Here is a 144,179-nt window from a genome sequence, read left to right as displayed (position 1 = left end):
GAGAGGAAGAGGGGCTGACAGGAGACAGTACAAGAGATGCAGGGAGTTATTGTGATATTAGTGAATCCGCAGTCGCCAGTCCACAAATGGGCAATGCCAAACTGTGTAATGGGTCGTGAACGGCTTTCACACTAAAATCACAAAAGCGAGAAAGACATAAGAGAGTTAAAAAGAAGCACAGAGAGCAAAGAGGGAGGAAAGGAGACAGTACAAGAGATGCAGGGAGTTATGTGATATTAGTGAATCCGCAGTTGCCAGTCCACAAATGGGCAATGCCAAACTGTGTAATGGGTCCGTGAACGGCTTTCACACTAAAATCACAAAAGCGAGAAAGACATACAAGGGTTAAAAAGAGCTACAGAGAGGAAAGAGGGGCTGACAGGAGACAGTACAACAGATGCAGGGAGTTATTGTGATATTAGTGAATCCGCAGTCGCCAGTCCACAAATGGGCAATGCCAAACTGTGCAATGGGTCGTGAACGGCTTTCACACTAAAATCACAAAAGCGAGAAAGACATACAAGGGTTAAAAAGAGCTACAGAGAGGAAAGAGGGGCTGACAGGAGACAGTACAAGAGATGCAGGGAGTTATTGTGATATTAGTGAATCCGCAGTCGCCAGTCCACAAATGGGCAATGCCAAACTGTGTAATGGGTCGTGAACGGCTTTCACACTAAAATCACAAAAGCGATAAAGACATAAGAGAATTAAAAAAAAGCACAGAGAGCGAAGAGGGGCTGACAGGAGACATTACAAGAGATGCAGGGAGTTATTGTGATATTAGTGAATCCACAGTCGCCAGTCCACAAATGGGCAATGCCAAACTGTGTAATGGGTCGTGAACGGCTTTCACACTAAAATCACAAAAGCGAGAAAGACATAAGAGAGTTAAAAAAAAGCAAAGAGAGCGAGGAGGGGCTGACAGGAGACAGTACAAGAGATGCAGGGAGTTATTGTGATATTAGTGAATCCGCAGTTGCCAGTCCACAAATGGGCAATGCCAAACTGTGTAATGGGTCGTGAACGGCTTTCACACTAAAATCACAAAAGCGAGAAAGACATAAGAAAGTTAAAAAAAAGCAAAGAGAGCGAGGAGGGGCTGACAGGAGACAGTACAAGAGATGCAGGGAGTTATTGTGATATTAGTGAATCCGCAGTCGCCAGTCCACAAATGGGCAATGCCAAACTGTGTAATGGGTCGTGAACGGCTTTCACACTAAAATCACAAAAGCGAGAAAGACATACAAGGGTTAAAAAGAAGCAGAGAGAGTGAAGAGGGGCTGACAGGAGACAGTACAAGAGATGCAGGGAGTTATTGTGATATTAGTGAATCCGCAGTCGCCAGTCCACAAATGGGCAATGCCAAACTGTGTAGTGGGTCGTGAACGGCTTTCACACTAAAATCACAAAAGCGAAAAAGACATACAAGGGTTAAAAAGAGCTACAGAGAGGAAAGAGGGGCTGACAGGAGACAGTACAAGAGATGCAGGGAGTTATTGTGATATTAGTGAATCCGCAGTCGCCAGTCCACAAATGGGCAATGCCAAACTGTGTAGTGGGTCGTGAACGGCTTTCACACTAAAATCACAAAAGCGAAAAAGACATACAAGGGTTAAAAAGAGCTACAGAGAGGAAAGAGGGGCTGACAGGAGACAGTACAAGAGATGCAGGGAGTTATTGTGATATTAGTGAATCCGCAGTCGCCAGTCCACAAATGGGCAATGCCAAACTGTGTAATGGGTCGTGAACGGCTTTCACACTAAAATCACAAAAGCGAGAAAGACATAAGAGAGTTAAAAAGAAGCACAGAGAGCAAAGAGGGAGGAAAGGAGACAGTACAAGAGATGCAGGGAGTTATTGTGATATTAGTGAATCCGCAGTTGCCAGTCCACAAATGGGCAATGCCAAACTGTGTAATGGGTCGTGAACGGCTTTCACACTAAAATCCCAAAAGCAAGAAAGACATGAGAGTTAAAAACAAGCACAGAGAAAAAAGAGGGGCTGGCAGGAGACAGTACAAGAGATGCAGGGAATTATTGTGATATTAGTGAATCCGCAGTCGCCAGTCCAGAAATGGGCAATGCCAAACTGTGTAATGGGTCGTGAACGGCTTTCACACTAAAATCACAAAAGCGAGAAAGACATACAAGGGTTAAAAAGAGCTACAGAGAGGAAAGAGGGGCTGACAGGAGACAGTACAAGAGATGCAGGGAGTTATTGTGATATTAGTGAATCCGCAGTCGCCAGTCCACAAATGGGCAATGCCAAACTGTGTAATGGGTCGTGAACGGCTTTCACACTAAAATCACAAAAGCGAGAAAGACATAAGAGAGTTAAAAAAAAGCAAAGAGAGCGAGGACGGGCTGACAGGAGACAGTAGAAGAGATGCAGGGAGTTATTGTGATATTAGTGAATCCGCAGTCGCCAGTCCACAAATGGGCAATGCCAAACTGTGTAATGGGTCGTGAACGGCTTTCACATTAAAATCACAAAAGCGAGAAAGACATAAGAGAGTTAAAAAGAAGCACAGGGAGCAAAAAGGAAGGAAAGGAGACAGTATAAAAGATGCAGGGAGTTATTGTGATATTAGTTAATCCGCAGTCGCCAGTCCACAAATGGGCAATGCCAAACTGTGTAATGGGTCGTGAACGGCTTTCACACTAAAATCACAAAAGCGAGAAAGACATGAGAGTTAAAAAGAAGCACAGAGAGCAAAGTGGGGCGGACAGGAGACAGTACAAGAGATGCAGGGAGTTATTGTGATATTAGTGAATCCACAGTCGCCAGTCCACAAATGGGCAATGCCAAACTGTGTAATGGGTCGTGAACGGCTTTCACACTAAAATCACAAAAGCGAGAAAGACATAAGAGTGTTAAAAAGAAGCATAGAGAGCGAAGAGGGGCTGACAGGAGACAGTACAAGAGATGCAGGGAGTTATTGTGATATTAGTGAATCCGCAGTCGCCAGTCCACAAATGGGCAATGCCAAACTGTGTAATGGGTCGTGAACGGCTTTCACACTAAAATCACAAAAGCGAGAAAGACATAAGAGAGTGAAAAAAAAGCACAGAGAGCGAAGAGGGGCTGACAGGAGACAGTACAAGAGATGCAGGGAGTTATTGTGATACTAGTGAATCCGCAGTCGCCAGTCCACAAATGGGCAATGCCAAACTGTGTAATGGGTCGTGAATGGCTTTCACACTAAAATCACAAAAGCGAGAAAAACATAAGTGAGTTAAAAAAAAGCACAGAGAGCAAAGAGGGGCTGACAGGAGACAGTACAAGAGATGCAGGGAGTTATTGTGATACTAGTGAATCCGCAGTCGCCAGTCCACAAATGGGCAATGCCAAACTGTGTAATGGGTCGTGAACGGCTTTCACACTAAAATCACAAAAGCGAGAAAGACATAAGAGTGTTAAAAAGAAGCATAGAGAGCGAAGAGGGGCTGACAGGAGACAGTACAACAGATGCAGGGAGTTATTGTGATATTAGTGAATCCGCAGTCGCCAGTCCACAAATGGGCAATGCCAAACTGTGTAATGGGTCGTGAACGACTTTCACACTAAAATCACAAAAGCGAGAAAGACATAAGAGAGTTAAAAAAAAGCACAGAGAGCGAAGAGGGGCTGACAGGAGACAGTACAAGAGATGCAGGGAGTTATTGTGATATTAGTGAATCCGCAGTCGCCAGTCCACAAATGGGCAATGCCAAACTGTGTAATGGGTCGGGAACGGCTTTCACACTAAAATCACAAAAGCGAGACGACATAAGAGAGTTAAAAAAAAGCACAGAGAGCGAAGAGGGGCTGACAGGAGACAGTACAAGAGATGCAGGGAGTTATTGTGATATTAGTGAATCCGCAGTCGCCAGTCCACAAATAAGCAATGCCAAACTGTGTAGTGGGTCGTGAACGGCTTTCACACTAAAATCACAAAAGCGAAAAAGACATACAAGGGTTAAAAAGAGCTACAGAGAGGAAAGAGGGGCTGACAGGAGACAGTACAAGAGATGCAGGGAGTTATTGTGATATTAGTGAATCCGCAGTCGCCAGTCCACAAATGGGCAATGCCAAACTGTGTAATGGGTCGTGAACGGCTTTCACACTAAAATCACAAAAGCGAGAAAGACATAAGAGAGTTAAAAAGAAGCACAGAGAGCAAAGAGGGAGGAAAGGAGACAGTACAAGAGATGCAGGGAGTTATTGTGATATTAGTGAATCCGCAGTTGCCAGTCCACAAATGGGCAATGCCAAACTGTGTAATGGGTCGTGAACGGCTTTCACACTAAAATCACAAAAGCGAGAAAGACATACAAGGGTTAAAAAGAGCTACAGAGAGGAAAGAGGGGCTGACAGGAGACAGTACAACAGATGCAGGGAGTTATTGTGATATTAGTGAATCCGCAGTCGCCAGTCCACAAATGGGCAATGCCAAACTGTGCAATGGGTCGTGAACGGCTTTCACACTAAAATCACAAAAGCGAGAAAGACATACAAGGGTTAAAAAGAGCTACAGAGAGGAAAGAGGGGCTGACAGGAGACAGTACAAGAGATGCAGGGAGTTATTGTGATATTAGTGAATCCGCAGTCGCCAGTCCACAAATGGGCAATGCCAAACTGTGTAATGGGTCGTGAACGGCTTTCACACTAAAATCACAAAAGCGATAAAGACATAAGAGAATAAAAAAAAGCACAGAGAGCGAAGAGGGGCTGACAGGAGACATTACAAGAGATGCAGGGAGTTATTGTGATATTAGTGAATCCACAGTCGCCAGTCCACAAATGGGCAATGCCAAACTGTGTTATGGGTCGTGAACGGCTTTCACACTAAAATCACAAAAGCGAGAAAGACATAAGAGAGTTAAAAAAAAGCAAAGAGAGCGAGGAGGGGCTGACAGGAGACAGTACAAGAGATGCAGGGAGTTATTGTGATATTAGTGAATCCGCAGTTGCCAGTCCACAAATGGGCAATGCCAAACTGTGTAATGGGTCGTGAACGGCTTTCACACTAAAATCACAAAAGCGAGAAAGACATAAGAAAGTTAAAAAAAAGCAAAGAGAGCGAAGAGGGGCTGACAGGAGACAGTACAAGAGATGCAGGGAGTTATTGTGATATTAGTGAATCCGCAGTCGCCAGTCCACAAATGGGCAATGCCAAACTGTGTAATGGGTCGTGAACGGCTTTCACACTAAAATCACAAAAGCGAGAAAGACATACAAGGGTTAAAAAGAAGCAGAGAGAGTGAAGAGGGGCTGACAGGAGACAGTACAAGAGATGCAGGGAGTTATTGTGATATTAGTGAATCCGCAGTCGCCAGTCCACAAATGGGCAATGCCAAACTGTGTAGTGGGTCGTGAACGGCTTTCACACTAAAATCACAAAAGCGAAAAAGACATACAAGGGTTAAAAAGAGCTACAGAGAGGAAAGAGGGGCTGACAGGAGACAGTACAAGAGATGCAGGGAGTTATTGTGATATTAGTGAATCCGCAGTCGCCAGTCCACAAATGGGCAATGCCAAACTGTGTAGTGGGTCGTGAACGGCTTTCACACTAAAATCACAAAAGCGAAAAAGACATACAAGGGTTAAAAAGAGCTACAGAGAGGAAAGAGGGGCTGACAGGAGACAGTACAAGAGATGCAGGGAGTTATTGTGATATTAGTGAATCCGCGGTCGCCAGTCCACAAATGGGCAATGCCAAACTGTGTAATGGGTCGTGAACGGCTTTCACACTAAAATCACAAAAGCGATAAAGACATAAGAGAATTAAAAAAAAGCACAGAGAGCGAAGAGGGGCTGACAGGAGACAGTACAAGAGATGCAGGGAGTTATTGTGATATTAGTGAATCCGCAGTCGCCAGTCCACAAATGGGCAATGCCAAACTGTGTAATGGGTCGTGAACGGCTTTCACACTAAAATCACAAAAGCGATAAAGACATAAGAGAATTAAAAAAAAGCACAGAGAGCGAAGAGGGGCTGACAGGAGACATTACAAGAGATGCAGGGAGTTATTGTGATATTAGTGAATCCACAGTCGCCAGTCCACAAATGGGCAATGCCAAACTGTGTAATGGGTCGTGAACGGCTTTCACACTAAAATCACAAAAGCGAGAAAGACATAAGAGAGTTAAAAAAAAGCAAAGAGAGCGAGGAGGGGCTGACAGGAGACAGTACAAGAGATGCAGGGAGTTATTGTGATATTAGTGAATCCGCAGTTGCCAGTCCACAAATGGGCAATGCCAAACTGTGTAATGGGTCGTGAACGGCTTTCACACTAAAATCACAAAAGCGAGAAAGACATAAGAAAGTTAAAAAAAAGCAAAGAGAGCGAGGAGGGGCTGACAGGAGACATTACAAGAGATGCAGGGAGTTATTGTGATATTAGTGAATCCACAGTCGCCAGTCCACAAATGGGCAATGCCAAACTGTGTAATGGGTCGTGAACGGCTTTCACACTAAAATCACAAAAGCGATAAAGACATAAGAGAATTAAAAAAAAGCACAGAGAGCGAAGAGGGGCTGACAGGAGACATTACAAGAGATGCAGGGAGTTATTGTGATATTAGTGAATCCACAGTCGCCAGTCCACAAATGGGCAATGCCAAACTGTGTAATGGGTCGTGAACGGCTTTCACACTAAAATCACAAAAGCGATAAAGACATAAGAGAATTAAAAAAAAGCACAGAGAGCGAAGAGGGGCTGACAGGAGACAGTACAAGAGATGCAGGGAGTTATTGTGATATTAGTGAATCCGCAGTTGCCAGTCCACAAATGGGCAATGCCAAACTGTGTAATGGGTCGTGAACGGCTTTCACACTAAAATCACAAAAGCGAGAAAGACATACAAGGGTTAAAAAGAAGCAGAGAGAGTGAAGAGGGGCTGACAGGAGACAGTACAAGAGATGCAGGGAGTTATTGTGATATTAGTGAATCCGCAGTCGCCAGTCCACAAATGGGCAATGCCAAACTGTGTAGTGGGTCGTGAACGGCTTTCACACTAAAATCACAAAAGCGAAAAAGACATACAAGGGTTAAAAAGAGCTACAGAGAGGAAAGAGGGGCTGACAGGAGACAGTACAAGAGATGCAGGGAGTTATTGTGATATTAGTGAATCCGCAGTCGCCAGTCCACAAATGGGCAATGCCAAACTGTGTAGTGGGTCGTGAACGGCTTTCACACTAAAATCACAAAAGCGAAAAAGACATACAAGGGTTAAAAAGAGCTACAGAGAGGAAAGAGGGGCTGACAGGAGACAGTACAAGAGATGCAGGGAGTTATTGTGATATTAGTGAATCCGCGGTCGCCAGTCCACAAATGGGCAATGCCAAACTGTGTAATGGGTCGTGAACGGCTTTCACACTAAAATCACAAAAGCGATAAAGACATAAGAGAATTAAAAAAAAGCACAGAGAGCGAAGAGGGGCTGACAGAAGACATTACAAGAGATGCAGGGAGTTATTGTGATATTAGTGAATCCACAGTCGCCAGTCCACAAATGGGCAATGCCAAACTGTGTAATGGGTCGTGAACGGCTTTCACACTAAAATCACAAAAGCGAGAAAGACATAAGAGAGTTAAAAAAAAGCAAAGAGAGCGAGGAGGGGCTGACAGGAGACAGTACAAGAGATGCAGGGAGTTATTGTGATATTAGTGAATCCGCAGTTGCCAGTCCACAAATGGGCAATGCCAAACTGTGTAATGGGTCGTGAACGGCTTTCACACTAAAATCACAAAAGCGAGAAAGACATACAAGGGTTAAAAAGAAGCAGAGAGAGTGAAGAGGGGCTGACAGGAGACAGTACAAGAGATGCAGGGAGTTATTGTGATATTAGTGAATCCGCAGTCGCCAGTCCACAAATGGGCAATGCCGAACTATGTAATGGGTCGTGAACGGCTTTCACACTAAAATCACAAAAGCGAGAAAGACATGAGAGTTAAAAAGAAGCACAGAGAGCAAAGAGGGGCTGACAGAAGACAGTACAAGAGATGCAGGGAGTTATTGTGATATTAGTGAATCCGCAGTCGCCAGTCCACAAATGGGCAATGCCAAACTGTGTAATGGGTCGTGAACGGCTTTCACACTAAAATCACAAAAGCGAGAAAGACATGAGAGTTAATAAGAAGCACAGAGAGCAAAGAGGGGCTGACAGGAGACAGTACAAGAGATGCAGGGAGTTATTGTGATATTAGTGAATCCGCAGTCGCCAGTCCACAAATGGGCAATGCCAAACTGTGTAATGGGTCGTGAACGGCTTTCACACTAAAATCACAAAAGCGAGAAAGACATGAGAGTTAATAAGAAGCACAGAGAGCCAAGAGGGGCTGGCAGGAGACAGTACAAGAGATGCAGGGAGTTATTGTGATTGGCTTATCAATATATTTAGTACCAATAATTTTGATTACGAGCAATAAAATATTATTGAAAGTAACTTTCCAGTATGCATTCATTTAAACATTCAATAGATTAGATTATTAGAACATGTAATTGATAGTAAAAGCAATATATGTGTGACTGTTACAATCTCAGCGCTCCCAAACCAATAATAGCGGCTGATTAAAAGACCTAAAGAAAAAACGACTCCTGCTACACAGTTTGAAGAGTCAGAGCCAGTGAGCAGAAAGAGATAAAATACAGTTGTCAGCAGCAATCACATTTACAAATAAGCTTAAAACCATTTAAACATTCAAATGAATGTATTTTGTGAAGTGTATAATGAAAAAAACAAATAGTAAAAGACCCTTCTTATATGAATATTTGTAATTTTCGCTGGTACACTGTATTTATTTATATAGGAGTTCTTTCAGTTGTAGATATGTTAGGTCGGTATGGGCAGGAATTATCACTTTTTCCAGTATAGGTGGCTTTTTGGTACTGTAATACAATACAGGTAGGGGATCGGCTATCTGGGAACTTGTTATCCAGAAAACTCAGAATTACGGAAAAGCCATATCCCATAGAATCCATTTAAATGAAGTATTTTGTTTTTTTAAATTACTTGATCCCAGCTAAAATATAATTAAACCTCATTAATTGTGAAACAATCCCATTGAGTTAATTTAATGTTTAAATTCTTTTTTAGTAAACTTAATTATGGAAAGATCCCTTATCCAGACTACCCCAGGTCCAAACAAAGTCCTACTATGTATTCCTTATTACTATTATAACAATAGATAGTTTCTAGTTACTTTTATTTTTAAACTGAATATATTCTTTTTTTTCTTTATTTATAATTCTTATTTATAATTTTTATTCTTAATTTAGTATGGGTAGTATTTAGTTATTGTTATGTAATTATGGATTATTTTTCACACATATAGAGCTTTGGTTATAACTATTTTTCATATGACTTTGTGATTTTCAGATATCAAGGCATAGGAAGTGTAGTTATAGGTATCTTACACCTAAAGAAATGTACTCCTTTATAAGCATAGGTTTCTGCATTGGATAAGTGCATTTAAATTCCACCATAGCATTTGAGTAAATGGATAGGCAGCTTTGGTATATTTACATTTTCTTGCATCCCCCCCCTTCCCGTGAAACAAAATGCATGGCAAAATAATAATGTTGCTGTTTTTTTTTTTGCATGGTAAATTCTGATAATTACTGCGATTTTACAGGGTAAAAAAAAGACCCTGTATCTATATGGCAAAATAAATCACCTAAAATCTAAAAGTGGTCAACAAGTAAGAACCAATAGCAGGGATCCTATCCAACAACTGTAGTTAAAATCCGTGGTGCTTAAGAAATGTAAATGTTTCTGTCAAAATAAAATATATTCAAAACTGTTGCTAAAATATAGCTCCTGCGTTTTTTTGTTCAAAAAGATGTTAGAGAAGACTAATAGTTCAACAACCCCAGGTTAAATGCCATAAATGATCTGTGTGATAGCAGACTAGGGAACTAGGCTCTAAATCTCACCTTACCTTCATACCAATACATACCAAATTCCCTGTTTTGCTTCTCCTAGCGGGATCCAGCGCAGGGCAGATCTGTCTGTCAGGCTAGTCTGGGGCATCTGAGGCCAGAAGTGCTGTTACTGAGCTTTTACAGGCTGCTACCATTGTGACATCACCGCTAATAAACAGCTCCTAGCTGCTAGCATTGTGACATCACGGCTAATGTTTACTTTGTGCCTCTGAGGCCACAGACAGCTCTATAGGCTGCAACATTGTGACATCACCGCTAATGATGTTACTGTTATTTACTGTTGTTGGGATGCTGGCAGTTACATTTGAAAAGTAGGGTAAACATCCCTGATAAAAATTCTAAGTATATGAAACAGTACAATTAAAGATGAATAAAAAAAAAGTGTAAAACAATTTTACATACGTATTTCACTAATACATGAGATTTACAGTGCTTTGTTTTCATTTTAAAAATGCAGGTACTTTGTGGTTCTGGACTTTTCAGCATTTATTTTTGAAGTCCATTACATTGTAAATTGCAAATAGAAACTGGCTTTTAAAATGTAGGATTTTTAGCTTTCATTCCCAGCTGTAGTTCAGCCTCAGACAGAGGGACACAGACTTCTCTGACTACATGAAACCTTCCCTGCTTATCCCCCATGATATTATTCCTCTCTGCTCAGCACTATGGATTATATTGGCAGCTGTATACATTTTAGTAGATTACAATTTAGACTGTTGCCATTGTCATTCTTTACTTAGTGCCAACTTATACACAAGTTAAAACATATTAAACAACACATTTCGTGGTAAAGCTGCAGGTACTTTTTGGGGTCTGTTAGTAACTGACAATTGTCCGTTGGAAAACTGGGTCACTGTTTATCCCAAGGGATATGTAATCTGGAGCAGGTTTATTTTAAAGAGGAAAATGATTGACTGTTTAAAAACATAACATTAATTTCAGTTCCTGGTCAGTTTGGCCATATCAGATAAGCCATATTTACTGTAAGCAGAATGGGTGTGTATATCAGCACTAGAATTGCGCAGCTCAGTAAAAGGATGGCAGCATAATTGTCTGAGGCACTTGGGTGGCATCTTGTTTGCAAGGTATTTGGTTTAAATGCCAAGCAAATATACTACCATTTCTTTTTATAATGTTGCCACCGCAGCACCGTTTTAATGTAAACTAATGATGGGGTCAATTTTCCCAATACGAAAGTCTGAAAAGAATCACATAGTTAATATTTCAGGTTTAACAGCTTCACATGAATGGAAAGGGGATCAATGGCCCCTAATATCTCCTTTTTCTTCCCATAGAATCGCAGTGCTGGCCCACTGTTACTACCAAAATTGTATTGTTGTTGTATTTAAAATGAAAGAAGACATATAGAATTAGTGTATATCACCCCTCATGCTGTAGGCAATAAAGAATAATATATGATACTATACTTTGGGCTAAAAATTTAAATCTTTAAAAATGTCCCCTTTATTGGAGCTCCTTATAGATCTGCTACAATCCCTGTCTGTGTTTCAAATGGGAGGTATGTGTATTCTAATGGTCCCTGCCAGAAGTACAGTAGGAAGGGGCTAGCTAATCCCAGCTCTGCAGCCACACACGCAGAGGCAGGTTGCAGTTCCCTATCAGGTCCACTTAGCTGCTGGTTGCTTCCTACCCTACAGCAAAGTGTGCTGAGTGCTAAATTAGGTTGAAAAAAGACATACGTCCATCAAATTCAACCTTTACGCCTATATATAATCTGCCTTACCCCCATCTTTAGAAAAGTCTAAAAGTTTGGAGAAAATACCTGGAATAAGCAGGCTAATCTATATTGCATAAATAGGGGCAGATTCATTTTCTTCTAGTTTTCTATGGGGTCATGAAGGTGCCAGAGAATTGTTCTCTAAAGGTAAAGCAACTTAAAAATTATGCTAGAGAGATTAAATCTTACCATATATTTAAATATCAACTCATTTGGCAAAGTCATCAACAAGTGAATCTTATCTCAATATGCTCAACTCGGTACAGTGATGGGGATTCAGGCTAGGTAAATGATGGCATCAATGAGCCAATCACAGTCCAGATATCATTTGGGTAGGCCCATTTTGAGTGCCCCATACATTGGCAGAGAGTTGGGCCAACTCAGACTGAAGCAGTCAAATTGGCAAATAAAATCTGCCCATAAATGGCCACCATTACATTAAAAACATTTTTGATGTGCCTATTGGTTTGAATGGATCTTGCAGATAATAGCCCCTAAATTTGTGTGGCAATAAAATATGAGGAAAATATATAAATTTTAAAAAAAACGATTTTTTGTTTAAATCAAACTTAATTTTCCTCTCAGCACTTTTTAAATTTTTCCCATAGAATAAGGTAGTACATTTTTAAATTAGGACCATTCCTTACACATCCATTTACAAACTAGATATATTAATGTCAAAATCATAATAAGATGATTGTCCCATGATATGTTTTAGATCTAATTAAATTTCCACCCAAGAGAATTTCATCTGAATCCCCTACACAATTATAGAAAGGCCTGGATCCCGGGCGCAGTGTAGGAGGAAGGCCCACGATTGGTCAGTCTGGGCACGGGTAGCAAGGGTTAAAAAAGGGGGTGCAGAAGGAGGCGCCAAGCAGTTGTGCGAGAAGATAGCTGGAGATAGGATATGGCAGCAGCGGCGCGAATCCCCACCCACCCTCCCTATTGGTCAATGTCTTCGGCAGGGGGAAGCCTGGCAAGCTAGGGGATAGGGTTAGGGCCGGTAGGACCCCTAGCGGGACTCAACATAGGGAGGCTAGATGTACTACCCATGGTAGCGTCTTAGTCACAGCTTTGACGGGTCCCTTGCCAGTCTGCCGGGCATGATGGTGTGTTTGTTTGGACAATACTGGACCGTTGGGGCAACCCCTAAGGTGGGTACCCACGGTGGGGTTGAATATGTTCAGTTAATTTCCCCAGGGTTTGGTCCCTTGCGGGTTGTTTCTGTTTAACAGCTATGGTGTAGATATTACAACGCTAGGCAATCTCACTGAGCTAGGGACAAGCGGCTAGTGAGCATTGCTGGCATTTGGAAGGGCAGACTGGCAGAGGACTTTACCAAGGGCTACTGATTGTTACCAATAGTTACCAATTGCTGTCAATTATTATTATTACAAATCGTTACAAGTTTTGGATCTGGATCAACTAGTAGTTAGGCAGGTTATATATAGGCATTATGGTTGAACTTGATGGATGTATGTCTTTTTCCAACCCAACTTACTATGTTACTATGTTGTTAATGACGTTTTTTCGGCTATGTAAACAATAAAGTATTACTAAATGACTGTGTACAAATAAAAGCTGTGGCCATATCATCCAACAAAGGTGATGTCACGCGTGTTGGAGGGAGGAGTGAATAATGGGTCATGCCCCTAGTCAAGTCACAGTTCAGCATATTCATGTGTCTATAAGAGGCTCTGTAACCCTACAGAGCTGTGTAACTGCACTAATTGCAGCCATGTTTGGCATCAGCCATAAATTATAAACCCAAGTAAGATATTTATATATCTGGGGGAAACATTCTTTGCCTGGATTAAGGAATCTTAACAAAAGTAAATGCACTAAAACAACAATGACAATACTGGTAAGTAGAATATTGTTCCAAAAATTCCTTTGCCCAAAGGCCTTAGTTATAAATTGAAGTGTCCCAGGTTTATGATGAAATTTGCTGGTTTGTATTTTTTGCCCCCCATATTTATTTCCCCATAACTGAAAACATTTATAAAGGTGCAGAGCAAACATAACTACAATGTAGGTTTCATTTAATTTGGTTGCTTTTAGACAAGATGTACCTTTCTAAATAACATATTAGTCCCCACTAAATCTACTAAAAGACCTATTCCCCACCACATCTGCTACAAGACAATACCATATATTTAAAGACCTTTTTGTACAGAAATATTGCTTAGGTTGGATTTAAGTTTACTGTTGGGACCCTTGGGTTTTATACATCTTCTCAATACTTCCCTCCTTGAAATAACTGAATGTGATATTACAGGGCCTATTTATCATACTGTGTGAAACATCACAAAAAGGTGGGAAAATCTGTGTAAAATTACTGACAAATTTATCTGGATGTGTTTTATTTTACTGAATTCTGGATTTGATGCTGTTATTTTACACCGTTTCAGGCTCTAAGGTCTCTTATATCTCTCTTCTAAGCTCTACGTGTTAAAATCTTTAAGCCTTTACTGATATGATTTTTACTTAGAGCCCTATTTATCAAATATGGATAATTTGGATTTGTGTTTATGGATAATTTGGATTTGTGTAGTTTACAGGCCTAGGAAAGCAAAGCAGAACGTTGATTATCTTTCCCAACAAGGTTTGGAGGGTAGGCTAGAACAGTGGAAGCCATTGCCTTCTACAAACAGGGGAGGTATACAGCAGAGTATAGTGCTACAGACTGGCTGGTGGGGCCTATTTAGCCTTAGGGGCTAATCAAGAGCTCAGTGAGCCTGTGCACATTGCTGCCTAAGAAGTGGGCTGTAAATCTAAACTGGTATTGTGTATAGAAAACGGCTTTTGTTTGTCATCTACTGCTGCACGCTGAATTCCATTTTTTTAAAATAAACTTTTGCTGTCCTGATGATTGCTCTGTTCTGAACCTGCCACAACATGGTTGGAGTGACCCCTAAATTGACAGACATTTGTGGCACAAGAATGAATGCTACCTTACAATGCTGATACCATTCCCTAGACACCTGGCATGGTGTCCATTTAGACAAGAAAATAAGGTGCACACATTTAAAATTCAAAATGGTTTTTAGCCTGTTTATATATGGTCCCCAACATTTCATGGCATACGTTTGTGTCTCCAAGCATTTTATGATACCTGTTTGAATCTCCTGCCTGCCCAGTCCCCTGTGCAGCCAATCAGTAAGGGAGGAGGTGTGGTGGAGTGCGAGTGTGGGAGGAGTGAGTGTGCAAGGGTGTGAGTGCACAGGGGTGGTGAAGCGAGCGGCCTAGGGCCACACCATATGTAAATGTGGCTCTGCATTTCATATCACACAGTTGTGCCTCCAAAGCATTTCATGACACTATGGATCTTATGACAGAACCCCCCCCCCTAAATTTAATGACAGACATAGCAGTGCAGGGCTGGAACTAGGGGTAGGCAGAAGAGGCAGCTGCCTATGGTGCAACGATTGGGGGGGGGCAGGCAGGACCCTTTCTTGCCTACCCCTAGTCTGTGCTCCGTTTTCATTGCCCCTGCCACTTGTCATTACGCGGTGGGGGGCAATGAACTATCGCTTTGCATCGCAACCCCCTGTGCGCCAAAACACACGGGGGGGGAGGCAATGTGATAGCGTAGGTGCAGGGTGCTTGGCCCACCCATGCAGCAGTGCCCCCCTGTACCTGTGGGCACTTACGGCAAGGTGCCTGTGAATAAATCCCAGCAGGGGCATAACTATAGAGTAAGCAGACCCTGCGGTTGCAGGGGGGCCCTAGATGTGTAGGGGGCCCAGTAAGGCCCTAATTAGAGAACAATTCCAATATATCCTGGTAGAATAGGTCGACTTTGGGGACCCCAAACTGAATTTGCTGTGGGGGACAAGTAACATCTAGTTGCGATACTGAATCACTGAATTGCTCAGTATAAAGCTGAATAGGGTTGTGATTATTTGACAGCAAGAGGGCCACACACAGTTTTACTGTATGTAAAGTGGGGCATGTCGCACAGTACCTGTTACACATAGAAGACATGACAATAAAACTATTGGTAATTAAATATGAGAGACAATAATAGGGACACTATAAAACTTCACAGTCTGGTGGGGGGGGGGAAGCGCTGCAGCTTCACAAGCAGAACAATGTGACACAGTGAGGAGCAGAGTGAGAGAGACACACACAGTCACTGCTACTGCTGAGAAGGAGGGGTGGGACTTATGCAGGGCTTGGGCTGCTATTGCACAGTGCTGCTTGTCACTCACAGTTATTACCACTTCCTGTGGGAGAATGAAAGAACACGCCCATCCCTCATTTCAGCCCAGACACCGGGCAGAGGAGATCTGTCTGCAGCTCCAATATAATTACATTTTTAAGAGGTAAAAACCTAATTTAAACCATTTTTATTCTGGGGCACTATACATTCAAAGGAAGGGCTATATAACACAAGAAAAGGAGGATGACACAATATATCCCTACTAAACAGTTTGCAAATTTTCTTTATCTTCTTTGTTTGCAGAAACTGTTATTTGGTTGCTAGAGTCCCACCTACCCTAGCAACAAGGACATTGTTCGAATTCCAGGCTGGAAACTAACAGAGGACCTGAACAGAATTCTAAATAACTCCAATTTAGTCTCAGGATGATGGCTGTTATCAGTAACCAAGATACTATTTTAAATATAATGCTGAAGAGATAGACAGAAAGGCAAATAATCTAAATAAAACATATTCTTTTAACTTAGTTAAAAGAAAAAATATGCTCAATGCCATCCATTATTTGTGCAGGAAGTCTGTGCAAATATTTGCCTTTGCTCAAAGTTAATACAGGTATGGGACCTGTTATTCAGAATTCGTAGGACCTGGTTTTCTGAATACAGGATCATTCTGTAATATGGATCTCCATCTGCAAAAACTAATTTGAACCTAATTATTTGTTTTGCCACCAATATAGATTCATGCAGCTTAAATATCCTCAAGTTAAAGCTACTGTTTTATTAATACAATAAAAATGATTTGCTTACAATCGGAGATGGCCTTTCTGTAATTGAACTTTCTGGATAACAGGTTTCCGGGTAAGGGATCTTATACCTGCATGTTTTGCCATTGTTGCCAGTGCACAGTGTACGTAATAAAAAGGCTTCACTGAGGTATTTCTAGCATAAACTGTGTGGTGCAGGTTTTGTCTTGTATCTATGAATACTTTTCACTTAATCTTGAATATAATTGTACAGGTATGGGACCCATTATCCAGAATGCGCGGGACCTGGGGTTTTCCGAATAAGGGGTCTTTCTGTAATTCAGATCTCCTACCTTAAGTCTACTAAAAATAATTTAAACATTAAATAAACCCAATAGCATTGATTTGCATCCAATAAGGATTAATTATATCTTAGTTGGGATCAAGTACAGGTACTGTTTTATTATTACAGAGAAAAGGGAATCATTTAACCATGAAATAAACCCAATAGGGCTGTTCTGCCCCCAATAAGGGGTAATTATATCTTAGTTGGGATCAAGTACAGGTACTGTTTCATTATTACAGAGAAAAGGGAATCATTTAACCATGAAATAAACCCAATAGGGCTGTTCTGCCCCCAATAAGGGGTAATTATATCTCAGTTGGGATCAAGTACAGGTACTGTTTTATTATTACAGAGAAAAGGGAATCATTTAACCATGAAATAAACCCAATAGGGCTGTTCTGCCCCCAATAAGGGGTAATTATATCTTAGTTGGGATCAAGTACAGGTACTGTTTTATTATTACAGAGAAAAGGGAATCATTTAACCATGAAATAAACCCAATAGGGCTGTTCTGCCCCAATAAGGGGTAATTATATCTTAGTTGGGATCAAGTACAAGGTACTGTTTTATTATTACAGAGAAAAAGGAAATTTTAAAAAATGTGAATTATTTGATTAAAATGGAGTCTATGGGAGATGACCTTCCTGTGATTTGGCACTTTCTGCATAATAGGTTTCTGGATAAGGGGTCCTATACCTGTACCTGTATGTTCTACCATGGGGAGGTTGCATGGTCTGCTGTATGGTTCCACCTGGCACTGGCATTTTTGTTAGTTTTGCAGGTAAGTGGGATAGGGAGTGCACATAGAAGAGGTGGGCATGGTTGGTGGTGCCAGGCAAATTGCGCCACTGGATAAACATGTTGTTTGCAAGTACAAATAAATGTATAAATAATAATATCCATATATACATGCACAGTTACACAATTAAAAGAGGAGAAAAGGCAGAATGACTTGGGGTTGCCAAGTTGTTTGGCACCCCCCCAGATGCTATTTGTTTACAACATGCTACTTTTGATGCCATGACAAAGCTATGCCCATGAGCGAGTGAAATAGACCATTAAAACCCCATCAGCATGCTTACGCTTGTACCCCAATTCTAATCTATGCCTTGCTCTTACTGTGCTAGGTGCCAGCAGTATGAGTTTTATGAAGGCTGAAGATGATGAGCAAATCGATGAGGAAGACAAAGATGGTATGTTAGCATTACTGATGTATTTCTTTGGCATTTTTAGGCTTATGGCACATGGGGCAGACAGTGGTGTTCGTAAGATCCCCCGCCAGCTTGTCACTGCTCCTAATGTGTGACAGAAGGACTTCTGCGCAATCTAAAAATGGTTCATCTGTCACCACTCAGTTGGCATAAATGAGGGGCCTTTCCATTAAACAACATTAAAGGAGCAGTTCAGTTTAAAAATGAAATTGGGTAATATAGAATGTGCAAAATAAAAAATATTTGTAATATAGTTAGTTAGGCAAAATCTATAAAGGCTGAAGTTAACAGATGTCTAACATAATAGCCATACCACTACTTCCTCTTTTACAGCTCTCTAAGCTGTTCGCAGCAAGTAACCAGTGACTTGAGAGGGGCCATATGGCAGATAACTGTTTAGTTAGTTTGCTATTGAATCTGACCTGCATGCTCACAGACTAACTGAACAGTTGTGGCCCCCCTAAAGTCACCAACTAACTAACTAACTAACTAACCTCTTCTTAGAGGTTATAGAGCTAAGTAGAGTTCTGGCTATTATGTTAGTCATCTGCCCACTCCAGCCTTTATACATTTTTGCCTAACTAACTATATTGAAAACATTTTTTATTTTGTGCAGTCTGTCTATTTTACCCAGTTTTATTTTGACACTGAACTGTTCCTGAGTCTGAGCCTCAGAATTTTCATTGCTGACTGCCTCGGTATTTTTGCAGTATGGCAGTACCAGGCAACATGCCCTGAGTGCCATAGCCTAAAAATGCAATGATACTGTATACTTGTTACAGTACAGTTTATTGCTGGCTATTATTGACACTGTCTATAGATGTTGGCCTAGCACTTTGTCAAGGAAAAGCCACTTTACCATAGCATAATGAACATATACCAGTGCAACCAGTTACACCCTTAGCATTTCTCTGTGTTAAATCATATAAACTTTTCTCAGCTATTATTTATAATAAGAGATGAACGTTTCTATAAATGTTGAGGCATAAAAACACTGCTACAAATATATTACTTATGCTTTAGATATTATGTATACATTAGTAAGCTGTTTGGCATCTTATAAGTAGGTGCCGCTGTATCACTAGTTTATATAGGGATCATTTATGAGCTTGAATATTTAAGATACTTGCTTCTCAAGCCACTCCTTACTCTTTTTCAAAGTTGAGCCGAGCCCCATTAAGTAATTATTGACTCCCGGGGGAGTAAGATTTTCTATCCATAATAGAGGTCTAATATTGGCAATTTGTTTTGAGTGCCAATGCACACATGCAGCTTGCAAAAAATAAATTGCAGGAATGGAACCCAGAACCCAGCTTGGGCCCAGTGATAATTCCAAGGTTTCCTGAGTAAGTTTTGCCCTTGGATGCAAATGCTTTGCATTAAGTGAAAGAGACACTAATGACATCAATGGGGCTTATTTATAAAGAGTGGTTTCCCTGGGTTACTGCCCAGGTGCAAATTTGCCCATTCTTTATAAATGAGCCCTATTGTCTGGAATTCTGATATCACATATATGGTGCTAGTCCACTCTGTTACGCCCCCCCCCCCCCCCCCCGTCCTATAATATGTAACCATTCTTTAGGTCAGATTAAAATAAAATGGATAAAAATAGGAAGCTCAGGTCTCACTTTTCACATTTAATGCAGCTTTTTTGTTTAATAAAAAAAACGGTCTTTGAAGGAATCTTGGAACATGGAGAGCTTATCAGGTTTACAAAGTACTATTGGAAAAAAATTCTTAGTCACGCTAAAAATTTATGTAATGAATGCAGTGACCACTAGGAAGTGCAAAATGAATAGTGAAAGTAATTTCCTTCTATGATTGACAGCTGAGATTTGTCAATACCTTTATAACAGCTATGGATGTGTTAAAAAAATGGGGTTTCGTGTTTATTCTGAAAAGGACTTTTATCATACAGCTTTTTATGTGTGGATGACAGGTCCCCATTCACAGATACTTTTGACAATCATACACTAGATGGCAGTGTTAGGGTTGTGTTATGAAGCTGCTTTATATATGTGACTTACATTAGAGTGTCAGAACTAATTCTATTCCCTTGCGTAAGGGTTTGCTTCAGTCTTACAAATGTGCAATCATAATACTTCCAATATTAAGTGGTTATTTGACTTTATGCTTTATTACAAGCTGATTTGGATGGTCATCTATGTAACCCACATTCTTCATACTATCTTTATCACTGTATTGTTTAATATAGGGTGCAAGAAATGCCTTACTTTTCTGTCATTCATAGACTAAACCATCCTGCTTAATTATTCAGGTGACTGCATCATTGTGAAGGAAGGTGAGACAAAGAGAGGGATAAAAACAGAAGAAAACACTGATATTGGGAACAAACTGAGAGATCCCTCCCCTGGAAAATCCTGTACAGGGGCAAACCTCATGGTTGCTGGTGGATTTGATCAACAAGAAGCTGAAATTAAAGAGTATTTCATTGAAAACCCAGGAAACAGAGCCAAGTTTCGTATCAACAAAGCTACCTGGGAAAATATACATAAAGGCAGCGAAAGCAGTGAGAACTCTTTGGATGAATCGGAAAGTAAAATGGATTTTGGAGTGCAGAAAAGATGTGTTTGTATTGACTGTGGCAGGAGCTTCAGTTATGTCTCACACCTTATTATCCATCGGCGATCGCACACTGGGGAGAAACCATTTGAGTGTGGCATGTGTGGCAAATGTTTTGCCAGAAAGTGCTCTCTTGTGATACACGAGCGGATCCACACGGGGGAAAGACCTTACCCCTGCCCAGACTGTGGCAAGAGGTTTACTAGTAGCGCCACACTAACGACACATAAGCGAATCCATACAGGGGAGAGGCCATATATTTGCTGGGAATGTGGCAAAAGCTTCACCAGTAACTCTTCTCTCTTTTTACATAACAGGACTCACACAGGAGAAAAGCCGTACGAGTGCAAACAGTGTGGTAAAACGTTTTCGTGCAGCTCTGCTCTTGTGACGCACACCAGGACTCACACAGGAGAGAAGCCATATACTTGTGCTGAGTGTGGGAAAAGCTTTTTTGATAACTCACGGCTCCTTAAACATCAGGCCACCCACACAGGAGAATGGGCCTATATGTGTACTATATGTGGGAAAGGTTTCACTTGTATCTCCAACCTTAATGTGCACCAGAGGTCACACACGGGAGAAAGACCATTTTCATGTGGTCAATGTGGTAAGAGCTTCACAAATAACTCATATCTGGTCAGGCACCAGACAACTCACACTGGAGAGAGACCTTATCCGTGCCCTATATGTGGCAAAACCTTCACTCGCAAGGGGCACGTTGTTACACATCAAAAAATACATACAAAAAAAATGGAGAAAACAAAAGGCCTAAGTGAAGACTGCCTTTAAAACTGTTTGTATACTGTAAGAAGCTACAGAAAATTGTTGAGGTCCTACGCTGAAAGCACTTATAAATTCAATAAGCTAAGCAAGAGTAACTGGTGTTTGTTAAACTGTTTAATATTTACCGGTATGACCAAAGAAATGAGCCAACATTAGGAATTCTTTCACAAAATGTGACTACTAAACCCAAAATAAGAATTAGGGCTTTTTTATGTTTATTGGAAATTAAGACCCTCCCAACCAGTGTGGAACATGGATTCCTAGAGATTACTACAAAAGCTCTTTTATATGGTCGCCCACCTGTAGTTGGGATATCGGGTGAAGATCCGCTCACTTGGCGATCTCGCCAAGCAAGCGAATCTTAAAGTGTATGGGCACCTTTAGTTGAGTAAACTAGGCTACATCTCTGCATGATGCTTCAGTCATCAGTCCCAGAATGGAGTCTTGATCTCAGTGAAATAAAAGTTGTATAAATAAACACACAATACATCAGTGCACTTAACTAAATTTTACAGCACATCTTTAAAGTAGAGGCTCCCAACCTTGGGCTGGGTTCCTTTTGAAGGACTCAATGTGCAGAAGGAGACCAAGCTTGGAGTACAGTTGGAGGCCATGTAAAGATGTTTATTTTCTCCTGACAGCTGATGAGAAGAGCTATCTGTGGTTTTGTGGACAAAAAGTGTGGGTTTAAGAAAAGCTAGAAAAATGTAATGAACACATGTTTACAATAAGCTACTGTGTATGTGTTTGTTTTTAGTTACTTGAAGTTACATCAGTAAACATTCCAATCTGAGAATGCACTTAATCCAGGGCAAAAATATCCATTGCTCTATAGGATATAAGGAACAACTGATACTCCCTCGGATGTTCTGGTATGATTATTAGTTATACTGTGTGTCTGGTTTGTACCAGGCTTGTCTGAATGAGCCATGAAAAACACTTCATATTTTGCTTTAGAGGAGAAGGAAAGGTTTCTTTGCCAGCACCAGAAACTGGAAGATTGCAGCAAAGTCAATGAGCGCAGAGCAGCTCTGTGGGCATATGTTAGTAATTATATTATGCCAAACAGATATAGATGTTATTAGACTTTCCCTCTTCTTTCAGCATCATTTCAATAAAAACATTTCAGTCAGTTTGTATGTTTTGTTGTTTTAAATCTGACTTAATACATATTTTCACAAACTGAAAATCAGTATTAGCCAGTTTTGTGCTAAAAAGGATATCTCTGTCAGATAATTATTATTCAGTTCATTTGAATCTTTTTGTTCTATATTCCACTTTCACATGTACACTGTAGTTATCTTCAGTGCCACAGCTTGTTTTGCCTCCAATAAGGATTAATTACATCTTAGTTGGGATCAGGTACAGGTACTGTTTTATTATTACAGAGAAAAGGGAATCATTTAACCATTAAATAAACCCAATAGGGCTGTTCTGCCCCCAATAAGGGGTAATTATATCTTAGTTGGGATCAAGTACAGGTACTGTTTTATTATTACAGAGAAAAGGGAATCATTTAACCATTAAATAAACCCAATAGGACTGTTCTGCCCCCAATAAGGGGTAATTATATCTTAGTTGGGATCAGGTACAGGTACTGTTTTATTATTACAGAGAAAAGGGAATCATTTAACCATGAAATAAACCCAATAGGACTGTTCTGCCCCCAATAAGGGGTAATTATATCTTAGTTGGGATCAAGTACAAGGTACTGTTTTATTATTACAGAGAAAAGGGAATCATTTAACCATGAAATAAACCCAATAGGACTGTTCTGCCCCCAATAAGGGGTAATTATATCTTAGTTGGGATCAAGTACAAGGTACTGTTTTATTATTACAGAGAAAAGGGAATCATTTTTAAAAATTAGAATTATTTGCTTATAATGGAGTCTATGGGAGATGGCCTTTCCGTAATTCATAACTTTCTGGATAATGGGTTTCCGGATAAGGGATCCCATACCTGTATTAGAATATCACTCAATAGTAAGAAATCCAAGTCTGGCTTGGGACTCCTCCCATTACATGTGAGTAGGAGAAACAATAGGTTAGCTGAAAGCAGTTCTAATGTGTAGCGCTAGCTCCTTCTGAAAGCTCAGACTCAGGCACAATGCACTGAGATGGCGCCTACACACCAATATTACAGCTAAAAATACATTTGTTGGTTCAAGAATAACATTTTAAATGGTAGAGTGAATTATTTGCTATGTAAACAGTGTAATAAAAAGTACCTCATAAAAATCATGACAGTGTCTACATCAAAAACACTTTATGGTTACAATAATGGCAAAGGAAAGAAAAGCAACAGTATAAGCAGTACAGGTGACCTTTACAATTGTACCAGTGACAAACAATACACCACCAATAATGAATTTGCTTTTGTTTTAACATTTTTAAACTTTGTTTTCAAAATTAATTTGTTTCCCAGCTCCAATATCCAAGGAGAAGGTTGTTGGCATAGCTGTAAAAAAAGAAGGAATCTGAGGGGAGAAAAGTTCCAAAGAATGCAACTAAAAATGAATAAAATCAGTATGCAAGAGATGGGGATCTAGTTCAGTGATCATGAAGAATGATGGGGACCTCTGTAGTGATGTGTGAACTGAACATAATAATGGGGAAACAAATATGCTATTCAAAATATTTAAGTTTTTCATCTAAATAGAGATGCCACTATTCAACAAAACAACTTGCTATCCCTTTAACAAACGGTGAGTTATATTGGTTAATTGATTTTTTTGTAGACGTTGCTTTCCAGCTGATATTTCTTTCGGGTTTTAAAAGGATGATGTAACACTTGGGAAAAAATATGCATCCCAACAACCCAGAGCTGGAAGAAAGAATAGCAAATATCTCTACTGCCACCATGTATTTGCCTTTGGAGCTTATATAGGCTGGGATAAAAGTGACCCACACACAGCAGAACACCAACATGCTAAAGGTGATGTGTGAAGCTTCATTAAATATGTCTGGAAGCCTACGGGCAAGATAAGCGGTAATGAAGCTGACAGAGGCCAGCATTCCAATGTACCCTACTGCAATGTAGAATGCCACAGCAGAACCTTCATTACACTGCAAGGTCATCACAGATGGTTGGGATCTGGTATCATAATCAGGGAATGGTGGGCAATGTAGAAACCACATAAAACAAATTATAACCTCTCCCAGAGATAAAAGAAGAACAAGACACCTGGGAGCTCTTTTTCCAACCCAGATCTTCAACATACTTCCAGGTGTTATAGCATGAAAGGCAATCAGTACAGTCACAGTTTTCCCCAAAACCGAGGAGATGCTAATAGTAAAAATGACTGCAAAAGTAACTTGTCTAAACATACAGGTCACCTTCATGGGTTTTCCTATAAAGAGTAAGGTGCAGAGAAAGGATAGTATAAGGGTCAGGAGAAGACTGTAGCTAAGTTCTTCATTATTGGCTTTCACAATCTGGCTGTGTCTGTTCTTGATAAGGATTCCAAGGATTAGAGATGCAGTGATGGATAACAGAACTGCTAAGTTTGCCAAAATCAAGCCCAGTGGTTCAGCATAAGACAGAAAGGTAATGGTTTTCTTAATGCACTTATTTCTATTCTCATTGGACCATTCATCTTCAGGGCATGTTATGCAGTTTTCCATGTCTAAAACAAACAAACAAAAAATTAACAACAGTAACTGCATGACGTTGCACATACAGTTTAGTTCCCTCCAATTTATTTTTGGCCGTGTATGCCAAAATGATCATTCGTAGGTACATTTTTCATAATAATGACTTAAATAGTTGTCAGTACAGGTATAGGATCCCTTATCCGGAAACCTGTTATCCAGAAAGTTCCGAATTACGGAAAGACCATCTCACATAGACTCCATTATAAGCATATAATTCTAATTTTTAGAGATGATTTCCTTTTTCCCTGTAATAATAAAACAGTACTTTGTACTTGATCCCAACTAAGATATAATTACCCCTTATTGGGGGCAGAACAGCCCTATTGGGTTTATTTAATGGTTAAATGATTCCCTTTTCTCTGTAATAATAAAACAGTACCTGTACTTGATCCCAACTAAGATATAATTACCCCTTATTGGGGGCAGAACAGCCCTATTGGGTTTATTTAATGGTTAAATGATTCCCTTTTCTCTGTAATAATAAAACAGTACCTGTACTTGATCCCAACTAAGATATAATTAATCCTTATTGGGGCCAAAACAATCCTATTGGGTTTATTCAATATTTAAATGATTTTTAGCAGACTTAAGTTATGGAGATCCAAATTACGAAAAGATCCCTTATCCGGAAATCTGGATAATAGGTCCCATACCTGTATTATGCACATTATTCAATCTGCATCAGGGATAGACAAGTGAGACAGATTTTAGTATGAAATGCTGTTGCATAGGACTGCTTTGTTCTGCCCTCCAAAGTCAAAGGCTTTTGGATGAACTGGCATACAGTATCTATTAACTTTAATCATTGTCAGCTCATTAACATTCTCCTGTCAGTAAGTAATGAACTGCTGGAAATCTTCCTAGATAACTCATAACTTGATCTATAATATGGCAGCCTTTAGACCTAATATGAAATGGAATGGTGGTTAGATTAAAGGAGAAGGATTTTTTAGTTGGTACAGTATATATATATATATTGTTGTAGGATCACCTGATACGTTGGAAATCTCTCCGTCTGAACACTTTACACATTCATAACAGCAGACTGGGAGGCCTTTTTTCTCCATTTTTCTGTATCCCAGCTGGCAGGTACCAATGCACACAGACTGCGGGATCTATATGAAAAAAGTCAGATTTGTCTTGTGTAAGAGTAAATTATAATACTTAATAAATGTTTCACATTGTATTATTAATAAAATGTCTGTCAAAACCAGACAGGTGGCAACCCTGTTTCCAGGTAGTATTATTTACAGACTGACACACAACTATGAAATTAAAAACACAACTCAAAAACTTGGTGGAGAAAGGCTTCAGCTGTTTAATTAAAATTAATTAACAACTAGTTTGCAATTAACCAAATATCACTAAAAATCAACCACAGACAGATCAATGTACCAGCCAGCACCTCTACAGTTATCCTCAGCCTGGCATGTCATTTTTTTTACACATGCAACAATTCTTTTTGACGCAAATGACGCATTTTTCCGCTGTGAATTTGTCACCCATTTCGCGAAAAAAAATCTGCCAATGGCGAAACACTGAAATTCAGCGCAAATCCATGTCTGCTGAATTATTTCGGCCATCACTATACCTGAGATTTATTTTCAACATCAAGGCTATTTAATATTTTTAATTGGCCTATAGCCAAACCCCCCCCCATAAGTTGAAAGCTTTCCAGGTGCAGGCGAGTTCTGGTATATACTCACTGCTAATCCACCTGGTTTCTTTTTACTAGCTGAAGAAGATCTGCTAACTTGTAGGGCTGTGAAAAATTATGAAAAAGTAACTGTTCCAACATGATATTTTGTATAAAAATGCTAAATTTTATTATGCTTTAATGGGCTTATTTATCAATCTGTAAACTGGAAAAAAAAACTTGAATGTTTGCTTATTTATTTATATTAAAATCTGAATATGAAAAACTCATTAATAAATATGAGTATGCATTTTAATTTTTTCCACAATTTAATTTTTTTTTGCGCGAAAACTCCCAATGTTCAAAGTGTGGTTCAAAAACTTAAATGTCCGATATTTCTTAAGTGCAAAAAACCCCGAAAACTTGAATGTAAAACTTTGGCATCTAAAAGCCTTTGAGTTTATGAAGAAGTCAGTGGGAGCTGTCCTAGGCAATATGAAGCCATATTTTCAATTCAAGATTTTCAAATTTATCAAGTTTGTAAACTTTGATGTATTCGAGTTTATTTATTTTCATTTTATTTGAGTTTTTATATTAATAAATAAGCAAACATCAAGTTTTTTCTCTTTCTATTCGGGCCCTCTCCTATTCATGTTCCAGTCCTTTATATAAATATTTAATTAAATAATTGAAAAACCATAAAAAATGAAAACCTTTTGCAAATAGTCTTAGAAAATCAATCTTTACATGATACTAAAGGTGAACCAATGAGGTATTCCGAGGTTACCAATTTTGAGATCTCTCTAATAAATTATGTTTACTTTACTATGGGATCTTTATGTTATATAGAACAGTTTCACATGGTTATGGCTCTTGTTATTGCACCATATTATGATAGGAAGATGGTAACCTACATCATTCAGTGGAGTCCCCCAGATGATATCTGACTTGTTGATAAGGAGCTGCTCACCAGGAGGGGCTGAAGAATTGAAGGTTCCAACCTTTCTAATGGCTGTTGTTTCATTTGGGTAAGAAATCCAGTTTTCAATTTCAAGATTCCCCTGAACCTCTCCGTGTTCATTAAAAAATATTTCATCTCCCGAAGCAGTCTGGAAATGGATGCTCTTTAAATGGTTATTTAGCTGGAAATAAAACAATAGATGTTGTCCATGTAGGTCATACATTTTCATTTAATCTTGAAACGACTGTGAATACATTTTTTAATTTGAAATTGTATGTAATGATGAGCGAATCTGCCCCGTTTTGCTTCACCAAAAAAATTCAGTGAAAATGACAAAAAAATTGTCGCTCACATCAAAAAAAATTGTACAACGGATATATTATAATAAGTACCCCCTGTTGTAAAATATGAGGATATTAGAAGTCACCTTGGAGTTCCATAACCTGAATGGTCCCCTATGGGACCCAACTGTAAATTATATGCTTATAAACGATGCTTAGTAACGATGCTGTGTGATGATATCAGTTATAAGCTGAGCTTTGTGATGTAATTTCTGTCACATGACTCACTAAAACTTTAATATCATAATAGATAATGTACCCCCTGTTGTAAAATATGAGGATAGTAGAAGTCACCATGGAGTTCCATGACCTGTATAAAAGCACAAGGCCTTCGATATTAGAAGTCACCAAGTAGTTCCATGACCTGTATAAAAGCACAAGGCCTTCGATATTAGAAGTCACCATGGAGTTCCATGACCTGTATAAAAGCACAAGGCCTTCAATATTAGAAGTCACCATGGAGTTCCATGACCTGTATAAAAGCACAAGGCCTTCGATATTAGAAGTCACCATGGAGTTCCATGACCTGTATAAAAGCACGAGGCCTTCTAAATTAGAAGTCACCATGGAGTTCCATGACCTGTATAAAAGCACAAGGCCTTCGATATTAGAAGTCACCATGGAGTTACATGACCTGTATAAAAGCACGAGGCCTTCTAAATTAGAAGTCACCATGGAGTTCCATGACCTGTATAAAAGCACGAGGCCTTCAATATTAGAAATCACAATGGAGTTCCATGACCTGTATAAAAGCACAAGGCCTTCAATATTAGAAGTCACCATGGAGTTCCATGACCTGTATAAAAGCACAAGGCCTTCGATATTAGAAGTCACCATGGAGTTCCATGACCTGTATAAAAGCACGAGGCCTTCTAAATTAGAAGTCACCATGGAGTTCCATGACCTGTATAAAAGCACAAGGCCTTCGATATTAGAAGTCACCATGGAGTTACATGACCTGTATAAAAGCACGAGGCCTTCTAAATTAGAAGTCACCATGGAGTTCCATGACCTGTATAAAAGCACAAGGCCTTCTAAATTAGAAGTCACCATGAAGTTCCATGACCTGTATAAAAGCACGAGGCCTTCAATATTAGAAATCACAATGGAGTTCCATGACCTATATAAAAGCACAAGGCCTTCGACCTTGTGCTTTTATATGGTCATGGAACTCCTCAGGGACTTGTAATATCCCTCTATTTTACAATAGGGGGTATGTATGTATATATGTACATTATTCACTATATAATTAATACATCTTAAACAACTCAGACACAAAAATGAACATGTGTTATTAAAAAAATGCATTATTAATTTCAATAACTTAATGAGATTTATGTGCAATCAGCAGTTCATAGTTCCCATTAAAATGACAGACTGCTGTACAGAAAAACTGAACTTTGATATAGATTTTGCATAGAGTATTCAGTATAATCTACATGTTGAGTATAGGCGTTTTGATTTTAGTGACAACTACAGAAAATGTAAATGTATAATAATAATATAAGATTCCTACCTTGTACAAGTCAAGATGGAATCCTGATTTATAGAGTTGCTTCTCATGAGGCTCACCATAAAGCACCTTGTGCAGGGAATGTGCCAGGGCATACACGGCAACGTACATATTGTAAGTGATATAGTTGTTTATGGCATAAAATGAAGTATCAAAGTAACTTAGTGTATCATTCCTTGAACAAGCTGGAATGTATATCCCAGAGGAATTGTCTGCAGATTTTGAACAACCAAAAAGTATAAACCATACAAGGTTTGTAAAATCATCATCTGAAAATTTCGTAGGATGAGCATTGAAGACAAATTCCTTAAAGCCGGGAATGGCTCTCTGGTGACCGGAGAGAATCAAGGACCCGTTGAGTAAAGAAAACAAAAAACTACTCATGTTCTCCAGAGATGAAGGAAATAGAAAATATTTTTTTAATTCTATATTTAGCTGCATGCTTATTAAAATGCGATGCAAAAAATGGGAGTTGCTGCTGACAATGATAACATTTGCTGATGAACGCCTTATTTTTTCTATAGAATTTGACAATGTCCATATATTTTCAACAGTGTACACAGCCACAAATGCCACACAACCTCCATTTTTGGTGATTTCAGAACTCATTTTATTAACAGCTCTCTGGTGACTTTCATCATCTGAGCAGATAATTCCCACCCACGTCCAACCAAACATTTTAAGCATCTGACTGATGGTTACAAAGTGATATTTTTCATTGATGATAGTCCTGTAGAATGTTGGGAACTGTTGCCTGTCACCCAGAGCAGGATCCTGAGCCCCATAGCTGATCTAGAGACAATGACTAGAGACAGTCAACAGAAGTACTGTAGGAATGGAACCAAAATGAGTCCATAATACGACATACAGTAAAGAAATAATTTTAAATATGTAATGTTGTATACATTGTTTGAGCTTGTTAGTGGTTTGTTATAAATGAAGTCTAACAGATCAGTTTGATATACTGTATGTCTGTAGTGAGGATTCAGATAACTGATGTTGCTCAGTGCTGCTGCTGAGAAATACAATCTCAAAAGAACTGAATGGTGTTCTATTCAAAGCAGAGAAATATATGGTGACAAAGTGACTCAGGTATTAGATTACAACTGAAAGATTATGTATCCCTATCCCTATATCCCTATACCTTACCAGTGATGGTAGAACTCTCTGGACATCATTGCCACCTTTTCCAGTTCAGTGCCAGTTTGACTATTTTTGCATGTGCTTGGCCTTTGCACACCTTTGGATAAAACTATTTATCTTTGTAAGGTTTGTAAGGACACCAAGTCTCAAATTACCTTTTCATGAGTTACAGGGCAAGTAAACTAATATGATGCTATTTTAATTAGTGCCTACTACTTTCAGGTAGAAGCATGCAATTCCTACTGTTTATTTATTTTATATAATATAAAGCTTGTCTCTACATGTGTACTTTTCGACATTGAAAGATTAACAGCACTGCATATCCATTGATTTATATACAGTATAAGTAAAGTTATACATACATATATAACCCCCACGGCAGAAAATCTGCAGGTACATTATCTGGTACATTATTCCTACCATGAACAAAAGCGGTTGCAACCCTTCTGAATTATTAGGATTTTTACTATAAACTGTAACAATTTTGAATAATTTCTCACCTGAGGGAATTTGTAGATTGCTGTAATGTCCAATACTACATAGGTCAGTGTGGAAAGTAAATGACCCACAAAAGCAGCAAGTGTTCCCTTGTCATTGCAGGAATAGTTGGGTACAGATGCCGCCCTCCCACTCAATATGCTCAGAGTGTTGGCTGCTGCCCGACTTTCACTGGTGCAGGCATCATAGATGCGGTAGCCAAGGGTTAGGTTGGGTAAGATATTAGCATTCTGATTGATCTCCTCAATGGCAAAAATAGCTGCTAGATAATGTTGATAATAACTAATGGATGGACTGGAGAAACAAAAACACAAGTTATTCTTTAAACAAAGCAAGCCATTGCATTAAAAGATAGTCACACGTGCAGATTTGTTATACACTGTTATGCCTAGAGTGTAGGCTGTGGATCGAATGCAATACAAACAACAGTCTACCAAGCACTCATAATATCTTCAGATGAGTTCTACTACCACAGCAAGATGACAAAGACACTTGCCAGCAGGAAGAAGCCTTCAACCCTAGGTTACAATACCTGATTCCCACAGCAAAGTGCACTTTGCAGTAAAACCCCCATGCAGCATTATCACTGAGCTAATGATAACTTTTGAGAAGAACACTGAAATAATGTAATGAGTGAAACCACAGCATGAGATGCAGGCTTCCACGCAGAAGGTTTAAATGATTTTTCCTCTTTGTAAGTCTCTTTAGCGGTATACTAATATACTACATGAGTGTAACTATATGGATATATATAAGGACCTGAAGGCCAAAAAGGGTGACAAATGTTTATTACATTAATAACGTGTGCATTAGTCAAGGTATCAAATACAGGTATGGTATCCCTTATCCGGAAACCCAGAAAGTTCAGAATTACAGAAAGGCCATCTCCCATAGACTCCATTATAAGCAAATAATTCTAAAAAATGAGTACAAACAAATGTAGAGATATACTGACATGCAAGTTCATGTATGAGATCTATTATACAGAATACTTGAACAACTAAAAAAACCCAATAGGATCTTTTGCCAGTAACATAGAATATACAGGTATGGGATCCCTTATCCGGAAACCCGTTATCCAGAAAGCTCCGAATTACGGAATGCCCGTCTCCCATAGACTCCATTTTAATCAAATAATTCAGAATTTTAAAACTGATTTCCCTTTTCTCTGTAGTAATAAAACAGTACCTTGTAATTGATCCCAACTAAGATACAAATAATCCTTATTGGATGCAAAACAATCCTATTGGATTTAATTGCAGTTTTATTGATTCTTTGGTAGACTTAAGGTATGGAGATCCAAATTACGGAAAGACCCCTTATCCGGAATACCCTTGGTCCCGAGCATTCTGGATAACGGGTCCTATACCTGTACTAGCTTAATCCACACAGTACAATTTTATTAAATGATTACATATTTACTAGTTAAATAAGAATTGTTTGTTTATATAGGACACAATAGAAACAACGCTGCCATATTTTGCGGCTTTCCAATATACTGTATCCTATACAGGTATCGGACCCCTTATCCGGAAACCCATTATCCACAAAGTTCCAAATTATGGAAAGGCCATCTCCCATTGACTCCATTTTAATCAAATAATTCACATTTTTAAAAATGGTTTCCTTTTTCTCTGTAATAATAAAACAGTATCTGTACTTGATCCCAACTAAGATATAATTACCCCTTATTGGGGGCAGAACAGCCCTATTGGGTTTATTTAATGGTTAAATGATTCCCTTTTCTCTGTAATAATAAAACAGTACCTGTACTTGATCCCAACTAAGATATAATTACCCCTTATTGGGGGCAGAACAGCCCTATTGGGTTTATTTAATGGTTAAATGATTCCCTTTTCTCTGTAATAATAAAACAGTACCTGTACTTGATCCCAACTAAGATATAATTAATCCGTATTGGAGCCAAAACAATCCTATTGGGTTTAATTACTGTTTAAATATTTTTTTTAGCAAACTTAAGGTAGGAGATCCAAATTATGGAAAGACCCCCTTATCTGGAAAAACCCAGGTCCCGAGCATTCTGGATAACGGGTCCCATACCTGTACCTATAATAATTTAAATGTATCACATTACTTTTCAAACCAACTCACAAAGAGTTCTTAGTCATTTGATGTTAGGGTTTTTAGGAATTTTGGCACTTTTGCAACACTACTTCTTTTCTGCAGGGGGTCATTAAAAGAAAACTATAACTTTAGAATGAATAATTCACCATCAGATAGTTTATATCATATTAAGTGGGCAATTAGAAAATCTTCCAAACTGGAATATACTGTATATATATATACATGAGTACATATTGGCCTTTTGCATGTTTTCCCTTGAGCCACCATTTAGTGATGGGCTGTGTGCTCCCTCAGAGATCACATGACCAGAAATAATGCAGCTCTAACTGTAACAGGAAGTAGTGTGGGAGCAAAAGGCAGAACTCTGCCCATTACTAATACAGGGCACTAATGAGAAAATAACTTACCTTATGCATCTGGATGGGGAAGGTTTCTGGTTGAATTCGATTTTCATGTGATCCTTTCTTGACCTAAATAAAGAAAGAACTATTCCCAAGATTATATCCCCATCCTGTTGGACTCCACTCGGACTCTGATCTTCCAGAACACAAGCAGAAGCCTGATCCCTTGCACTCCCTGGCAGTGTCAGCAATAAAGCCACTATCACAAGCAGCACGGGAAGCAGACAATATAATTCTTTAAAAATTTTCAAAAAATGCTGAAATCCCCTGATTTTGTCTATGGGAAATGTGTTCCACTTCATTGATACGATGGAGGTCAACTCCCTTGATATCAGAAAAAGGGTTTATTACCTGTAACATAAAATACTTTAGTGTGGGGAATTCTGATGATATAGTTGAGGTTTTGGCAAATGCTACTAAATTAGAACTAACAGTTATATGCATGCTTTAATCACTACACAATATATGCACAGCTTTACTTTACATGTCATGCTTTATACATACAGTATACTATACAATAGATTTACTATATCTATGTAAAAGGAAGAATAGATACAGGTACGGGATCTATTATCCACAATGCTTGGGACTAGAAGTTTTCCTGATAAGGGATCTTTCTGCTATTTTGATCTGCGTACTTTCAGCTGAAAAGCTTTAAACATTAAATTAACCCAACAGGATTGTTTTGCCTTCAGTAAGGATTAATTATTAATTAACTGGGAACAAGGTACAGGTATGGGACCTGTTATTCAAAATGATTGGGACCTGGGGTTTTCTGGATAGGGGACCTTTCTGTAATTTTGATCATCATACCTTAAGTCTACCAAAAAATCATTAAAACATTGCTTTTCTGTAATTCAGAACCTTCTGGGCGACGGGCTATCATGCCCCATAGCACGTTTTTATTTAAAAAATACGTGCAGCATGTGAAGCAATACAGAGTGACATTTTCAGATGCAGCCCTTCAGATTTTTAATGAATGAGATATATAATAATATCAGCAGTGTTTGGCAGCCTGACAGGGAGAAGGGACTGGAGGCTCATTAGACCACAAGCAGGTTTATATACATACTGTAGCTGTATAAGATTGTTTGTTTCAATACAAATAATTTGTATTCAGTCATTCAGCTTAGGTTAAGGGCAAGCAAATGTAACAGTAAAGGAGTGCATATTGTAATTATCAGTGGCATAATTTTCCATTGTGATGCATTAGGGGCAGCACTAGGTTAAAGATGCACGAAGGATTATGGACGATTAAAATAAAAAAAAAATACTATATCACACTTGTATAATTCTGAGTCTACCTTTGGAATCTCTGGTATGATAACAGCATGGTTCTGCTGTTAGAAAGATCCCTGGAGTGGGGTTTTGCAGCCAATGTTAGAAAAACCCCTTTAAGATAACCTTTTCTTGTCCTTAAAAAAGGCTTGTTTAGATTTGCTGTGCTGTTGCCTGGCAAGAACTTATATGAAACAAACAAAACCACACAAAGGCAGACATAGATTTAATCTGCTGCTCTGACTTGCCAGAAAATAGTTAGGCACAGTTACAGCATAGTTATTATATTCACTAGTACAGGTATTGGACCACTTATCCGGAAACCCATTATCCAGAAAGCTCCGAATTACGGAAAGGCCATCTCCCATAGACTCCATGTTAATCAAATAATTCACATTTTTAAAAATGATTTCTTTTTTCTCTGTAATAATAAAACCGTACCTTGTACTTGATCCCAACTAAGATATAATTAATCCTTATTGAAGGCAAAACAATCCTTTAGGTAGGAGACCAGAATTATGGAATTCTGCATTCTGGATAACAGGTCCCATACCTGTAGTACTTAAATAGGGCTGTAAAATACAGTGTTCCCTAATACAATGCAAATGCCGATACCTAGTGCACTCTCTCCTTCCAATTTGTGCCTGTATGTTACCCAACCACTTAGATTGTAAGCTCTAAGGGGCAGGGAACTCCTTCCTACTGTGTCTCATACCACATGGCACTTATTCCCTGTGCATTTATATATATTTATTGTATTTATTTATTATAACACTTGTCCTCCCTGTGTGTAATTTTGTACATTGTAAGATTATACAGCACTGCGTACCCTTGTCGCGCTTTATAAATAAAGTTATACATACATACATACATACATGCATACAGTACATACAATTACAACCATGATTTATAGGCACAATGGAAATGAAATTACAAGACACAGGGAATGAATAGCCCTACTGCTCAGTACAGTAAGTGATCTATATGCATGAAGTACTCACCACATTAATGCATAGTTCCTTCTTGCCATTTGACTGAGTACAAGAGCCAGTGCTTTTTTATAGTGGTCCAGTGTTCCAGCTGCTACCAAGTAAACTATAAATAATTATTTGTAACAATACCAAAAACAAACCTAGTGTGCCACAAGGGAGACAAAACACTATCATTTTCTTGAGAGGATGAAATACTGGTCTAAAAAAGACCTTGTTATTGGAACATTTTTAATTTGACTCCATTGGTGAATCAGCATCTTAATTAGAATGGCTTTCAATATACGGTATATCTAGGAAACACAATAAGTATTTTATTTAAAGTTTTTAAACATTAGTATATAACATGCTAACAGTTAACTGAAAGACAAACTACCTCTTTAATAAAAACACATTCAGAGTAAATGTTCTATTTTTTAAGTTTTACCCCCATATGTAATATAAGGCACTATGTTTGCCCAGGAGCAGTAACCCATAGCAACCTACAGGATGTTTTCATTTAAACAGGTGACCAGTAGATACTACCTGCTGATTAGTTGATATGGGTCACTGCTCCTGGGCAAACTTAGTGCCTTTTATTATATTACCCCACTAGAATGCTGATACCTGGCCTTTGGCTCCACAGCTCTCTTTGAAGGTCAGCAACCTAGTGTTCTATGCACTTCCTGTATAGTAAGTTATCTCTGACTTTCAGGGAATGCTATTGGACCTACAGCTTGCTTGATATTACCAGTCGAAAACTGCTAATAAAACTGCTAATATTTTCAGATCCAGGCCTTAGATAAACCATTCGTTTGGTGGCATTTCGATTAGCCCTCCTAGTCTCACTCAAGAGGTGTCTTATAGTGATGAGTAAATTTTCTAGCCAGGCATGGCTTCGCAGTGAATTTTTGCATTTCGCCATTGCCGAATTGTTTCGCAAAACTTCCTTGAAAATTCCCCACAGGAAAATTAGTCACGCATCAAATTGGGCGCAGGTGCGGGCGCGTAAAAAAAGGGCACAGTCGCATCAAATTGGGCACGGTTGCGTCAAAAAGGGCACAGTCAGGTAAAAAAAGGGAACGGTCGTGTCAAAAAAGGGCGGGCAACAAAAAAAAGATGCGGACAAAAAAAAGACACGGGCGACAAAAAAAAAAGTGCAACAAGTGTTTCGCACATTTTTCGCTGTTTTGCGAATTTTATGGTGAAGCGAAACGGGACAGATTCGCTCATCACTAGTGTCTAAATTCTAGTGCATTAAGGTGTGTCATTTGAACTAAGCTACACATGAACCACTGTGGTAGATGTATAACTGTCATGACTGTTTGCATTGTCCACCTTAGATTTAATTATCACCATCTTCATCTCTTCCACTGTGTATTTGGTGACTTTCATTTCTGTACAAACCCAACCCTAGACAAACTTAACCCTGACCCTAATACTCCCACTAAACAGGATGTGACAGAATCCTCATCAAAATGCATATCCCCGCCATTCCTGCCTTAATATCTGACCTTAGTAACTTCAGAGCTTATTCCCCAGGTGGACCAGGTCCAGTATCTCCTCCAAGATCTCATATCATTCCCCACTTAAGCTTGTCCTTTGCTAAAACCCTGCAAACCCAGACAGACTGTGTTAAGTCTAGCCTCCATCAACCAGCAATAATTTAATGATTACTAGGAACAAAGTGATGTATCTGCCTTCCAAACAATATTTTGGGATACCCCTAAGGCACTTATGAGAAAGGCACTCACAACAGCAATCTCGGAAGCTAAAGTCACAATGGCTTGGGACCACATCTCAAAATAGCTATCCAAGGATCAAATATGTGAACATTGAACTGTATTTTATAAGGACTTTTACTACATCATTGCTACTCAGATAATAGGGGAAGTTACTGCCTGGCTGTGTACACTCACTCACTTTATTACTTATTCTGTCTGTATTTAGTTGTACTTATTTGAGATGGGGAGTGGGTATACTTTTTTTTTTTTTTCAAAGGTGTTTATTTATTTATTTGTAACATAAAACAACATAAAACATTGACATTGGTTCTACAAGCGTGTTCTTTTCATGCCAGAATGTAACGGTACATTGGGTTAAATAATCAGTAGTGTCCTACTCAAAATGGTGTTCAGATTCCTATCAAGAGGGGGAGGGTTTAGGATTACCAGTGGAGGTTCAAGTTCCCCAAAGAGGCCCCTGTGGCGTTATTCCATGGCTTCGACCCATGTTCCCCATACCTTATCATATTTTTGAGGGCATCCTCTTGCTATATAGGTGAGTTGTATCAGTGGTAGGAGGGCTTTAAGTAAATTGAGCCAGCTGGCAATTGTTGGGCGAGAGTGTGCCATCCACTGAAAGAGGATAGTTTTCCTGGCATAAAACAATAGTGTTCTATAAAGGATGCGCAATGCTGATTTGGGGGTAATGTCATCTACAATGCCAAGTAGTGGGTATACTTTTAATGTAAAATACGCCACTATTTTTTTTTATATATCTTGACTGTATCTATTGTGTTGGCTTGAATTTCAATAAGATAGAACCACACATTATACACACATATTATGTTATTGGAATCTAGGGCCTAACATATGGGATGATAAACTGAAATTGTACTTTTTGCTGATGACCTACACATCTATCTTGCAGATCCTAAAGAATCACTAACCACTTTGGTAACTGATTCAGCACCAGCAGGTTGTGTAAAGAGAGTAAGGGCTGTGACACACAGGGACATTAGTCGCTCGCGACAAAGCTCCCTTGTTGCAGGCGACTAATCTCCCGAAATGCCATCCCACCGGCGAGAATGTAAATCTCTGGTGGGATGGCATACGCGGCGTCGCGATTTCCTGAAATTGCGGAAGTTGCCTTGAGAGGAAACTTCCACAATTTCGTGGAAATCGCAGCGCCGCGTAGGCCATCCGACCAGCGTTTACATTCTCGCCGAAACTGCTAGTGATAAATGGTTTGTTATAAATGAATTCTAATGAAGAACAAAATGTTTTATTTATGCTTTTATGTAATATAAATCTCAATAAATTACTACTATATTTCATTTTATATTGCAGTTGCTCAGTGAACTGACAGCAGCTCAGAGCATGTGCTTAGAAAAGAAGATGGGGAGCTCCTGGGGGAATCTTTAGACGCACAGATTTTTATTTCCTTAAAAGGGAAGCCCAAAAAACAAGGCATACCATGTCTAAACTAATACTTTGTTGCACTCCTTTTAGGGGAAGGAGAAGATCTTTTAAATAAGTCAAATAGTCATGTGACAGATCAAACCATTTTTATCCTAATTTGATTTTTTGGTTCATTTAAATAGGCAACACAGGTGACAGTAAAAACATTTACCGTATTTTTCGCCATATAAGACGCTCCGGAATATAAGACGCACCCAATTTTAAAGGAGAAAAATCTAGAAAAAAAAGATTCTGAACTATATAATATACTAATTATCAAGTACTTGCCATCCTGCTGTGTGCTTTGCATGACTAGAGGTGCGCGCGCCAATGTCAGCAGTGTCAGTGCGTGCCGATTGGCACTGCAAAGGGAAGAGGACGCATGGTACGGATGTCCACGGGAGGGTAATATCCCCCCAAATATTACGAAAGTGCCCCCATACACAGTGCCCCAATTGCTCCATAGACAGTAGCCCCCACACACAGTGCCCCCAATAGAAAGTGCCCCCATACACAGTGCCCTAGTTTCCCCCATAAACAGTGCCCCCAATTGCCCCATAGACAGTAGCCCCCACACACAGGGCCCCAATAGAAAGTGCCCCCATACACAGTACCCCCATACACAGTACCCCAATTGCCCCCATAAACAGTGCCCCCATACACAGTGCCTCAATTGCCCCCATAAACAGTGCCCCCAATTGCCCCATAGACAATAGCCCCTACACACAGTGCCCCCAATAGAAAGTGCCCCAATTGCCCCCATAAACAGTAGCCCCCAATTGCCCCCATATAAAGTACCCGTGACAGACCATCGCCGGAGGCTCCTCTCTTATGCCGCTGCAACAGGCTCTTCTATAAGGTTGCGCCTCGTTGCTGACGTGTGACGTCATACGCACGGGCGCAACCTTATAAAAAGGCCTGACGCCGCCGCATAAGAGAGGATCCTCCGGCGATGACTTGGAGGTGGGTGAGTATTCACCGTATAAGACGCACAGGCTTTTCCCCCCCAGTTTGGGGGAAGAAAAAGTGCGTCTTATACGGCAAAAAATACGGTACTAATTTTAACTAATTTTACAACTTTGACAATTAAATAATAAGAGCCCAACTGTGACCGAAAACCGTGACCCACAGGACCTCCAGTTGGCCCTTCTGATCAAAAATGTTATATACCCCAGTGGGTACCTGCTAATTAGAATAATTGTTTGTGTCCCTTTGGTAAAAACTGAGATAATATGATAACATCCTCTGAGATAAGAAGACTATATATTAAATGCCTCTAGCACCATGTCATCCGATCACACACAAATAAATGTCAAAGAAGCTTTTGTCTATGGTAAGTGGAATATACTGTATAGATATAATGGGAGCATGTGTACTTTTTGTGGTCTTCGATACAGTAAAATATGTATATTATAAAACAAAATCTAGAAGTAGGGTTGAACAAGATTCTTATTTTACTTTTTAACAATTGCAGTACCTCACAAATAACAGCATATACAGTATCTTGAAATTCAAACTCAAATTGTCTGAAAGGCTTATATGATTCATGAAAAAAACATTAGATCTATGGTTCAACTGCAGATGTTGCAGCACTGAGCATAACCCCTGTTTATCCAAAGAATGTTTTCATTATTTCAGTTGAAGCTCTTCAGCAGGGGTCTCCAACCTTTCTTACTCGTGAGCCACAGTCAAATGTAAAAAGACTTGGAGAGCAACACAAGCACCATAAAAGTTCATGGAGGAGCCAAATAAGGGCTAAGATTGGCTATTAGGGGCCTCTATGCACACTATCAGCTTACAGGGGCTTTATTTGGTAGGAAATCTTGTTTTTATTCAACCAAAACTTGCCCCCAAGTCAGGAATTCAAAAATAACTCCCTGGTTTGGGGGCACTGAGAGCAACATCCAAGGGGTTGGTGAGCAACATGTTGCCCCTGAGCCACTGGTTGGGCATCAGTGCTCTTTAGCATCAGAAATCCAAAATGTTGTCTATCCCTGTCCAAAAGACCTGCAGGCTATGAACCATCAATAAGCATTAGCCAAATGATTGGCCAATGGTTTATAAGGAAAAAATGTTGCAGGATATTTTTAAGTCCTACAACTTTTCAAGAAGAATAACTTACTAGTGAGAGAACTTTGAAATGGCTAGTGAAGGCTGATTAAGCTGGAAACAGATCTCGGTTGTCCTTTCAGATATAGGAAAGAGAAAAATGTTGCCAACCCTTATTTGCAACTAAAAAATGTAAATGTAATCTATTATGCAAATGCCATTAGCCATAGTTTACTATTTAAAGAATCATTTCTTCATTTTAACTGCATTTTCTCTGTAATAATATGAGAGTGGTACTATTTTTTCTCTCTCTGTGTGTGATAATAATGTCCTTTCTTTTAGAACATAGGTATTATTTACATTTCTGTGACACTTTAGTTACTAAAAAGCGACAAATATTAATGGGTGATTAATCCGGTTTCCCATTGGTCTCCTGCAACCCTTTTTATAACACCTATTCAATCAGATAGAGCAAGTCTGCACATTTTCAATATGTCTACTTTATCCATTATAGAATATAATTGTTAAAGTATACATATCGGGTTCATTAAGGTGCAGATTGTTTGCCTATCTTGATGAAAAATCAAGTGAGTACCTGAATTTTCTCAGGTTTATCAGGTTCTCTGCTGCCAAATAACATTTTAAAAAAAAGTGTTTTTTTTGTTTTCTGGGTTTTTGACAAAAAAATAAAAGCTTGGCAGGTTTTTGGTCCAATGGAATTAACACCTGTCTTGATAAGTTTTTATTTTCTAGGTTAGTTGTTGCACCTATATACACAACTGTCCCCATTTTCAGCTTAGCAGAGATAATATGATTCGCATTGATGCACAAACACAAAAAACACCTCTTCAATGTGTCGCTTACCAGTCATGCATTTTTTGGTTTCAAACAGAGTTTTGTGAATTCTGGGAAATAATGCTGCATTTGTGGCTTATTACCTGCAAATTGAATACTTTATGCATCATTGCTCTTGTATTGTAGATAGCCTCTAAGTCAGTGCTCCCAAACAGTGGCTCGTGGATGATGCTCTCAGTGTCTCCAAAGCAGGTTCTCATTTTTTAATTCCTTACTTGGTGGCAAGTTTTGGTTGTTTAAAAAAAAATTACTACCAAATAAAGGCCCCTGTAAGCTGATAGTGTGCATAGAGGCTACCTAATAGCCAATCTTAGCCCTTATTTGGCACCTCCATGAACTTTTATGCTGCTTGTGTTGCTCTCCAAGTCTTTTTACATGTGACTGTGGCTCAAGAGTAAGAAAGGTTGGGCACCCCTGTTCTAAGTATACTGCAGAGACCTTGGAACAGTGACTGCTGAGAAGCCAAAGCATAGAACTGCCTTGTGGGGTCGAGTTTGATTTTTTTTATCAATTCAAGTTTTTATGCACTTAAAAAACTTGCATTTGAGTTATGGTTCAAGAACTAAAATGTCTGGTTTAAATTTAAAAAACACAAAAACTCGAATTTAAAAGCTCCACATCTAAAAGCTTGTGAGTTTCAATAGAAGTCAGTAGGAGTTGTCATAGGCAAAGTCAAGCCATATCCTCAAACTCACTTTTTTTGAGATTCTTCTTGTTGTTTCTTCTTTGAGTTTTCCTTATCAATAAATAAGCGACCATTCGATTTGCGAGTTTATTCGATTTAGATAAACAAACTCAAATTCACAAACTTGAAAATTGATAAATAAGCCCATGAATGTTTGATTATGGTCCCTCTTGACTTTGCTATGAAGAATGGTGATTTCTAACAATACCACCAATAACTGTATTTTATAGGTGTGTATAAGCTGACATTAACTTGTTTATATGTAGTTAGGAAGTTATTTCTTATAGCATTTCATGCTGTTCAAATGTCAAATGATAAAAATTAATTTATAATATTTCCACAATTAGTAGAACAGTATGTACGTATACTAACATTGGTTGTTATTATTTTTTTGTTTTTGATTACTTGTTGCAGTTGTGGGAAAGAGTGTACCAAGAGCTACTATTATCCTGACATGGACCGACAAAATGAAACCATTGTCACAGAGTTCTTTCTTCTAGGATTCCATAATGTCCATGGCATCAATATTTTGCTCTCATCTGTGTTCCTTGTGATTTACATGGCAACAGTAGCAGGGAACTTTACAATTTTCTTCCTAATTTCTTCTAGCCAAAGCTTAAAATCACCCATGTACTTTTTCCTAAGACATTTGTCATTAGTCGATATTTGTCTGGCAACAAACATCGTTCCTAACATGTTATATATAATTATTAAGGAAGGTGGCACTGTATCCTTTGTGGGCTGCATAACACAGCTATATTTGTTCGGTGTATTTGCAGTTACAGAGTGTCTTCTACTGACTGTAATGTCCTATGATCGATACCTGGCAATTGGTTATGCTCTCCAGTATGCTAGTGTCATGAACCCCAGGCTTTGTGCTCATTTGACTTGTTGTTCCTGGGCAGTGGGTTTTAGCCTTACCATGATCACTGTTGGTATGGTGTGGGAGCTGAGGTTCTGTGGTCCCAATGTCATTGACCATTTTTTCTGTGATCTTGTGCCTCTCTTAGCCCTTTCCTGCTCAGACATTTCTTCAGTGACAGTTTCTAACTTTATTATTGCTACTCCAGTAACCTTGTTCCCATTTGCGTTCATACTCATGTCCTATGTCAGAATCTTCCTCACAGTTTTAAATATATCATCCAGCACTGGGAGACAGAAAGCCTTCTCTACCTGCAGTTCTCACCTCATAGTCGTGTGTGTTTATTTTGGGACTCTAATAGCACAATATGTTGCTCCATCCAAAAGTCATTCTGTGGATCTAAAAAAAATCCTGTCTCTTCTTTACACAGTTTTTACTCCTTTATCCAATCCTGTCATTTACAGTATGAGAAATCAAGAAATAATGAAGGTTCTGATATTCTATTTCTGTAACAATGTGAGTTATTCTAAAACCTAGTTTATAATATGGCTATAATATGTTTTATATAATATAATAATATAATCTTATTGGACATGCACAAATGCTTAGGTTAAATCTCAGTTTGACAGCATATTACAGCATTACAGCTCAAGAAAAAAAGCAGCACATCACATTTATAGTTTTATATTTTATGATATGTACTACTAAGCTGTGCTTGTTACTAAATAATTGACTATAAGTGACTAAACATTTAACATTGAACAGTCTGAGTAGCATTTGCTCATTTAGTTTGGGATTGTTCAGAAGCTTAAGCTATGAGTGCTTGCTAAATAAAAATTATGTCCAGAGTCAGCAGCAAGAAAACAGTGAATGTGTGCATATTTGATAATGAGAAGATATGATCAACATGGCTACATGATGGTCTCTTCTCTGATCTTTGTTCTCAGAATTGGAAAGAGCTGCAGGTGGGATGTGACCAAATGACAAAAATGGGTGCAGTCCAATATTGTACGGCACAACTTGCAATAAAATGAAAGCTTTACTAGATATTTTCAGAAAATTAAACTTTCTTTATATTGGTGGTTCACCTTTAGAATGTTATAGAATAGGTCATTCTGAGGAACTTCTCAATTGGTTTTTTATTATTTATTTTGTATAGTTTTTATTATTATTCACCTTCTTCTTCTGACTTTTTTCAACTGCCCTCAGCAGCCCTCTCCTTTTCAAATATCAGTCTCTCATTCAAAACACTCCCTGGTTGCTAAGGTGATTTGAACCCTAACAACCAGATAGCTGCTGAAATTCCAAACTGGAGAACTGCCAAGTGAAATAGTTTAAATAAACTTAAATAAAAAATGAAGACCTATTGCAAACTGTATTAGACTATTACTATCTACATCATACTAAATGTTAAATCAAAAGATGAATAACCCCATATTTTCCTAAATAAGGACAATTTAAGTCAATTTTCAGCAAGTCTTCATTTTTTATTCTTTGTGCATTTTTAAATTTTTAATGATATTTGTTCCACAGACCCTAAGGCTGAAAGTGCAGTATCTGGCAATAAAGAATAAGAAAATAAGGATAACAATCAACTTGAAGCTACACAACCAATCTGTTTTTCAGTCTGAGAAAAGGCACAAAGGGAAGGCTAAAACTTTGCAAATCTTTACCAAAGCTAGCAGTTTTTATGGCATTTTAGAAAACATCTCCCAGTTTCCATCATATATTTTCAGGTACAAACAGTGTTGGACTTGGGGGTGCAGGGCCCAACGGGGCTGCCGCCCCAGGGGCCTTACAGGTACCCCCACCGGCCAAGTCCCCCACACCCCCTAACCTGATGGAAGGTATTATTTTATAATTGCTTACATTTGCTCAAGTATAAGGCAGAAGGATATTTCTACTTATTGCAGAGATGTACATCTTTCTTAAAAAATTGTATTTTCACGTTAGCTCCAGCTGGTCTCAGCTTGACGCTAGATTTAATAGGGGTTTGATCATAGGCTAAGCCTCCCCAAACCTGCTTGGCACATTGGAATAAGAAAAAACTTTCTCTGTGCTGTGGCTTCTCCAATCAGAGTGCAGCTCTCTTGACAGACAGTGAAATTGACCAATCAAGGCACAGATGTAGGCAGAGCTGGGGAGAGGAAGAAAGTGCAGAAAGGAAAACTGATATGGAGGTTGTGCAGGCTGTAAACTTTACCTAAGAACCTCACTAGCTCTGTACATTTGCTGCAGATTTCATCCCACTCCCACAGGTACTATATTAAATATGCTCTAAAAGCTGACTCATTAGCTGACATTAAATATTTTTTTGTAAATATCCGTTTGACCCTTTCTCTAGTCCTAAATTAACTCTTTCCCCCTCAAAAATGTAACTGTTCTTTTATATTTCTTTTTTGTTTGTTTTTGTACTTGTAGATTGTTTTCTACTTTTATCACTGTATTATGTAGAGAGCAATATTCTGAGAGAATTTTCAGTTGGTCTTCTTTTTTTATTTATGGTTTTTAAATTATTTTGCTTTTTGTTCAGCAACCTTCAGTTAGGAATGTTAGCAGCTATTTGGTTGATAGGCTCCCAATTGTTGTTTGAAGAAAAGGCTGGGATTTAAATTGAAGAGGGCCTGGATAGAAAGGTTAGTAATAAAAATAAAAAATCAACACTAAAATTGTAGCAATAGTTTTGTGGCTGCTAATGGTCAGTGCCCCCCATTTGAAAGCTGGAAACAGTCAGAAGAGAAAAGAATAATTAAAAAAATGTAAAATAAAAAATGAAGATTAGCTGATAGGTTGAACATTAGAAGTCTTTCTACTGAAATCATTTATATTTAAGTGGTGAAATAGCATTGTCATCTACATATTCTTTGTTTTATAATTATTTATCAGGGGGATTATGTGGAATATATATATATATATATATATATATATATATATATATATATATATTAGTGAAATAGCATTGCCATCTACATGGAAAGCAGTACATAGAAAAAACAAATGTATTAAAACAACATGGTATAAGTATTTCATTTATTACAACATAATTACAGGAAGTGGACAGGAAGAAACATTGGGACTGGAGCAATTGTGTAAAATGAAAAAAAATAAATAAATATGCCAATAAATCTGTTGCTTGAAATATTAAAGAGTAAGCTACCCCTTCATAAATTATATCTTACAGTGCTTTTTGCGAAAAGTGAGCAACATTGGTTTATTTTTTTTTAGACGTTCCTTTCCCCTTGACATTCATTTCAGGTTTTAAAAGGATGATGTAACATTTGGGTAGAAATATGAATCCCAACAACCCAGAGCTGGAAGAAAGAATAGCAAATATCTCTACTGCCACCATGTATTTGCCTTTGGAGCTTATATAGGCTGGGATAAAAGTGATCCACACACAGCAGAACACCAACATGCTAAAGGTGATGTGTGAGGCTTCATTAAATATGTCTGGTAACCCACGGGCAAGATAAGCAGTAATGAAGCTGACAGAGGCCAGCATTCCAATGTACCCTACTGCAATGTAGAATGCCACAGCAGAACCTTCATTACACTGCAAGGTCATCACAGATGACCTGGTATCATAGTCAGGGAATGGCGGGCAATGTAGAAACCACATAATGCAAATAATAACCTCTCCCAATGAAAAAACAAGTATAAAACACCTTGAAACACTTTTTCTGACCAAGATCTTTAACATGCTTCCTGGGGTTATAGCATGAAAGGCAATCAGTACAGTCATAGTTTTTACCAAAACTGAGGAGATACTAATTGTAAATATGACTGCAAAAGTAATTTGTCTTAGCAAACAGGTCACCTTCTTGGGTTTTCCTATAAAGAGTAAGGTGCAGAGAAAGGATAATATAATGGTCAACAGAAGACTGTAGCTAAGTTCTTGATTATTGGCTTTCACAATCTGACTTTGTCTGTTCCTGATAAAGATTCCAAGGACTATAGATGCAGTGATGGATAACAGAATTGCTAACATTGCTAAACTCAAACCCAGAGGTTCAGCATAAGACAGAAAGTCAATGGTTTTCTTGATGCACTTATTTTTTTTCTCGTTGGACCACTCATCTTCTTGACATCTTATGCAGTTTTCCATGTCTGAAGAGGAGATTGACAAATTATAACTACAAGACGTAACAAACACATTTTAGAATGTAAGAAGTACAAAACACTTATATATATTTTTTTTTTTTTTGGAGCCACCATTTTGTTACTGTGTGTGCTCCCTCAGAGATCACCTGACAAAAATAATGCAGCTCTAACTGTAACAGGAAGTAGTGTGGGTGATCATTTGCACTTCCCATGTATTTCTAATGCAAACCCTGCAAACATTTTTCTTTTTATTTCAAAAAGCTCTACAATATAGTTTTGGCATTATAACCTTATAAAATCACCTGATACATTGGCAATCTCTCCATCGGAACACTGTACGCATTCATAACAGCAGGCTGGGAGGCCTTTTATTCCAGCTTTTCTGTATCCCGGCTGGCAGGTCCCAATGCACACAGACTGTGGGATCTGTTATTAATATAAACAATGCCCTTCAGATGAATATGTTATTTAATTTCTCATAATATATTTCTAAGTGATATATTATATTCAATATATTGTTCTTCCTATTTTTTATGTTTGAAAAATTGCATCCCAAATGGCGTGTTCCTATTTTTTTGCCGCATTTTACAATTGAGAAAAAATGCCAAATACCTTTCCCTCTCCACTAATAGAAGTGTCCATATTCATGGATACAAAACAGTTCCGTCTTGGACTGATGTCAGAGCTATGAATCCCAAGAACAGGAAATACTCTTATATTGTATTGTGTAACTCCAATATACTAATTGTCTTGTTGACCTTAAGGGAAAGATGCAAACAGCTGATCAGGGCGCTTCTACCATGAGGTGAGTTGAGGAATTCACCTCTAGCAGCAGCACCCCCAAAGTTACCCAGGGCAGCAAAAATCTGCTTCTGGTAACTTTCCGGTTTTTAAAATGGAAATTCAGCTCTGCTAGTGCAGAGAGCGCAATTGTTCCCTTTACACTAGCGATAGGGCCCCCCTGAACCCCCTCCAGCTCTGTAAAGGTAAGTGCGGGGGGCGGCATTGGAGGAGCCACCTTGGGTGGCTCAGGGGCTAAAAACGCCCCGGCAGCTGATCATCTCAACACTTCCGCTACACAGTCAATGGCAGTCTAAAAAATGTAAACTTTGTGGTTACTCAGTAAAAACCAAAATGTGGGATATACAGTTAACGATCAAATAAAGCTGATCGGCTGCTGGGAGGGGGGAGTATCACTCCAACTTGCAGCTCAGCAGTAAAGTGTGACTGAAGTTTATCAGAGCACAGGTCACATGGCTGTGGCACCATGGGAAATGAAGAATATGGCTAGCCCCATGTGAAATTTCAAAATTAAATATAAAATAACTTGTGAGCTACCTATTAAAGAGGTTTTCTGAGGTTATTTATTTAAAATTCCCTCTAATAAACCTAGATTACAGTGTCACATGGCTATTGCACCATATTATGATAGGAGGATGGTAACCTACATCATTCAGTGGAGTCCCCCAGATGATATCTGGCTTGTTGATAAGGAGCTGCTCCCCAGGAGGGGCTGAGGAATTGAAGGTTCCAACCTTTCTAATGGCTGTTGTTTCATTTGGGTAAGAAATCCAGTTTTCAATTTCAAGGTTTCCCTGAACCTCTCCGTGTTCATTAAAAAATATTTCATCACCTGAAGATGTCTGGAAATGGATGCTCTTTAAATGGTTATTTAACTGGAAAAGAAACATAAAAGTATTCACAGTGGTTTCAAGTAAGTAAAACACATGTGACCTTATACATGGACAACTTCCATTCATTTGCCTTTGTATGTAATATCCTGTCACCTGTATTCCTTTACATGTTAGGTACTTCCATGTGTCATAGAAAAACCAGCACTTAAGCTAGGCAGGCTTAACCCGCTGACCACCAGAAGATATTCCTTTTTGTAGACTACAGTTTTAGGTTAGTCGTTCAACTGAAGACAGACTGATGAGAGGCAGAGGCACTGATATAGCCTGTTCATATGCCATATACTTTTACAATGCCTGTCAGAAACTTCCTGGTCTAGAACCAGGGATCTGAGGTGTACTGGCCACTGCTTCTCTAGGTTGAGTCACAGGAAGCAGTGTGGTTCATGTCTGGCAATTTACACCAATGATTTTTGTCCTCTCCGCCTCTGTATTTCCTGGTTGACACCACCTGGGATCAAGCTGCAGGCAATAGCCCAATTTAGGATCTATTTAGGTCTGCTTGCTCCCTCCGGTGCTGGGTTATTAGCCATTTCTGCTAAAACCAAGCCATCTGTGTCCCTGTCCTATATGTCAGTTTCTGCCCTTGTCCCCTTGTTCTAACTCCTTGGTTTTGACCTTGACTTGGAGTTTGTGTTGCCTGCCCTGACCCTGTGTTTGTTTTTGGACTTGCTTGATTGCAGCCTGCCTAGACCTTGAGTCTGAATCTGTTTTCTGCCAGTTCCTTTACATTTCTGCAGTCTCTGTGGTTCCACTTTTCATTATTAAACGAAAACAAATTATTTTGTTTAGAAGCAGTTTGTGTCAAGCCATAGAATGTTTGCTAATTATACAGCATATTGGCTCGCCACAACCAGTTTAAAAAACATTCTGCAGAGAGCACAATAGCACCTCTATACTAGTGATGTGGCCCCCTTGACCTCTCTGAGGGAGTGGGGTGGCGCCATCTCCTAGGTCACCAAGGGGCAGTAGGTGCCAAAACTCCCCTTGTAGAAAATTATGATTTTGTGACACATTCCAAATTCATTTTTTGGAACTATTGATGTTCTAAAAGTGTTCACCTATCATTCATGTATATATTTGTGTGTACTATTGCACTGTTGTTTTGGCATATTATACAAATTGCCCAGACTGCAGTATTTAACATAAGGTATAGCTAAACAACCGCAAAAAATCCTCTGCACTCACCCATTATCAATATGTAGAAATAGGACACTAGGGCATTTCCGTGCATTCAGCTACTAAGAAATGCCTTCCCTCCCCTCCCCAAAAAGAGGGATTGTTTGTCCGTACATTGCAATATACTTCAAGCTGGCCAACTACGTCAAAGTCATCCCTTCTGGCCAGTCCTACACTGACTGACCTATATAAGTAATTTAAGATTAGTACTGAGCAAAGGGACTAAGTTTTACCTGCAACATGCTTGCTTATAAGGTTAAAACTCCCATATGGTTGCCCTTTTATTGGCTCCATTGGGATCACCTGACTGTAGCTGGGAATAGTGGGGGCTACAACATGGAGCTGGCCACTGCTCCTGTATAAACAATAACACAAGAAAAAGGGAAAGTTGTGCTCAACCACTAAATTGTAAACCATTAGGCCATGATGCCTTTGTTAAGCGCTTTAAGACTACCATTGTAGAAGGGATGAGAATATACTGCTATGGACTATGTCCTGCAATGGAAAATCACACTATGGGGCACATTTACTAACCCACGAACGGGCCGAATGCGTCCGATTGCGTTTTTTTCGTAATGATCGGTATTTTGCGATTTTTTCGGAAAATTGTCACGACTTTTTCGTTGCCATTCCGAAAGTTGCTCAAAATCTGGCGATTTTTTCGTAGCGTTAAAACTTGCGCGAAAAGTTGCGCCTTTTTCGTAGCCATTCCGAAAGTTGCACAAAATGTTGCGATTTTTTCGTAGCGTTAAAACTTGCGCGAAAAGTTGCGCCTTTTAAGTTTTAACGCTACGAAAAAAATCGCCAGATTTTGCGCAACTTTCGGAATGGCTACGAAAAAGTCGCGTTTTTTAGCACAAATCGTATTGGTACCGAAAAAGTCGCGACAATTTCTGAAAAGTCGTAAAGGCGCCGAAAAAATCGCAAAAATACGAAAAAGTTGCAAAATGTTCGTTTTCCAATCGGAATTTTTCCAATTCGGATTCGTGGGTTAGTAAATGTGCCCCTAAGTATGATAAATTATGAATTTTCCCTGGACATCCTCCATATCAGCATGATCAGGGACATAGCAAGGCAATGCCCAGTTGGGAGGGAGAGTAGGTTCTGACAGACTGGATAATACTGCAATAACTTTGCTGAACTTCACAACTGTAACCTATTTACTGTAGTGCTAAAAACTCCAGGTACAGAACCTAATAATGTAATGGAGACTTCTCAGGAGGATCAGCCGATCTCAAATCCAACCTAGAAAGGAAGAGAGAACAAACAGTGATACTAAGGGAAGGAGATCCTGCTAGGACCCAGACCTACACAAGAAAATGAGTGTGACCCCAACCTGACCAACTCACTTCACTAGATAAGAGGTGGACAGTGCCTGACACACCTCAAGAATTCAACAAAAACTATTTATAGGCATACCAATGGACAGCTGTAAAATTCACACCTCCTAGGAGTGAAATACCTGTTCGACCATAGCAGAGAGCCAGGTCTCTATACACATCTGTATCTAAAAAATAATGCAACATAAAAACCACAAGGTAGAAAAAATTGCATCATGGAAAAAGTACTATAGGCAGGAGCTCTACGTGCCCTGTCAGACATTCATGAGCCCTGTATGGTTATGCTGACCTCTTGATCCCTTAAAGCACACTATCCTATAACGATCTCTAAAAAGTTGCTATCATTCCAAAGGTAACTTACTAGAATGATGTTACCCTATAAGAGTAACCTATTTCCAGGAATCCCACTTATAAGGGTACTGCAATGACAAAACAGTTCCTAATTTTGGTCTATGCTGACACATTATGGAAACCATCTATGAGGATAAGTGCCATAAAATGAGACAAGCAGGGCAACCCATGCCTCATTACTGCCTTGTTCTTTGAGCAAGCACCAAGAAGCCGACCTAAGTGCCCATGCCACTACATGGTTAGCACCTGGGAACAGGAAGGCATAATCCCTGCCAACATAGGCCCTGGGCAGGAACAAAGGAATACCTTTTCAACTATGAGTCAATGTCACACCTGCTAGACCTAACCAATGTGTAAGCCCTGTATCCTGACCAAATCCAATGGAAGCCAAAAACACCCTGTCCCAAGCTTCCCAGCTGAAGACACCCTGTCTTACAAGAAAGAAAACTTTAGGGCAAGTAATTAAATGTTGCACAGGCAATAACATGACCCACTTAACTGGCCCCTAGGCAGGGAGATATTAAAACTACCTCTAAGGGTTATGATGGCACAGTCCATAACCTAAAAAGCATATGTCACCCCCAAGCAGTGCAGATGTGACCCCCAGACACATCCCTTACAGATACCCTCAGGAACACAAGGTCATAGTCAAACCCTGCAACCAGAACAGCAGTGTAAGAACCTCAAAGAGCAAACACTGATGTCATCCTGGGGGAAACTAGGTATAGAATGGCAGCTGCCCCAAACATGTACTCATAGCATGTAACTGAAAACCAGGAGAAACAAACCTTTAATATGATATTCTCAAGCCTTGTAGCATATAAAAACATGCCAACTTAATACAGCTCTAAGGAACCCATAATCTAAAAGCACAAATCCTACAACCTTAACAGCTCTAACCACACAGCCAATTAAATGCAAGGGTTACACCCCCTGAACCCAGTACAGCAAACATTCAGTTAGCTAAAGCTTTATGTACGCTTACTGCCCATATTGTTACCAGACACTGGTTGCAAAAGAAACAAATAATATCCAGTACCCAGATATTGGAAGCATGCTTAATACAGGATTCCAAAATCACCACAGAACATAGTGAAACAAATAAAATCCACTGGTGATATTGTATAGAGAAACATACAGCATAAATATTGTGACATTTAACAATGACAGTAGCACATACATTGCCTGAATGATAAATGGCAATAAGGAGAACTACTTCTAACAAGCAAAGCAGAATCAGTATTACAGAACATGACCTTCCAAGCCCCTGGGGCTATACTCTAGAACAGTGCTGTCCAACTTCTGCTGTGCCGAGGGCCTGAATTTCTCGCGCATACATGGTGGAGGGCCGCTAATGGAAGCCAGTTTTGGCCACTCCCCTTTTTTTGAACCACGCCCACTTCAAACCACACCCATTTCATCACAATGGTGGTAGTGCAGCAAAAACCCAAATGCTTGGTCCTCACTGCGGGGATATCAACAGTTATTCAAATATGAAAGAATTATATTATGTCATATTAAGACACACCCATCCATATGCCCCCTCCTCCCCTATGGATAGCACAGCAACCCCCAGCATATAATTACACACCTTAGGGACCATTTAATGGCTGTTTCCAACTACTAACAAACTTCCAGAACAAACCCCTGCCAGGTTCACCTCTCACAGGCAGCATAGGGTAGGCAGAGTATGGCACACACAGGCAGCACTCTGCCTCCCTTATGCTGTCTGTGTCTGCCTGCCCTATACTGCCTATGTGCCATACTATGCCTACCCTATGCTGCCTGTGTGTTCCATACCCTCCCTCCCTATACTGCCTATGTGCCATACTTTGCCTACCCTATGCTGTCTGTGTGTTCCATACCCTCCCTCCCTATACTGCCTATGTGCCATACTTTGCCTACCCTATGCTGCCTGTGTGCTCCATACCCTCCCTCCCTATACTGCCTATGTGCCATACTATGCCTACCCTATGCTGCCTGTGTGTTCCATACCCTCCCTCCCTATACTGCCTATGTGCCATACTTTGCCTACCCTATGCTGTCTGTGTGTGCCATACACACAGGCAGCATAGTCCAGGCACTACATACAATGTCTGAGGTGTGAACAGGGGAACAATGTGGATGATTACAGCCTGAGCCTGAGGTGTGAACACTGCAAGGGGTTAACAATGCAGAAACTAAAAGGTGTGAAAAACACAGGGGATTACATGTTTAAACAATACAGGGGGATTACAGCCTGAATCTGAGGTGTGAGCAATGCAGGGGGGCAGTTAATCTCAGTACTGATACTATTTAAATCTTACACAAAGGTAAGCCATCAAAGCAGCCAGACAGGTGGGGGGCCACACAGAGTGGGGTTGCGGGCCGCCAGTTGGACAGCACTGCTCTAGAAGCTCAAGTTTGTAATGAGAGTCACCACACATCTGGCTAATTACATAATTACATTCAGAGATTTTTACCTTGCACAAGTTAAGTTGAAGTTCTGATTCCAAGGGTTGCTTCTCATGAGGCTCACCATAAAGCACCTTGTGTAGGGCGTGTGCCAGGGCATACACGGCAATGTACATATTGTAAGTGATATGCAAGTTGATGACAGCATAAAATGACATACCAAAGAAACTCAGGGTATCATTCATTGTACAGGCTGGAATGTATATCCCAGAGGAATTGTCTCCATATTTTAAACAACAAAATAGTGCCAACCACAAAAGGGCTGTAATTTCATCATTTGGGAATTTGGTAGGATGAGCCGTGTAGAAAAATTCTTTGAAGCCGGGAATGGCTCCTTGGTTACCTGAGATGATCAGTGACCCATTGAGTGAAGAATACGCAAAGCTAATCATGTTTTCCAGAGATGATGAAAATAATAAATGTTTTTTGAGTGTAGTCGTCATCTCTATAGTTAGCACAATGTGGAGCAGCATATGGGAGTTGCTGCTGATAATAATCACATTTGCTGATGAACGCCTAATTTTGTCTATAGTAATGGATATTGTTAATAAATTTTCAGTAGTGTACAAAGCCATAAATTCCACACAACCCCCACTTGTTGTAATTTCAGAACTTATTTTATTGGCAGCTCTCTGGTGACTTTCATCATCTGAGTATATAATTCCCACCCACGTCCAACCAAACAGTTTGAGTATTTGATTGATGGTTACAAAATGATACTTTTCATTGATGATAGTCCTGTAGAATGTTGGGTATTGCTGCCTGTCATCCAGAGCAGGATCCTGAGCCCCATAACTGACCTGTAGAGAATGAGATATTCTGAGACCTAGCTAGGAATTTACTGAATAAATCACCCTGCACAAGTGAAAAAATAAGTAAATAAACAGACCAGGGGAACATTATTGTTAATTACATATATTCTAAAAACTGTTGTGTGCTAGGTATGAAGGGTCCCTTAGTGTTCATCTAGCAAGCGCTTGGACCCCAGGGAAAGCAGCACTCTGCTCCTCTCGCTGGATTACAAATCTGGTGGGATGTGCAGAGCACAATGATTGAATGGTTTTCAAAATAAGACTGTACACTATAATTGCATGATAGCAAAGTACATACAAAAAGAATATCCTAAAATAAAAAATTAAACTGAAACTAAAATCAGTAAAAACACACTATTTAGGCTTTCAAAAATAAAAAATAAAAAAATAAAAAACTGTTGGTGAACTTTGTATAAAATACTTGCTAAAAAAATGCTTTAGTTCCTAGTTGCATGAATGGATGTGGGAAGAGTTCTGAAACTGCTGGGGTACAGATGTTAGAACAGCATTGTACAGATGGTATTGAAGTCCCCCGCCTCTGTTTAGGGATGGTTTCTCCACTTTAACATGAATAGCTTCTTTTACACCTCTTTCAAACCAGCGGTCTTCTTTGTCCAAAATTTGGACATTGCTATTTTCAAAGGAGTGTCCCTTGTCTTTTAGGTGTAGAAATACAGCAGAGGTGAGGACTTCCCATACCAGTCAGTTGAACTGAAGAAGCTGCTCGGATGAGTAGTGAAACGTCTTCAATGATTACTTAACAAGTCCAGTTGCTTTAAATTTATTTATACTAGATATACCATGACCTGGATGAATGACAATCTTCATAGACATATTTCAGAACAGTAGTTTTCCGAAAGTAATGGTTACGTGCGTAAAATCGTGCGCTAGTATACCAAGCGGCAAAATATATTGCGTGCAGTGGGAAATAACGCACACGGCAGGAATTAACGCAAGAAAAACGAGTTAAATAACGCAAAGAACATTGCGTCTTAATTATGACACATGTCCTTTTAGTGAATTGAGCGTCAAGTCGCAAAATATAAGTGATACAATTTTTACCGCATGCTATAAATAGCGCTCGTTTTATTGACCTTTAGTGAATCGGCCCCTTATTATGGGTAGTGCTAACACAACATGTTTCGGGTCAATACCCTTTATCAAGTGTACAAAGACCATAACCATGTGTTCTCATTTAAAGCCAAACTGACCTATGCCCACCAAGCACACAGCATTTCAGGAAACTCCTTAAAGTGGTAGTACAATAGTTAAACATAAGTGATAGGTCATTATTTTTACAAGGTATATTATACAATGAACCATCACTTATGTTTAACTATTGTATTGACCCGAAACATGTTGTGTTACCACTACCCATAATAAATGTTTTGCAGCAAACCTGCTGAAGCTTTTTTCCTACTTTTTGGATTTCCACGCACTATTTAGGCTTGTATACAAATACATTTAATTAGTTAATTATTAATGCCTGCCTGGGAGCATATTTATTATAGTGTGTAAGCCAACATCACCAGTGATGCTGCCCATAGCAACCAATCAGCAATTCGATTTGTACGGCCACCGACAAGTTAGAAAATAAAAGCAAAGATCTGATTGGTTGCTGTGGGCAGCATCACCGACGATATTGAATAATTAAATCTTACCTGAGGGAACCTGTAAATTGTTGTCATGTCCGATACTACATGGGTCAGTGTGGGAAGTAAATGACCCACAAAAGCAGCAAGTGTTCCCTTGTCATTGCAGGAATAGTTGGGTACAGATGCCGCCCTCCCAGTCAATATGCTCAGAGTGTTGGCTGCTGCCCGACTTTCACTGGTGCAGGCATCATAGATACGGTAGCCAAGGGTTAGGTTGGGTAAGATATTAGCATTCTGATTGATCTCCTCAATGGCAAAAATAGCTGCTAGATAATGTTGATAATAACTAATGGATGGACTGGAAAAACAAAAACAAAAGTTATTCTCTAAACAAAGCAACCCATTGCAATAAAAGATAGACACACGTGTAGATTAGTTATCTTAGAAAAAGGACAAGGATAGGTGCCGGTGGTTAGAACCCAACAAACTAAAGGTACTTTGAGTAGTATTTCTACAAGGGAGTATTATATAAGCTCTATTTGGGTTATATGGGCACATATGCCGGCCATGTCATCCCTTGCAATTTCAAAGACAGCAGCCCACAAGGTTATACTTAACAGACTGGCTGTTGTTTTTAGACTTCAGGTCCCCTATTTGTAAACCAAAATTGTGTCAGCTCACATTTAACCTTAGCGCAGAGCACAACAAAAAATGTTCAACTTCCGTGTTTGTGTGACGAAACGTCATGTGATTTTAAGGATTTGGATTCGGTTCAACCAGGACCATGGAGTAGCCCGAATCCTGCTGAAAAGGGCTGAATCTTGGCTGAATTCTGAACTGCATCCCTAATAGCTACCCTGATCATTATCACAGTCCTGTGGTTAGGAATTTTTAGTGAAGTGGAATTTTTCAGAACTCTAAAACCACAATCAACAGGTAATGAGCATAATACAAAAAAGTAGTAGGAATCAAAAATGTAGTAGGTGGGTTGCTGTAAATTATAGGAGGAAATACATTGTTCTGAAACAGACAAGAGGCCCCTGCAGTTTAAGAATATTTAAAAATATATAGATAATCTATCATCTGGAAAGCTTGGAATCTGGATAGAAGGGGTCTGTACTGTTGATCATCTTGACTAATAGCTATTAAAAAACATATTTAGAAGCCCTTATAGGATGGTTTTGCTAATAACATTGATTAATGCTAGTTTCATTCACAGCAAGCATAAGGGTTATTTTGCACAGAAAAAATTTCTTTAGGAAAGGACATTTCCATATTTTAAAGCTTTCTGGATAATAGATCCCATACCTATTCCCATACCAATCCACTTGGAATTCTTAGTAAACTAATGTTTGAATTTAAAGGAGAAGGAATAGAGCCATCTCGGGATTGGATAGACTGGGGGAAGTTCAAACTTCATTGGCAGCTATACCAGGGGGCTGATTTACTTACCCACGAACGGGTCGAATGGAGTCTGATTGCGTTTTTTCGTAATGATCGGTATTTTGCGATTTTTTCGTATGTTTTGCGATTTTTTCGGATTCTTTACGAATTTTTAGTAACCAATACGATTTTTGCGTAAAAACGCGAGTTTTTGTATCCATTACGAAAGTTGCGTAAAAAGTTGCGCATTTTTCGTAGCGTTAAAACTTACGCGAAAAGTTGTGCCTTTTTCGTAGCGTTAAACAATCGCAAAACATACGAAAAAGTCGCAAAATCGAAACTTTTCCAATTCGGGTCGGATTCGTGGGTTAGTAAATCAGCCCCCAGGACTTGATGAAAAAATGAACAATACAGAGAGCTGCACAGGTCCAGGGTAAAGCAGCTCACTGAAAGCAAAGGGGGTCTGGGTAATCAAGGTGAGTGCAGAATGGCCAGGCCCCCCTTGACAAGCAAAACCCACTGGGGCCGGAAAAGCTGCCCCCCCCCACCGAGTAGCAACGTGTGAAATAGATAGATTTGTAAGTAAATATGAAAGAGATAGATATGTAAGTAAATATGAAATAGATAGATATGTAAGTAAATATAAAAGAGATAGATATGTAAGTAAATATGAAATAGATAGATATGTAAGTAAATATGAAAGAGATAGATATGTAAGTAAATATGAAATAGATAGATATGTAAGTAAATATGAAATAGATAGATATGTAAGTAAATATGAAACAGATAGATATGTAAGTAAATATGAAAGAGATAGATATGTAAGTAATTATGAAAGAGATAGATATGTAAGTAAATATGAAATAGATAGATATGTAAGTAAATATGAAATAGATAGATATGTAAGTAAATATGAAAGAGTAAAGCTGGCCACAATACAGGGGAAAAAAGGTTTTACATTAACAACTTATATACAGAATAACACTGTAAATAAGAAAAAACGCATTCGTTTTGACGCCAGATGTGTGACGTTTTGGGGGGAAAGCAGGATTTACTTTCATTAATGCAGTTACTTTGTAGATTTTGGTTAATCAAATAGATTTAAGCAAAAAGGGAAAGGAAGAGAAAAGTTTTCCATTCAGTAAATTACCAAATTTGCACTTCCTCGCCTGGGCGTAGTGGGAAGTTTCGCTAGCGATGAGCTTCTTCGCTAGTGAAAAGTCGCTAGCACCTTTAAAATAAAAGACAATTCGCTCTTTAGTAAATGTGCCCCATAGATGTGCCCTCAAAAAGGGAAAGGCTGGGTGCAAATAAGGCATGTGTTGGAGCAAACCTGGCCCTGACTTGGGAGTATGGAAAAATGGCTAAAACATGATCATTTTTCATTTGGGAGAGATGGGAGGCATGAGTGCACCTACCTCCTTGGGCCACTAAATGTTAGAAAACTAATTTAGTTATAAAAGCAGTGAGAATCAGGTTTGCTAGTACAGAAGATTAATAAGAATATGACTTACTTATAGCATGTGGGTGGGTAAGGTTTCTTGGTGAATTTGTTTTTCTTTAAAAACTTTGTTGACTTAAATAAAGAAAGAACTATTCCCAAGATTATATCCCCATCCTGTTGGACTCCACTCGGACTCTGATCTTCCAGAACACAAGCAGAAGCCCCCGCACTCCCTGGCAGCGTCAGCAATAAAGCCACTATCACAAGCAGCACGGGAACCAGACAATATAATCCATTAAAGATTTTCAAAGATAAATTTTTTAGGATAAATGAGTTCCACTTCATTGATAAGATGGACTGGAACAGGTCAGTGCTTTTGAAATTAAAAAAAACAAAGGTTAATAGCCTGTAAAATATCTTGGTGTAGGGAACTGTGATGAAAACATTGATGATACTAAAGTAGGAACATCATATTTACATGCATTTAAAACTCTGTGCTCATCCACATGTTAGCCATTTTGACATTTGAGAAGGGCTAACCAAATTATATTAGTATGGCCCTCGCTTTGTTGATTGATTTTTCAAAATATGCTATCAGCGCTACAAATTGCCATCATATGTATTTGTATATGATGGGTATAGTGGGATTTTGAGTGGGTGAAAGCTAGAGTTCACCAGTTTATAAATATGCTTCTTAAAAACCCATAGGAATGAATAGAACGTGGGTGAGCTTTTATGTGGTAAGCGCTAAACTCACATTTTCATATATCTGCCCCTTAGTGTTTGTGTACTGGGGGAATGTGACAAAGGTTGTCAAAGTAAAAAAAAATATAAACAATGTTAACAATTGTTTTTGTGAAAACTATTTCCCCCCTTTATTGATTTTTAATATTGTTATGAACTTAAAAAAGTTTAGCAGCTCATTGGCTAGTGATCAGTTCCATGGATTCTGAGCTAATCAAGAGGCAAAAATCCCATGGTTTATAAAGACTTTTACATGGGAACATTATGAAGGAGCATAGGAATTACCAATGGGAGAGCATAGAGATATTGCTTAACAGCACAGAAAAACAAATAACTGCTGTTATAGCCAAGCAGGTAGCTCTGCCCTCGAGGGTATTAGCAACTAAATCATGAGAACAGAATCCATCCAAGTCAGGGGGGCTGTACGGGGGAATCTGCATACACAGATTTTAGTTCTCTCTCATTATGTAATAAAATGGTTAATGAAAAAATCTTATTTTATTGCAAAAAATAAATAAATAGTACATAAAAAAAAAATAACCACCTCTGCGGGTCTTACGAAGAGTTCAAAATGACAATGTTATATTACAACTATGCTGTGATAATTATTAGACTGAAAACAGATATATTTATTGCGATCTTTGTTTGTTTTTCAATCTATGATTTTATTATATTCTCCATACAGGATATGCCTGCCTAAATAGACCTGTGTGTAAATGCTGCATGCAATAAGAGATCTTTTGTCTTGCAATGTGAGATATGCCTGGGTCTAACCATCTATATAAAAGTATACTGTATTTGTGGGTATATATCTGCGTACGTAGAATATCTTTTTTGAACAGCAACATTTCAAAGGACCGTGGGCCCTCAGCAGATTACTGTATGTTGGGTACAATATAAGGCACAGAAGTCTGCACTTCAGGCTAATGCCACACTGGGCTTATTCTCAGGCTACGGATAAACACAGGGCGAGGGTTAGCTACTCTCACATCAGCCCTCAGCGTCTGTATCCATAGCCACTGCAATGGCCGGGGTGCAGAAACAGCACAGAGTGGAGGTGTAAATGGCTTGTATTAAGTTATATATTGTATTGTAAATAATATATCGGTGGTGGGTCTGAAATGTTGTTGTATTATTTAACATTTACTGTGTTTTTATTCTTTCCTAAGAAATGCATGTTAATGCTGGGATTTCCTGAACATTCTAACCACTCTCCAACCTACTCTGAAAAACAGCAGGTGAAGGTGTGTGGCATCACAGATGCAGCCTTTCCCATTTATACTGAATGACAAATAAATGATATATATAAATGATAAAATCAGCACTGTGTGGCTGCCTGGCAGGGAGGAGAGGCTGGTGGCTCATTCAAACATAATACAAGCTGTAGCATAGAGGCCATTGTAATTATCAATAAAATAATGTTTATTTTGTCATATATTAGGAGCAGCACTAGACTAAATATAAATGTTTATTTTTATCGATTATTTGAATAATTACATAAATTTAAGAGATCATCTAAAATGTAATGATCAAGACTGCAGCAGCAGCAGCTTTGAAATGAAACACAATGGATTTTTCAGATGATATTAAGGGGATATCTTCACTGAATTAAAAAACTTTTTTTTATGCTATGCGCCAGTGAATTGATAAGAACTAAATCCCAACAAAACTACACTTCTACATACAGGGGGACAATCTGATGCCCTAGGTTTATGAGAAAAAGTTAAATTAAAGCTAAATAATGATAAAAGGGGATACTAATACAGTGACACCCTCCCTTTAAATGTACAACAGGAATTGAATTACAAGACGTAGGGAATAGAAGCTTTGAAGTAAATAAGTGACCCAGCACAGAGTACTCACCAGATTACGGCACAGTTCCTCCCCGGCATGTATCTGGTTACAGGGGCCAGTGCTTCTTTATATCCTAATGTTCCTCTACCTGCTACATCATCTTCAGATGCTAGTTCCAAAGATACTATGCGACCTATAAATATTGTATATATATTTTTTGTAGTAATACTAAAGAAAACATGGCCTGCCACAAGGGAAGCAAATCACTATAATTTTCTTGTGAGGAAAAAATGGCCTGTGGCATTTTGGTCTAAAGGAGCAGAAATAAACTTTTTTTTCTTCTTTTAGTTACTAAACCAAACACTCTCTAGTGTAATGTTTAGACTTCTGTTATCTGAAAGGATGACAGTGAGGGATGCAATATTATAGGGGGTTTCATGGGTTTAAGTCTTTATGGTGCAGCAACATTGCACCGGGACCTCCTTTCCTCCAAAATGTTGGGCACCCCCAAGTGACTTTAATTGCCTACCTTTTACCCCGGGCTGGTGCCCCTGCTTGGAGATAACATCACCAGCCCGGGGTAGCTGCAGCGCTTCCTCCTTCTGTGATCGCTCGCGCACATGTGCAGTAGAGGGAATAGTGGAACTTTAATAGAGAAGTCGGCTTTTCACTCTACTGCGCCTGTCTTTAGTCGTTCTAAAACGAAGCCGGAAGGAGGAAGCGCTACAGGTACCCCGGGCTGGTGCTGTTCTCTCTGAGCAGGGGCACCAGCCCGGGGTACAAGGTAAGCGATTAAAGTCACTTGGGGGTGCCTAACATTTTGGCACCCCCAAGTGACTTTGCCTTTCCTTGCCCTTTAACATCAGACTGTACTGTTAAAGAGCCAAAAGGAAAACCAGGCCCAGGCAGTGTTCCTGTTCTATGTATGTATTGTGTTATCAATCTCCCCTAAACGGCATGAACCCTCACTTCTGCATAGCAATGGTGGCTTAACAACCAAGGGGACAGGGGGTGTGCTGCCCCACTGGCCAACAGGGGACACCTTAGCAAGTTCAAGTACAAGTTTTGCCCCAGGGTCCATGGGGCTATAGTTATGCCGATACATAGCAATATGAACTAGAAAGGGAAGTTTGACAACAAACTTCCTGTTGGTTTGAAAAACATGAAGTCACTGAATGAAACTGATTGGCTGTTGTTGGCTCAACCCACCTTTTCTATCCTTGGACCACAGTTACAGTATATAGTAAAAACCACTGTGCAAAGTTTGGGGACCCTGGTTTTTTATAGTGTCTGACTGGCAGCAATTTAAATGAGTGACACCTAATTGGCGGTTGGTGGCTCCACCCACTTTTTCTAACCTGGAACTGCAGTTACCCAGTGACTAACTCTGCAAAGTTTAGGGACCCTAGGATTAATAGTTAAGGAACAGCAGCAGTTTAAATGTTAAACCAATAGAAGTCAATAGGTGAATTGTGATTGGTGGTTGGTGGGTGTGCCCCCTTTTCCTAACCTTGAGTCGAAGTCACCCAATGACAAACTGCAAAGTTTTGGCACCCTGGCATAAAAAGTGTGAGAATGACAGCATTTAAAATGTAAACCAATGAAATTAAATCAATGAAATCTGATTAATGGCCCCACCCACCTTTTCTTACCTTGAATACATAGTCACCCAGTGACTGACTGTGCAAAGTTTGGGAAACATGACAAAAATAGTGTGAGAAAGGCAACAGTATAAAAATAAACCAAGGATAGACAGAATTGAGGCACACAATCCTGAGGTACAAAAAGCCCTACCAGAAGGACATTCTAGTGGAACTTTAGAAACAGGCTAGGGACAATGGAGCCACCAATTGCTTGGAGGAAATAATAGGTCAGGGAGGGACAGTGGAAGTCAAAGATCTAGATATACAGTAGCAACTACTTTGGCATTTTTAGACCCGGGTCATTAGGCAACAATTCAATTAAACCTGGAAAATGCCTATCTAGCTTGCTAGGGATTCAATCTTTTCACTGAAGAAATATATTGCAAATCCTTATGAATCTTACTCTTATGAAAATTCTTATGAATCTTATTTCAAAACCAGAAGAAGAGAAAAAGGAATTTTAGACTTGTGGAATTCACATTTCTCCAGCTTTGCGTAGAAATCATTCTCTCTAAGATGCTATAAAACAATCTTGACTTGAAGAATATGTTCGGATAGGGAGGTAGAAAACATTAAGATATCGTCAAGGTATACTACTAAGCAGAACCTTAACATGTCACGGAAAATATAATTTATGAAATCTTGGAAGACCGAAAGGGCATAACAAGGCTCTCATAGTGGCCATCACTAGTAATGAATGCAGTCTTTCACTTGCAGAAGTGGATTAAATCGCGAAGATCTAACTTAGAAAAAATCTTGGCTTCTTTTTACCTGTCAAAAAGCTCCAGAATTAGGGGAAGAGGGTGACGATTCTTAACAGTAATCTTATTCAGCCCACAATAGTCAATACAGTGCCCGAGTCCACCATCCTTCTTTTAGACGAAGAAGAAACCGGCACCTGCTGGAGAACTGGATTTCTTAATATAGCCTATGGAAAGATTCTCCTGAATATATTTTTTCATGGCTTAGGTCTCTGGGATGGACAAAGTTCTACCCCTAGGAGGAATAGTACCAGAAATAAGATTGATTGAGAAACAAATCTAGTAATGAGACAGGCATAGGCTTAATTAGAGTTGGAATACAAGTAGAGTGACAAAAAGAGCTCCAGGCAGTGAGCTGACCAATGACCCAATCAATAGTTGGGTTATATTGCCTTAGCCATGGGACACCAAGAATGACTGGAATGGTGGGACACTTAATGATCATTAAGGACATCTCTTCTGAGTGTACCCACCCAACTTTCAGCAGCAACAGCACAGTTGCAGAGGTTAAGAGTCCAGGAGAAAAAGGTCTACCATCTGCAGCTTGAGCAGAAAGTGGTATGTTGAGAGAGGTAGAGGAAAACCCACACACCCCAGAATCTGAAAATGCTTGACAGGTAAAGGACTTGGAGGGACAGGATAAGGAAGCTGGGACAAAAATTCTTGAAGATTGTTTTTCTGGAGGTGTAATTATTCTACCTAGGGAAGACTCCCTACTTGAACCTAGATGGAAGTGTTTTCCTGACGTTTAGGCCTCACAGGGCAGGACTTGAGAAGGTGACTTCTCTGCCCACGGTATAAGCAAAGAACAAAGGCCCTCCTGCAAGTACTCTCCTCTGGGGATAAACAAGTGGCCCCCAGCTGCATGGGCTCATCAGTCTGAGTATATGGAATCGAGGGGGGCTCAGACACGACAGCAGAAGAAACTACAACTTTGCGGGTGCAGGAATTCTGAGATTGGCTCTTCTTTAATCTGGTGTCAATGTAAATGACCAAAGATACAAATTCTTCAAGCAGGGATGGCAGATCTTTAGCCATCTCGTCCCAACTCGGCCTTAATTTTGTTATTAAGACTTTGCCAGAACACCTCATTATTCCAGGTGACCTCAGCTGCCAAAGTGTGTAAATCTATAGCTTATTCTGCAGCAAATAAGGAACCTTGAGAAATGTTCATGTGATGAACAAAAGCATTGATCTTATGACACATGCATCCAGGGCCAGACTGTGGGGTGCAGGGCCCACTGGATTTTTTGCCTCAGGGGCCCCTGCACTCCCCAATCGCCCCCACTGCCTTCACCCCCCCCCCCCGCAGAGGCCCCCAACAACCTCCGACCCCCTCCCCCAAACGTTCCTAAAAGAAACAAATCCATAAGTTTTGAGCTATATTGAAAGGGGTATAGATTTGTGGGAGGTATGGGTCATTCTTCCCCTATACAAACCACTGGCAAGGCCCCATCTAGAATATGCCATGCAGTTTTGGTCTTTAGTGCACTACAGGAATTGAATTAGAGAATCCAAAAAAAAGCACAACTAAACTGTTATGGATGTTTATGGAAAGTCTTTTTTATGAAGAAAGATGGGCTGAAGCTGTTTATGCTGGAGAAGGGGCGTTTAAGGGGAATATGATAACTATGTATAAATATTTAAGGAGACAATACAATAAGCTATCTGATGCTTTATTTACCACTAGGTCCTTCCAACTGACACAATTGATTCATTCAAATTATAAAAAAAGGAGGTCCATCTTAATATTCCTAAAGGTTTTTTTTTACAGAGCTGTGCTGAATGTAGAAAAAGCTTTTTTGATAACTCAAGGCTTCTTAAGGTGGCCATACACGAGCAGATCCGCTCGCTTGGCGATGTCGCCAAGCGAGCGGATCTTCCCCCGATATCCCCACCTAGGGGTGGGCGGCAATGGGGCAGTCGGATCGGGGACCTCATCAACAAGCCGATGCTGTCCCCGATCCGACGGGATTTTCTAACCTGCCCGATCGAGATCTGGCCAATTTCAGGCCAGATATCGGTCTGCCAGGCCGCTCTGCTCTCCCCATACACGGGCCGATTAGCTGCCGAATCGGTCCAAGGGACCGATATCGACAGCTATAGTCGGCCCGTGTATGGGGACCTTTAAACACCAGGCCATGCACAAAGAAGAATGGGCCTTTATGTGCACTAGACTCTTACCATGCAACAGAGGTGACACTGGACAAAAAAAAAACATTGTTATGTGGTCAGTTTGGCAAGAGCTTTATGAATAACTCATGTTTGGTCAGACATCAGATAACCTTATCAATGTCCCGTATGTATAACACCTTCAGTCAGTATCACAGAAAGATCAAGTGTCTGTTTACCATTTCCCTTTAATCACTATACCTAACGCCTCTACATTTTCCTAATGCTCTTCCAACTATATATGATTGGGTTAAACAATGGGGTGATCACAGTGTAGAGCAAAGATAGAATCTTATTGGCATTTAATGTTTTTCCAGTGGAAGGAATCACATAAAGGGTAATTAATGATTCAAAATAAGTTCCCACAACAGCCAAATGAGAGCTACAGGTGGAAAAAGCTTTCTGTCTCCCTGAGCTAGATTGGATTTCAAGGATAGAAATGATGATATGTACATATGTTACACTGATAAATGTAAAGGGAAGCACAGAAATAGGAAAAGCAAGGAACTTTCCACTAATTCTAAGCTAAATGTTCCTGAGCAAGAAATTCGTAGGATGGGAGCAAAATCACAGAAAAAATGATAAATGATGTTTGGACCACAAAAATCTAATCTGCTTATTAGAAATATTGTCACACATGAAACCCCCATACTTACAGACCAACAGAAAATCACAAGCTGAAAACGATGCCTGTTGCTCATTATAAGGACGTATTGTAATGGGTTGCAAATTGCCAGATACCTATCATATGACATTACTGCAAGAAGCAAACATTGTGACATGATGGCAATGCCAAAGAACTGAACCTGAGTAATACAGGCAGCAATAGACATGGTCACTCCTCTTCTTAGTAACCCGTACAGCATGTTAGGAACCCCAATAATAATATTGCTTTGTCTGTGGTCTTGTTTTCTAAATCCACCACCTAATGTATAAGTACAATTAATGGTTTTATCCATCCATTGGTAAATCTTATTTGCAAGCTTTGTATTCAGCTGATATTCAATTAAAAGTCTTGCATTTTGCCCTTGGTGTTCACCACCTTGCACATTGCATGTTATTAGCCTTTAGCATTCCATGCCCCATGTGTAATTCCTACCAGAGTGTGTGCTCTTGGGCCTACAATGGATCAAGATAACTGATAAAGGTACATGTGTCATTTCATAGGCTGTGGTTTTTGAGGTGTTGCTCAGGTCAAATATAAATTGTGGTATGTTAGAATAAATGTACACCAACAACAGGTACAGGTACAGTAGATTGCAATTAAGTTACCCCTTAGTTTATTGTGCGCAAAGTAAAAAAAAAAAAAAACATCTCCTTCCCACAGGGCAAATTTTATACTTCCTCACAGTGCATTCCTTGCACTGAAGGAATGATACAAAATATATTCTTAGCACATCTTTATGTTATTGTTATTAAGTGGTTTCTTTTTGCACTTACAGAATGTCAGTCACTGGCAGTTGCTTGATGCTCAGTTTATTTGGAAAAGCAAAAGGACAAAAACAAAATGATTTTTGCAACAGTTTTTGCTGTAAACAGTGTTCCAACACCACAACAAATCAGTGTATTATACCTGTTTCAGCCATCAAGTGCTTTTATGAATTAAATGTTGAAGCCTAGCAGCCTATGTACTTGAAGGCATACATTTCTACATTAAAGCTGAAGCTATTAACAAAAAGTGCATTTCTGTACAAATTACCCAGGAGCTTAACACCTTATTAATAATAATAAGGAACTAATTCATCTTGTTCACTACATTTTAGGGAACAAAAAAACTGAAAAGGAGAGTTCTAAAGAAAGCAACTACAGTGGCTTGCAAAAGTATTCGGCCCCATGAACTTTTCCACATTTTGTCACATTACAGCCACAAACATGAATCAATTTTATTGGAATTCCACGTGAAAGACCAATACAAAGTGGTGTACACGTGAGAAGTGGAAGGAAAATCATACATGATTCCAAACATTTTTTACAAATAAATAACTGCAAAGTGGGGTGTGTGTAATTATTCAGCCCCCTGAGTCAATACTTTGTAGAACCACCTTTTGCTGCAATTACAGCTGCCAGGCTGTTAGGGTATGTCTCTACCAGCTTTGCACATCTAGAGACTGAAATCCTTGCCCATTCTTCTTTGCAAAACAGCTCCAGCTCAGTCAGATTAGATGGACAGCGTTTGTGAACAGCAGTTTTCAGATCTTGCCACAGATTCTCGATTGGATTTAGATCTGGACTGTGACTGGGCCATTCTAACACATGGATATGTTTTGGTTTAAACCATTCCATTGTTGCCCTGGCTTTATGTTTAGGGTCGTTGTCCTGCTGGAAGGTGAACCTCCGCCCCAGTCTCAAGCCTTTTGCAGACTCCAAGAGGTTTTCTTCCAAGATTGCCCTGTATTTGGCTCCATCCATCTTCCCATCAACTCTGACCAGCTTCCCTGTCCCTGCTGAAGAGAAGCCCCCCCAGAGCATGATGCTGCCACCACCATATGTGACAGTGGGGATGGTGTGTTCAGAGTGATGTGCAGTGTTAGTTTTCCGCCACACATAGCGTTTTGCATTTTGGCCAAAAAGTTCCATTTTGGTCTCATCTGACCAGAGCACCTTCTTCCACATGTTTGCTGTGTCCCCCATATGGCTTGTGGCAAACTGCAAACGGGACTTCTTATGGTTTTCTGTTAACAATGGCTTTCTTCTTGCCACTCTTCCATAAAGGCCAACTTTGTGCAGTGCACGGCTAATAGTTGTCCTATGGACAGATTCCCTCACCTGGGCTGTAGATCTCTGCAGCTCCCCCAGAGTCACCATGGGCCTCTTGGCTGCATTTCTGATCAGCGCTCTCCTTGTTCGGCCAGTGAGTTTAGGTGGACGGCCTTGTCTTGGTAGGTTTACAGTTGTGCCATACTCCTTCCATTTCTGAATGATCGCTTGAACAGTGCTCCGTGGGATGTTCAAGGCTTTGGAAATCTTTTTGTAGCCTAAGCCTGCTTTAAATTTCTCAATAACTTTATCCCTGACCTGTTTGGTGTGTTCTTTGGACTTCATGGTGTTGTTGCTCCCAATATTCTCTTAGACAACCTCTGAGGCCATCACAGAGCAGCTGTATTTGTACTGACATTAGATTACACACAGGTGCACTCTATTTAGTCATTAGCACTCATCAGGCAATGTCTATGGGCAACTGACTGCACTCAGACCAAAGGGGGCTGAATAATTACGCACACCCCACTTTGCAGTTATTTATTTGTAAAAAATGTTTGGAATCATGTATGATTTTCGTTCCACTTCTCACGTGTACACCACTTTGTATTGGTCTTTCACGTGGAATTCCAATAAAATTGATTCATGTTTGTGGCTGTAATGTGACAAAATGTGGAAAAGTTCAAGGGGGCCGAATACTTTTGCAAGCCACTGTATATAACAACAACGTCAGTCTGGGAGAGATGCAAATATACCAGGTCAAAAAATAATTATGTGAAAATTATGTTGTGAAAAATATTAATGTGTTTTATAGCTGAGTAACGTTGGTTTATTTTTTTTAGACGTTGCTTTCTCCCTGATACTTTTTGTAGGTTTTAAAAGGATGATGTAACATTTGGGTATAAATATACATCCCAACAACCCAGAGCTGGAAGAAAGAATAGCAAATATCTCTACTGCCACCATGTATTTGCCTTTGGAGCTCAAGTATGTTGGGATGAAAGCGATCCACACACAGCAGAACACCAACATGCTAAAGGTGATGTGTGAGGCTTCATTAAATATGTCTGGAAGACTTCGGGCAAGATAAGCGGTAATGAAGCTGACAGAGGCCAGCATTCCAATGTACCCTACTGCAATGTAGAATGCCACAGCAGAACCTTCATTACACTGCAAGGTCATCACAGATGGTTGGGATCTGGTATCATAATCAGGGAATGGTGGGCAATGTAGAAGCCACATAATGCAAATTATAACCTCTCCCATTGATAAAAGAAGAACAAGACTCCTTGGAGATCTTTTTCCAACCCAGATCTTCAACATACTTCCAGGTGTTATAGCATGAAAGGCAATCAGTACAGTTACAGTTTTCCCCAAAACCGAGGAGATGCTTGTGGTAAATATGACTGCAAAAGTAACTTGTCTTAACATACAGGTCACCTTCATGGGTTGCCCTATAAAGAGTAATGTGCAGAGAAAGGATAGTATAAGTGTTAGTAGAAGAGTATAACTAAGTTCTCGATTATTGGTTTTCACAATCTGGCTGTGTCTGTTCTTTATAAAAATTCCAAGGACTAGAGATGCAGTGATGGATAACAGAATTGCCAAGATTGCTAAACTCAAACCCAGAGGTTCAGCATAAGACAGAAAATCAATGGTTTTCTTGATGCACTTATTTTTTTTCTCGTTGGACCACTCATCTTCTTGACATCTTATGCAGTTATCCATGTCTAAAAAGGAGATTGACAAACTAAAACTACATGACGTAACAAACACATTTTAGAATGTAAGAAGTACAAAAGACTTATATACAGTATATGTTACCAAAGTATATACAGTATATGTTAAAGCAGGGTTTTATTTGATTTGTTTTTATAGAGGCCTACATTGTTTGGGAGACAGAGATTGGCATGCAGCTTAAAATGAGTATAAGTTGATAAGCAAGAAAGTTCATGGATAACTGAGAGCGGTGGCTTTTTACTGGTTGTCTTTTATAAAGTCAAGTTTAGGTTGTAGGTTGGAAAGACCTCAGGATTCCCAAATGGCCCATATCTCTAGGTGTTCACATAAATAAATTCTGTCCTATCTGTATTTACAAAAGGATATTGGGTATTCAAGATATTTAATCAAAAAGGATTGACAGTCTTTCGCCACCAAATCAAATTGTACCTAAGTCTTATGTTTATTGCAGAAGGGCATAAAATAAAAAATGGAAATGAAGCAGATATGCCTAATTTGCTTAATTTTAATTCCAGTTGAGCCAGGAATAAAGTTAACGGGGATCATTTGCACTTCCTATGTATTTCAAACCCTGCAAATATTTTTCTTTCAAAAAGTTCTACAATATAGTTTGGCATTATAACATTATAAAATCACCTGATACGTTGGCAATCTCTCCATCGGAACACTGTACGCATTCATAACAGCAGGCTGGGAGGCCTTTTATTCCAGCTTTTCTGTATCCCGGCTGGCAGGTCCCAATGCACACAGACTGTGGGATCTGTTATTAATATAAACAATGCCCTTCAGATGAATACGTTATTTAATTTCTCATAATATATTTCCAAATGATATATTATATTCAATATATTATCCTTCCTATTTTTTATGTTTGAAAAATTGCACCCCAAATGGGTTGTTCATATTTTTTTGCCCCATTTTCCTATTGAGAAAAAATGCCAAATACATTTTTTATAAACCTGCCCCTAAGTTAGGACTGACAGTACTGTTTTACTCTAAACGGGGCTTATTGGTACTTCTTGGTTAACTGGGTTTTTTTATTTATCACAATCATTAAATCAATCAATTATTTTTTATTCAGTTTGTACAGTGCAGTACTGTACAGTAAGTACAGGCAGATGGGTCATGTGGGTCAAAAGGAACAGTATAGTTTGCACAAGCCTCTTAAGTACAAAAATTAAATTAATTATGATTTATATAGTTAATAATTATATAGACTATTGCTATTACTATTACTACATTAAAATGTTAGGCACCCCCAGTGATTGGAATCGCTTACCTGAAACCATGGTTTGGTGCTCATGTTAGGAGAAAGCCACCCCAGCCTGGGGTAGCTGCGAGGGAGCGATCCTCTTTCTTCTTTTGTATTTGCGCTGCTTGCACATGCGCAGTAGAGGGAAAAGCGAAACTTTAACAAAAAAAACGTCTTTTTAAATCTACTGCGCATGTGCCGGCCCCGGGATCCTGAAGATAAACAAGAGAAGAAAGAGGATCGCTCATTGGCAACTTCCCCGGGCTGGTGCAGGTTTTCTCCAACAGGAACACTGGCCCGGAGTATAAGGTAAGCAATTACTGTCACTGGGGTGTATCTAAAATTGTGGCACCCACCCAGCGATTTTACCTTTCCTTTTCCATTAACCCTTTCCCTGCCATGAACGTAGGTACTACGTTGTTTTAAAAAAAGCAGTTTCCTGCCAACACCGTAGTACCTACGTTCTTTCATCCTAAGTGCTTTGCCGCCGGTGCAGAGAGACAGATGTGCCCCCAACCCCTTCGGCAACGAGCTGAGGGGGTTGGGGGGGATGGTCCTGCGATGCGATCGTCGCAGGACCATCCTACAAGCAGCAGATGCGATCGCATTGCATCTGCTGCTTGTACTGCTTCCTGCTTCCCCCCTGAGCGCCGCCTCCCACCTACTTCCTCGACGACTGCAGGAAGGAGTTCTTCTAACTCTTTGTATCTTTCAAATGGGGGTCACTGAACCCAACAGCTCCAAAACTATTATTCTTAAGGATACAATTTTACTGTTATTGTTACTTTGTATAACTTATTTTAACACACAGGCCCCTTTCTATTTATATACCAGTCTCACATTCAAACCACACCCTGGTTGCTAAGGTAATTTGGACCTTAGCAACCAGATAGCTGCTGAAACTGAAATCTGGAGAGCTGCTGAAGAAAAATTGAAGTAATTAAAAGAATACAATTAAAACAAGACCAAGTAGTCTCAGTATATTACTCATTACATCATATTAAAAGTTAACTCAAAGGAAAACAACCCCTTTAATGTAAGGTTATGCACCTGGGTAAAAATATGTACCCCACTTATACCCTTAACGGGACTGCACTAGGCAAGGTTATTTAATATCAAAGTCCCTCTAATGAACCTAGATTACAGTGTCACAAAGCTATTGCACCATATTATGATAGGAAGATGGTAACCTACATCATTCAGTGGAGTCCCCCAGATGATATCTGGCTTGTTGATAAGGAGCTGCTCCCCAGGAGGGGCTGAGGAATTGAAGGTCCCAACCTTGCTAATGGCTACTGTTTTATTTGGGTAAGAAATCCAGTTTTCAATTTCAAGGTTTCCCTGAACCTCTCCATGTTCATTAAATAATATTTCATCACCTGAAGATGTCTGGAAATGGACTCTCTTTAAATGGTTATTTAACTGGAAAAGAAACATAAAAGTATTCACAGTAGTTTCAAGTAAGTAAAACACATGTGACCTTATACAGTACATGGACAACTTCCATTCATTTGCCTTTGTATGTAATATCCTGTCACCTGTATTCCTTTACAAGTCAGGTACTTCCATGTGTCATAGAAAAACCAGCACTAAAGCTAGGCAGGCTTAACCCTCTGACCACCAGAAGATATTCCTTTTTGTAGACTACAGTTTTAGGCCAGTTGTTCAACTGAAGAGAGACTGATGAGAGGCAGAGGCACTGATACATCCTGTTCATATGCCATATACATACACAATGCCTGTCAGGAACTTCCTGGTCTAGAACCAGGGACCTGAGGTGTACTGGCAACTGCTTCTCTAGCTTGAGTCACAAGAAGCAGTGTGGTTCATGTCTGGCAATTTACACCAATGATTTTTGTTCTCTCTGCTTCTGTATTTCCTTGTTGACACTACCTGGGATCAAGCTGCAGGCAATAGCTCAATTTAGGATCTATTTAGGTCTGCCTGCTCCATCCTGTGCTGGGTTATTAGCCATTTGTGCTAAAACCAAGCCATCTGTGTTCCTGTCCTATATGTCAGTTTCTGTCCCGCCCTTGTCCCCTTGTTCTGTATCCCTGGTTTTGACCTTGACTTGTTACATGCAGTTTGTGTTGCCTGCCCTGACCTTGCGCCTGTTTTTGGACTTGCTTGATTGCAGCCTGCCTAGACCTTTAGTCTTAATCTGGATTTTGTTTTCTGCAAGTTCCTTTACATTTCTGCAGTCTCTGTGGTTCCACTTTTCGTTATTAAATCTTTTGTTCAAAAGCAGTTTGTGTCAAACCATAGAATGTTTGCTAATTACACAGCATATTGGCTCACCACAACCAGTTTAAAAAACATTCTGACCGGAACTTTGGTGTAGAGTAAAGAGTTTCCAGCACAGGTCACTCTTTGAGTGCAGGTGCTTCACTCCAGTGTGAACCCATTAGAATCAACTACCTGGTAATGTTAATTGACAATCTAGATCAGTGTATATGCTAAGATGGGTTATTGGCAATGGCTAATCCTATAGTTTGTCCCAATGTGCCTAAATAATTGCTTAGAAAAATTTGTACTAAACAGGGGCACTGCTGCCATGAGGTGAGTTAAGAAACTTGCCTACAGTGGCAGCAAAAGTTGCTCCTGGTAACTTTAAAAGGCAAAATTTCCGATTTTGAAATTAGAATTTTAGCTCCTCTAGTGCAGAGAGCACAATAGCACCTCTATACTAGTGATGTGGCCCCCTTGACCTCTCTGAGGGAGTGGGGTGGTGCCATCTCCTAGGTCATCAAGGGGCAGTAGGTGCCAAAACACCCCTTGTAGCAAATTATGATTTTGTGACACATCCCATATTCATTTTTTTGGGACTGCTGATGTTCTAAAAGTGTTCATCTATCATTCATGTATATACAGTATTTGTGTGTACTATTGCACTGTTGTTTTGGCACATTATACAATTTGCCCACACTGTAGTATTTAAAATAAGGTATAGCTACCTGTGCAGGATATCCTGGATAATGCTGATATGGAGTACATCCAGGAAAGGAAAATCATACTAAGTATGATTTTCCTTTCCTGGATGTACTCCATATCAGCATTATCCAGGATATCCTCGCCCCCATGCCCCATCAGACAGACCCTCCCCAAAGCTTTAAAAAGCCTCCCACTCTATGACGTCTTTGTTAAGAGCTTTAAGACTACCATTGTAGAAGGGATGGGAAAGTACTGATATGGAGTATGTCCTGGAAATGAAAATGAGTATGGTACAATTTTCCCTGAATGTCCTCCATATTAGCATGATCAGGGACATAGCAAGATAATGGCTAGTTGGGAGGGAGAGTAAGTTCTGAGAGACTTCTGGATAATACTGAAAAAACTTTGCTGAACCTATTCACTGTAATGCTAAAAACTCCAGGTACAGAACCTAGTAATGTACTGGAGACTTTTCAGGAGGATCAGCCGATCTCAAATCCAACCTAAGGGAAGGCAATCCTGCTAGGACCCAGACCTACACAACAAAATGAGTGTGACCCCGATCTGACCAACTCACTTCACTATGATAAGAGGTAGGCAGTGCCTGACACACCTCAAGAATTCAACAAAAACTATTTATAGGTATACCAATGTACAGCTGTAAAATTCACACCTCCTAGGAATGAAATAAACCACAAGTGGAAGATACCTGTTCGAACATAGCAGAGAGCCAGATCTCTATACACATCCATATCTATAAAATAAAGCAACATAAAAAAATAATGCAAAGTAGAAAAAATTGCATCATGGAGAAAGTACTGTAGGCAGGAGCTCTACGTGCCCTGTCCAACGTGCCCTGTATGTGCTTATGCTGACCTCTTGACCGCTTATAGCAGACTATCCTATAATGATGTCTAAAAAGTAGCTATCATTCCAAAGGGTATAAGGGTAACCTATTTCCATAAATCCCACTTATAAGGGTACTGCAATGACAAAACAGTTCCTAATTTTGGGCTAAGCTGACACATTATGGCAACCATCTATGAGGATAACTGCCATAAAATGAGACAAGCAGGGCAACCCATGCCTTATTACTACCTTGTTCTTTGAGCAAGCACCAAGAAGCCGACCTAAGTGCCCATGCCACTACACTGATATCACCTGGGAACAGGAAGGCATAATCCCTGCCAACATAGGCAGGAATACCTTTCCAACTATCAATGTCAATGTCACACCTGCTAGACCTAACCAATGTGTAAGCCCTGTATCCTGACCAAATCTTATGGAAGCCAAAAACACTATGTCCCAAGCTTCCCAGCTGAAGACACCCTGTCTTACAAGGGAGAAAATTTAAGGGCAAGTAATTAACTGTTGCACAGGCAATAACATGACCCACTTAACTGGGCCCTAGGCAGGGAGATATTAAAACTACCTCTAAGGGTTATAATGACACAGTCCATAACCTAAAAAGCATATGTCACCCCCAAGCAGTGCAAATGTGACCCCCAGACACATCCCTTACAGATAACCTCAGGAACACAAGGTCATAGTCAAACCCTGCAACCAGAACAGCATTGTAAGAACCTCAAAGAGCAAACACTGATGTCCTCTTGGGGGAACTAGGTATAGAATGGCAGCTGCCCCAAACATGTACTCATAGCATGTAACTGAAAACCAGGAGAAACAAACCTTAAATATAATATTCTCAAGCCTTGTAGCATGTATACAACATGCCAACTAAATTCAGGTCTAAGGAACCCATAATCTAAAAGCACAAATCCTACAATCTTAACAGCTCTAACCACACAGCCAATTAAATGCAAGGGTTACATTCCCTTAACTCAGCAGAAGCGACAATAATAGCTCAGCAAGGTTAATACAAAGGAATGTACATGTACCCTTTTTACTGGCTGTTTGTAGGGTATCAAGCACCCAAACCCCTTCCAACAACAAACACAGCATAGCTTCTAGAACAAGCATCCAGCTGTACAGCTATTTGCCCAGTACAGCAAACATTCAGTCAGCTTAAGCTTTATGTATGCTTACTGCCCGAATTGTTACCAGCCACTGTTGCTAAGGAAACAAATAAATAATATCCAGTACCCAGATATTGGCAGCATAGGCATGGGTAATTCAGGGTTCCAAAATCACCACAGAACACAGTGAAACAAATATAACAAATGAAACAAATAAAATCCACTGGTGATATTGTATAGAGAAACAATGACAGTAGCACATACATTGCCTGAATGATAAATACATGGTAACACACTGTAACACGGTTAGATTGGCAGATGATTACTGATCATGAAGCCTGCCTGTCCACAAAAGTAATTATTGCTGGCTAACAAGGTAACAGACTACAGCACTCTGCAAGTTTAGTACCTACACGTTAGAATACAGGACTCTGAGTTACCTATAAATGCTATAGCTTCCTAAACCAACAAAAATATGGCAATAAGGAGCACTACTTCTAATGAAGCAAGAAAAGCAGAATCAGTATTACAGAACATGACCTTCCAAGCCCCTGGTGCTTTTTGACACAAGAGACAATTTCTTTTGATGAGAGAGACAATTCTTTTGACGCACAACAATCCATGCCTGCCGAATTTTTTCGCCCATCACTAGTGATACCTTTACTGGATAACTAAGATAACCATAGCAAGCTTTCAGAACATTTTAGTTCCTTTTCCAAGCTGGTAATTAGTTTGAAAAATAAACTAAAATGTTCTGAAAGCTTGCTATGGTTATCTTAGTTATCCAGTAAAGGTATCACCTTTATACCAATTTTGTTATTTTTTATTTCGAAAAGTTTACACTGTATCATTTTGACTGGCCAGCACGGTACATCAACTACTGCTACTACAAACCCTTAATCACATTCACCTGAGGCCACTCAGGATTGCATCACGTTCCCAAAGGTTACTACCCAGTCCCTAGGTGCCATTCCCACTTTCCCAAGGCTAAAAAGCAAAAATAGTGCTTCCAGTGGAACAAGGAAATTAGAAGATACAAAAGGCACCATAGAGGTGGTAGGGGGGCTTTTTAAAGATTTGGGGAGGGCCTTCTGATGGGGCATGGGAGTGAGGATGTCTCAGATAGTGCTGATATGAAGGAAGTCCAGGGAATTGACACTTTACAACAAGACTAGCAAAGATTTTTACCTTGCACAAGTTAAGTTGAAGTTGTGATTCAAAGGGTTGCTTCTCATGAGGCTCACCATAAAGCACCTTGTGTAGGGCGTGTGCCAGGGCATACACGGCAACATACATATTGTAAGTGATATGCAAGTTGTTGACAACATAAAAGGACATATCAAGGAAACTCAGAGTATCATTCATTGTACAGGCTGGAATGTATATCCCAGAGGAATTGTCTCCATATTTTAAACAACGAAATATTACCAACCACAAAAGGGCAGTAATTTCATCATTTGGGAATTTGGTAGGATGAGCAGTGTAGAAATATTCCTTGAAGCCGGGAACGGCTCCTTGGTGGCCTGAGATGATCAATGACCCATTGAGTGAAGAATACGCAAAGCTACTCATGTTTTCCAGAGATGATGGAAATAATAAATGTCTTTTGAGTGTAGTTGTCAACTTTATAGTTATCACAATGTGGAGCAGCATATGGGAGTTGCTGCTAATAATAATCACTTTTGCTGATGAACGCCTAATTTTGTCTATAGCGATGGATAATGTTAATATATTTTCAGTAGTGTACAAAGCCATAAATTCCACGCAACCCCCACTTATTGTAATTTCAGAACTTATTTTATTGGCCGCTCTCTGGTGACTTTCATCTTCTGAGTATATAATTCCCACCCACGTCCAACCAAACAGTTTAAGCATCTGACTGATGGTTACAAAGTGATACTTTTCATTGATGATAGTCCTGTAGAATGTTGGGTATTGCTGCCTGTCACCCAGAGCAGGATCCTGAGCCCCATAGCTGACCTGTAGAGAATGAGATATTCTGAGACCTAGCTAGGAATTTACTGAAACTTTTATCCTGTCAACACATTTGATTAAAAATCACCCTGCACAAGTGAAAAAATAAGTAAGTAAACTGACCAAGGTCATTATTGTTAATTACATATATTCTAAAAACTGTTGCGTGCTAGATATGAAGGGTCATTAAGGAGCGTCCCTTAGTGTCTATCTAGCAAGCGCTTGTACCCCAGGCAAAGCAGCACTCTGCTCCTCACGCTGGATTACAAATCTGGTGAATGGTTTTTAAAAATAAGAATTTTACTCACAGATAAGTGTACTGAACACTAGAATTGCAAGATAGCAAAGTACATACAAAATGAATATCTTAAAAAAAGAAATGAAACTGAAGCTAAAATCAGTAAATTACACACAATTTAGGTTTGTAACTGCAGCATACAAATACATTTAAGTAGTTAATTATTAATGCCTGAATGGGAGGATATTTATTATAGTGTGTAAGCCAACGTCACCAGTTATCCTTCTCATAGTAACCAATCAGCAATTAGATATGAACGGCCACCTACAAGTTAGAAAATAAAAGCAAACATCTGATTGGTTGCTGTGGGCAGCATCACCAGTGATATTGAATAATTACATCTCACCTGAGGGAACCTGTAAATTGTTGTCATGTCCGATACTACATGGGTCAGTGAGGAAAGTAAATGACCCACAAATGCAGCAAGTGTTCCCTTGTCATTGCAGGAATAGTTGGGTACAGATGCCGCCCTCCCAGTCAATATGCTCATAGTGTTGGCTGCTGCCCGACTTTCACTGGTGCAGGCATCATAGATACGGTAGCCAAGGGTTAGGTTGGGTAAGATATTAGCATTCTGATTGATCTCCTCAATGGCAAAAATGGCTGCCAGATAATGTTGATAATAACTAATGGATGGACTGGAAAAACAAAAACACAAGTTATTCTCTAAACAAAGCAACCCATTGCATTGAAAGATAGTCACACGTGCAGATTAGTTATCTTTCTATCTGAGCAAAAGGACATGGATAGATGCAGGTGGTTAGAAGGCAAAAAACTAAAGGCACTTTGAGTAGTATTTGTTTCCTATAAGGGAGTATTATGTCAACTCTATTTGGGTTATATGGGCACATATGCCGGCCATGTCATCCCTTGCTGCTAGCAATTTCAAAGTGAGCAGCCCTCTAGGTTTAACTTAACAGACTGGCTGTTGTTTTTAGACTTCAGGTCCCCTATTTGTAAACCAAAATTGTGTCAGTTCACATTTAACCTTACCGCAGCACACAACAAAAAAATTTCAACTTCCGTGTTTGTGAGAGGAAAAGTCATGTGATTTTAAAGATTTGGATTTGGTTCAACCAGGACCATGGATTCACCGAATCCTGCTGAAAAGGCTTACTCTTGGCTGAATTCTGAACTGCATCCCTAATAGCTACCCTGATTATTATCACAGTCCTATGGTTAGGAAGTTTTAGTGGGGTGGAACTCTAAAGCCACAATCAACAACAGTCAACAACACAATCAACAATGAGCATGAAAATTTTTTCAAAATGTTCAAAAACATAGTTTTCCACTAGCGACAAAAAAAACTGTTGGACCAAAGTAGGGGTTCTTTAATGGATGGTGTTCAACCCCCAATAAGGTGCCACAAACTGGTAGAACCAGTGTTTAAATGCATTAACGCTTTTCTTATCATCACATAACACCATATTAAGACCATTTATATTGGCACTGTGTTCTCTCTTTTTATAGTTACCTGTATATCACCCAAAAGGTGGGAAAGGAAAGGCCTTGTTCTGAAACAGGCAAGAGGCCCATGCAGTTTAAGCACTATGCTAAAGTATAAATGTCTCTAATATTTGCTGAAGCTTGAAGATATTTCTGTTTTTATAGGACATGCTACTCTCATTTTAAACCTCACAATAAATAAAATTCCATCTGCCCAGAACCTTTATATCAGATACTAATAAAGACAGACAAAACAGTGTAGTGTAGAAAAATATATAGATAATCTATCATCTGGAAAGCTTGGAATCTGGATAGAAGGGGTCTGTACTGTTGATCATCTTGACTAATAGCTATTAAAAACATATTTAGAAGCCCTTATAGGAAGGTTTTGCTAATAACATAGATTAATGCTAGTTTCATTCACAGCAAGCATAAGGGTTATTTTTACAGAGAAAAAGTTGCTTCAGGAAAGGACATTTCCATATTTTAAAGCTTTCTGGATACTAAATCCCATACCTATTCCCATACCAATCCACTCAGAATACTTAGTAAACTAATGTTTGAGTTTAAAGGAGAAGGAAATTCATTTTGGCATTTTACTGCCAATAGATTCGCCACATTAGTGCCACCGAGAACGCTATCTTTATTTTGCAGAAAGCTTTACCATACCTGAGTAAACAGCCCTAGAAGCTCCCTCTGATAGCAGCTGCCATTTTAGCTTGGTCTTGGTAGCTTCCTGCTGCAGTTATAGCCATTGATAACACATTTCTAAGGGAGGGGGAAGTGAGTTCTTATGCATTCTTATGGGAGGGGGGAGCAGGAGAAGGGAGGGGGAGAGGGAGAGAGGAGACAACTGAGCAGACTCTGGCCTCAAACCTGAAGGAGCCCTAAAAGAGAGGAAGTCTGATACCAAAGAACATGTTCCCAAAAAAAAGAGACAAGAAATCCTGTGTTTATATAGACCTTTCTGATAAAGCTTCCTTAGTTTTTACCTTTCCTTCTCCTTAAGGTGTTTTAGAGTCTTTTAGAGTACATTGTCTGTTTTCGGAAAAGGTTTAAGAAAGCTTCAGAAGCAAAAAAGGGATCACACTTAATAAAATCCTAGAAGAGAATGCAGAGGTGAAATTTAGCCCCACAGTTAATAAGACTAACCCTGGCAGCATGAATGTTGCACATCAACTATCAATAATGTCACCAATTAGGTCCTGGGCTTCTTTAAAGGCTTATGTGAGTATATTGTAGGTGGTCCTTAGCCACTAATGTAACTTGGGGAACCTCAAAGGCAACAGAAGATGTTTCTACCTGGGGTGGGGACCGGAAACTAGTTATCTCTCCCCCTAACCCTCATGTGCCATTTTCCCCAAGCCAACACATGTTCATTCTAACCCTACCCCAAATATCACCCAAGCCCTCACACTGCTATTCTGTCCCAACCCCACATGTGACTCTCTCCTCCATCTAGCCACTAAATGTGCATTCTTCCTTATACCCCATTTTAGATTCTCTCTCTTATTTTCCATCTGTTGTCTGTGCTTCATCCCCCCTTATACTTTGTACTTACATTTACCCTGACAAGAAGCCCTGCACCTTCTTTCACCTGCACAGTAATCTATACTGCTCTTTTTCTTATGACATTGTAAGAGCCATCATGGGATTGGATAGACTGGGGGAAGTTCAAACTTCATTGGCAGCTATACCAGGACTTGATGAAAAAATGAACAGTTCAGAGAGCTGCACAGGTCCAGGGAAAAGCAGCTCACTGAAAGCAAAGGGGGTCTGGGTAATCAAGGTGAGTACAGAACGGGCCCCCCTTGACAAACTCCCATTGTGTGGGAGGCGGCCAATCAGCATGTATGAAATGAACAGTCAGTAACAATACAGGGGAAAATAGGCTTTACATTAACAACTTATATACAGAATAACACTGTTAATAAGAAAAAACGTGTGCATTTTGACTCCAGATATGACGTTTTGGGGGGAAAGCAGGATTTACTTTCATTAATACAGTTACTTTGCAGATATAGGTTAATCAAATGGATTTGAGCAAAAAGGGGAAAGAAAGTTTGCCCTTTAGTAAATTACTGAATTTGTACTTCTTCGCCTGGGCGAAGTTTCACTATCGCTGAGCTTCTTCGCTAGCGTCTTTAAAATAAATAGGTGGATGCAAACCTGGCCCTGACTTGGGAGTATGGAAAAAACGGCTAAAAAATGATCATTTTTCATTTGGGAGAGATAGGAGGCATGAGTGCACCTACCTCCTTGGGCCACTAAATGTTAGAAAACTAATTTTGTTAGAAAAGCAGTGAGAATCAATTTTGCTGGTACAGAAGATTAATGAGAATATGACTTACTTATGGCATCTGGGTGGGGAAGGTTTCTCGGTGAATTTGGTTTCCATTACAATTGTTGTTGACCTAAACAAAGAAAGAACTATTCCCAAGATTATATCCCCATCCTGTTGGACTCCACTCGGACTCTGATCTTCCAGAACACAAGCAGAAGCCCCCGCACTCCCTGGCAGTGTCAGCAATAAAGCCACTATCACAAGTAACACGGGAACCAGACAATATAATCCATTAAAGATTTTCAAAGATACATTTTCTAGGATAAATGAGTTCCACTTCATTGATAAGATGGACTGGAACAGGTCAGTGCTTTTGAAATTAAAAAAAAACAAAGGTTAATATCCTGTAAAGTATTTTGGTGTAGGGAACTGTGATGAAAACATTGATGATACTAAGTAGGAACATTATATTTACATGCATTTAAGACTCTGTGCTCATCCACATGTTAGTCATTTTGAAAGAAGGTCTAACCAAATTATATTAGTATGGCCCTTGCTTTATTGATTGATTTTTTCAAAATATGCCAGGAACGCTACAAATTGCCAACATACGTATACTTATATGATGAATATAATGGATTTTTCAGTGGGTGAAAGCTAGCATTCACCAATTGATAAATATGCTTAATAAAATCCCATAGGACTAAATAGAATGTGGGTGAGTTTTTATGTACCCGTATATACTCGAGTATAAGCCGATCCGAATATATGCTGAGGTAACTAATTTTACCTAAGAAAACTGGAAAAACGTATTGACTCGAGTATAAGCCTAGGGTGGGAAATGCAGCAGCTACTGCTAAGTTTCAATAATCAAAATAAATACCAATAAAATCTCATTAAATGAGGCATCAGTGGGGTATATGTTTTTAAAAATGTATTTCAAAGAAAAACAGTAAATTAGCTCTGTAAGTGGAGAAGAGGGTCAACAAAAACAATATGGTATCAACAATGATACCTTAAGAGTACTGCCCCCTTAGCTCAATCAGCAACCAAGCTAAAACACAAAGAGTTAAAATCATTCAAAACTATATATAGTTTACAGTATATAGAATACAAAGTGCAAGGCCTAGTGCAGAATGGGACAGGTGAGGATGGTAGATGAAGATGAATTTGGGAGCAGGCCAGGGCACTGGAGGGTCTGGTTGTGGGGGCCTCATTTGCACACAAAGGACAGAGGATGGAGGGGCCCATGGCACCCGACTCGAGTCTAAGCTGAGGGTGACTTTTTCAGCACATTTTGGGTGCTGAACAACTAGGCTTATACTCGAGTATATACAGTACAGCATTAAGCAATAAACTCACATTTTGATAAATCTGCCCCATAGTATTTGTGTACTGGGGGAATGTGACAAAAGTTGTTAAAGTAAAAAAATATAAATAATGTTAACGATTTTGTTTTTGTGAAAACTATTTCTCTGTTTTATTGATTTTTAATATCATTGCTATGAACCCAAAAAAGTTTAGCAGCTCATCCGCCAGTGATCAGCTCCATGGATTCAGAGCTTATCAAGAGTCAAAACTCAGAATAAAAAAATCACAGGGTTTATAAAGGCTTTTACTTGGAAACATTATGAAGGAGCATAGGAATTACCAATGGGAGAGCATAGAGATATTGCTTTACAGCACAGAAAAACAAATAACTGCCCTCGAGGGTAGTAGTAACTAAAGAATCCATCCAAGTCAGGGGGGCTGTACGGGGGAATCTGCATACACAGATTTTAGTTCTCTCTCATTATGTAATAAAATGGTTAATGGAAAAGTATTTATTGTAAAAAATTAATAAATAGTAGATAAAAAAATACCACCTCTGTGCAGGTCTTACGAAGAGTTCAAAATGACAATGTTATATTATAACTATGCTGTGATAATTATTAGACTGAAAACAGATATATTTACTGCGATCTTTGTTTGTTTTTCAATCTATGATTTTATTACATTCTCCATACAGGATATGCCTGCCTAAATAGACCTGTGTGTAAATGCTGCATGCAATAAGAGATCTTTTGTCTTGCAATATGAGATATGCCTGTGTCTAACCATCTGTATAAAATTATACTGTATTTGTGGGTATATATCAGTGTACATAGAATATCTTTTTTGAACAGCAACATTTCATAGGACTGTGGGCCCTTCGCAGATTACTGTATGTTGGGTACAATATAAGGCACAGAAGTCTGCACTTCAGGCTAATGCCACACTGGGCTTATTCTCAGGCTACAGATAAGCACAGGCTGAGAGTTAGCCCCTACCTTCACATCAGCCCTCAGCGTCTGTATCCAGAGATACTGCAATGGCCAGGGTGCAGAAACAGCACAGAGTGGAGGTGATCGGTAACCCTGTGTTTTTCTGCCACAGCCTGGTGTAAATGACTTGTATTAAGTATGTAAAAAATATATTGGTGGTGGTTATGAAATGTTGTTGTATAATTTAACATTTACTGTGCTTTTATTCTTTCATTGTAAATATAACGAAGGCACTTTAATGCTGGGATTTCCCTGAACATTCTAACCACTCTCCACCCTACTCTGAATAAATGTATAGGAGATATTAATCTAAAAAACATTAGCAGCCAGTAAAGGTGTGTGAGGGTGACATTCACAGATGCTGTCCTTCCCATTTATAATAAATGAGATATAAATGATATATATATATATGATAAAATCAGCACTGTGTGGCTGCCTGGCAGGGAGGAGAGGCTGGTGGCTCATTCAAACTTAATACAAGCTGTAGCATAGAGGTCATTGTAATTATCAATGAAATAATGTTTCTTTTGTGATATATTAGGAGCAGCACTAGACTAAATATATATGTTTATTTTTTATCAATTATTTGAATGATTACTACATAAATGTAAGAGATCATCTAAAATGTAATGATCAAGACTGTAGCAGCAGCTTTGAAATGAAACACAATTGATTTTTCAGATGATATTAAGGGGATATCTTCACTGAATTAAAAACTGTTATTTATGCTGTGTGCCAGTGAATGGATAAGAACTAAATCCCAACAAAAATACAGGGGTAAAATCTGATGCCCTAGCTTTATGAGAAAAAGTACAATTAAAGGTAAATAATGATAAAAGGGGATACTAATACAGTGACACCCTCCCTTTAAATGTACAACAGGAATTGAATTACAAGACGTAGGGAATAGAAGCTTTGAAGTAAATAAGTGACCCAGCACAGAGTACTCACCAGATTACGGCACAGTTCCTCCCCGGCATGTATCTGGTTACAGGGGCCAGTGCTTTTTTATATCCTAATGTTCTTCTACCTGCTAGCAGATGCTAGTTCCCAAGATACTTTGTGACCTATAAATATTGTATATATATTTTTGTAGTAATACTAAAGAAAACATGGCCTGCCACAAGGGAAGCAAATCACTATAATTTTCTTGTGAGGAAAAAATGGCCTGTGGCATTTTGGTCTAACTTTTTTTAGTTTCTAAACCAAACAATCTCTAGTGTAATGTTTAGACATGACAGTGAGGGATGCAATATTATAGGGGGTTTCATGGGTTTAAGTCTTTATGGTGCAGCAACATTGCACCAGGACCTCCTTTCCTCTTAACATCAGACTGTACTGTTAAAGAGCCAAAAGGAAAACCAGGCCCAGGCAGTGTTCCTGCTCTATGTATGTATTGTGTTATCAGTCTCCCCTAAACGGCATGAACCCTAACTTCTGCATAGCAATGGTGGCTTAACAACCAAGGGGACAGGGGGTGGGCTGCCCCACTGGCCAACAGGGGAAACCTCAGCAACAGCTACACAACTGTGTCACAGGTTCAAGTGCAAGTTTTGCCCCAGGGCCCACGGGGCTATAGCAATATGAACTAGAAAGGGAAGTTTACAACAAATTTCATGTTGGTTTGAAAAACGTGACGTTACTGAATGAAATCTGATTGGCTGTGGTTGGCTTCACCCAGTTTTTCTAACCTTGGGACACAGTTATACAGTAAAAACCACTGTGCAAAGTTTGGGGGCCCTAGTTTTCATAGTGTCTGAATAGCAGCAATTTAAATTTCCCCACTGAAAGTCAACGAGTGACATCTGATTGGCGGTTGGTGGCTCCGCCCACCTTTTCTAACCTGGAACTGCAGTTACCCAGTGACTAACTCTGTAAAGTTTAGGGACCCTAGGATTAATAGTTAAAGAATGGCAGCAGTTTAAATTTAAACCAATAGAAGTCAATAGGTGAATTGTGATTGGCGGTTGGTGGGTGTGCCCCCTTTTTCTAACCTTGAGTCGAAGTCACATAGTGACAAACAGTGGGCACCCTGGCATAAATAGTGTGAGAATGACAGCATTTTAAATTTAAACCAATGAAATTCAATAAATTAATTCTGATTGGCTGTTAGAGGCCCAACAATGAAATTCAATTGGTAGAATCTGATTGGTTGTTGGTGGCTCTACCAACTTTTTATAACTTTTAACGTTAGTCCCCCAGTGGCCACCTGTGAAAAGTTTGTGGACACTGGCCTTAAACGTTTGAAAATGGTAGCACTTTAAATTTAATTAAAATCAATTAAATAAATCTGATTGGCTATCTGTGGCTCCACCCACTTTTTTCAAACCTTGAAATATTGTCACCCAGTGACTAACTCTGCAAAGTTTGGGGACCCTGGTGTAAATAGTATAAAAATGGCAGCATTTTAAATTTAAACCAAAAAAAAATTCAATAGATGAAATCTGATTGGCTGTTGGTGGCTCCACTCACTTTTTCAAACCTAAAAATGAATTCCCCTAGTGACCAACTGTGAAGAGTTTGGGGACCCAGGTATTAATACTGTGAGAATGGCAGCAGGTTGAATTTCCCTATTGAAAGTCAATAGGTAAAACCTGATTGGCTGTTGGTGGCTCCGCCCACTTTTTTCTAACCTTGAACGGCAGTTACCTGGTGCCTAACTCTACATAGTTTGGGGACCCCGGTGTTATTACTGTAAGAATGGCAGCAGGTTGGATTTCCTCCAAGTCAATAGGTAAAATCTGATTGGCTGCTCGTAGCTCCACCCACTTTGGGTATCCAACAATCATCATATTTTCATTCAGGCTGACCCCATGACTATGCGATTCAAGTTTGGGGGGTGCAGCCTCAAAGCTGTAAGATTGGCAGCAGTTTGAAAATCTTCCCTGTCAAAGTCAATGGGAGAATTGGGGTGTTCAGAGCGGCGCCACATAAAGATGGGGGACGGGATCACTTAGAAAAGCACAAGCAACCTGCTCCGCTATAGGGCGAAGAAGTGTGGGGAGTTTGGGTGTTGTACCCCTAAAACTGTAGGAGGAGTAGCGTTTAGAAAATGGGGGGCGCTAAGAAGAAGAAGAAGTGGAAGAATAAGCTGAAGTAGAAGAACAGTAGGTTGGGGTTTTCAAACCAACTATCCCAGAAAGTAATTGGCCTGACCAGTGCTGAATCCATTGCTGCTAGTTTGTGGGGTTATTTAATAGCTGATAAAATGATAAGCCAAACTGGAAAAATATATCAGAAACATTTTGAAATCAAAAGTAAAATTCATCATGTGCACTGTTCCATTCTGCGTCAGGTCATAGTTGGGAAGCGCAGGATTAGGCAAAAGTATTCATGTAAAATGGGCACAAATATTAAACTTTGCCAATTAACTAGTTTAGACACTGCCTTCTTGTTGTGGGGGTACATGCAAACTAGGGAGAAGTTTAACTGGGCTGGAAAAAGTCCGCTTAATTAACGATGATCATTTTATTCTTTATTTTAAAAGCATCAGCATAAAACAGTATTTTCCGGGGTACAAGACGACTGGGCATATAAGACGACCCCCAACTTTTCCAGTTAAAATATGCTCAAGCTCCCCCCGCAGTGTCCTAAAGCTCGTCCTCCCCCAACATCATCCAGCTCCCCCTAGCGTCCTCCCCAACATGCTCCAGCTCCCCCCAGCGTCCTCCACCACCCCTCCCGCTCGCCTGCTGCGTCCGGCTGTTTCCTCTGGCTGCTTCGTCCACCTGCGTCCCCCGTCTCCATGCGTCCCCCTTGATTCGTGCGTGCTGACGTCACGTGTACGCACGGGGCGCAACCAATAAAATTACCTGCTGACCACCAATGAACCAAGGGCCTTTAATGCTTTAAAGCTTAATGCTTAAAAACTGTATCACGGCCCCTTCGATCGTCTGGGCTCTGCAAGCAAGTACCCGGCGTATAAGATGACCTCTGACTTTTTGGGGTTAAAAAGTCGTCTTATACCCCAGAAAATATGGTATATATCTCAGTATAAAAAAAATTGCAAATGCACCCAACACAGGGTAATGGGAGCACCGTTTAAAGGACAATAAAACCCAGGATAACAATTAAAGGCCATTATGTTCGTAATTACAGCCCTAACCTGATATGCCAGATTAAAATGTTTTTATGCACATTGCTGTCCCAGACTTGTCCGTAAATATCCAAGTTAGTGGCCGCCATTTGCAATGGCTGCATGTCAATTTCACCTTCACCTCGATCTGTGTGCACCAGTGTCACCTTAAAGGGGTAGCTCACCTTAAGTTCACCTTTTAGTATGTTATAGAATTACTGATTCCACTCTTCAGTTGGTCTTTGTTTGCCTTCTTTTCTGAGTTTTCTACCAAATATGGGTGACTGTCTCCAGCAGCAAAAGAACTATTGTGTTCCCCTATAGCTTGGTCTAACCCTCTACAAGATTATTTTTCCTAGAATTTTTAAGTCCTGGTACCTGTATCCATAGTTACCTGGGTGGGATGGTTATTTCCCTTTTGGCCCAGGGAAGGTATGACCATTTCCTATTACACTTTAGTATAGTGATTGGGAGTAATTGGGAAGCCCATATCTCTTCCTCTTTGGAAACCATCTTCTGTGAGTCTGGGACAATAAGGACCCAGTAAAGAGAGTGCCCTAAAGGAACAACCCCTTGAAGTTGGTAAATAGGGACACCCTGAACGAGGGGGTCAGCAATAGGGCAGGGTCTGTCATAGACACTCAAGAAGAATAAGCCAGGTAGAATTAGCTAGAAAGAGCAGCCTTGTGCTTCAGTGTAGGAATATAAGATCCTCCCAGGATACTACTGGCCTTAAAGTGAAGGGACCACAGTTTGAAAAGGACTCTATCTACTCCCTGAAGCTACCGCTGTAGAGGATTTATACCACTAGATGCTATTCCATAAAGGTATATCTTAAGCCTACCAATCCATCTCCATAGTAGGGCAAGTGCCTACCTCTGTACTTGATTATTGCTGCTAACCATTTCACCATTATTACTGAGAATATTCATCCTGTGGTGTTTGCAAAATTGTGCAGCAGAGAGGTATAGTTACAATGTTCCAAAAGTTCCACCACACAGTAATTGTAATGATCTGAAGTACCTCTACCCTTTTGAAGTAACATCAAAGAAACTGTCTGTGATCTAGTAAATAAATTAGAGATACAGTATATTCATGTATGTGATGGAGGCAAAGGATAGAGAAGATCGCAAGGGAAGAGAATGTGGACCCTTCTGTTGGACACAGACATAACATTCAGCAACAAATTGGGAAACATCCTGGACGAGAGAAGACCACCAAAAATATCTAGAAATGAGGTTGAGAGATTTCTTAACCACTGGATGACCAGCGATCTTGGAGGAATGAAAGAACTTGAGGTACACACTCCTGAGGTACAAAAGTCTTACCAGAAGGACATTCTAGTGGAACTTCAAAAACAGACTAAACTAGGGATACTGGAGCCACCAATTGCTCTTGGGAAATGATAGGTCAGGGAGGGACAGTGGAAGTCAAAGATCTGGATAGAGCATCTACTTTTAGACCCGGGTCATTAGGAAACAATGAAATTAAACCTGGAACAGAATAATGCCCAATCTTTTCAGTGAAGAAGTACAGGTTTATTGCAAGTTCTTATGATCTGTGAGAATAGTAACTGGTTTTAACTCCCGGCTGCTCACATCTTCATATCTTTTAGCAGGGGATAATTTACAGGAGAAAAAGGCACAGGGATGAAGAGGACCTTGAGACTCGGTTTATTAACATAGGATGGCCCCCTACCCCTGAGTCAGAAGTATCAGCTTCAAGGATGAATGGACGAGTATCCGGGTTAAATTAAAACTGGAGTGGAAGCAAAGGCAGCCGTTAAAGTTTTAAAAGCCTTCGGTGCCTTGGGAGACCAAGAAGATTTAGAGTCTTTGTGTGTGAGTGCTGTAATAGAGAGAATCCTTAGATGAATCTCCAAGAAAAATTGTCAAATCCAAGGAAATGTAAATGAATAGCTTTCAGCCTAAGCCTAAAACTGTAGAAACCTTTGCTGGTTTTATTTCTTCTCTTCAGAAGAAGAGGTTATATACCCCAAAAAAGGATTTTTAGACTTGTGGAATTCACATTTCTCCAGCTTTGCATAGAGATTATTCTCTCTAAGATGCTGTAAAACAATCTTGACTTGAAGAATATGTTCGGGTAGGGAGGTAGAAAACAGTAAGATATCGTCAAGGTATACTACTAAGCAGAACCTTAACATGTCACGGAAAATATAATTTATGAAATCCTGGAAGACCACAGGGGCATTGCACAGCCAAAAGGGCATAACAAGGTTCTCATAGTGGCCATCACGAGTACTGAATGCAGTCTTCTACTTGCAGAAGTGGATTAAATTATATGCACCACGAAGATCTAACTTAGAAAGAATCTTGACTTCTTTTAACCTGTCAAAAAGCTCTGGAATTAGGAGAAGAGGGTGATGATTCTTAACAGTAATAGTCAATACAGTCAATACATAATAGTCAATACAGTGCACCATCCTTCTTTTAGACGAAGAAGAAACCGGCACCCAGTGGAGAAGTGGATTTCCTAATATAGCCTATGGAAGGATTCTCCAGAATATATTCAGTCATGGCTTGGGTCTCAGGGATGGACAAAGTTCTACCCCTAGGAGGAATAGTACCGGAAATAAGATTGACTGGACAATCATAAAGCCTATGAGGAGGGAGAGTCTCAGCATTTTTCTTTTCAAAAACATCAGAGAATTTAGCATAGCACGTGTGTGGGAGAAACTAATCTAGTGTAACTGATGAGACAGGCACAGGCTTAATTAGAGTTGGAATACAAGTAGAGTGACAAAAAGAGCTCCAGGCAGTGAGCTGACAAATGACCCAATCAATAGTTGGGTTATATCGCCTTAGCCATGGGACACCAAGAATGACTGGAATGGTGGGAAACTAAATGATCAGGAAGGAAATCTCTTCTGAATGTACCCACCCAACTTTCAGCACCAACGGCACAGTTGCAGAGGTTAAGAGTCCAGGGGAAAAAGGTCTACCATCTGCAGCTTGAGCAGAAAGTGGTATGTTGAGAGAGAAAACCCACACACCACATCAATGAAATTCCCTGCAGCCCCAGAATCTAAAAATGCTACACCAACAACAGGTACAGTAGATTACAATTAAGTTACCCCCTAGTTTATTGTGTGCAAATTAAAAAATACTGTGTATCACCTACAAATCACCGTTGGTTGTAATTAATTAATGATTAAGGGCAGATATCATGAATTAAAGGTTTTTTTTTTTGTTCAAATGTTGCAAGTGGATTCCGTGTAGCACCACTGTCTGTTTGCTCCTAATCATTTGGTATTGGGAAATCTGATTTTCCTTCATGAATTCTATATGCTTTAAAACAGAAGAGACAGAGATAACACATCTAAAATATATAATCTTGTTTTTCAATAAATAATGTATTTAATCTAAAAACTGTTAAAATGTTGGTGATTTTTTTATTCTATTTAACTTATATTTCTAAATGTTAGTCATGAATAAGTACCAACATATGTGAATGCTGGCAGTTTAGTGAAAAGTTTGATGCCCAGTCTGCTTAGGACTCCTTAGTTATTAATGTCTCCTTGAGAGTCGGCCCACATTGGAAGAGAGATACCTGCCGAACCAATTAGTGGACCTGAAGTTAATTTAACTTTTAGTATGTTACAGAATGGCCAATTCTAAGCAACTTTTCAGTTGGTCTTCATTATTTATTTCTAATAGTTTTTGACTTATTTGCCTTCTTCTTCAAACTCTTTGTAGCATTCAAATGGGGGGTCACTGACCCCGGAAGCCAAAAAGCTCTGTGAGGCTACAGTTTTATTGTTATTGTTACTTTTTATAACTCAATTTTATGTTCAGGTCCTCTTCTATTCATATATCAGTCTCTTATTCAAACCTCTCCCTGGTTGCTAAAGTAATTTGGGCCCTAGCAACCGGATAGCTGGAGAGCTGTTTAATAAAAATTGGAATTATTAAAAAACTACAAATAATAAAATTACAAAGTAGATAACCTTTGGAATACAATTTTACCACATCTAAAACTCTTGTTAACTTGGTTTACATTTACTTACATAAAAATCAGTGAATATGTGTAAGTATATTTAATTACGTTTTTATTGTTCTGGGCAACATCAGCAATCAAAAGGCTCTGAAATAATTATATATTGTGTGCTTATTGACCCTATTGCTATAGAGTCTGACCAGATTATTTACAACTTTTACATACATAGCTTTGCTCTATCTTACTTTATACTGCTAGCATTTAAATCTAAAATAAGAGCATAACTGTTTGTTCAAAAGGTTTTGAGATCTGCTAAAATCTTTTGAGAAGTTACTATATTGCTCACTACACCTTACTACACCTGTTATTCGTGGATTTTGGATTGGATTGTAGCTCTTGTCTGTTACCACAAGGTGGAACCATAATATTCCATAATTTATAGACTGAGTCTTCATACTATTTTGCCAGCTGGACACTGTTATAACTTTCATTGGCCTGTATCCTCTCTTTATAGTTACATAGTGGAGATAAGAAATGTTATATTTTGCAATTAAAGTCATAGCCAACACTCCCAGTTATGGGCTGAGCAAAGAAAGAAGCTAAATGACACTGACATTTCTGAGCTCTTTGCTCCAGGGTTTCCCTTTGTCAGTAGGTGCAACTGTGCTCGATTTGGGTTTAATATGCAATTTGATTAGCCCTGGGCCAAATGGAAACACCTCCTTCCCACAGGGCAAATTTTATACTTCCTCACAGCAGGGATTGGTAACTCCTTTACATCCCCTATATATTATATATATATATAATTAATTAGTTGTATTTAGCACGGAAGGAATGATACAAAATATATTATCAGCACTTTTATGTTATTGTTGGAAAGTGGTTTCTTTTTGCATTTACAGAATGTCAGTCACTGGCAGTTGCTTGATGCTCAGTTTATTTGAAAAAGCAAAAGGATAAAAACAAAATGATTTTTGCAACATTTTTTGCTGTAAACAGTGTTCCAACACCACAACAAATCAGTGTATTATACCAGTTTTGCCCATCAAGTACTTTTTTGAAGTAAATGTTGAAGCCTAGCAGCCCACGTACTTGAAGGCATACAGTTTTACATCAAAGCTGAAATTATTAACAAAAAGTGCATTTCTGTACAAATTACCCAGGAGCTTAACACCTTATTAATAATAATAATAAGGAACTATGTTGTCTTGTTAACTACATTTTAGGGAACAAAAAAACTGAAGAGGAGAGTTCCAGTGAATGCAACTATATAACAACAAAGTCAGTCTGGGAGAGATGGGGATATACCAGGCCAGCCAATATAACAGGAAGCCTAAACCAAAAATAATTATGTCAAAATAAATATGTTGTGAAAAATATTATTGTGTTTTACAGTTGAGTAACTTTGGTTTATTTTTTTTTAGACGTTGCTTTCTCCATGACACTTTTTTTAGGTTTTAAAAGGATGATGTAACATTTGGGTATAAATATACATCCCAACAACCCAGAGCTGGAAGAAAGAATAGCAAATATCTCTACTGCCACCATGTATTTGCCTTTGGAGCTCAAGTATGTTGGGATGAAAGCGATCCACACACAGCAGAACACCAACATGCTAAAGGTGATGTGTGACGCTTCATTAAATATGTCTGGAAGCCTACGGGCAAGATAAGCGGTAATGAAGCTGACAGAGGCCAGCATTCCAATGTACCCTACTGCAATGTAGAATGCCACAGCAGAACCTTCATTACACTGCAAGGTCATCACAGATGGTTGGGATCTGGTATCATAATCAGGGAATGGCGGGCAATGTAGAAACCACATAATGCAAATTATAACCTCTCCCAGAGATAAAAGAAGAACAAGACACCTCGGAACTCTATTTCCAACCCAGATCTTCAACATACTTCCAGGTGTTATAGCATGAAAGGCAATCAGTACAGTTACAGTTTTCCCCAAAACCGAGGAGATGCTAGTGGTAAATATGACTGCAAAAGTAACTTGTCTAAACATACAGGTCACCTTCATGGGTTGCCCTATAAAGAGTAATGTGCAAAGGAAGGATAGTATAAGTGTTAGTAGAAGAGTATAACTAAGTTCTCGATTGTTGGCTTTCACAATCTGGCTGTGTCTGTTCTTTATAAAAATTCCAAGGACTAGAGATGCAGTGATGGATAACAGAATTGCCAAGATTGCTAAACTCAAACCCAGAGGTTCAGCATAAGACAGAAAGTCAATGGTTTTCTTGATGCACTTATTTTTTTTCTCATTGGACCACTCATCTTCTTGACATCTTATGCAGTTTTCCATGTCTAAAGAGGAGATTGACAAACTGTAACTACATGACGTAACAAACACTTTTTAGAATGTAAGAAGTACAAAAGACTTATATACAGTATATGTTACCAAAGTATATACAGTATATGTTAAAGCAGGGTTTTATTTGATTTGGTTTTATAGAGGCCTACATTGTTTGGGAGACAGAGATTGGCATGCAGCTTAACATGAGTATAAGTTGATAAGCAAGAAAGTTCATGGATAATTGAGAGTGGTGGCTTGTCACTGGTTGTCTTTTATAAAGTCAAGTATAGTTTGTAGGTTGGAAAGACTTTGGATTCCCAAATGGCCCATATCTCTAGGTATTCACATAAATAAATTTTGTCCTACTTGTATTTACAAAAGGAGATTGGGTTTTGAAGATATTTTTTCATAAAAAAATAACAGTCCTGCACCAGCAAATCAAAATTTACTTAAATCTTATGTTTATTGCAGAAGGGCATATAATAAAAAATGGAGATGAAGCAGATTTGCCTAATTTGCTTAATATGAATTCCAGTTGAGGCAGAAATAAAGCTCATGGTGATCATTTGCACTTCCCATATATTTCTAATGCAAACCCTGCAAAATTTGTTTTTCTTTCAAAAAGCTCTACAATATACTTTTGGCACTTTAACATTATAAGATCACCTGATACATTGGCAATCTCTCCATCGGAACACTGTACGCATTCATAACAGCAGGCTGGGCGGCCTTTAATTCCAGCTTTTCTGCAACCCGGCTGGCAGGTCCCAATGCACACAGACTGTGGGATCTGTTATTAATATAAACAATGCCCTTCAGATGAATATGTTATTTAATTTCTCATAATATATTTCTAAATGATATATTATATTCAATATATTATTATTCATATTTTTTATTTTTCTTTTAAATACAGGTATAGGACCCATTATCCATAATGCTCGGGACCAAGGGTATTCCGGATAAGGGGTCTTTCTGTAATTTGGATGTCCATACCTTAAGTCTGCTAAAAAATCAATAAAACATTAATTAACCCCAATAGGATTGTTTTGCATCCAATAAGGATTATTTATATCTTAGTTGGGATCAAGTACAGGTACTGTTTTATTATTACAGAGAAAAGGGAATCATTTAACCATTAAATAAACCCAATAGGGCTGTTCTGCCCCCAATAAGGGGTAATTATATCTTAGTTGGGATCAAGTACAGGTACTGTTTTATTATTACAGAGAAAAGGGAATCATTTAAACATTAAATAAACCCAATAGGGCTGTTCTGCCCCAATAAGGGGTAATTATATCTTAGTTGGGATCAATTACAAGGTACTGTTTTATTACTACAGAGAAAAAGGAAATCAGTTTTAAAATTCTGAATTATTTGATTAAAATGGAGTCTATGGGAGACAGGCTTTCCGTAATTCGGAGCTTTCTGGATAACGGGTTTCCGGATAAGGGGTCCAATACCTGTACACTGGTTTGCAATTCAGGTTTCAAAATATTGTGATTGTAAGCTCTTGCAAGCATGGACCTGTAAGCATCTCGTTTAATTCTGTAATCTTTTTTTATTAATTCAGAGTATGCGCCCTGTTTGTTATACAAATATAGTGAAGTGCCATGTAACTCTCTTGCACTGTATACATACAGGATGATAATATTTAACCACAGGAAAAGACCACCCTGGCAACCACAATGATGCTGGAATTATGGAGGGAGTTGTATTGTGGGTAAAAAATATAGCAATTGCAACTGAAATGGTGTGTGTATTTTTTGCCGCATTTTCCAATTGAGAAAAAAATGGCAAATTAATTTTTGATAAACCTGCCCCTTAGTTACGACTGACAGTACTGTTTCACTCTAAACAGGGTTTAATGGCACTTCTTGGTTAACTGGGGTGTGTTGGTCACAGTCCATAAATAGTGAGCAAATATGCCATCAGATGTGGACTGAACCTTGGCCAATGAAACATTTCTCGACTTGCAGATTGGCAATGGACTTTAAATTGAGCATCGCATATGACTCCTTCATTTTCAGTTCGATCTGGTACAGCAGAATCTGGCTAAATCCCTGAGGACAATTATTTTTATTCAATTTGGTGCAAGTACAGGTAGATGGGTCATGTGGGTCATTTATTATGATTTATATAGTTAATAATTATATTATTGCTTTGTATAGTAATGTCCATCTGTGCAAACAATTGGCAAAATGTTTAAACAGCACAAAAAGTTTTATCTGATGTCAGAGCTGGAAGTACTCCTATATTGTATTGTGTAACTTCAATATACCAATTGTCCTGTTCACCTTATGGGCAGGATGCAATCATCTCAACACTTCCACTATACCATCAATGGCAGTGTAAACAATTTAAACTTTGTGGTTACTTGGTAAAAACCAAAATGCCCCGTGGGATATTCAGTTGCAAGTTGTCTCAGTTTATTCTCTATATCATATTAAAAGTTAAGTAAAAGATGAACAACCGCTTTAATGTCAGGTTATGCACCTGGGATGTAAAAATATATATACGCCACTTATACCCTAAATGGGACTGTGCCAGGCAAATCTGTATTGAGAAGGATCTTGGGGTACTTGGATAACGGAATAATTAGCTTAGCTGTAGCAAGCAATTCCAGGCAGCAGCTACCAACATGCTGTAGACATTTCTTGTAGTTATAGAGAATTTGTCCTCTGCCTAAAATATCAAAATGTACAGTTCAATGCAGTTGACCACAATTTGATTCAGATAAAGCAGAAAAAGGCAAATAATTAAAGAACTACGAAAAACAAAAAAATGAAGATAAATTGAAAGCTTGCTGAGAAGAGGAAACATAATAATAAGAATAATGATAATCAAGGAACATGAAAAGCAAACTACCTATTAAAGAGGTTTTCTAAAGTTATTTATTTGGAAGTCCCTCAAATGAACCTAGATTACAGTGTCACAAAGGAAGATGGTAACCTACATCATTCAGTGGAGTCCCCCAGATGATATCTGGCTTGTTGATAAGCAGCTGCTCACCAGGAGGGGCTGAAGAATTGAAGGTTCCAACCTTTCTAATGGCTGTTGTTTTATTTGGGTAAGAAATCCAGTTTTCAACTTCAAGGTTTCCCTGAACCTCTCCATGTTCATTAAAAAATATTTCATCTCCCGAAACTGTCTGGAAATGGACTCTCTTTAAATGGTTATTTAACTGGAAAAGAAACATAAAAGTATTCACAGTAGTTTCAAGAAAGTAGTTGCCTTTGTATGTAATATCCAGTCACCTGTATTCCTGTAGTGCTTGTTTTTCTATGACACATGGAAGTACCTGACATTTCTAAAGCTAGGCAGGCTGTACAAAATGGCAGAACAACCAACTTAACTCGCTAAGTACTGAACACTGGCAGAAATTCCTTTTTTGTAGATTATGTGCCCTTCACCCCGACTACAGTTTTAGGCCAGTTGTTCAACTAAAGACAGACTGATGAGAGGCAGAGGCACTGATACAGCCTGTTCATATGCCATATACTTTTACAATGCCTGTCAGGAACTTCCTAGTCTAGAACCAGGGATCTGAGGTGTACTGGCCACTGCTTCTCTAGGAAGTCACAAGAAGCAGTGCGGTTCATGTCTGGCAATTTACATCAGTGATTTTTGTTCTCTCAGCCTCTGTATTCCCTGCTTGACACCACCTGGGATCAAGCTGCAGGCAATAGCTTAATTTAGGGCTATTTAGATCTGCCTACTCCAACCTGTGCTGGGTTATTAGCCATTTCTGCTGAGACCAAGCCATTGGAGTTCCTGATCCTGCCCTGCCCCTTTCCCCTTGTTTGGACTCCCAGATTTTGACCTTGCTTTGTTACATGGAGTTTGTGTTGCCTGCCCTGACCCTGTGTTTGTTTTTGGACTTGTTTGGTTGCAGCCTGTCTAGACCTTGAGTCTGTATCTGGACTTTGTTTTCTGCCAGTTCCTTTACATTTCTGCAGTCTCTGTGGTTCCACTTTTTGTTATTAAATCTTTTGCTCAAAAGCAGTTTGTGTCAAGCCATAGAATGTTTCCTTATTACACAGCAAATTGGCTCTCCACAACCAGTTTAAAAAAACATTTTGACAGAAACTTTGGTGTAAAGAGTATTTCATACAGGTATTTAAAAGTTGAGTGCAGGAGCTTCACTTCACTGTGAGACCTTTAGAATGAACTATCTAGTAATGTCAACTGACCATCTAGATCAGTGTATATGTTACAGAAATCCTTTTAGCAGAACAGTGGGAAGACAGCAAGATATCATGACACTATGCCTTTAAGGTGGGTTGCTGGCTATGGCTAATTCTATAGTTTGTCCCATTGTGCATAAATAATTGCTTAAAAAGATTTGTACTAAACAGGGGCACTGCTGCCATGAGGCGAATTGAAAAACTAGGCTACGGTGGCAACATCGCTCAAATTACCAGGGGCAGCAAAAGTTACTCCTGGTAACTTTAAGAGCCAAAATTCTGATTTTAAAGTTAGAATTATAGCTCTTCTAGTAAAAAAATTGATGTGCCCCCAACCCCTTGACCTCTCTGAGAGAAAAAAATATAAGCACAGAGGGGTGGGGCCATCCCCTAGGCCACAAGGGACACTAAGTACCAAAATGCACCTGGTAGCAAATTATGATTCCAAAATTCATTTTTTTAAGCTATTGATGTTCTAAAAGTGTTCATCTATCATTTATGTATATATTTGTGTGCACTATTGCACTGTTGTTTTGGCATATTATACAAATTCACAGACTGCAGTATTTAACATACAAAGTATATCTAGCTGTGCAGAAAAAGGGAAAGTTGTATCATACTTTGTGTGATATTCCTTTCCTTGATGTACTCCATATCAGCACTATCTGGGATATCCTCGCCCCCATGCCCCATCAGACAGAACCTCCCCCAAAGCTTTAAAAAGACCCCCACCCCCACTATGGCGTCTTTGTTATGAGCTTTAAGACTATTATTGTAGAAGGGATGGGAACGTACTGATATGGAGTATGTCCAGGAAAGGAAAATCACACTAAGGGGCTGATTTACTAAGACACAAATTCGAATCCGAATTGGAAAAATTCCGATTGGAAAACAAACATTTTGAAGACTTTTTCGTATTTTTTGCGATTTTTTTGCGGCGACTTTACGACTTTTCGGAAATTGTCACGACTTTTTCGTTACCAATACGATTTTCGCGAAAAAACGTGAGTTTTTGTAGCCATTACGATTCGCTTGTATCTTGTCGCGACTTTTTCGTATTGAGAGCTCGTAAGCGGAAAAATCGCCAGATTTTGCGCAACATTCGGAATGGCAACGAAAAAGTCGCGATAATTTTCCGAAGAAATCGGCAAATACCGTTCATTATGAAAAAAACGCAATCGGACGCATTCGGCCGGTTCGTGAGTAAGTAAATGGGCCCCTAAGTATGATACAATTTTCCATGGACATCCTCCATATCAGCATGATCAGGGACATAACAAGCTAATGCCCAGTTGGGAGAAAAACTAGTTTCTGACAGACTGGATAATACTAGAATAACTTTGCTGAACTTTACAAAAGTAACTTAGTCATTGGCATGCTAATAACTCCAGATGCAGAACCTAGTAATGTACACAGAGACTTCTCAGGAGGATCAGCTGATCTGGAGTGGGCATATCAGGAGATGATCCGCTCGCTTGTCGACCTTGTCAAATAAGCAGATCTTACAGTGTATCACCACTTTAAGGGAAGGAGATCCTGCTAGGACCCAGACCTACACAACAAAATGAGTGTGACCCCAACCTGACCAACTCACTTCACTATGAAGAGGTGGACAGAGCCTGACACACAATGGAAACCAACAGAATTCAACAAAAATGATTTAGAGGTGCAGTATACCAATTGACAACTGTAAAATTCACACCTCCTAGGAGTGAAATGCACCACAAGTGAAAGATACCTCTGAATTACCTATAAATGCTATAGCATCCTAAACCAACAACAATATGGCAATAAGAAGGACTACTTCTAATGAAACAAGCAAAACAAAATCAGTATTGAAGAACATTACCTTCCAAGCCCCTGGTGCTATATTCTGAAAGCTCAAGTTTGGAATAAGAGATACCACACCTTTAGCTAATTACATCATTACATTCAGCAGAGGTTGCTCCGGAACTACCACTACAAGCCTTTATGTAGCATCATAAACATAATCAGCCAGACTGCTACTAACCAGGCACCTCAACAACTCCAGAACCTTATGCAGCAAATACAATCTGGCTACAATAGCCACAGTACTGTAGCGCACCATGCCAGCCCAATAATTAGACTGTGGGGTGCCAGGCCCATTATTTTTAAAAATAAATACCTCTTAATACACAACTTAGGAAACACTTTGTGAGGGAGGCAGTTGGCTCCAAACTCTGGCTTTATTTAAATAATATCTCTCCACACAGTGGAACAAAATAGAAGGAATATGGAGACTAACTAAGTGCTGAGAACTACTTATTTCCACCTCCCTCACCCATCCACAAAAATATAAAAAGAGTGCCAGGCCACACACTATTGTCACGGGACACTCACAGCCCCAGAAGGGCATACGGATGAGGGGACTAGCACTTGCCACTGGATGCCATCATGACAAACCCGGAAGGCACATGGGATAAGGCACACCAGAACAGCATTGTCCAACCTTATTGTGCAGAACAGCACTGAAGATCCAAGGATATAAGGTAATGTTCAGGGGAAAAGATCTCATTCTCATAGATCAAAAATCCCCAGTCCCTAGGTGCCATTCCTGGCTACCTAATGCTTTCCCAAGGCTAAGAAGCAAAAATAGTGCTTCCAGTGGAAAAAGAAAGGCAGAGGGAAAAAAACGACAGCATATAGGTGGTGGTTTTTTTTTTTAGAGCTTTCTGAGGGCCTTCTGATGGGCATGGGGGCAGGGATGTCCAGGTTTTGTTATGAAGGACGTCCAGGGAAATGGAACTTTACAAGACTAGCAAAGATTTTTACCTTGTACAAGTTAAGTTGAAGTTGTGATTCAAAGGGTTGCTTCTCATGAGGCTCACCATAAAGCACCTTGTGTAGGGCATGTGCCAGGGCATACACTGCAACGTACATATTGTAAGTGATATGCAAGTTGTTGACAGCATAAAATGACATACCAAGGAAACTCAGGGTATCATTCATTGTACAGGCTGGAATGTATATCCCAGAGGAATTGTCTCCAAATTTTAAACAACTAAATATTACCAACCACAAAAGGGCTGTAATTTCATCATTTGGGAATTTGGCAGGATGAGCAGTGTAGAAATATTCCTTGAAGCCGGGAATGGCTCCTTGGTGACCTGAGATGATCAATGACCCATTGAGTGAAGAATACGCAAAGCTACTCATGTTTTCCAGAGATGATGGAAACAATAAATGTTTTTTGAGTGTAGCCGTCATCTCTATTAATATTACAATGTGGAGCAGCATATGGGAGTTGCTGCTGACAATAATCACATTTGCTGATGAACGCCTAATTTTGTCTATAGTGATGGATATTGTTATTAAATTTTCAGTAGTGTACAAAGCCATAAATTCCACACAACCCCCACTTTTTGTAATTTCAGAACTAATTTTATTGGCCGCTCTCTGGTGACTTTCATCATCTGAGTATATAATTCCCACCCACGTCCAACCAAACAGTTTAAGCATCTGACTGATGGTTACAAAGTGATACTTTTCATTGATGATAGTCCTGTAGAATGTTGGGTATTGTTGCCTGTCATCCAGAGCAGGATCCTGAGCCCCATAGCTGATCTGTAGAGAATGAGATATTCTGAGACCTAGCTAGGAATTTACTGAAACTTTTATCCTGTCAACACGTTTTGATAATAAATCACCCTGCACAAGTGAAAAAATAAGTAAATAAACTGACCAAGGTCATTATTGTTAATTACATATATTCTAAAAACTGTTGTGTGATAGATATAAAGGGTCCCTTAGTGTTCCTCTAGCAAGCGCTTGTACCCCAGGCAAAGCAGCACTCTGCTCCTCTCGCTGGATTACAAATCTGGTGTGAGGAGCAGAGCACAATGATTGAATGGTTTTTCAAAATAAGAATTTTAGTGTACTGAACACTAGAATTGCATGATAGCAAAGTACATACAAAATGAATATCCTAAAATAAGAAATGAAACTGAAGCTAAAATCAGTAAATCACACACAATTTAGGTTTGTAACTGCAGCATACAAATACATTTAAGTAGTTAATTATTAAAGCCTTAATGGGAGCATATTTATTATAGTGTGTAAGCCAAAATCACCAGTTATCCTGCCCATAGTAACCAATCAGCAATTAGATATGAACAGCCACCTACAAGTTAGAAAACAAAAACAAAGATCTGATTGGTTGCTGTGGGCAGTATCACCGGCGATGTTGAATAATTAAATCTTACCTGAGGGAACCTGTATATTTTTGTCATGTCCGATACTACATAGGTCAGTGTGGGAAGCAAATGACCCACAAAAGCAGCAAGTGTTCCCTTGTCATTGCAGGAATAGTTGGGTACAGATGCCGCCCTCCCAGTCAATATGCTCAGAGTGTTGGCTGCTGCCCGACTTTCACTGGTGCAGGCATCATAGATACGGTAGCCAAGGGTTAGGTTGGGTAAGATATTAGCATTCTGATTGATCTCCTCAATGGCAAAAATGGCTGCTAGATAATGTTGATAATAACTAATGGATGGACTGGAGAAACAAATACAAAAGTTTAAATAAAGTAACCCATTGCAATGAAAGTTTAGTACAGAATATGATACAAAGAGCACAGTCTACTGAGAACTGGAAAATAGTCACACGTGCAGATTAGTTATCTTTCTATCTTAGAAAAAGGACAAGGATAGGTGTCGGTGGTTAGAAGGCAACAAACTAAAGGTACTTTGAGTAGTATTTGTTTCCTACAAGGGAGTATTATATCAGCTCTATTGGGTTATATGAGCACATATGCCGGCCATGTCATCCCTTGCTGCTAGCAATTTCAAAGACAGCAGCCTGCAAGGCTATACTTAATAGACTGTTGTTTTTAGCCTTCAGGCCCCTATTTGTAAACCACATTTGTGTCAGTTTGCATTTTACCTCATTGCAATGTTACAGATACATAAAACAATTATCCTAAAAGTCCCCTGCCCTAGTTTTAAATGTATTCAGGACAAGAAATATAAAGCTATGCATTATAGCTACCTTAATCATTATAACAGTATTGTGGTTTGGAATTTTTAGTGGAGTGGAATTTTTCAGAACTCTAAAGTCCCAAATCAACAGGTAATGAGCATTAAAAAATTAAGTAGTAGGAATCAAAAACATAGTTCCACTAGCCACAAAAAAAACAGCTAAATCAAAGTAGGGGTTCTTTAATGGATGGCGTTCAACCCCCAATAAGGTGCCACAAACTGGTAGAACCTGTGTTTAGCTGCATTAAGGCTTTTCCTATTATCACATAACACCATATTAAGACCATGTATATTGGCACTGTATTCTCTCTTCTTATAGTTACCTGTATATCACCCAAAAGGTGGGTTGGTGTAAATTATAGGAGGAAAGGCCTTACTCTGAAACAGGCAAGAGGCCCATGCAGTTTAAGCACTATGCTAAAGTATAAATGTCTCTAATATCTGCTTAAGCTTGATATTTCTATTATAGTAGGACATGCTACTCTCATTGCAAACCTCACAATAAATAAAATTCCATCTGCCAAGAATCTATATATCAGATACTAATAAAGACAGACCAAAACATTGTAGTGTAGAAAAATATATAGATAATCTGTCATCTGGAAAGCTTGGAATCTGGATAGAAGGGGTCTGTAATGTTGATCATCTTGACTAATAGCTATTAAAAACACACTAAGAAGCCCTTATAGGAGGATTTTGCTAATAACATAGATGTATGCTAGTTTTGTCCTCAGCAAGCATAATGGTTATTTTTACAGATAGATTAGGATAGCTTTAGGAAAGGACACTTCCATATTATAAAGCTTTCTGGATAATAGATAAGTTTTAAGAAAGCTACAGGAGTAGCAAAAGAGGGATCACATTTAATAAAATCCTACAAGAGAATGCAGGGGCTGAATTTAGCTCCACGGTTGTAGTCAGATTATCAGGCTAAAAACAAACAGTGCAATAAAGGAAATGTTTAGGCACACAATGTTTAAGATCACCAAATACTGAGCCATTCAGTTCAATGAGAAAAATGTATCTCATGGTTTACATGAAAAGGCAAATAAAATCTATGGGAAAGTCTGGAACTGAATTTGGAGATAAGAGTTTCTCCTCAAACCCTTTTTCATATGATAAAAGTGTTTGGCTAAAAAGTAAGAAAGAGATATCCATGTACAGTAAGTTGATAGATAAATAGAGAGACAGAAAGGTAGATACATAGAGGCAGGCTCAAAAAGGGAAAGGCTGGATGCAAATAAGGCATGTGTTGGAGCAAACCTGGCCCTGACTTGGGAGTATGGAAAAATGGCTAAAACATGATCATTTTTCATTTGGGAGAGATGGGAGGCATGCACCTACCTCCTTGGGCCACTAAATATTGTCACAGAAAACTCATTTTGTTATAAAAGCAGTGAAAATCAATTTTGCTAGTACAGAAAATGAATGAGATTATGACTTACTTATGGCATCTGGGTGGGGAAGGTTTCTCTGTGAATTTGTTTTTCACTACAATTTTTGTTGACCTAAATAAAGAAAGAACTATTCCCAAGATTATATCCCCATCCTGTTGGACTCCACTCGGACTCTGATCTTCCAGAACACAAGCAGAAGCCCCCGCACTCCCTGGCAGCGTCAGCAATAAAGCCACTATTACAAGTAACATGGGAACCAGACAATATAATCCATTAAAGATTTTCAAGTACCATTTAAATCTGCTGGTTTTATCTAGGATAAATGAGTTCCACTTCATTGATAAGATGGACCGAACAGGTCAGTGCTTTTGAAATTAGGAAAAACAAGGGTTAATTACCTGTAACAAAAATATTTGGGTGTAGGGAACTTTGATGGAAACATTGATGATGCTAAAGTATGAAAAACTGTGTGTCATTATTATTATTATTATTATTAACATTTATTTATAAAGCGCCAACATATTCCGCAGCGCTGTACAATAAGTGGGTTTCATACATTGGACATACAGAGTAACATATAAAGCAATCAATAACAAATACAAGAGGTGAAGAGAGCTTTGCCCAAAAGAGCTTACAGTACTCCTCCACATGTTAGTCATTTAGATTTAAAGAAGGTCTAACCAAATTATATTAGTATGGCCCTGGCTTTATTGACTGATTTTTCAAAATATGCTATCAATGCTACAAATTGCCATCATACGTATTCTTATATGATGAATATTGTGGGTTTTTCAGTGGGTGAAAGCTAGAATTCACCAATTCATAAGTATGCTTTTTAAAATCCCATAGGACTAAATAGAATGTGTGTGAGTTTTTATGTATTAAGCTCTAAACTCTATTTGATAAATTTTGTTTTTGTGAAAACTATTTCCCTTTTTTATTGATTTTTAATATCATTGTTATGAACCCAAAAATGTTCATTCGCTAGATTTGTGTATTTGTGCCAGTGTGCAGTCTATTGTTGGGGAAATTCTGTTATCACTTGAGGTGAAAGACAACGTCTATTGAACACAAGGATTCTGAGCTCAAGAGTCAGAACTCAGAACAAAAAAATTACAGGGTTTTTAAAGACTTTTACATGGGAACATTATGAAGGAGAATGGGAATTACCAATGGGAGAGCATAGAGATATTGCTTTACAGCACAGAAAAACAAACTGCTCTTACAGCCAAGCAGGTAGCTCTGCCCTCGAGGGTATTAGTAACTAAATCTTAAGAACAGAATCCATCCAAGTCAGGGGGGCTGTACGGGGGAATCTGCATACACAGATTTTAGTTCTCTCTCATTATTTAATAAAATGGTTACTGGGAAAGTCTTATTTTATTGCAAAAAATGAATAAATAATAAATAAAAACAATACCACCTCTGTGCGGGTCTTACAAAGAGTTCAAAATGGCAATGTTATATTATAACTATGCTGTGATAGAATTATTGCTTTTTTGTTTGTTGTTTGTTTTTCAATCTAAGAATTTATTATATTCTCCATACAGGATATGCCTGCCTAAAGAGACCTGTGTGTAAATGCTGCATGGAATAAGAGATCTGTTGTCTTGAAATGTAATATGCTTGTGTCTAGCCATCTATATAAAAGTATACTGTATTTGTGGGTATATATCTGCGTACGTATAATATCTTTTTAGATTACTGTATGTTGGTTACAATATAAGGCACAGAAGAAGTCTGCACTTCAGGCTAATGCCACACTGGGATTATTCTCTGGCTACGGATAAAGTTGATTAAGTACCCCTAGTTACGAAACGTGTAAGGCTAATTGTTTGTTTTTTATGGATTAAATAAATTATGACCTTTTATGAATACTATTAGCTGATTCCTATGATTTTTGACGTATTTTTGGATACCAGAAGTGCCTGCCTGCTGTTTTTTCCTTTGTGTACTCCTGTATGGCTCCCTAAGCTGAAGGTATGGGGCATGAGCACCTGGACCCACCTATCCTGGGGGTAAGATTCTACATATGTACCACAAATTGCTATTCCTGTGAAAAAATAGATATATTACGGATAAACACAGGCTGAGAGTTAGCCCCTACTCTCACATCAGCCCTCAGCATCTGTATCCAGAGATACTGCGATGGCCTGGGTGCAGACACATGGGGGATTTTGGGTGGATTTTGATATTAAAATGCATACTCACGTATTTCTATACTGAAATCTGCTCTGTGTGTTTGGCAGAGCCACTTCATTGGCTGGGTGCAAAGAGAACACAGAGTGGAGATTGAGTGATTGGTCAGGCTGTTTCTTACTCTGAGTTTTTCTGCCACAGCCTGGTGTATATTAACTATGGTGGTGGGTCTGAAATGTTGTTGTATTATTTAACATTTATTTAACATTTATTTAACATTCTAACCACTCTCCAACCTGTGCTGAATAAACATGCAAAGAAGATATTAAGCTTAACATTAGTGTGTGGGGGTGGCATTAACAGCTGCAGCCTTTCCCATATATACTGAATAAGATATAAATGATATATATAAATGATAAAATCAGCACTGTGTGGCTGCCTGGCAGGGAGGAGAGGCTGGTGGCTCATTCAAACATAATACAAGATGTAGCATAGAGGCCATTGTAATTATCAATAAAATAATGTTTCTTTTGTCATATATTAGGAGCAACACTAGACTAAATATATATGTTTACTTTCATCAATTATTTTAATAAATTTAAGAGATCTTCTAAAATGTAATGTAAAAATGTAGCAGCAGCTTTGAAATGAAACACAATTGATTTTTCAGATGATATTAAGGGGATATCTTCACTGAATTAAAAAGTGTTTCTTATGCTATTAAATAGTGCGCCAGTGAATGCATAAGAACTAAATTCCAACAAAACTACATTTCTACATACAGGGGGAAAATCTGATGCCCTAGGTTTATGAGAAAAAGTTAAATTAAAGCTTGGCTAAATAATGATAAAAGGGGATACTAATACAATGACACCCTCCCTTTAAATGTACAATTACAAGACATAGGGAATAGAAGCTTTGAAGTAAATAAGTGACCCAGCACAGAGTACTCACCAGATTACGGCACAGTTCCTCCCCGGCATGTATCTGGTTACAGGGGCCAGTGCTTCTTTATATCCTAATGTCCCACTACCTGCTACATCATCTTCAGATGCTAGTTCCCAAGATACTATGCAACCTATAAATGTTGTACATATTATTGTAGTACTACTAAAGAAAACATGGCCTGCCACAAGGGAAGCAAATCACTATAATCTTCTTGTGAGGAAAAAATGGCCTGTGGCATTTTGGTCTAAAGGAGCAGTAATAAACTTTTTTTTTCTTCTTTTAGTTTCTAAACCAAACAATCTCTAGTGTAATGTTTAGACTTCTGTTATCTGAAAGGATGACAGTGAGGGATGCAATATTATAGGGGGTTTCATGGGGTTAAGTCTTTATGGTGCAGCAACATTGCACCAGGACCTAATATTAACACCTATTAGGAGTGGGCGTTACTAAAAAATATTGCGGTTTGTGAGCGTTTGTGAAGACAAGATGGAGTTTGCAGTGAGATTTTTGTTGGACTGTAAAGAAGAGAATCAAGTATGTGAATGTCCCAGAGTGATGCATCTAAGACTTTTCAGGGAAAGATTAACTCTAGAGGGATTATCAGAGGAGGAAATAGTGAGGCGCTAAAGGTTAAATAGAGCAGCAATCTATGGCCTGTATGAGGTACTGGAGCCTTACCTGCAGCCACTGACACACAGAAGCCATGCTGTTCCTGGCACTGTCAAACTTCTGTGCTCCCTTCATTTTTTCATCACAGGAAATTTTTTAGAAAGTTGGAGGGATATATGGGGGAGTGTCACAGCCCACATTTTCACGGTGCCTTGGGCAGGTCCTGGGTGCAATGAATATATAAAGTTCCCCATCAATAGAAATGACTGGAACACTGTAAAAAGAGAGTTCTATTGTGTGAGTAGTATCCCAAATGCCTTAGGTGCCAAAGATTGCACCCATGTGGCATTTAATCCCCCAACCTCGAGGGCAGTGAGGTTGGGGAATGCCCTTCCTAGTGATGCTGTAATGGCAGATTCTGTTAATGCCTATAAGAGGGGCCTGGATGAGTTCTTGAACAAGCATAGTATCCAAGGCTATTGTGATACTAATATCTACAGTTAGTATTAGTGGTTGTATATATAGTTTATGTATGTGAGATTGGTAAGTATAGGTTGTGTGGGCTGGGTTTACTTGGAAGGATTGAACTTGATGGAATCTTGTTCTTTTTCAACCCTATGTAACTAGACAAAGAGCATATTTTCCGGAATCACAAAAATTACCTTTCTCTGAATATCCAAGTCATGTATGACACTAAGATGAATATCATGGAGGGGCGTGGTCTGCCTTGGATGTGAATGGGCGCTTGAACGCTGAGCTCCATGAGCACATACCCGATCCAGCCACTTTACACAGCGCAAGAGATGGGGAAACCACAAAAAAACTGACTGGAGAAAAATAGAGCATCAGGGAAGAAACAGCAACTCTCACAAATGGAACTTACCCCTATGTTTTTCAGGAGAAAACCTGACCGAGCGGTATCCAAGATGGCGGCCACGCTCAAGGGCAGGGAGGAGGACTCTGAAACTAACAGAGAGCCAAGCAAGAAAGTGAATCAGAGGAGGCTATGGATATTCCTGCATATCAGGCCAAGCTGCCGTCTAAAGCAGACATAAAAGAAATGTTACAGGAGGTAACATCCACGCTTAAAGAGGAAATTATGAACATTAAAAGTGACACAATCTCCCTAGCTTCCCACAAAGATGATATTGAACAAAACCAAAGCAAAATAACATCTAACCAAAAAACTATTTACATGCATATTCAACAACAGGACACCATCATTATGGAACTTCAGAGGCAGATCGACGATCAGGAAAACAGGAGCAGAAGGAACAACATCAGGGTAAGAGGGGTTCCTGAAGCAGTACAAAATGACGAAATACGCCAGGCCCTGCTCCTCAATAGAGACCCCAGCAGAGAAATCAAAATGGAGAGAGCCCACGGGGTACAAAACCTAAGGCTGCCAATCTCAACACTCCATGCGACATCCTATGCTGTCTCCACAATTTTACCCTGAAGGAAGAAATCCTGCAAAAAACAAAAGATGTAAGTAACATTTTCTATGAGGAAAGTGCAATCAAACTTTTCAGGATATATCCAGGATGACTTTAACCAAGAGAAAACTCCTGAAGCCCCTTACAGACACACTCCGGGAAAATAATATCCCATACAGGTGGGGATACCCCTTTTTACTTACTGCCTCTAAAGATGGCATAATGGCCACTATTCGCACGCGACTGGACACCTCAAACTTCATTAAAAAACTACACCTCTCAGAGATGGACCTCCCAGGATGGATCCCTGACCAAGAAAAAATACCGAACTTATCCTTTGAACTACACGGGAAGTGGTCCCAGGCTACAACTTCAAGACGTATCCCACACATGCCAAAGACCCCGAGGAGGGTAACTTACCTGATTAATGGTGGAATTTAAGGGATTGAGTACATTGACAGAGCGCTGTACTCCCTCTTACTTAAATTCACTAGAATGAGTTTTGAGTGAAAAAAAAAAATTCTTACAGACATGGTTTATAAAAAAAAAAGGCATTCTTACCGCTATTTCTGCCAGTTATTGGTATTTATAGTAACCAGGAAACTGTAATGCATTGATATAAACTGTTTAACTAATTTCACTCTGAATGTTTAAGGCTACTAAAGGCACCCACATGGTTAGGCCTCAGTATAAGCACCCTTACCCCCACCTCAAAAAACTGACACACAGGGATCGGGAACACTCCGAGGATGCATAGTTGCTTACTATACTACCCCCCACCTTCAAGCACCCAACCTCCTAGCCACGGGGCAAGTCCCCAATAAGACTCACTGTTTATTAATAATAATAAATAAAATAATAATTTTACAAATTATTATTTTCCCTCAGTTAACTCTACCCTCCCTCCCCTCTGCACAAGGGCAGACTGCTAACAAGTGTAAGAGATATGGTAAAGGAAACAACATAACCCAACAAAATGTCTAAAAATAAAAATGTTGAGGCTTTAGAGTGTATGGTGATGTCATATAACGTTAATGGCTTAAATGAACCGGTTAAAAAGGCCCAGATAATTAAAGAATGCAAAAAAGCCCACTCAAAGATTGTGATGATACAAGAATCACATTTTAAGAAGAATCAGGCTCCAAAGATCAACCTGAAATACTACGCCCATATATATACCAGTAACAACCCTGAGAAGAAAGCAACAGGAGTTGTTACTATGATCCATAAGGATATCCCCTTTAAGCACATAACAACTCTGGCAGATAAAGAGGGAAGGTTCTTAATAATCAAATGCTACCTGGGTGAGCTAATTTGCACTCTAGCAAATGTATATGATCCTAATCAAGAGCAAGCATACTTCTTCTTGACAATTTTAAAGAAGGTTTAATCATCCTTGGAGGAGACCTAAATTTAGTATTAAACCCCCTGATTGACTCTTCCTCAGGGAAAAGTAATGTTTCCCACAAGGTTCTAAAGTAGAGCCCAGAACCTGGTAAAAAAAGACTACACACTTCTCAAAAACTCACATGGTTTATTCTAGAATAGATTATATAGTGGTATCGCAAAATTGGTTACATTTGTTTTCACAGGTAAGAATAGGTAACAGTGTCTTGTCTGATCACTGCCCCATCTCAGCAAAGTTTGTGATCCCTAAGACCACTAAACCCGAATATACCTGGAGAATGAATGATTTCCTACTACACAAGGAACAAATCAAAAATCATATCACATTAAGCATAAATCAAATGTTACAAGATAACAATCCAAGTACAACTTCTCCAGGAACCATTTGGGAAACCTTAAAGTGTATCCTCAGAGGTCATTTTATATCACTAGGCAGCAACCTGAAAAAAGAGAAAGAAATAAACAAATTAATAGATGAAATATCCCACTTAGAACAAACACATAAGGCAACACTAGCCCAGAAAAATGTACTACAGTTAGAAAGCAAAAGATTACAGTTAAAGGCAATACTCGACCAGAAAACCTACCAAGCCTATATGAGATGTAAACAGAGGTTCTACGAACTGGGAGACAAGCGCAACAAGCACTTTGCAGGTATAAAAAAAAAAATTCAACCCCAATTGCATATCACTGCAATTAAAAGCAATGACAAGACAATCCACAATACCAAGGCATAGCTACTTAATTCTAAAAATACTACCAATCTCTATATAAACTAAAAGAAATAGGTAATCCTGGTGAGATTAGGGAGACAATAGACTAATTCATAAAAAACGCAAGACTACAACCACTCCCCCAGAAGACAGTCAGCTAATTGATGCCCCATTCAAGCTTGAGGAAATAGAAGAAAACATAGACAATCTCCCCACAGGAAAAAGCCCGGGGCCAGACGGGTATACCGCACTATATTACAAAACATTTAAAAAAGAACTAGCCCCCCCTACTGCTGGTATATTACAATTCTATTTCAGAGACAACTACGTTCCACCCACAAGCCCAAGAAGCCCATATACCAATTATCCTCAAACCAGGCAAAGATCCCCAGCAATGTGCCAGCTATAGACCTATATCACTGATAAATATTGACAAGAAGATATACGCCAAGATAATCAATAATAGAATAAAACACCACTTACCGTACTTAATTCACCCCAACCAATCGGGCTTTATTCCTGAGAGAGAAGGTAGAGATAACACAACTAAAGTTATATCACTAATACACTACACCAAAACATGGAATATCCCCTCGTTGATACTAACTACAGATGCCGAAAAGGCGTTTGACAGGGTGTCATGGGCATACCTAGAAAGGGCGCTACAAGGAATCGGGATAGGCCCAACTACAAGAAACAGAATAATGGCACTATACAAAAATCCCTTGGCCAGAATAAGGGTCAATGGTATGCTCTCCTCCATGATCCACATACACAATGGTACAAGACAAGGGTGCCCTCTTTCACCCACCCTTTTCATTTTAGTCATGGAAACCCTGCTAAACCACATAAGAAATAATTCTGATATTTCGGCCTGGTAATTAAAGGGAAAGAATACAAGTGTGCAGCTTTTGCTGATGACTTGTTTATAACAAAACCGGCTATCTCTCTACCTAACACAGTAAACTTTCTTAAAGTATTTGGAGAACTATTCAGCTTTAAAGTCAATTATTCCAAATTTGAACTATTGAATGTCAATGTAACGGATAGAACCTCTCTAGCCTTGAAACAAAGTTTTTCTTTTCAATGGGCCGCTAAACGTATAAAATTTTTAGGAATTAAGTTAACTGCAGATTTAAGTAAATGCTACCAAGACAACTACTTACCACTATTATCCTCTCTACACCCCCTTCTGGGTAACTGGAATAAGCTGCAACTGTCCTGGTTTGGCAGAATACAGGAAAAAAGACTGGTGTACCCTTGAGCAAACCTTCGTGTCCCCACCCCTATAAAACATGCTGTGGAGCACTAAAGAAAAAACAACGGCGATGGTAGATAACCACCCACTAATAGAGGCTTCTCTCAAGGTATGTCACAAGAATAAAGAAACATACTGTACAAGCTATCTCACCATCCATACTCTCTTCAAACCTTGATGTACAACCCAGATTTCAAACTTAGTATGGAGCCTGGCTCCTTTAACAGGTGGAACATAACGGGGGACCGACCCACAAGAATTAGCGACTTCGTAACTTAGTAATATCTCTGGCAGAAATCCAAAAAAAATGGGTCACATACCCTAGAGATGCGTGGAACTATAACCAGCTACACACATACATCTTATCCTGCAAGGGTAAGGAATGGCATAGGCCTCTCACTATGTGGGAAAAGCTACTCGCCTCCATGGAACCCAATGCTGTAATAGACAAACCACTCTCCAAGGTATTAACCTGTTGATCACAGCCTCCTTACAAACCCAGAAACCTTCCTGTATAGCTTGGGAGAGAGATCTAAATGTCTCTATCACACCGAGTTTATGGGATAGGGTCTTCAAACTTGTCCATAGATCATCAAGAGCTACAAGAACAAATGAGGCAATATATAAACTGGTCACTAGATGCCAGCTAAACAACATAGAATGTATCCCAATAGCCCCAACCTTTGCTGGCGATGTAATGCATCTGAGGGGTCACATCCCACTCACTCTGCATTTGTTACAGGCCACAAAGTCGCTAATTCCCCAAAAATGGAAGTCTCCTAAGCCTCCTACTCACAATGAATGGTTACCCAAAGTGGAGGAAATTAGGAAACTTGAGGAAATTTCCTTCTTAATACAAAATAACAACCAATTTTCTAGAAACATTTGGTCACCATGGACAGATTATCTACTGAAGCTAAGCCAATAGGGCTACTCATAATAAATTAGCCCAGCCAGCGAACACAACGGTCACCATGGACAGATTATCTACTGAAGCTAAGCCAATAGGGCTACTCATAAGAAATTAGCCCAGCCAGCGAACACAATGACTCCCCAATCCAAGGCACAGGTGAAGGTATAATCTGACTTGCACTAAACAATGTGTTTATATTGAATGTCTTGATAATGTGAAGATGTAACTGCATTTAAGAGTAATGACTTGTTGCCAGCCAATGTGAATAACCATATTCGTGCACTTGCTACCCCTCCCCCCCGCTTTCCTTCTGTATCCCCTCCTATTTCATGTTAAAAGCAAAATAAAGAATTAAAAAAAAAAAAAAAAGATGAATATCATGAGTATTGTCTCAGGATTTCCAGGCTCTTCACATGATTCTTACATCTTAAAGTAGTCCGGATTATATTTGAAATCACGCATGAAATAACGCATAAACATGTTGCATGCTTTAAAATATCACTTAAAAATATGTCATCACAAGATAAATAACGACAATAAAGTCGCTTCTTAATTCAGACAAGTGTCCTGTTTGTGAATCGATCGTTAATTCTCCAAATATAAGAAGTGATAAGATTTGTAATGCATGCAAGAAAATAACACTCGTTTTTTTGACCTTTTGTGAATCGGCCAGTTGGACACTGTTTACTTCATTGGCCTGTATCCTCTCTTGATAGTTACACAGTGGAGATAAGAAATGTTATATTTTGCGATTAAAGTCATAGCCAACACTCCCAGTTATGGGATGAGCAAAGAAAGAAGCTGAACGACGCTGAATTTCCTGAGCAGTTTGAAACCCTAGCCTTTCTGTGCTCCAGGGTTTCCCTTTGGCAATAGGTGCAACTGTGCTCTTGATTTGGAACAGGAGGCAGAAAAGATGCTTTTTGACTTAAGTTTCTTTAATGAACGGGGTTTAATGTGCAACTGACTGGGGGAAATTTGCATGGACACAACTGCAGTAGTGATTAGCCCTGGGCCAAATGGAAACATCTCCCTCCCACAGGGCAAATTTTTATACTTCATCATAGCGGGGATGGTTAACTCCTTCACATCCCCTATATATTATATATATATATAATTAGTTAGTTGTATTTAGCACTGAAGGAATGATACAAAATATATTATTAGCACTTTTGTGTTATTGTTGGAAAGTGGTTGCTTTTTGCACTTACAGAATGTCAGTCACTTACAGTTGTTTGATGCTCCGTTTATTTGGAAAAGCAAAAGGACAAAAACAAAATGATTTTTGCAACATGTTTTGCTGTAAACAGTGTTCCAACACCACAACAGATCAGTGTATTATACCAGTTTCGGCCATCAAGTACTTTTGTGAATTAAATGTTGAAGATTAGCAGCCTATGTACTTGAAGGCATACATTTCTACATCAAAGCTGAAGCTATTAACAAAAAGTGCATTTCTGTACATACAAAGTCCCCAGGAGCTTAACACCTTATTATTAATAATAATAATAAGGAACTCTGTCATCTTGTTAACTACATTTTAGGAAACAAAAAACTGAAGAGGAGAGTTCCAGTGAATGCAACTATATAACAACAAAGTCAGTCTGGGTGAGATGGGGATATACCAGGCCAGGAAAAATAACAGGAAGTGCAAACCAAAAATAATTATGTGAAAATAAATATGTTGTGAAAAATATTAATGTGTTTTATAGTTGAGGAACTTTGATTTATTTTTTTTAGACGTTGCTTTCTCCTTGACACTTTTTGTAGGTTTTAAAAGGATGATGTAACATTTGGGTATAAATATACATCCCAACAACCCAGAGCTGGAAGAAAGAATAGCAAATATCTCTACTGCTACCATGTATTTGCCTTTGGAGCTCAAGTATGTTGGGATGAAAGCGATCCACACACAGCAAAACACCAACATGCTAAAGGTGATGTGTGAGGCTTCATTAAATATGTCAGGTAACCCACGGGCAAGATAAGCGGTAATGAAGCTGACAGAGGCCAGCATTCCAATGTACCCTACTGCAATGTAGAATGCCACAGCAGAACCTTCATTACACTGCAAGGTCATCACAGATGGTTGGGATCTGGTATCATAATCAGGGAATGGTGGGCAATGTAGAAACCACGTAATGCAAATAATAACCTCTCCCAGAGATAAAAGAAGAACAAGACACCTCGGAACTCTTTTTCCAACCCAGATCTTCAACATACTTCCAGGTGTTATAGCATGAAAGGCAATCAGTACAGTCACAGTTTTCCCTAAAACTGAGGAGATGCTAATAGTAAATATGACTGCAAATGTAACTTGTCTTAACATACAGGTCACCTTCAGTGGTCTTCCTATAAAGAATAATGTGCAGAGAAAGGATAGTATAAGTGTTAGTAGAAGACTATAACTTAGTTCTCGATTATTGGCTTTCACAATCTGGCTGTGTCTGTTCCTTATAAAGATTCCCAGGACTAGAGATGCAGTGATGGATAACAGAATTGCCAAGATCGCTAAACTCAAACCCAGAGGTTCAGCATAAGACAGAAAGTCAATGGTTTTCTTGATGCATTTAATTCTATTTTCATTGGACCATTCATCTTCTTGACATCTTATGCAGTTTTCCATGTCTAAAGAGGAGATTGACAAACTGTAAGTACATGATGTAACAAACACATTTTAGAATGTAAGAAGTGCAAAAGAAGGGAAGAAGGAAGCAGAAAGAGAAGGCAGCAGACAGAGATTGGCATGCAGCTTAACATGAGTATAAGTTGATAAGCAAGAAAGTTCATGGATAACTGAGATCAATGGCTTGTCACTGGTTGTCTTTTATAAAGTCAAGTATAGGTTGTAGGTTGGAAAGACCTCAGGATTCCCATATGGCCCATATCTCTAGGTGTTGACATAAATAAATTGAGTTTTGAAGATATTTAATCAAAGAAATTGACAGTCCTGTGCCACCAAATCAAAATTTATGTTAATTTTTTTGTTTATTGCAGAAGGGCATATAATAAAAAATGGAGATGAAGCAGATATGCCTAATTTGCTCAATATGAATTCCAGTTGAGGCAGAAATAAAGCTCGTGGTGATCATTTGCACTTCCCATGTATTTCTAATGCAAACCCTGCAAACATTTTTCTTTTTCTTTCAAAAAGCTCTACAATATAGTTTTGACATTATAAAATCACCTGATACATTGGCAATCTCTCCATCGGAACACTGTACGCATTCATAACAGCAGGCTGGGCGGCCTTTTATTCCAGCTTTTCTGTATCCCGGCTGGCAGGTCCCAATACACACAGACTGTGGGATCTATATAAAAATTAGATTTCATATTTGAGTTTTGGATATGGATACACTGGTTATATTTGATACGTAAGAGTAAACTCTAAAACATAACATGATATTATTGCTAAAATAGATATTCTTTTTTTCCTTACAGTATGTCACAGAAAAATTATAAGTGCTAGTAAAGAAACAAATAAAATGTACATTATTATTTTTGTATTTAAGGACACTGATTTTGTTTAAAATGTACTGTGGGATCTGTTATTAATATAAACAATGCCCTTAAGATTAATATGTTATTTAATTTTTCATAATATATTTCTAAATTATATATATTATTCAATATATTATTATTCCTACTTTTTTTTTTAAATACACCGGTTTGCTGTTGCAAGCATGGACCTGTTTGTTATAAAATATAGTGAAGTGCTATGTAACGCTCTTGCACTGTAAACATACAGGGTGATCATTTTTAGCCAGGAAAATATCACACTGGCAACCACAATGATGCTGGAATTATGGGGGGGGGGAGTTGCATTGTGGGTAAAAAATATAGCAATTGCATCTGAAATAGTGTGTTTATTTTTTTGTTGCATTTTCAAATTGAGAAAAAAAATGGCAAATCAATTTTATCTGCCCCTTAGTTACGACTGACAGTACCGTTTCACTCTAAACAGAGCTTAATGGTACTTCTTGGTTAACTCGGGTGTGTTTTGGTCACAGCCCATAAATAGTGAGAGAATATGACATCAGATGTGGACTGAATCGTGGCCAATGAAAATTTTCTCGACTTGCAGATTGGCATTGGACTTAATTGTAAAAATGTAGCATCGCATATAATTTTCAGTTTGCTGATCATAAAAAAATAGTCCCTTTCTCTGGTACAGCAGGATCTGGCTAAATCCCTGAGGACAATTATTGTTATTCAATGTGGTGCAAATACAGGCAGATGGGTTATGTGGGTCAGAAAGTGAAGGCTTCAGTACAAACATTAGATTTATTATGATATATATAGTTAATAATTATATTATTGCATTGTACAGTAATACCTAGTGATGGGCGAAATGTTTTGCCAGGCATGGATTCACAGCGAATTTCTGCGTTTCGCCATTGGCGGATTGTTTTGCGAAATGGATGAAAAAATTTGCCATGGAAAACTTCGCTGCACATCCAAAAATTGTCGCCGGCGTAAAAAACGAATAGTCGTGGGCATCAAAATAATAGCCGCGGGCGACGAAATAATAGCTGTGGGCGACAAAATAATAGCCGTGCGACAAAATAATAGCCGGGGGTGACAAAATAATACCTGTGCGACAAAATAATAGCTGCGGGCAACAAAATAATAGCCGCGCTACAAAATAATAGCCGCGCTACAAAATAATAGCCGCGGGTGACAAAATAATAGCTGTGCGACAAAATAATAGCCGTGCGACAAAATAATAGCCGTGGGTGACAAAATAATAGCCGTGCGACAAAATAATAGCCGTGGGTGACAAAATAATAGCCGTGCGACAAAATAATAGCCGTGGGCGACAAAAGAATAGTCGCAGGCGACAATTTCGTAAATTTTTCATCGTTTCGCTTTGCCGAAAAATTTGCGAATCTTTCAAAAGATCTGCGAAACGGTGAAAAATTTGCGAAATAGTCGCCCACGGATATTATTTTGTCGCACGGCTATTATTTTGTCGCCCGCGGCTATTATTTTGACACACAGCTATTCTTTTGTCGCCCGTGGCTATTATTTTGACGCCCACGACTATTCTTTTTTTTACGCCGGCAACTTTTTGGAACAGATTCGCTCATCAATAGTAATGCCCATCTGTGCAAACAATTGGCAAAATGTTTAAACCGCACAAACAGTTTCATCTTGGACTGATGTCAGAGCTGTGAATCCCAAGAACAGAAAGTACTCTTATTTTGTATTGTGTAACTCCAATATACTAATTGTCCTGTTGACCTTATGGGCAGGATGCAATCATCTCAACACTTCCACTATACCATCAATGGCAGTCTAAACAATGTAAACTTTGTGGTTACTTGGTAAAAACCAAAATGCCCCGTGGGATATTCAGTTGCAAGTTGTCTCAGTATATTACTCTCTAAATCATATTAAAAGTTAAGTAAAAGATGAACATCCCCTTTAAAGTAAGGTTATGCTCCTGGGATGTAAAAATATATATACGCCACTTATACCCTTAATGGGACTGCGCCAGGCAAATCTGTATTGAGAAGGATCTTGGGGTACTTGGATAACAGAATAATTAGCTTAGCTGTAGCAAGCAATTTCAGGCAGCAGCTACCAACATGCTGTAGACATTTCTTGTAGTTATAGAGAATTTGTCCTCTGTCTAAAATATCAAAATGTACAGTTCAATGCAGTTGACCACAATTTGATTCAAATAAAGCAGAAAAAGAACTACGAAAAACAAAAAAATGAAGATAAATTGAAAGCTTGCTGAGAAGAGGAAACATGAATAATGAAAAACAAGGAACATGAAAATTATCTTATAAGTAAACTACCTATTAAAGAGGTTTTCAAAAGTTATTTATTTGGAAGTCCCTCTAATGAACCTAGATTACAGTGTCACAAAGCTATTGCACTATATTATGATAGGAAGATGGTAACCTACATCATTCAGTGGAGTCCCCCAGATGATATCTGGCTTGTTGATAAGGAGCTGCTCACCAGGAGGGGCTGAGGAATTGAAGGTTCCAACCTTTCTAATGGCTGTTGTTTCATTTGGGTAAGAAATACAGTTTTCAACTTCAAGGTTTCCCTGAACCTCTCCGTGTTCATTAAAAAATATTTCATCTCCCGAAACTGTCTGGAAATGGACTTTCTTTAAATGGTTATTTAACTGGAAAAGAAACATAAAAGTATTCACAGTAGTTTCAAGAAAGTAGTTGCCTTTGTATGCCTTTTGTATGTGCCTGTAGTGTTTGTTTTTCTATGACACATGGAAGTACCTGACATTTCTAAAGCTAGGCAGGCTGTACAAAATGGCAGAACAACCAACTTAACCCACTAAGTACTGACCACTAGCAGACATTCCTTTTTGTAGATTATGTGCCCTGCATCCCGACTACAGTTTTAGGCCAGTTGTTCAACTGAAGACAGACTGATGAGAGGCAGATACTTACACAATGTCTGTCAGGAATGTCCTGGTCTAGAACCAGGGACCTGAGGCAAAAGTTGCTCCTGGTAACTTTGAGACCCAAAATTCTGATTTTGAAGTTAGAATTTTAGCTCTTCTAGTACAAAGAGTGCAACAGCACCTCTACACCAGTGATGCGCCCCCTCCCCCTTGACAACTCCAGAACCTAATGCAGCAAATACGATCTGGCTTCAATAGCCTCAGTACTATAGTGCACCATGCCAGCCCAATGTCTAAGACTGTGGGGTGCCAGGCCTATTTTTTTAAATAAATACCTCTTAATACACAACTTTAGGAAAGGATTTGTGAGGGAGGCGGTTGGCTCCAAACTCTGGCTTCATTCAAATAATATATCTCCACACAGTGGAACAAAAATAGAAGGAATAAGAAGACAACCAGACTCTGGCCACTAACTAAATGCTGAGGACTACTAATATCCACCTCCCTCAGCCATCCACAAAAATATAAAAAGGGTGCCAGACCACACACAATTGCCACAGGACACTCACAGCCCCAGAAGGGCAAACAGATGGAGGGACTGTGCAGGAGAAAAGATCTCATTCTCATAGATCAAAAAACCCCAGTCCCTAGGTGCCATTCCTGGCTACCTAATGCTTTCCCAAGGCTAAGAAGCGAACATAGTGCTTCCAGTGAAACAAGGAAAGCAGAGGGAAAAAAGGCACCATAGAGGGGGTAGGGTGGCTTTTTAGAGCTTTGGGCAGGGCCTTCTGATGGGGCATAGGGGCAGGGATGTCCAGGATAGTTTTGATATGGAGGAAGTCCAGGGAATTGACACTTTACAACAAGACTAGCAAAGATTTTTACCTTGCATAAGTTAAGTTGAAGTTCTGATTCCAAGGGTTGCTTCTCATGAGGCTCACCATAAAGCACCTTGTGTAGGGCGTGTGCCAGGGCATACACGGCAACATACATATTGTAAGTGATATGCAAGTTGTTGACAGCATAAAATGACATACCAAAGAAACTCAGGGTATCATTCATTGTACAGGCTGGAATGTATATCCCAGAGGAATTGTCTCCATATTTTAAACAACTAAATAATACCAACCACAAAAGGGCTGTAATTTCATCATTTGGGAATTTGGTAGGATGAGCAGTGTAGAAAAATTCCTTGAAGCCGGGAATGGCTCCTTGGTTACCTGAGACGATCAATGACCCATTGAGTGAAGAATACGCAAAGCTACTCATGTTTTCCAGAGATGATGGAAACAATAAATGTTTTTTGAGTGTAGTTGTCATCTCTATTAATATTACAATGTGGAGCAGCATATGGGAGTTGCTGCTGATAATAATTACATTTGCTGATGAATGCCTAATTTTTTCTATAGTGATGGATAATGTTAATATATTTTCAGTAGTGTACACAGCCACAAATTCCACACAACCCCCACTTATTGTAATTTCAGAACTTATTTTATTGGCCGCTCTCTGGTGACTTTCATCATCTGAGTATATAATTCCCACCCACGTCCAACCAAACAGTTTAAGCATCTGACTGATGGTTACAAAGTGATACTTTTCATTGATGATAGTCCTGTAGAATGTTGGGTATTGCTGCCTGTCATCCAGAGCAGGATCCTGAGCCCCATAGCTGATCTGTAGAGAATGAGATATTCTGAGACCTAGCTAGGAATTTACTGAAACTTTTATCCTGTCAACACGTTTTGACAATAAATCACCCTGCACAAGTGAAAAAATAAGTAAATAAACTGACCAAGGGAACATTATTGTTAATTACATATATTCTAAAAACTGTTGTGTGCTAGATATGAAGGGTCCCTTAGTGTTCATCTAGCAAGCGCTTGTACCCCAGGCAAAGCAGCACTCTGCTCCTCTCGCTGGATTACAAATCTGGTGTGAGGAGCAGAGCACAATGGTTGAATGGTTTTCAAAATAAGAATTTTACTCACAGATAAGTGTACTGTACAGTATAATTACATGATAGCAAAGTGCATACAAAAAGAATATCCTAAAGAAATTAAACTGAAGCATAAATCACGCACAATTTAGGTTTGTAACTGCAGCATACAAATACATTTAATTAGTTAATTATTAATGCCTACCTGGGTGCGTATTTATTATAGTGTGTAAGCCAACCAGTCATATTGCCCATAGCAACCAATCAGCAATTAGATTTGGTTGGCCACCTACAAGTTAGAAAACAAAAATCCGATTGGTTGCTGTGGGCAACATCACCGGTGATCATAATTACCTGATCTTACCTGAGGGAACCTGTAAATTTTTGTCATGTCCGATACTACATGGGTCAGTGTGGGAAGCAAATGACCCACAAATGCAGCAAGTGTTCCCTTGTCATTGCAGGAATAGTTGGGTACAGATGCCGCCCTCCCAGTCAATATGCTCAGAGTGTTGGCTGCTGCCCGACTTTCACTGGTGCAGGCATCATAGATTCGGTAGCCAAGGGTTAGGTTGGGTAAGATATTAGCATTCTGATTGATCTCCTCAATGGCAAAAATGGCTGCTAGATAATGTTGATAATAACTAATGGATGGACTGGAAAAACAAATACAAAAGTTTAAAAAAAGTAACCCATTGCAATGAAAGTTTATTCCAGAATATGATACAAAGAGCACAGTCTACTGAGAACAGGAAAATATTCACACGTGCAGATTAGTTATCTTTGTACCTGAGCAAAAGGACAAGGATAGAAGCTTGTTGATTAGAACCCATCAAACTAAAGGTACTTTGAGTAGTATTTGTTCCTACAAGGGAGTATTATGTCAGATCTATTTTGGTTATATGGGCACATATGCCGGCCATGTCATCCCTTGCTGCTAGCAATTTCAAAGAGAGCAGCCCACAAGGTTATACAGACTGACTGTTGTTTTTAGACTTCAGGCCCCCATTTGTAAACCAAATTTGTGTCAGTTTACATTTTACCTCACTGCAATGTTACAGATACATAAAACAATTATCCTAAAAGTCCCCTGCCCTAGTTTTAAATGTATTCAGGACAAAAAATATAAAGCTATGCATTATAGCTACTGTGTTATAGCTGTGTTCTCTCATTTTATAGTTACCTGTATATCCCCAAAAGGTGGGTTGCCATAAATTATAGGAGGAAAGGCCTTGCTCTGAAACAGGCGAGAGGCCCATGCAGTTTAAGCACCATGCTAAAGTATAAATGTCTCTAATATTTGCTTAAGCTTGAAGATATTTCTATTATAGTAGGACATGCTACTCTCATTTTAAACCTCACAATAAAAAAAATTCCATCTGCCAAGAATCTATATATCAGATACTAATAAAGACAGACCAAAACATTGTAGTGTAGAAAAATATATAGATAATCTATCATCTGGAAAGCTTGGAATCTGGATAGAAGGGGTCTGTAATGTTGATCATCTTGACTAATAGCTATTAAAAACACACTAAGAAGTCCTTTATAGGAAGGTTTTGCTAATAACATAGATGTATGCTAGTTTTGTTCACAGCAAGCATAATGGTTATTTTTACAGATAGATTAGGATAGCTTTAGGAAAGGACACTTCCATATTATAAAGCTTTCTGGATAATAGGCTTCAGAATAAGCAAAAGAGGGATCACATTTAATAAAATCCTACAAGAGAATGCAGGGGCTGAATTTAGCTCTACAGTTATAGTCAGAATATCAGGCTACAGTGCAATAAAGGAAATGTTTAGGCACACACAACTTTTAAGATCACCAAATACTGAGCCATTCAGTTCAATGAGAAAGATGTATCTCATGGTTTATCACATGAAAAGGCAATTCAAGTATATGGGAAAGTTTGGAACTGAATTTGGAGATAAGCGTTTCTCCTCAAATTGAACCCTTTTCATATTATAAAAGTGTTTGGCTAAAAAGTAAGAAAGTGATAGCCATGTAAGTGGATAGATAAAGAGAGACAGAAAGGTAGATACATAGAGGCAGGCTCAAAAAGGGAAAGGCTGGGTGCAAATAAGGCATGTGTTGGAGCAAACCTGGCCCTGACTTGGGAGTAAGGAAAAATGGCTACAACATGATCATTTTTCATTTGGGAGAGATTGGAGGCATGAGTGCACCTACCTCCTTGGGCAACTAAATATTGTAACTTTCACAGAAAACTCATTTTGTTATAAAAGCAGTGAAAATCAATTTTGCAACTACAGAAAATGAATGAGATTATGACTTACTTATAGCATCTGGGTGGGGAAGGTTTCTCTGTGAATTTGTTTTTCATTACATTTTTTGTTGACCTAAATAAAGAAAGAACTATTCCCAGGATTATATCCCCATCCTGTTGGACTCCACTCGGACTCTGATCTTCCAGAACACAAGCAGAAGCCCCCGCACTCCCTGGCAGTGTCAGCAATAAAGCCACTATCACAAGTAACACGGGAACCAGACAATATAATCCATTAAAGATTTTCAAGTACCATTTAAATCTGCTGGTTTTATCTAGGATAAATGAGTTCCACTTCATTGATAAGATGGACCGAACAGATCAGTGCTTTTGAAAAACAAGGGTTAATTGCCTGTAACAAAAATATTTGGGTGTACAGAACTTTGATAGAAACATTGATAATGCTAAAATAGGAAAAACTGTGTGTCATTATTATTATTATAAACATTTATTTATAAAGCGCCAACATATTCCGCAGCGCTGTACAATAAGTGGGTTTCATACATTGGACATACAGAGTAACATATAAAGCAATCAGTTACCGATACAAGAGGTGAAGAGAGCTTTGCCCAAAAGAGCTTACAATGGCTTTATTGACTGATTTTTCAAAATATGCTATCAGCGCTACAAATTGCCATCATACGTATTCTTATATGATGAATATAATGGGATTTTCAGTGGGTGAAAGGTAGAATTCACCAATTCATAAATATGCTTTTTAAAATCCCATAGGACTTAATAGAATGTGTGAGTTTTTATGTATTAAGCTCCAAACTCTATTTGATAAGTTTTGTTTTTTTGAAAACTATTTCCCTTTTTTATTGATTTTTAATATCATTGTTATGAACCCAACAATGTTTAGCAGCTTATTCACTAGTGATTGGCTAGATTTGTGCCAGTGTGCAGTCTATTGTCGGGGAAATTTTGTTACTTCTTGAGGTGAAAGACAACGTTTATTGAACACAAGGATTCTGAGCTAATCAAGAGTCAGAACTCAGAACAAAAAAATTACAGGGTTTATAAAGACTTTTACATGGGAACATTATGAAGGAGAATTGAAATTACCAATGGGAGAGCACAGAGATATTGCTTTACAGAAAAACAAATAACTGCTGTTATAGCCAAGCAGGTAGCTCTGCCCTCGAGGGTAGCAGTAACTAAATCTTGAGAACAGAATCCATCCAAGTCAGGGGGGCTGTACGGGGGAATCTGCATACACAGATTTTAGTTCTCTCACATTATGTAATAAAATGTTTACTGGGAAAGTCTTATTTTATTGCAAAAAATGAATAAATAATAAATAAAAACAATACCACCTCTGTGCGGGTCTTACAAAGTGTTTAAAATGGCAATGTTATATTATAACTATGCTGTGATAATTATTAGACTGAAAACAGATATAATTATTGCTTTTTTGTTTGTTGTTTGTTTTTCAATCTAAGAATTTATTACATTCTCCATACAGTGAATGCCTGCCTAAAGAGACCTTTGTGTAAATGCTGCATGGAATAAGAGATCTTTTGTCTATCTTGAAATGTAATATGCTTGTGTCTAACCATCTATATAAACCATCTATATAAAATGTCTAACCATCTATATAAAATGTATTTGTGGGTATTTATCAGTGTACATAGAATATTTTTTTTGAATAGCAACATTTTATAGGACTGTGGGCCCTCAGCAGATTACTGTATGTTGGGTACAATATAAGGCATAGAAGAAGTCTGCACTTCAGGCTAATGCCACACTGGGCTTATTCTCTGGCTACAGATAAGCACAGGCTGAGAGTTAGCCCCTACACTCACATCAGCCCTCAGTGTCTGTATCCAGAGATACTGTGATGGCCTGGCTGCAGGCACATGGGGGATTTTGATGCTAAAATGCATAAAAATGCATAAAATCAGCACTGTGTGGCTGCCTGGCAGGGAGGAGAGGCTGGTGGCTCATTCAAACATAAAAGCTGTAGGCAGGCAGGTAATTGTAATTATCAATAATATAGTGTTTCTTTTGTGATATATTAGGAGCAGCACTAGACTAAATATATATGTTTATTTTCATTTCAATTATCTGAATAATTACTACATAAATTTAAGAGATCGTCTAAAATGTAATGTAAAACTGTAGCAACAGCTTTGAAATGAAACACAATTAATTTTTCAGATATTAAGGGGATATCTGCACTGAATTAAAAACTGTTTCTTATGCTATTAAATACTCTGTGTGTCAGTGAATGGATAAAAACTAAATACCAACAAAACTACACTTGAATCTGATGCCCTAGCTTTACGAGAAAAAGTTAATTTAAAGCATGGTTAAATAATGATAAAAGGGGATACTAATACAATGGCACCCTCTGAATTACAAGACGTAAGGAATAGAAGCTTTGAAGTAAATAAGTGACCCAGCACAGAGTACTCACCAGATTACGGCACAGTTCCTCCCCGGCATGTATCTGGTTACAGGGGCCAGTGCTTTTTTATATCCTAATGTTCTTCTACCTGCTAGCAGATGCTAGTTCCCAAGATACTTTGTGACCTATAAATATTGTATATATATTTTTGTAGTAATACTAAAGAAAACATGGCCTGCCACAAGGGAAGCAAATCACTATAATTTTCTTGTGAGGAAAAAACAGCCTGTGGCATTTTGGTCTAACTTTTTTTTTCTTTTTTTAGTTTCTAAACCAAACACTACTGTAATGTTTAGACTTCTGTTATCTGAAAGGATGACAGTGAGGGATGCAATATTATAGGGGGTTTCAGGGGTTTAAGTCTTTATGGTGGAGCAACATTGCACCAGGACCTCCTTTCCTCTTAACATCAGACTGTACTGTTAAAGAGCCAAAAGGAAAACCAGGCCCAGGCAGTGTTCCTGCTCTATGTATGTATTGTGTTATCAGTCTCCCCTAAAGGCATGAACCCTCACTTCTGCATAGCAATGGTGGCTTAACAACCAAGGGGACAGGGGGTGTGCTGCCCCACTGGCCAACAAGGGAAACCTCAGCAACAGCTACACAACTGTGTCACAGGTTTAAGTGCAAGTTTTGCCCCAGGGCCCACGGGCTACAGTTATGCCAATACATAGCAATATGAATGACTATCCCAGAAAGTCTGACCAGTGTTGAATCAATTTCTGCTAGTTTCCTGGTTTATTTAATATAGCTGATAAAATGATAAGCCAAACTGTAGAAATATAAAAATATATCATAAAAATTGTAAAATCAAAAGTAAAATGCAACACATTAATTCATTGTGTGCCCTGTTCCATTCTGCATCATGTCATAGTTGATATGCATGTGGCAGGAGTATTCATCCCACAGAATGTAAAATACATATAAATATTAAACTTTACCAATTAACTAGTTTAGACACTGCCTTCTTGTTGTGGGGGTATATGCAAACTAGGGAGAAGTTAAATTGGGCTGGAAAAAGTCCCCTTAACTAAAAATGATAATTTTATTCTTTATTTTGAAAGCATCAGCATAATATACATCTTAGTACAAAAAACAAATTGTAACTGCACTAACATCCAACACAGGGTAATGGGAGCACTGTGTAAAGGACAATAAAATCCAGGATAACAATTACATCATATTTGTAATTACAGCCCTAACCTGATATGTCAGATTAAAATGTTTCTATGCAGCTACTGTCTCCTCTGTTGCTGTCCCAGACTTGTCCGTAAAAATATCCAAGTTAGTGGCCGCCATTTGCAATGGCTGCATGTCAATTACACCTTCACCTCGATCTGCATGTACCAGTGTCACCTTAAAGGGGTAGTTCACCTTAAGTTCACCATTTAGTATCAAAACCCAAACAAGTCACCAGCGCACCATTTAGTATGTTATAGAATGGACGATTCCACTCTTCAGTTTCTACCTATCAAATAGGGGTGAACTGTCTCCAGCAGCCAAAAAAACTATTCCTCTGTAAAACAACATTTTCATTCTTACTGTTACTTCTATTATTTATCTTTCTATTCAAGCTGTTTACTTTTGATCTTCCAGTCTCTTATTCAAACAACTGCCTTGTTGCTAGGTTACATTGCACCCTAGCAAACAGGTGGCTGATGAAATTTCAAAATGGAGAGCTGTCTCGTCCCAACTCTGCCAACTTGTCCTTTATTTTGTCATTAAGACCTTGCCAGAACACCTCATTGTTCCAGGTGAGCTCAACAGCCAGAGTGCATAAATCTATGGTTTATTCTTCAGCAAACAACAAACCTTGAGAAATCTTCATGAGACAAACAAAAGCATCTAACAATGCGGTGCATCAAAAATCTCATGGAATGTGGAAATAAAGGCAGAAGAATCCTGTACAAAAAAATCATCTTGTTTCCAAAGTAGTGATGCCTAGGCAAGAGCCTACCGTAAAGTAGGGTTATGATATATGCCACCTTGGACTTCTTTGTAAACGTCTAAGGGGTTAGCTCAAAATGAATGAGACACTGGTTTAGGAAACCACGATAGTCCTCAGGATCACCTGTATAATGGATTGGTGAAGGAATCTTGGGCTCCAAAAACTGTGCCACTGGTGGAGAAACAACTGGAGCCAGGAACGGAGATGAGGGCACTGCACCTCCATGAATGGTCATGTCGTCAGTGTGGCAAGATTTTTATGACTAACTCATGTTTGTTCAGACATAAGATAACACACACTGGAGAGACCTTATCCATGCCCTATATGTGGCAACACCTTCAACCCCTAGACATCTTTCCTAATGCTGCCCTCATTTCCAGGTTCCTCAAACTATATATGATTGGGTTAAACAATGGGGTGATCACAGTGTAGAGCAAAGATAGAATCTTATTGGCATTTAATGTGTTTCCAGCGGAAGGAACCATATAAAGGGTAATCAAAGACCCAAAAAATGTTCCCACGACAGCCAAATGAGAGCTGCAGGTGGAGAAAGCTTTCTGCCTGCCTAAGCTAGATGGAATTTTAAGTATAGAAATGATGATACACACATATGTTACACTGATAAATATAAGGGGAAGCACAGTAATAGGGAAAGCAAGGAACTTTTGAACTAATTCCAGACCAAAAGTTCCTGAGCAAGAAATCTGTAGGATGGGAACAAAATCACAGAAAAAATGATTAATGATGTTTGAACCACAAAAATCTAATCTACTTACCAATAATATCATCACAAATGAAACTGTAAGACTTACAGACCAACAGAAAATCACAAGCTGAAAACGATGCCTATTGTCCATTAAACGAACATATTGTAATGGGTTGCAAATTGCCAGATACCTATCATATGACATTACTGCAAGAAGTAAACATTGTGACATGATGGCAATGCCAAAGAACTGAAACTGAGTAATACAGGCAGCAATAGACATGGTCACTCCTCTTCTTAATAACCCGTACAGCATGTTAGGAACAATAGTGGTGGTGAGTATAAGGTCTGATATAGAGAGATTGCTGAGGAAGAAATACATTGGATGATGAAGGCAGGGGCTTGAAGATACCAGTGCAACTATCATGACATTTACAATCAGTGTGAGACTGTAAAGGGTAAAAATAAGTAAGAAAAAGAGTATCTCGTATGGGTAAAGCATTTGAAAACCCAGTAATAATATTGCTTTGTCTGTGGTCTTGTTTCCTAAATCCATCACCTTTAAAAAAAAAAAACCAGAGACAGATGAAGACAGAAGGCAAATCTAGAAATATTAAAAATAAACATGTACAGTAGTTCCAGTATGGAATAAAAAAAACATTTTTAAATTGTTTTACCACCACAATAAAAACTACTGTTTTATTATTACACATAAAATACAACGTAGTATTGTTGTTATTATTATTATTACTACATATTTATCCAAATAAAGTATGATCTTACTGAGTTATTTGGGCTCAAGACTCTTGTGCTCTGGTGATTACCAACTCCACATCTCCTAGCAGATCAAGATCTTACTACTGGCTATTGATAACTGTTTAATTAATTAATTTATTATTAATACTGCTCTGGAAATGCCAAATAAAATCTCATTTAATTATATATTTTCAGTCATGAGTATAAAAAAATAACATTTGAATTGGAATATTTGTCCCAAATTCATTCTGTACTAATTGCATGAAGATCATAAGAAACAAGTAGACCCAAATATCTGACATATATTTGATTCTTCTTACCTTTTATTTATGAAGTGAAGTTCTACTGCAGTATTTACAAGAATATTTTTTGGCAAGTTTTTGTTGACTGCATAGATGAGGAATATGCATTAAGATACAGAACACACTGATATGATGACACATCCTTTTATGCCATTCTTGAAAGTTGTGAATGTAAAGCACAATTACGTGGGGAATATTGAATTAATTCTCTTTTGTCTAATTATGTGTAATGAGTCTGTGTAAATTACCAGCAAAACTTCACAAATTTTACAGTATCTAGTAGAATTAAGTCTAAAACAACTGGACTTTTTCTGAGTTTTTCTTGAAAACGTTTCACCACTCATCCGAGTGGCTTCTTCAGTTCAAATGACTGGTAGGGAATTCCCCGGTATTTAAACTCTTGATGGTAGTAGAGTCACAGACATCCAATCACAATGGTTCCATTGAACTTGTTCAGTTAGGTGTTAGCTGAAACTGACAGGTGTAAGAAGGTATGATCCAATCACAATGGTACCAAGATTCTCATTGATGAAGGTGTTAATCCTTCAAAGTACATGACTGGAAGTGTGAACTGTTGTGAAACTGCCGGGGTAAGGATGTCAACGCGCCATTGTATGTTGGTGACAAGCGGTGTCTCAGGCCCCCTCCTCTGTTCAGGGATGGTTTTTCCAGGTTGGCATAAATGGCCTCTTTCACACCTCTTTCAAACCATCTGTCCTCTCGGTCCAAAATATGCACGTTACTGTCCTCAAAAGAGTGACCTTTTTCTTTGAGGTGTAGATAGACCGCTGAGTCTTGTCCTGAGGAGTTTGCCCGCCTATGTTGGGCCATTCTCTTACAGAGAGGTTGTTTTGTCTCCCCAATGTATAAGTCTGAGCACTCTTCACTACACTGGACAGCATAGACCACATTACTTTTCATGTGCTTGGGTGTTGGGTCTTTCGGGTGCACCAGCTTCTGTCTCAGGGTGTTGCTGGGTTTGAAAAACACAGGAATGCGATGTTTGTTGAAAATTCTCCTAAGTTTTTCTGATGTTCCAGCAACATATGGAATGACTATGTTGTTTCGCCTGCTGTGTTCCTCCCTTCTGTTTGTAGGTCTGGTCTTTCTGTTGGTCTTTGATTTGGTTTTGATGAAGGCCCAGTCTGGGTACCCACAAGTTTTCAGAGCTCCTTTTAGATGTTTATATTCTTTCTCCTTGGCCTCTGCACTGGATGCCACAGTTTCAGCCCGATGATGTAGAGTCCTAATTACACCCAGTTTATGTTCCAAAGGGTGGTGGGAATCAAACAGCAAGTACTGGTCTGTGTGGGTGGGTTTCCTGTATACTTCAATATCCAGGTCCCTCCCCTCTTTGATAACTATAGCACAGTCCAAAAAAGCCAGTTTGCTGTCTTTCACATCTTCCCTTGTGAACGTGATGTTTTTGTCCACCGAGTTTATGTGTTTGGTGAAGGCTGGAACCTCGCGTTCTTTAATTTTGACCCAGGTGTCATCCACATATCTGAACCAATGACTTGGTGTTGTTCCCTTGAAGGTGTCCAGGGCTTTCTTTTCCACTTCTTCCATGTAAAGGTTCGCTACAATTGGAGACACAGGCGAACCCATGGCACAGCCATGTTTTTGTCTATAGAAAACGTCCTTGTGCTTGAAGTAAGTGGTATTGAGACATAGGTCCAGTAAGGAACAAACTTGTTCTGGGGTCAGCTTTGTTCTGCTGCTGAGGGTGGTGTCTTGTTTCAGCCGTTTCCTCACTGTATCAATTGCCTCGGCAGTGGGTATGCATGTGAACAGAGATGTTACGTCATAGGACACCATTGTATCATCGATCTCCAGCTTTAACTCCTTCACTTTTTTGACAAAGTCCATGGAGTTCTGAATGTGGTGTACTGTGTTTCCAACTAAGGGGGCTAAGATGTTGGCCACGTATTTAGCAATGTTATAAGTCACACAGTTAATGCTGCTGACAATTGGCCTCAAAGGGGCTCCTTCTTTGTGTATTTTTGGGAGTCCATATAGGCATGGAGTGGCTTCGCCTGGGTAAAGGCGACGGTACAAAGCTGGAGTGATGACCTTTTCCTTCTCAAGGTGCTGCAAGCAGTCTATAACCTTCTTCTTGTAGTTGCTTGTTGGATCTCTCTTGAGTTGCTCATATGTGTCTGAATCGTTGAGCAGTGTGGACACTTTGGCATGGTAGTCTGATGTATTCAGTACCACTGTACACCTTCCTTTATCTGCTGGCAGGATGGTGACACTTGAGTCCTTGGCAAGTGATGTCAGAGCCCTCCTCTCTTGCAGACTTAGATTGGAAGGGGGAGCTTTAGCATTAGCTAGGGCTGCTGATACTTTTAACCGGATGTTTTCAGCCTCATCCACTGGTATCTTATTGTTGTGGATGGATGATTCTGTGGCTGTGATGAAGTCTACCACTGGTACATACCGTGGGGCCACTGCAAAGTTCAGTCCCTTGGCTAAGACATCCTTCTCTGGTTCTGTGAGTTCCCTGTCTGATAAATTCTTTACCCACAGATCCTTGATGTTCTGGCATGTCTTGTTTTCATCTTCCTTCCTCCCTGTTGATTTGTCTGTTCGCTGGGTGTTGTTGGTACGTGATAATAAACTGGTGAATTTGTTTATTTGCCTCTCCTTGCCCTTGGCATGTTGTGCAAGTTGCGCCCGCTCTGTGAATTCAACCACTCTTTGCAACGTCAGCACCGGTAGTTTTGCTGTCAGTCTCTGTTTTGCATTATCAAATTTATGAACCAGGACCTCAATTGAGAAGTTAGTCTGCCTCACCCGTTCATTTAACAGTTGTTTCTGGGCTTTCTGAAGGATCACCTTGGCCCTGTGACCTTTAACCGAAGAACCCAGACGTAGGCTGCATGGTGTGATTCCCTGATATCGGCATCGTAGGTTAAAACGAAGATGGTTTCTGTAATCCGCAAGTTTTCTGGCCGTCCTCTCATATTCCCGTACCAATTTTAGGGTATTCTCCCCAAATTGAGTAGCAATATGTCTATGAAGATTCTCATTCATCCAGGTCATGATATACAGTATCTAGTAGAATTAAGTCTAAAACAACTGGACTTTTTCTGAGTTTTTCTTGAAAACGTTTCACCACTCATCCGAGTGGCTTCTTCAGTTCAAATGACTGGTAGGGAATTCCCCGGTATTTAAACTCTTGATGGTAGTAGAGTCACAGACATCCAATCACAATGGTTCCATTGAACTTGTTCAGTTAGGTGTTAGCTGAAACTGACAGGTGTAAGAAGGTATGATCCAATCACAATGGTACCAAGATTCTCATTGATGAAGGTGTTAATCCTTCAAAGTACATGACTGGAGCTATTGACTATTGAGCTTTTCAATACTGATAATGAAAGCTGCTGGGCTGCACTGATTGCAAATGTAAGGGGGTGAACAAGGTAGAATCATAGGGGGTGCCAAGAGAAAAACACAGGTGCCCCAAAGTAAGATGGCTGTCATGTATCAAAACATGAGAGAATGCATACACTAACTCATCCCCAGGAAACACATTGATAGGCAAACCTCCCAACAGAATCATAGGGGGTGACAAGTTGTAAGGCATCCCCTGTGATTCTAGTAGTTTAAAGGAGAGTGAAAGGTATTGCAACAACTTTATCAAAAAATGATCATTTTAATCACCTCTTCTGAAATGACAGATGCAAAATTCAGTTATAAACATACTTCACCAGTGCTGAAGTCAATTGGTTTTACAAAGAACTGGGGCGTGTGGCTGCCATCTTTTCTAGCCCCTCTGTAACCCAAGCTGTTCAGCTCATGCAGGAAATTCAGCAATGATGGTGTTCTCGAGTTTCATGTGACCCGAACGTCATCACTGAACAGAGAACGAGATCAACTGAGCATGCGCAGGGTGTGCGGAGAGAGATGTGCGCATGTGTAAGCCCCAAGATTCGGATTTTATAGCAACATGTTTGCAGTAATTTTGTTTTTGACTTTGAATTAGAAACACTGGGGAGGTCGTTGACAGGCAGACTGCTGGTAATCACATCTATAGATACTGGCCAATACTTAAAGCTGCATTTGTTTTTTACCTTTTATTCTCCTTTAAATCAGACCCTGTGCCACTGCTTCTCTTCTTCTAAAAATGCTCCAGCCCATGGTACTTTTCTTTTCAAAGCTGTTTTGCTGTACTCCTCTGGGGTCCAGCATCCTCTGCACCACCCCGGGCAAGCACATGTATGGTACATAAATTGTTTGCCAATTTGTCTACTGGCCATAGGCAAGCACAAAAGATGCTGGAGCACTGGAAGAGTATGGCGTTGTGGTGCTGAAAAGAAAAGTAACATTTTTTGGAAGAAGTGGAGTGATGGCCCAGGGTCTGGAGTAAGTGATTAGATTCACTGAAGGGGCACCCAACATCTTGCCCCTTCCAGTGATTGTACAGGTATAGGACCCATTATCCAGAATGCTCGGGACCAAGGGTATTCCGGATAAGGAATCTTTCCGTAATTTGGATCTCCATACCTTAAGTCAACTTAAAGATCAATAAAACATGAAATAAACCCAATAGGATTGTTTTGCATCCAATAGGGATTATTTATATCTTATTTGGGAACAATTACAAGGTGCTGTTTTATTACTACAGAGAAAAAGGAAATCAGTTTTAAAATTCTGTATTATTTGATTAAAATGGAGTCTATGGGAGACAGGCTTTCCGTAATTCGGAGCTTTCTGGATAACGGGTTTCCAGATAAGGGATCCTATACCTGTACCTTTCTTTGTTATTCAATTGCATTTCCCTTAAGCACAATCAATGAAAGCCTTCTCGCTGAAGATTCTAGTGTTCCAATCTACAAAATTTGGTGACCTTAAATTTGAAAGCCTGTAAAAGAGATGACATGGCCAAAGTATGAGGGCATATAATATTTTAACTTGGCCTGAAAGTTTTACACAGATAATTGGTGTCATGGCCTTTTAAATATGATCAGGTTTCTGGTCTCAGTGCAGTTTAAAAGTATATTATTTTTTACAAGTTCATATACATAATATTCTTTGTGTATATTACAGATATAGGATCCATTATACAGACTGATTGGGACCTGAATTGTTTTTTGTATTTAGTGGAACTATGGCTTAAGGCTACTTAAACGATTCAAACAATAAAATAAACAATAGGCTTTTTTGCCACTAATACAGATTTGCACTACAGTAAAAAATACTACAAGGTACTGTCTTTTTTTACAAAGAAAATTAGTCAAGAATTCCATGTCATTTTAAAACTTGCTGGATAGCAGGCTTCCAGATAACAGGTCCCATACCTGTGTATGAATAGTGTAAAATCAGAGACACTTGGAAACCCTTTTAAAATACTTACAGAAGGAAGCTTTATTGGTTTCATGCATGGAGCATAGACTACATCTGCATTGTTTGTATCCACAAAATTGTGTCTATTAGTATTAGTATTTATTATATAAAATCAACATCATTGTTTATCATTTGGTTTCTTAACATTCTAAATAAATTATTTATTCTATTGAATATATTTAACTGGTCATTGATTGGGCATTTAAGTCAGTGCACCTTAGAACCTGTTTGATTTCCTTGCCTCCGACTTTCCTACAGCTGTGTAACAACAGTCCCAACTGCTAGTATTGTACCTGTACAGTCAAAGATACACCTTTAGAAGGAAGACAGAGAAGTGTTCTGATGTTGCTCTGCTCAGGAAGGAGATGGGAAAGGGCATCTGAGGTTTCTAATCTTAAACAAGCATAGGGACATTTGCCACAAATAAAATTATATTTTCTGTCAAAAGGATTTGAGATATAAAGGAAAATGCAGTGTACTCCTAAGTAGATAGTTAAATACAGGCAAATATGTCACAACCCTTTCTTCCCTTTCATATTAATCATATACATCAGTAATTTAATACACTTGATCAACCCAATTGTTATACTGGTTGTTAGAGATTAGGAATGTGCAATTTGGAAGATGTACAGTTCCCTTGCAGGAGGTGTGTCTTAGCTCTGAACAATTTCTGTTAAAGATAACACACATACTGGGAGGTTTTACAATTTTCAATTTCATCAGTAATTTTGGGTATAGGGGCATTTTCAGTTAAAGTATAATTGAGACCCTAGTGAGTGAAACACCACTCCTACTTACTGGCATGGCTGTACGAACCCAACAATGTGTGTGTGAATCAGCAATCTTCTGGTGTAGTTGGATGTAAGGTTGTCATTATACATTTCTAAAAGGGCCCATAGACCCATCATCAACATCATCAAAATTACACTCAAGTTTGGCAACAGATACCCTCAGAAAAGAAACACCAAAATGATCAATTATTATCGACCCGATCTCCGGCTGGGGTCTCACTACTCATGTCAGTAGGCTTGGTGTGTGCAGCTCTCTGTTCTCCTTCCTTCAGTGATGGAAGCTTTAAGAAAGTATAAACCTTTCAAATATGCTTTTGCTCAAATCCATTTCAAATCTCTGTGTTTTTGCAGTTGGCAGTTCGTGGCATCTACCCAATATGTCCTACCCTCTTACTTTCCTGATGTTGGCAAGACAAGCAATTCTTGGAAAGTTCCTTTCCAGCGTAGATATATTGCTGGTGAAACCCTATCTATGTTCCAAAGGGTGCACTGGCAGCAAATAATCCTTTGGTCGAGTGACTGACATGTGATTAAGCATGAACAACCTTTTTGAGATTTAGACACAGTACTGTACTAAATTAGCACTGCAAGTTCTGTGTTTTGCAGGGATAGGTATTGAAATTTTTGTGGATGTCATTGTGCCAAACTATCTTATATGGGGACATGTTTTTCTATAGCATGTTTTGCAGCAAAAAATGCTTTCATTAATATACAGCCTAAACTCCTAGTAATATTAATAATTTTTAATTGTCTGTTTTGTTGAGCCTGTATTCACCTTGATCAGAACTTATCAACTGGGGCAGACCAAATGTTCAGATTACCTCTTGCACAAGCATTTTACAGTACTAGCAGTTTCTGCCGAGGCAACAGGAACACCTTAGGCCACTTAGAAATAAGGGCTATACATACTAACACATAACAAAGCCTTTGCCAAAAATTCATTGTTTCTGAAAAAGAAAAATAGAGAAATTGGATTGGCACAAGTTGGCGCACATTGTATTCCTAACAAAGAGAAACCATTGAGTAATTCCCGGTGAAGAGATGGTGGATTTTGGTAAGGCAAAAAGAAAGGGGAGAGACTTAATGAGAAAGAAAAATAACAATGTGCTTTTGTTTAAATAAACAGAGAAAAAGAATGAAATTAAACAGAGAAAAAGAAGTGGTGAAAAAAGCCCAAATGGCAGTTGTAGGTAAAAACCAGTAAATTAGCTAAAGAGTAAGTCCAGGTAGCAGTAAAGTAATAAGGAATAGTAAACTTTTATTAGGACATATAAAGACTAATGTGTTTTAAGGAGCTGTTACTCATAGGCTAAATAGGCCAATAGACTAAATAGACTCCTAGACCAATGACAGTACATGATACAAAAATCAATACAAATGAGCTCTTTGCAAAATAATAACTCTAGCCATTACAGTCGTTTTTTTTTAAAAATGCTTCCTTCGTCTTCTTTAAATGGTTAAAAAATCCACTTACCAGATGCGCTACCAGAAGGCTTGATAAAGGGCCAGTGAGGCCCAAAACGTTGCCTTTCTGATGTCTACTTACATTGAGCCAATAAAGTCACTTTGAGGCAATACACACAGGACTACATGTGCATTAGACTGTGGAGCAGGTTGGGCTCATTTACTGCTAGGCATCTGCTCCAAAAGGGTTAAAGGGGCAGAAAGACTGTCTGTTGACAGTTATTCTTTAATCACTGTACCTAACACCTAGCCATTTTCCTAATGCTGCCCTCATTTCCAGGTTCCTCAGACTATATATGATAGGGTTAAACAATGGGGTGATCACAGTGTAGAGCAAAGATACAATCATATTGGCATTTAATGTGTTTCCAGTGGAAGGAACCACATAAAGGGTAATTAATGATGCAAAATAAGTTCCCACAACAGCCAAATGAGAGCTACAGGTGGAAAAAGCTTTCTGTCTCCCTGAGCTAGATTGGATTTTAAGGATAGAAATGATGATATGTACATACGTTACACTGATAAATACAAGAGGAAGCACAGTAATTGTGAAAGCAAAGAACTTTTCCACTAATTCAAAACCAAATGTTCCAGAACACAACATTTGTAGGACGGGAGCAAAATCACAGAAAAAATGATAAATTATGTTTGGACCACAAACATCGAATCTGCTTATTAGTACTATTATCACACATGAAAATGCAATACTTACAGACCAACAGAAAATCACAAGCTGAAAACGATGCCTGTTGCTCATTATAAGGACATATTGTAATGGGTTGCAAATTGCCAGATACCTATCATATGACATTACTGCAAGAAGCAAACATTCTGACACAATGGCAATGCCAAAGAACTGAACCTGAGTGATACAGGCAGCAATAGACATGGTTACTCCTCTTCTTAGTAACCCGTACAGCATGTTAGGAACAATAGTGGTGGTGAGTATAAGGTCTGATATAGAGAGATTGCTGAGGAAGAAATACATTGGATGATGAAGGCAGGGGCTTGAAGATACCAGTGCAACTATCATGAGATTTACAACCAGCGTGAGACTGTAAAGGGTAAAAATAAGTAAGAAAACAAGTATTTTGTATTGGTAATGCATCTGAAATCCCAATAATAATATTGCTTTGTCTGTGGTCTTGTTTTCTAAATCCATCTCCTTTAAAAAAAAAAAAAAAAAAAAAGCAAAAACGATAAATGAAGAGAGAAGGCAAATCTAGAAATATAGAAAACCATGTACAATAGTTCAAGTATGGAATAAAAAAACACTTTTAAAATTGTTGGTGGTTATTATTATTATTAGTAGTAGTAACAGTAGTAGTATTTTTTATTATTATCAACACATATTTATCCAAATAAGTATGATCTAACTGAGCTATTTGGGGTCAAGGCTCTGATGTTGTGCTCTGGTGATTACCGACTCCACATCCCCTAGCAGAGCAAGATCTTACTTGTGGGCATTGATAACTGTTTCAATATTATTAACTCAAAACTTTACTGCTCTGGAAATACAAATACAATCTCATTTAACTATAGATTTTCAGACATGAATATAAAAAGAAAATAATATTTGAACTGAAATTTGGCCCAATTCAGTAGGATGAAGGTGATAAGAAACATTTTCTAAATTAGACCCAAATATACAAGCTCTGACATATATTTGATTGTACTTACTTTAAAGGTGCAGGCAGTTCTTTGTAAGAATATTTTTAAAGCAAAAGGAAAGCCGGGTGTATAATTTCCAGTTTCTGAATATGGAACTAGAGCCTGTGTTACTGGAAAGTCTGTGTTACTGCACAGATGATAAATATCCATTAAGATACAGAGCACATTGATATGATGCCACATCCTTTTATTCCATTTCTAAAGTTGTGAACTGAAAACATAATTATATGGGGAATACTGAATGAATTCTCTTTTGTCTAATTATGTGTAAGAGTCTATGTAAATTTTACAAATATTAATTGCAAGCTGACTTGATTGTTTTGGGCTTTTAACTTTAGGGATATTTGCTAAGGACAATTTTACTGTAACCTCTATTTCAGCTCAATAGCTGCCTTCCCGGACTAGTACCAGTAGAAAATGGGTTAAACTGTACTCTCTCACTCAGAATGGGCCTTCCACTAAGTGGAAGTTGAAGGTGAGGTTGTTATACAACTACACTTCTACACCTCTCTTGCTGCTATGCGGAAAAATGAAAATAGAGGGAGCCAGAGGTTCTTGCAAATAACAAAATAATAAGTGTTTATTGAACATCCACAAGGTTACTCACAATACAGCTTCAGAGGCCAGTGGTACACACACCTCTGTACATCTTGTGGTTAAAGTGGCATTTTTCTTAGTTCTCTCCCCGCCATCATCTGATGTAGTCTTGGGGTTGCTGCCAGGCGGAGGTTTCCTTTTGTATGAGTCTGAATGAAGAGCGTCCACATGCCTGGCACTGTTACACAGGGAACATCTGACGGCATTCTTATAATCTCTAGCTAAATGATTGGAGGATGCGCAACACTTGAAACAGATATTATGCTCCTTGAGGTATATCATGCGTTCTTCAATAGGCTTGCCCCTGAATGCACGACATATGGAGAGAGAATGTGGTGCATCATGAATCAGACACTGTTGATCAAGATTGCCCGCCTTGGTATCTTGTAATTTAGTGTCTGTAGCCAAGACATTGGATGCAATTGCGGTCTTTCTCACAGCAATAGGATGTCTTGAGTCCTTGAATTTACTGTTGGTGGCAATACCCCTTGAAGTAGTTGAAGGAAGGGTGGTTATATCTGGATAGGAGAAGCTTGGGTCATTCATGGATCTTGCAATCTTCCTCACGAACTCTGCAAAGTAAGAAAAGGGTGGAAAAGAGACATGGTGTTCATATTTATACTTCGATCCTATGCTAGTCCACTTCCCCTGGAGATGATTAGGCAACTTTGCTACAATAGGATTTATGCCCTGAGCAGTGTCTAAATAGCTAAGACCTGGCAAACTAGGATCTGACTTAGCGATTTCAAGTTCAAGGAGAAGGTCACCTAAGTCTCTAAGCTTATGATTGTCCTTAACGGAGATCTTAGGAAAGTATTTTAGTCTCTGGAATAAGGCAGATTCAATGACTTCTGGACTCCCATAGTCTTGTTCCAAACGTTCCCAGGCAGCATCAAGCCCTGCTTCAAAGTTATGAATGTAGACAGATTTAAGTCTCTTTACTTGTTCTGAAGATTGTCGCCCCAACCACTTTATTAGTAAGTCAAGTTCTGCTTGGGGTTCAATATCCAAGTTCTTGGTTACTGTCTTAAACGTAGATCTCCAACTCCTATAGTTCTCTGGGCGGTCATCAAATCTAGACAGTCCGATAGCAATCAACTCTCGCCGGATCATATACTTGCTGAACTCTGCAATGTTGGTTTTTACACCCACAGGAAGTACTGATGGTGCACCATCTTGGATCAAGGTTGGTATCCGATGCTGGCCAGTAGGTGGAGGGAAAGGTATAGCAGATGGGTTCAGTCCAGGCAAGGGTCTG

General features: G+C 39.0%; 6 protein-coding genes across 6 annotated transcripts; 2 read left to right on the top strand and 4 right to left on the bottom strand.

The window, feature by feature from the left end:
- Nucleotides 1-15,917: 15,917 nt before the first annotated feature.
- Nucleotides 15,918-22,643, top strand: LOC100488006 (zinc finger protein 239-like). Its single transcript, XM_002937406.5, has 3 exons — nt 15,918-15,999; nt 18,052-18,117; nt 20,414-22,643. Exons 2-3 carry the CDS (start codon nt 18,063-18,065, stop codon nt 21,508-21,510), a joined length of 1,152 nt encoding a protein of 383 aa, XP_002937452.2. The 5' UTR covers nt 15,918-15,999; nt 18,052-18,062; the 3' UTR covers nt 21,511-22,643.
- A 1,143-nt stretch (nt 22,644-23,786) lies between these two features.
- Nucleotides 23,787-34,040, bottom strand: LOC116406801 (vomeronasal type-2 receptor 26-like). The gene is made up of 6 exons (XM_031891715.1): nt 33,745-34,040; nt 31,255-31,546; nt 29,615-30,403; nt 27,711-27,938; nt 26,152-26,275; nt 23,787-25,132 (listed from the first exon to the last, which is right to left on the bottom strand). Exons 1-6 carry the CDS (start codon nt 34,038-34,040, stop codon nt 24,174-24,176), a joined length of 2,688 nt encoding a protein of 895 aa, XP_031747575.1. The 3' UTR covers nt 23,787-24,173.
- Nucleotides 34,041-40,118: 6,078 nt separating this feature from the next.
- Nucleotides 40,119-46,229, top strand: LOC116406800 (olfactory receptor 154-like). Its single transcript, XM_031891714.1, has 4 exons — nt 40,119-40,129; nt 43,170-44,133; nt 45,151-45,353; nt 46,151-46,229. Exons 1-4 carry the CDS (start codon nt 40,119-40,121, stop codon nt 46,227-46,229), a joined length of 1,257 nt encoding a protein of 418 aa, XP_031747574.1.
- Nucleotides 46,230-46,828: 599 nt separating this feature from the next.
- Nucleotides 46,829-65,947, bottom strand: LOC116406799 (vomeronasal type-2 receptor 26-like). The gene is made up of 8 exons (XM_031891713.1): nt 65,740-65,947; nt 62,575-62,698; nt 57,207-57,498; nt 54,742-55,533; nt 52,051-52,095; nt 49,167-49,394; nt 48,021-48,144; nt 46,829-47,724 (listed from the first exon to the last, which is right to left on the bottom strand). The coding sequence occupies exons 1-8, from the start codon at nt 65,945-65,947 to the stop codon at nt 46,829-46,831; spliced, it is 2,709 nt and encodes a 902-aa protein (XP_031747573.1).
- Nucleotides 65,948-70,576: 4,629 nt separating this feature from the next.
- Nucleotides 70,577-84,021, bottom strand: LOC100487510 (vomeronasal type-2 receptor 26). The gene is made up of 7 exons (XM_012968802.2): nt 83,747-84,021; nt 80,296-80,587; nt 78,866-79,657; nt 76,411-76,455; nt 73,965-74,192; nt 72,155-72,278; nt 70,577-71,508 (listed from the first exon to the last, which is right to left on the bottom strand). Exons 1-7 carry the CDS (start codon nt 84,019-84,021, stop codon nt 70,577-70,579), a joined length of 2,688 nt encoding a protein of 895 aa, XP_012824256.2.
- An 11,393-nt stretch (nt 84,022-95,414) lies between these two features.
- LOC101733957 (vomeronasal type-2 receptor 26) lies at nt 95,415-96,324 on the bottom strand. The gene has a single exon (XM_031891712.1). It carries the CDS (start codon nt 96,322-96,324, stop codon nt 95,425-95,427), a length of 900 nt encoding a protein of 299 aa, XP_031747572.1. The 3' UTR covers nt 95,415-95,424.
- Between the last annotated feature and the right edge of the window lie 47,855 nt (nt 96,325-144,179).

The sequence above is a fragment of the Xenopus tropicalis genome, chromosome 8, assembly GCF_000004195.4.
Source record: "Xenopus tropicalis strain Nigerian chromosome 8, UCB_Xtro_10.0, whole genome shotgun sequence".
In the NCBI taxonomy this organism is placed as follows: domain Eukaryota; kingdom Metazoa; phylum Chordata; class Amphibia; order Anura; family Pipidae; genus Xenopus; species Xenopus tropicalis.
This window is presented reverse-complemented; position numbering and strand designations above follow the sequence as displayed.

Coding starts and splice junctions, on each gene's coding strand:
- LOC100488006 (XM_002937406.5), top strand. CDS start 18,063: ATGAGTTTTATGAAGGCTGAAGATGATGAGCAAATCGATGAGGAAGAC. Junction 18,118..20,413: donor CGATGAGGAAGACAAAGATG/GTATGTTAGCAT, acceptor TTAATTATTCAG/GTGACTGCATCATTGTGAAG.
- LOC116406801 (XM_031891715.1), bottom strand. CDS start 34,040: ATGAAGTGGAACACATTTCCCATAGACAAAATCAGGGGATTTCAGCAT. Junction 30,404..31,254: donor CAATCTACAAATTCCCTCAG/GTGAGAAATTAT, acceptor CATTGTCTCTAG/ATCAGCTATGGGGCTCAGGA. Junction 25,133..26,151: donor AGAGATTTCCAACGTATCAG/GTGATCCTACAA, acceptor TGTTTGTTTTAG/ACATGGAAAACTGCATAACA.
- LOC116406800 (XM_031891714.1), top strand. Junction 44,134..45,150: donor TATTCTATTTCTGTAACAAT/GTGAGTTATTCT, acceptor TTTGTTCCACAG/ACCCTAAGGCTGAAAGTGCA. Junction 45,354..46,150: donor TTTCCATCATATATTTTCAG/GTACAAACAGTG, acceptor CTTTTTGTTCAG/CAACCTTCAGTTAGGAATGT.
- LOC116406799 (XM_031891713.1), bottom strand. CDS start 65,947: ATGGCTAAAGATCTGCCATCCCTGCTTGAAGAATTTGTATCTTTGGTC. Junction 62,699..65,739: donor TTGTTTATCCCCAGAGGAGA/GTACTTGCAGGA, acceptor CAATATTTATAG/GTCGCATAGTATCTTTGGAA. Junction 49,395..52,050: donor TCTCTGCTATGGTCGAACAG/GTATTTCACTCC, acceptor TTTCTTTTCCAG/TTAAATAACCATTTAAAGAG.
- LOC100487510 (XM_012968802.2), bottom strand. CDS start 84,021: ATGAAGTGGAACTCATTTATCCTAGAAAATGTATCTTTGAAAATCTTT. Junction 79,658..80,295: donor CAATTTACAGGTTCCCTCAG/GTGAGATGTAAT, acceptor CATTCTCTACAG/GTCAGCTATGGGGCTCAGGA. Junction 76,456..78,865: donor TTCAACTTAACTTGTGCAAG/GTAAAAATCTTT, acceptor TTTATTTTATAG/ATATGGATGTGTATAGAGAT.
- LOC101733957 (XM_031891712.1), bottom strand. CDS start 96,324: ATGGAAAACTGCATAAGATGTCAAGAAGATGAGTGGTCCAATGAGAAA.